Here is a 117,368-nt window from a genome sequence, read left to right as displayed (position 1 = left end):
ATAATTAATACTCAAGAAGTTTTCCTGTTGAGCAAGAGTTCAAGAAAAGTTTATACTGACTTCACAATGGGCTCCAACCAAAAGCTTCAGCACCCTTTTATTTAAGGTATTAACTTACTCGTTCCCCTAGTTTGTATGTAAAACTGGCTAAGGAGAAAAGGGCACCATGAAAACAGATTTTTTTAAAAGTCTGGTTTTGAACTATGCTTGGTATGCTAAAATAGTTAATTCTTCAAAACTTGGCATTTAGAGAAGAGGGTGGATTTAAAGAGAGGATGACCAGCTGGCTAATTACATGTTGCCAACATTTCCCTCTGGGTTACTTACTGGATGAGTCCTGTTTATGTCAAAGACAGACTCTGTCCTTAACCCTCTTTCATGGCCAAGAAATGGAATGCCATGCATTTTACCTAGATGAGATGTCCTGGTGAAACCCAGCACAACCAAGCCCGCTTCCCTCTCTTGGTGGGCCAGACAAGGCAGGTGGTACTAGAGAAGCAGTGTGGAGAAATTTCGAGACAGGCTGAAAATTATGAACAACTAAGATCCCAGTTTACCATCCCTTCCATCTCCTTTTAGAGAAGGTAATGTCTTATCTTTTAGATGTTTTGTGAAGTCAAAAGCTATTGAAGTCACAGTCAAGGCTAAGTGTCTCATCACGAAAACAAACTAATTTATCGAAGCTCCACTGCCCAGCTGAGCCCTGTGGGTAAAGTGGGGGTTGAGATAGTAAAGTCGATGGGTGTGAGGTGGGATGGCCTCTTCTCACTTCATAATTTAAAAAAAACAAGCCTCCAGAGACCTTTGAGGTGTTTTTAAGAAGAGGGGCCAAGTATAAAATTGATGGAGCCTTGAAGAGAAGTAGAGTTGGAGGGGAGATGAGAGTATGTGTGAGGGGCATTTGCTGGATGTTTCTCTCAAGGCCATTCATAAGAGTTCTATCACAAGAGACAAATTCTAGTAGGAATAGCAAAATCAAATGCCTCTATAGGCAGGGACTAGTGGATAATATAAATGTTTGAGTGTAAGATCATAGGGACAGATGGGGACCATATCAAACTGCAGAACACATGTCCGGTATAAAGGCAAATAAATTAAAAAAAAAATAAAAACAGCGTGTTGACCAAACAAAACATATCTGTGAACTGTATTTTTGCTCAAGGGCCATCAATTTGTGACTGCTATCTAGTGAGAGCTCAATATCGAGGGTCTGAGTTTTGAGGCTGTACTTATTTGTTGAAAATGGTTTGCAAAACTGCTTTATAGAAGGTAAAGCTATTGTTCAAAATTTCTGTCATGATTTAAATGTATGTAAAAATCTTTTTCTTTTTTTCCTGTTCTTTTTCTATTGCCATAAAATGCAGAACATGTCCTTGGAAGAAAGATCTTCATCTTGCATATTGTCAGGGGGCTGCCCTTCACTTTCTGAATGACTAGCTCAGCGTAAACACTCAGAGAGTCCCCCTCCATCGTCCCACCCCAACCTCAGGGGTTATCCGCACACCACTCTGGGCCTCACCTTAATCCCAGGCACACTCGGCTCTCTTCTGTGTCCTCTCCAAACGCCAGTGGCACAATAAAGGAAGCAAGCCATCATAACAGTGAGTTTTAAGTCAGTTTTGTGAATGGGGCCGGAAGTTTTTGTTGATTAGAAGAAGAGATTACTTTGTAGCCTTGTATAAATAAATCAAAACAAATTCCTCTTAAAGTGGGTGCCCCTATGCGGAGAAGATTTGAATGGGTAAGATTTATAGTTAGGATAATATTTAGCCAAGGACATACTAACTCTGTAGAAATTTAGTTTTAGATTTCTCACCTGAGAATTTTTCTCTAAATTTCTCAACAGAGATATTATCTAAAACAAAAAAAAGCTTTAATACATAATATGTATTTATCAAACAGTTCTAAGGCTAAACACTATAGTAGTTCTATGCTACTGGCCTTAGCTTACCCCTGTTACTGTTGCTGCATTTCCCAGAATGCACTATGATGAAGCTGGAGTGTCTGTGCTAATCTTCCTCTGGTTAGACCACAGCCTCAGGATCCTCTGCCGCAGTCAGACATAAAATAAACATTCATATTCCAGGCTGCTGGAACAAAAATAAGACTAGCAAACAGTCACCAACCCCATAGTGTGTACTTTGTAGTGTGTGCGTGAAAAGTGAAATAGAAGTGTATCGGATGGCTGATAATAAGAGGAGAGCCATCAGTCTAGCAGGAGTAGAAGTTGGTTAAGCAGATTGGAACCAGACTATACAGGCAATTTTGCTAGCTAGACTGAGGAGTTCAGACATTTTCTTGAATGTAGGGAGTCCTTGCATGCTTATGAGGAGGAAAGTGAAATGGTGGAAGAACTTCTAGAAAGCTCAACATGACAGACATCAGCAACATGGTCTGAAAGAGGGAGAGACTGGAAACTTGGAAATCAAGCACAATAAATCCAAGTCTTAAACCATCTAGTGAGTTATAGTGACAATGGGATACTTAGTTATATGATGAATAGCTAACAGTAAGTGCATGTTCTCCATGTGCCAAGGACTGCTGTACATGCCTTAGAAGCATTAATTAATACTTGCAACAACACTTTGAGATGGATGCTATTAATTATCACTCTTGTCTGACAAGAAAACAGTCTCAGAGCAGTAAAGAAAATCGCTCAGTGTTATCTGGTTAGGAAGTGTCTGAGCTGGGATATAAACCATGGTTGCAAGGCCCTCACCTTCAACTACACTCTACACTGCCTTCCAGCAATTTGTGGCTGAGCTTCTTGATCCCTGGCCTTTCCCTGACATTGTAGTGAGGCTGGACTGGTACCACTCTGCTTCATTGTCTATTATTTTTGTACACAGACCTCTAACCCAGGTGGCATGCTTGCCCAGGTGTTAACTTTAGACACTCCAAACACTTTCCTATGCTTGCATCTATTTCAAAGGATACCTGTGAGCCAAGAAGGGTAAGATAAGGCACAAATACTATAAAATATATTCCACACGACTGTTCATCACATTCTAAGAGAAAGGAAGGAAATTCAGTTCTTTTTCCCCTGTTGCTGTTCATTAGCTGTTAATGATGTTATTTGCTTGGCCTCGTTGGCCTTGGGTCAGTGGTCTTAGGATGCATTTGATTTCAAAATGGGAGTTTTGGAGCTCACCTGATGTCAAATTGTTTGGTGTTTTACTGGCATCCTTCAGTCATCACTAGATGAGGAAAATTTATTGTAAACTCACACTGCCTACATGTTTTTGTCAAAGTTATTGTGAAAGATCCCCGCACTTTTTGAGTCTGTGGATAATCTAGTCAAATACAACCTTGTAAAAACAAAACCAAGAACAGATATTTGCCATTTAAGTTTCTTCTAACACTACCTTACCAATTAAAAACCTGATGCAGAATCAACCAGAAGGTGGTCTAATTAGATAATGTTTAAATTAAGGTAATTTCATATAGGCAGCATAGAACAATTTATATATATATATATTTATTTTCTCACTATGAAACTTTCCTATGTAGGACAGCCATTAACTCAGAGAATATTATTTTGGCTAAGGCTCTAGATTTATATATTTACTTTTTAAATACTACCTAATAATAAATACTGCAGTGTTAAAGGAATTCTATTGTAGAAAAAACAGGCTATACCTTAGTTATAAACCTAAACTACACTGCTTACAAAATTTAGGGGACCAGGGAATGTGCAGATACTCCAGTACTTTCAGCCTTTTGTATGGTGCATTTTCACCAATGAAATAAAAATTGGTTTTGCATCTCATTTGAATAATCAAACAACTTTCTTTGACTTGTTTGCTTTTCTGATGTTCTTGTTTAATAAAAAAAAATCAAGTGCTTCTTTTTTTATCACTTCATATTCATTTTGAGATATCCCCTAATTTTTGTGAGCAGTATATTTACAAATGACTGTCATCATATCATATAACGAAGGAACTTACAGATTTGATTTGATATCAATTTCAACAAACATTTATTGAAGACCCACATATTACTTGATTCATATGCTGTAGTTTCATTGCTAGCTGGATTCTCTGTGAACTCTATTAAGAATATGTTGTTTACTGTTTTAGCAGGATGCCCTCTGGTCAGTCCCAGCAACACTCCACTGCATCAGCAGATCAACCTATTGATTAATGCTCCAGTCTATTTTAAAGTTTAAACTTTGGCCAGGCAGTGATTCAGATGGATTTATTTTTGTAAACAAGCAGATTACAACGGCAAGCAGATTTAGAAGTACTACTGAGAAATTCTGAAACCATTTTGTTTAGAAAGTTCAACAAATGAATTGATTCCATAAGAGAAATATCTAAAGCACAACAGCTAAACAATAGAAGTTCTCTGATTGTCAGCCTTTAAATATGCATTGATAAACTTGTCAGGTCTCTGTAAAAATACAGTATGGAGATATGTAAGATTAAGCTTATTAGAAAACTTATGAAAGCAGTATTAAAATTTTAAAGTAATTCTTATTTGATTAAGCATGGGTCCAACTTCAGTCAGAAATGGTCTTAAAAAGTAGGACTTTTTTTTTTTTTAAACTGTAGAGAAAGTTTATCAAATTCCTGAGGAAAAGTTTAACATTTGGGTCACTCTCCCTAATAATATTGGGTTTATAGAATTGATATTGATCGAGAACTAAGAATTCTATTTCTGCTTAGGAGCTTTAAAAATTGACTTCAGAGAATCATTTTTTAAAAGATAACCTTCTCCAAATCCATGTTTCTTATTAAATTTTGCTTTACATTATTTTACTGGATTTTATTTAATATTTTGCCTTCAGAACTCCGGATTTTTTAAAAAATTTAAACAATAGAATTTCTTAAAATGGGTTTTGCATAGATGACATGTCAAATACAATCAATTAAAATTTTTTAAATCTATATAATATATAAACATCTTATAATAAAACATCGAGATGCATTGTTTGAACAGACCCCTCCGTGCCCCTCCCCGTAGTGTCTCTGGCTGTAGTTCTGGGCCTGTCTTTAACCCTCTGAGTGGACACATACACAGGCAGCTATATAGACACACATAGACAAGTGACTTTCAAGTCTTCCCCTTTCATTTAGATTCCATTTAATGAGAAAATTCATTTTGTTGGTAAAACAGTTAACAGACTTGACAAATAATGTTTATCTCCTCCAAACAGTTATTTGTAAATTAACAGTGAAAGGAACTAATTAAATGAATGCTTCTCGTTAGGGAATCATTTCTCTGGTCCTACTTCTCCTGTCCACAGCTGAGGAATTCTTTGTTAGTGTCTAGGGAAATGTAGGAGATGTGCCACACTCTGTCAAGGCCATTATACCACTTGTTTCTGTCCCACATTATTACTTTTATGCTCAGAAAAAGTACGGTGTTTGAAATTTTGATGACCTTCCGCCATGCCTTCTCTTCTTTTCCTCCCTGTTTATCTTTTTCTTTCTTTCTTTTTTTTTTTTTTTTTTTTTTTTTACAGAGACAGAGAGAGGGTCAGAGAGAAGGATAGATAGAAACAGACAGACAGGAACGAAGAGAGATGGGAAGCATCAATCATCAGTTTTTCGTTGCGACACCTTAGTTGTTCATTAATTGCTTTCTCATATGTGCCTTGACCGCGGGCCTTCAGCAGACCGAGTAACCCCTTGCTCAAGCCAGCGACCTAGGGTCCAAGCTGGTGAGCTTTTTTTGCTCAAACCAGATGAGCCTGCGCTCAAGCTGGTGACCTGGGGGTCTCAAACCTGGGTCCTCTGCATCCCAGTCTGAAGCTCTATGCACTGAACCACCGCCTGGTCAGGCTCCTTCTTGTTTATCTTGCCTCCCCTTTTATCTTTATCCTTTTTCCTTTTCCTAAGTCTGTCAGGCACTCATGCTTGCTGTTGACTTTCAGGATAAACCATACATATATTTTAAAAGCGGAGTCATATTTGCTGGATGGGTTACACCCAAATGCCAGTGAGTACTGGCTTCCTGGTATTGTGGCCCAGTGACTTCTGGAGTCAGAGAGAGCCAAGTTTGAGCCCAGCATCATTTGCTCTGTGGCCATAACGCATTCCTTAATTTAGCTAACCTCAGGTTCCTCTTCGATAAAATGGGGGGTAATAAGATCCTTCTCATATGGCTGTTGTGAGGAAATGATGAAATAATGTATGTAAAATTTCCTAGCATGATCTCTCAATAAGCAGTGGTTATTATCACCCTAATGTTGGCACTTGCCTTGTGAATGAATGGCTAGGGAGATAGGGAACATCTCCGTAAATCTTCACCAGTGGCTTGGCTTCTGGGAAAGCACTTCCTGAAATTATAAAATCTTTTGTGAGGAAGTGAAAAAGTAGGGATCAAATGTAAAGTGACCCAGCAAATTCACTAGGTAAAGAATTTTGAATTAGATAAAGTTCAAAGGGGTAAGTGTACAACGTTTACGGGACAAAATCAAAATGCTGCCATGCAAGATGGCAAAGGTGGTCGTTAAGCCAGCATGGCTACCCTTTTAGAATTGCTAACTAAGTGCCGGTTATTCATAAAGCCAACTAGATAGTGGGATGCATGTAAAGCAAAGGGCAGGAAGTGGCCTGTCAGCTTTTCCCAGCACTGGCCTGACCCCGACTGTGGCTACGTGGTGTCTCCCCTTTATTTATTTATTTATTTTATTTTTTTATTTTTATTTTTATTTTTATTTTTTGCATTTTTCTGAAGCTGGAAACAGGGAAAGACAGTCAGACAGACTCCCGCATGCGCCCGACCGGGATCCACCTGGCACGCCCACCATGGGGCGATGCTCTGCCCACCAGGGGGCGATGCTCTGCCCATCCTGGGCGTCGCCATGTTGTGACCAGAGCCACTCTAGCGCCTGAGGCAGAGGCCACAGAGCCATCCCCAGCGCCCGGGCCATCTTTGCTCCAATGGAGCCTTGGCTGCGGGAGGGGAAGAGAGAGACAGAGAGGAAGGCGCGGCGGAGGGGTGGAGAAGCAAATGGGCGCTTCTCCTGTGTGCCCTGGCCGGGAATCGAACCCGGGTCCTCCGCACGCTAGGCCGACGCTCTACCGCTGAGCCAACCGGCCAGGGCCGTGTCTCCTCTTTAAGGAGGATGTGGGGAACGGCAGAACTCCAGAGTAGAGCAAAACGTAATTTAGGCTTAGGAAATAAGGACTACGAGGAAAGGCCAGAAGCTGTGGGGTTATTTAGCTTAGAGAATTGAGTTCTAACAGATTTGAAGGGTCATTATAAAAAAGATATTGGTTGTTTCCCATTTCCATAAATAACGGGATAAGTGGAAAGAAGCTTACACTGCACTCTGGAAGGTTTGGGGCTGTGAGAATTATTAATAAGGAGGCTTTCAAGGCTCTTGAGGTAACTGTAGAGAAGAATGTACAACTATGGGTGTGCCCACTCATTCACATTTACCTGCAAAAGAAGAATAAAGGTGCTTTTCAAATACTAGCTTTTGAATTGTCCAGTTACTTTTTGTTTGAAATAATTTAGTTGTTGACTATCCAGATCCAGTTATTAACAATACTTTAGTTTGAAAGTGTAGAAACGAATTAGAAAGGTTCAGGATTTTCAGAGACAAAGACTTGCCCATAATATCGGTTTCAGTTAACATCAACTGAAATGCTCTTTGAGGTTACATTTATTCACCACATCGTGGAAGAATCCACTTCAGTTGTGACTTTTTGTTTGTTTTAAAAAAAATTATTTGCAGGTTTGATCCGCAATCAGGGCACTTACAAGAGTCAATGAATGAATGCATAAATAAGTGGAACAACAAATCGATGTTTCTCTCTCTCTCTTCCTTCCACTTATTTATGCATTCATTGGTCAGTTGCCACAACTTTGGCATACTGGGATGACTCTTTAATCAATTGAGCTACCCGGCCAGGTGGTTGTGACTTTTAGGAAAAGTCTGATAAACCCCAGTGTGGTGTCCGTATTACTGCATATCAAGGCTTCAGTGACGGGTTTCTTGCCTTTCATTTGTGTTCCTGGATGGTCATAGGGAAGGTACGGCCCAGCAAGTACTGTGAGAAAGAGTCTCAGCTCAGAATGTGGTAGTGTCCAAGTTATAGGGAGAGGAGTACATTTGCTTCAGGAAATATGTGGTCTGTCAATGTTTCCTTCTATCTTCCAATTTAGGTGGTTGGTGACTAACTTCTGTTTGGATGCTCCTTCTGCTGTTTAGTGAGGCTATTCTTAGTAAGAATTTCAAAAACTCAAAATAGCTTTATTTATAGTATTCCTTTTTTCCTTTCTGTCTATCATTCTTTCTATTATCACTTCTGTTAATAATTCTCAGTTACATCAGCAATACAGAACAATATCTTTTGAGATATTTCCTCATTAGGATATATATAATACCGCTTTTTTTTGGGTGAAAATTCCTGGGTATGGATATATTGTAATTGAAAAAAATTATAATTGGTGATAATTATGGAAGTCAGAATCATTGTTACCTGTGGAAGGGTATTATTGATTGGAAGTGGCATGTGGGAATGTTTCTGGGGCCTGTTTGTGTTCTGTATTTGGCTCTGGGTGCTGATAACATGGGTTTATACACATGAAAATTATCTTGTTTGTATACTTTATTGTATGTAAATTATACCTTAATAAAAAGTTTAAAAACATGATTAAAGTCATTATACTTCAAAGATATTATAAATAATTACAATATATTCTTGAAGAAATATGACAGGGATATAGATAAGAAGAATGGGAGAGTTGAGAAGGAGTTGAGCTAACATGTATTAAGTACCTTCTACCTTGTGAGCATATTACACAATTTCTCATGTAATTATCGACCACTCTGTCAAGTGAGTATTCTTACTTCATTTTTGTAGATGAGGAAACAGACTCAAAGGGTAAGGAAATTGCCCCAATTCACACATACTTGATAAGTACCAGAGTCAGAAAATAAAATTATCTTATTTGGGGAAGAGAGGAATGTGTCTTCTTCTAGACTTACATATCACAAAACGATATAATATATTCCAGAAATAACATTCCAAATATTGCTAGTGAAGTAGTCATAACTGATCTTGAACAAAACTTTTTTCTGTCAGATTATAGATTGAAACCTGCTTTGTGGTCTACTGCCATACAACCCTGAATGCGCCCAATCTCGTCCGATCTCAGAAGCTAAGCAGGGTCGGGCCTGGTTAGTACTTGGATGGGAACTCGTTTTGTGGATTTGTTAGCATCAGAAAATCATGACATGTCAAAGCCAATGGACATCAGAAAGTCATGATATTTCAAAGCAATGGACATGAGGTTGGACCTGGCTGTCTTGTTCTTCAGTGTAGAGACAGCCAAGAAGAGCCATATACATATGATGTATATTCTAGCAGGAAAAACATAGGTCTGTACTGTTTATTTCTGTCCACTCTTGAGGCAACAAGGAATAAAATATCACTAACTTTAGGGGCATTTCTAAGGTGATTCTGCTGTCCTGTAACCTGGCTTCTTGTGGACAAACCCAAGTAGCTGAAATAAAAATGCTACATTTGTTCTTTTTTCCTTTTTCAAACCAGTCTTTCTGTGTTTATAAACTAAAGGGCCCAAAAGGCATTGCCAACTTTTCATGCATTTTAATACATACCTATAAAACTAAATCAATGAAGGAAGCACGCATTACTCATGTAATCAATGATCTAAAGAAACCACATCATTTACTTTTAGGTTATATGAGTCAGACTGCTGGCTGATGAAAGAAACCAATTTGTACAAAGATTTCGGGGCTTTTGTTTCCTTGCGTGCAAAATTGGGCCTCTTTCATGGCTAACGTTCTAAGATTCTATAGTTTACAGCCCCAGCAAATGTGCTCTTTTGGGTTTAAACGTTGTCTGGCTCTCAATAGATAACATTTCAGAATAGAATTTACTCCAATTATGGGAGTGAGCAGATTATCTGAGGAGTATGTGTTCTTGTTACATTCCTGTCATTACTAAGAGAGCACAATTATCAATCTCTAAAGTATGGGTAAGTGGATTGATGTAAACAAGCTCATGCCAAGTGCTGAGACGTAATGAAAACATTATATAACTCAGTAATGAGAAGTGGAAAACAATTATCAACAGGAGGAGGAAACAAAATGCTTTTACTGAAAAGTATAGAAAAAGGAGCTTTGAAAAAGGCTGATGAGTTAACATTGAAGAGAAATATCCAGAACAAAGAAATCCAGTCTCTGTAAAAAAAACGATATAAAGGTTTATACAATTTATATTTTTATATGAGCATTCTTAAATTGTCCCAGATGGTCTTCTTTGTCATTAAATTGTTCTTAACTACCTTTAAATAAATGATTTTTATCATCCACAAGTTCCAAAACAAAACAAAAATCTTTAACCCTCGTACACATTTCTGAGGTTAAAAACCAAATCATTTTCTACAAAAGCATATAATTTTCAAGTTTTCCCAGGACCAAAATAAAAAAGAAAGTTTTCAGACACTGAAGTGGTTCAGGTTATCCTTTCATAAAGTCTAATTTGCGTCTTTGACAATAGGGAATTTCTAAAATTTCTCCATCAGTAAAACCTCACCTAGCACATTTTCTTCTAGTATGTATACAAAAAAAGAGACAAAACTTTCTTAAACACTCTGAAAATTAAACAGAGAGGAAGTGAATTGTTGCGTGAAAGGGCCGTGGGATAGGAGCGCCCACTTGATCCGCCGCTTGCCCATCGCATAAGCTTGGGCCGTTCACTCAGGCGCTGAGTTTTACCTTCAACCTCATAGCCCGTCTTTCTTTGTAAATTTTATTGATCTTCATTGCTGACAAAGCATTTGAGAGTATAGAAACAGATTTTTTTAGTTCACGGACTTGAAAGTCTTCAAATATTCGATATAAATATTCATCAATTTTGGCAAACGTGTTGTAAAGCCAGAAGGCACGGCCAGGGCCACCATCAGAGCAGCCTGGCCCATGCAGGTTCGCATTGGATTCGGACAGTCGGTAAAGAAACCATGGAGCCAAAAACTGGTGGGCCATAGTCTTTAATCTAGCTTGCACCCGGCGGGCAAGTAAAAATACACACTGGGCTCCAAAACCCAGTCACATTCAGTGCTCACAAAGCTACTGATTTATCCGAGTTTCCTAGAATCAAAGGTTTCTAGCTCACCAGCCTTATTCCCCTCAGTTCCCCATCTCCTTCCTTATCCCAGATACAAACTCTACACAAACTGGCATCTCACTCAGCACTCCACCATCTTGGCTGCTTTTCCTGGCCTTCTCCACGTGGCCTCCTCCCGCTGCTGGCTCTATTCTCTCTGCTCTCTCATGCTAACCTCAGGAACCAAGCGGCAAGTTCCCGTTCTACCCCTATTTTATAGTGTAGCTTCACAACATCTAATCCAATATACAAAATAGGGAAGTCTCTAATACAAAGTCACTTCTCTGAGGCATGATTGGATTGTACCACCCCTCATCAAAAAGGGTGGGAAAGGCTTAATCCCAAAACCAAGCCTCATGCTACAATTCTCAACACACATTAATATCACCTGGGCAACGGCCTCTTTAACAAAGTGAGCATAATACATTTTATCTGCCCAACACGTGTCAAATGTTATTAATGAGGAGATCGAAACAGATGTGATAATAATGATTAGTAGGCAAAACAAGTCTTTCCAACTGTTTGCCAAGCCAGGAGAAAAAATTTCTTTTTCTTCTACCCTCCTGTGGACGACTCCCCTGCAGCACTGTGGTTGGCTTTGACTAACCTTTGACTAACAGGCTCAGGTGTCATTCCAATTAAAATGTTAGCACCCTGCCTGACCTGTGGTGGCGCAGTGGATAAAGCGTCGACCTGGAATGCTGAGGTTGCCGGTTCAAAACCCTGGGCTTGCCTGGTCAAGGCACATATGGGAGTTGATGCTTCCTGCTCCTTCCCCTGTTCTCTCTCTATCTCTCCCTCTCTCTCTCTCTCTCCCCTCTCTCTCTAATAAAAATGAATAAATAAAATCTAAAAAAAAAGTAAATAAATAAAATGTTAGCACCCTGAGGGCAGGAACTGGACCACCACTCTGTGAGGATCTCACTATGTGGACTGTCCCTCCATGGCCCTCTGTAAACTTTGTGGGTCAATAAACAGCACAAAATTTTCCATTTGATTCTCCCCCATTTAGCAGCTTCCACCTTCTTTTTCCTTGTCTTTTGAAAAATAAGTGTAATATTTGCCCAGGGCAAACAGACTTGGGAGGCAGCATTACATAATGGATGTAAAAATCATGCTGGTTTAACTCTTTGCTCTCCGAATTATTAGCTCTTTGACCCTGGGGAAATTACTTAACTCCTCTCATACCTTCCTCTGGAAAATGAAGATAATAGGTTCTACTTCAAAAAGGGTACAGATTAGAGGAGACCATGTCTTAAAGACTTTAACAAGGTGCCTAGTATTAACACTTGATAATTGGTAGCTACAACTATTATTATTTCCTCAAAGGTACAGATATACCAAAAAAAAAAAAAAAAAAAAAAAAAAAAAAAAGCAAAAACAAAAGATGTCATCGGCTATTTCTTGTCTTTCCCTCTAGTGAACACATCAACTTCTGGATTGGAGTCAAGCGAAGGCTAAATGTTAGTAGAGATTAGGTCTGAGTCTCCTAACAAAATCTGTCTGGAACATAGATCCACTGATAAAAATTAGGTTTTTATGTTTTCAAAACTGAAAGAGGTGGGCCCTGGCCAGTTGGCTCAGCGGTAGAGCGTCGGCCTAGTGTGCGGAGGACCTGGGTTCGATTCCCGGCCAGGGCACATAGGAGAAGCGCCCATTTGCTTCTCCACCCCTCTCCCTCTCCTTCCTCTCTGTCTCTCTCTTCCCCTCCCGAAGCCAAGGCTCCATTGGAGCAAAGATGGCCCGGGCGCTGGGGATGGCTCCTTGGCCTCTGCCCCAGGCGCTAGAGTGGCTCTGGTCGCAACATGGCGACACCCAGGAGGGTCGCAACATGGCGACGCCCAGGATGGGCAGAGCATCGCCCCCTGGTGGGCAGAGCGTCGCCCCCTGGTGGGCGTGCCGGGTGGATCCCGGTCGGGCGCATGCGGAAGTCTGTCTGACTGTCTCTCCCTGTTTCCGGCTTCAGAAAATTGCAAAAAAAAAAAAAAAAAAACAAAAAAAAAACTGAAAGAGGTGCTTCAGAGTATTGAAATAGGAGAAGAATAGGGGTGGGCTAGGTAATAGTAATCATAGAGTATTTTATTTCGGGTAAATTATAACTTGAGGCAGTCTCTAGTAAAGCACTTAAACCACATTAGACAACTCCAGGGAATAAACTGTAGTGACTTTTGTTCTTTCCTAACTAGCAACCAACCCTTTAGAATTACATCTCCCTTTGGCTGTTTTGCCCTAAGACCATTATTGAGTTTCACCAGGGCTGCCTTACTGTATGTACTTTATTCACCATGTAGCAGTTGAGTCTTAAAGATGGGGGAACATCTTATGGATATGCTCACCAAATTTCCACCAGGTTTCTGCATTTGCTTCTGGAGATGGCTCAGAAAAATGCAGCGTCACCCTGGGTCATATTTCCAAAACTTCTTTCCTCCACTTGGATTTCTCATATATTAAGCCGATTATGAACAGCAAGAGCACTTCTGAAAACCTATGGAGCAAAAGATAGCAACATCTCCTGGACATAATAAGCATTTTCAAATCAAGTCAAATATAGCTCCCTTTGAAAGGCAGAATTAAACAAATGATGAACAAAATCTATACTTCCTGAGGCCAAGTGAATGTCCTCTTTTATGGAAGCAAATATACACTCCTTCCCCTTCCTTGAAGAAAGCCAGGTTTCAATTTATTTATTTTTGTTCAAGATTCAGCAGGAGCACAATGTTTTCTTATTTTATAGAGGCTTATTACAACACAATGACAGCACCACAATTTCCCGCAGGGGAGAGAGCTTTGCTTGGCTTTAGGCCAGATAAGCTGAGTGTCATTTAGCAATGGTGTACCTTTTGACACAGGCGAATACCTTTACGTTTATGTATTTTGTACTGTATTCTTTTAGGAAGCATTTTTTAAAATATTGTTTTTAACAGCATTTCAATAGAAGCAACAGTCAGACTTTGCATGTGAGCAGATGATTTTTCCCTGGTGTGGACATTCACATAGTCTACTAGCAATTGCAAATGACCGCACTGCCCACTTCTTCGGAGGCCAAAGCAGTCATAAAATCAGTTTGGTGTGCAGAGGCCCTTTTGGTTCTTTTGTTAAAGGAAACCTGTAATTTTAAAATTGCTCCCGGATTTCATCGTTCACATAGACCTAAATAACGTTCCTTGGTCTTTTTTTTTTTGCAGGTTATGTGGTATGTGGTCATTCTTGCTGTTGTTTTGAAGTTATAGACAGTTAAGTAAACATCTTAGGAAAAATAGCTAAGATCTAAAGCTAGGAACACTTTATATTTTTGCCTATTAAAAAAGAGACAAAGATTTTTCAGAAGTCTTTTGCCCTGCCCTCCACGCCTGTCTCTTGTTATCACTGTGGACTTTTGCCCCAGGAGACTGGGTCTCTACATAAAAGTTGTGTAACCCTTTCTGAATGAGAACTACCTGAGTGCTTGCGTGTAATACTCGCCTCCCACATGGACAGGCACAGAGGCTGCTGTGTGACTAGTATTGCACAGCCCAACAGGAGACCTGCCCGAGGGGGTGAGAGGAGGATTCCTCCGCGCAAGCACAGCTGTGTAGCACGCCTTTGATCCAACAGCAGAGCTCAGTACAGCATATCGGGGTCATCTCCTTCTCCTTTAGCGATCTGACACGGCTTACTGCAATTTCTTCCAAAAGCTTCCCTCCTTGCCCTGGCAGGGTGTTTCAGTTGGTTAGAGCATCATCCCAATACACCAAGGTTGTGGGTTCCATTCTTGCTCAGGGCACTTACAAAAATCAACCAAAGAATGTATAAATAAGTGGAAGAACAAATCGATGTTTCTCTTTCTCTCTCTTTCTTCCTTTTTTTGCAGGTTATGTATCTCTGTAACTCAGTAAACAAAAATTTCCCTCCTTTCTGCTTAGACTGAGGGTGAGATGAAGATAGAAAATGAGAGATCAACAAGAGAAAACAATTATTTGTTTATTTATTGACAACAAATGTAAACATTTACTAAGTGCTCTTTGTGGGTCAGGCTTAGACTAAGCTCAATTTCTTACGTGCATTCTTTCTCTCACTTCTTACTATAGCCATCAAGTAGGTACATTTCAAACCCCATTTGGCAGTCGAGAAAACTGAGTCTGTGGAGAGGTTAAGAAACTTGCCCAAGGTCACACGGTAAGAGGCAGAGCTGGGACTTGATTCTGATGGGATGCCAAGGCTGTGCTCTTAACCACTGTGCTATACTGCCTCCCTGTGTTAGCATCTTTTATCTTTTGTTTCCAGCACCATGGAAGAGAAATAGAAGATAAGAAACCTGCTAGATGCCTGGAGGTACTATTATATGTGTTTGTCATTACATTAATACTATGTTATTGTGGAATGGTATGTTAAATTATTATGTTTATGTGAAACAACTGGGAAACTGAAATAGGCTCCAGCAAACATAATTCAAGCTGTTTGATCTCTGAAATATGATTATAATGATCTCTTTCTGCTGGCCTCTGTCTGTCTGTCTCTGGTTTTCTGAAGTGATCTTTTGTTTTGCATGAACAGTTGTTACTGAGCAATACCAGCTGCAGGAAAACAATTCATGACATTACCGCCTCCCCCAACGGCCCTCCCCCTTCCTCCCACAGCCCCAGTCCCAGCGTGTGCTATGATTTTGAATGAATGTGATTGACAGAGATGGGAAGCTATCACATGAATTTCTTGTATAAAATTCATTGAAGCAAAAGCTTCTCCAAGAGTGGCCCCAGCATTGTTATCTGGTTCAGACACAAATCTTCAAGGGAGGAAAAGGCTGCCAATACAATTTAATCGGAAGATAGAGAGGCAGAAGTAGGAACACTTTGAGGAATTTTGAACACTTTTTTTTTCTATTTTTGGCACCCTGAGGGATAGTTACATCTCAAAGCACAAATTAGAGTAAGGAGAACTTCTGAGATTATATAATGCCCTCTGTTAGACAAATCAGATTTAGGGTTGGTCTAATTTACTTTGACTACTCATTTCTGAAAATTGCTTCTGGGGTGCAGAATCTGTCTTTAAATTAAGCCTTTTTCTTCTTCCTTACTTTGTGTGAGAGAGTGCACTCAGCTAAACAAAATCTTCAAATCTCCAGATCTTCAATAAAGGTAGAAAGCTTTTCTGTTTATATTGAAGGTTCTCAGTCTTCCGTGTTTGTAGTCCACTTTCAAATGCTAGAATTATTGGCAACACAAATCAAGGGTCCCCAAACCCCAGAACACACTACCATCCCCGTTACAATAAAACAGTATCCCTTGGTGTCCATAAAAGTAGCTACAACAAGGGCATGGCTTATGTGCTTGCCTTTCCACGCCACATCTAGGTGTGAGGACAGCTGTTTTCTACCTTTTCCTGATGTCTTGTATGTTTACACATTTCAGAAAACATGCAATCTTTCTCTGTTGCTGGTCTGCTCTTACGCCACAGCTTTTATTTCTTTGCGAGATGAATCCTGCCCATCTCAGGAACAGTGTGCACAATTAGTTGCAGCAAAGATAAATTTCACAAGATTTGGTGAAGGGTTCAGATGCTGGGGTGGCATAGTGTACTCTTGGAAAACCACTGCCTGATCTACTTGAAAATAAATAAAGCACTAAAGGGAAGAGCAGAATAAAAAAACCAAAAATGCACCCTGAGAGTGCTTGCCAAATGGCCCTACACTGGGGTGACAATGTTAGGTCACTTTTTGATTTAGTGACACTCAGAGTTGGCTGCTTTGGGGAACAAATTTACATGAGGTAGCTCATTGTAAAGCCTGGATAATGAGTCAATAATTTCAAGGGGCTCTTATAGTTTGATGGTTTAGAAGTAGATACATGGAAAGCAACATTAAATATGTGTACTTAAAAGTTGACAGGAGTTCAGTATTAAAGAATTTGATTAGTGAGTGCCTGCCATGCATTTAGAGAAGCTTTTGTATTATCACTCCATGTTCAGAATTATCCAAGAGATTAGGCAAGTTTATTTTATTCTTGTGCACATTAATTTAGGAATTTGGCTGGGAAACTTTCTATCCTTTTTTTTTTTTAATTAGTTATTTTAGAGAAAAAAAGGAAGGGAGAGAGAAAGAGAGAAACATCAATTTATTGTTCCACTTATTTATTCATTCATTGGTTGATTCTTGTATATGCCCTGACAAGGGATTGAACCTGCAACCTTGGCGTATCAGGATGGCACTCTAACCAACTGAACTACCAGCCAGTCAGCTCCTCTTCCCCTTTTTCTTAAATCAATCATCTAAAGTTGATACCATTGAATACTGCAGAGTTCATTTTCCTCAACCTTCTTAGTATCACAACCAAATTAAATCATGAGTAGTTTTGAGAAATGGGCCCAAAAGAGAAAGAATAAATAAAACCCAGTGAATTTCATTCAGAGTGAATGATATGCTTAATACTTATATGCAACCTGATTAGGTTCAAATATTTATAGATGGTTAATCATGTACCAGATATATATTCTAGGCTTTGGGAATAAAACAGTGAACCAGACAGACAGCAGTTTCTGTTAGTGTGAAGGGCAAATGATAAATAAGTATAAAAATAAATACATACATGCTAGATAGGGAAGAATAGAGAGTTATGGGGTAGGAGTGCCAAGTCATAATGGGTAATTATGGAAGGAATTCGAATAAGGTGACATTTGAATAGAGGACTAAGGGGTCTAGATATCTGTGGCAACCACATTCCAGGCGTAAAAACATCAGAGGCAAAGAACCTGAGGCCAGTTCCCATCCTGACTGTGGGTTTATCCATGTGACTTGCTTTGGGCCATGGAATGTTAGTAGAGGCTTGGAAATCATGTGTGTTTCTTCTTGCCCTTTGCGTGATGGGCTGTATTCTTGTTTCCATCTCTGTCTGTCAGGAGAGCGTGCCCTGGCTAACCTACTTCAGATGTGTGAGAAGAGTGTGGAGCAGAGAGCCAAGGCCATTGAAACCAGCTGACAGCTAGCCAACTCTCAAACAGGAGAATGCTCAGCTAAGGCCAGCTGAAGTCCTCCCCAGATAGTTTCAAGCAGAAACTAGAGTCAGATGGAAGGAGATGGTGGACAGTGCAAAGGAAGAATCTGAGAATGGGATGAAGTACCAGTTTGAGACAGAAAGAGAAACTGGTAAACTGCCACTTTGGTGGCAAAGAGGACTGAGAAGGTACCAGTGAATTTGATCATTAGAAGAATGTTGGTGTCTTTGAGAAAAGAATGTTTTGGTCTATAGTTATGGATTTTGAGGTCAAATTGCAGGGACTGAGTTAAGTTAAATGAGGAAGTGGAAGGAGAGAGTGTAGATTCCAAGAGACTTGTTAAAGAGAGATGAAATAGTACCTGAGGGTTGAGAGGAGACATTGACGTGATTTGGGCATTTGTGCAGATAAATTGGTGGTGGGGATTAGATTGGAATAAGGAAAAAGGTTCCAGAGAAAATGGGAAAAAGAAATGAGAGCACATAAGGGAGGTTGACTTTAGCAGGGGAAACGGCACTTCTTTTTCTGAAATGGAAACTAGAAGAGGAACATTTACCTTCACCATATCTTCACGTGGACCATTTATGGGCTATGCTTACAGAGATAAAATATCACAGTACATCATCAGTCATTCGACATAGTATGGCAATTGACATTTCTTAACTTTTTATCTTAGAGGTTAAAAGCATTTAAAAAATGAAATGTTAATATATTAGTCTTTTCAACAACCCAGTTGTTTATGTGACCAAGAAATGTCAAACTGTTAAGAGGTTAAAAAAAAAACCCAACAAAAAACCCCTCAAAGCACATAGTTTTTTACGGAATGGGAAATAAAACAGATGATATTTATCAAATGTATATTTATCCATTATAGTAACCGGTTTTGCTACATCTCCAAAATTTGGGGGTAATCAGAATAGATAATAATTGGGTGTATAATATAGATACAAATTTTATATACTCTTTAAATTGATTATACCTTTATTTGGCTTTAGTACTTTATGAAATAGAAAAACATTTTCACAGGTATTTTCAAAAATAGGCCCTTAACTGTGTATATAAATATTTACTTGCTCGTATAATTAAGCCAAAAAACACATACAATAAAATATTTGTATTAAAATCATAGAAATTTACAGATAACTTAAAAATTTATTCATCAAAATTCTCTTCAATGTGGTTAATGTTTGTATGATATAACATAAATACCAAGAATTGATCTATTTTTTTTTTCTTTCATTTTTCTGAAGCTGGAAACAGAGAGAGACAGTCAGACAGATTCTCACATGCGCCGGACCGGGATCCACCCGGCACGCCCACCAGGGGCGACGCTCTGCCCACCAGAGGGCGATGCTCTGCCCATCCTGGGCATCGCCATGTTGCGACCAGAGCCACTCTAGTGCCTGAGGCAGAGGCCACAGAGCCATCCCCAGCACCTGGGCCATCTTTGCTCCAATGGAGCCTTGGCTGCGGGAGGGGAAGAGAGAGACAGAGAGGAAAGCGCGGCGGAGGGGTGGAGAAGCAAATGGGCGCTTCTCCTGTGTGCCCTGGCCGGGAATCGAACCCGGGTCCTCTGCACGCTAGGCCGACGCTCTACCACTGAGCCAACCGGCCAGGGCTAAGAACTGATCTTTGAACCAAGATTTTATAATAAGGAGCAATTAAGGGGAGATTTCTCATTGTTATATTGGCTTGGTTTAAGGTAGTTCCAATACTCTGAGTTTGCTTTTAGAAAATATTTTTTTAAAGATATTTGGGGCCCTGGCCAGCTGGCTCAGTGGTAGAGCATTGGCCTAGCATGTGGATGTCCTGAGTTTGATTCCTGATCAGGACACATAGGAGAAGCGCCCATCTGCTTCTCCACCTCTCTCCCTCTCGCTTTTCTCTTTCTCTCTTCCCCTCCTGAAGCCATGGCCCAATTGGATCAAATTGTTCCTGGGCATTGAGGATGGCTCCATGGCCTCTGCCTCAGGTGCTAAGAAGAGCTTGGTTGCTGAGCAACAGAGCAAAACCCCAGATGGGCAGAGCCTCCTAGTGGGCTTTCTGGGTGGATCCCAGTTGGGGCACATGTGGAAGTCTGTCTCTGCCTCCCCTCCTCTCCTTGGATTAAAAAAACCAGTTTGGGTGACATTACTTTTTCACAGGGAATGCTAAGATAAAGATGAAAAAAGACTAAGGGTTACTGCAAGTGAATGGACATTCTCTCTAGTTGCTTTCATGTCTTTTGACAGGAAGTGAACTGGCCACCCCCCACCCCACCTCTTGCCTCCTTTCCTTTTGCCCTCACACAGACTGTTGCTGTTGTTTTTTCTGTAAGGACAGGTGAGGGAGTTGAGGGGTCTCTCAGAAGGAGGGCTGCTTTGATCTCTGCTGGACCTGCAAGTGACCCTGGTCTCTTAGGTCATGCCTGTCTTTTTTGGGGGAAGGTCTGTCTTTTTTTAAGGATTCCTAGTTCCCGACTGTGTCTGTGCAAGGAATAAAAGCTGTTCCTGCACTCCTGACTGAGGAGGGGTGCTTGGCCTCAAATCCCAGTTCAGATTCCAACACACCCTATTGAAAAGGAAGCCTTACAAGTCTGAATGTTGGTTTGAGCAACTGAGAATGAAAGCATTTTCTTTTAAATCCTTTGTGCTTTATGGAACACCTGAAGGGAAATGTCTTTAATTCTGGAGCCCTTAATAAAGAACTTAGGAAAGTTTGGTTTCTTTGATGAAGAAAAACCTGGTGCATAAAACAGATGATATAAGTAACCCTGCTTCTTTAAATGCTGTTGTTTTACCTATTTAGTGCATTGAGAATTCTTTGGAGATAAATCAAAATGTAAGCAAAACTGGGAGAGAAAGGAAAATAATAGGTTTTTTCCCCCATTACTGTATAGAGACACTAAGATATGGAAATTATTCCTAGGATGTCTAGAATTCTTAATAAAAGTTCTAAGAAAATCTACTTTAAAAAATTGCACACAAGCCCTGGCTGGTTGGCTCAGTGGTAGAGCGTCGGCCTGGCATGCAGGAGTCCTGGGTTCAATTCCTGGCCAGGGCACACAAGAGAAGCACCCATCTGCTTCTCCACCCTTCCCCCTCTCCTTCCTCTCTGTCTCTCTCTTCCCCTCCTGCAGCCAAGGCTCCATTAGAGCAGAGATGGCCCGGGTGCTGGGGATGGCTCCTTGGCCTCTGCCCCTGGTGCTAGAGTGGCTCTGGTCGCAACAGAGCGACGCCCCGGAGGGACAGAGCATCGCCCTCTGGTGGGCATGCCGGGTGGATCCCGGTCGGGCGCATGCGGGAGTCTGTCTGACTGCCTCCCCATTTCCAACTTCAGAAAAATACAAAAAAAAAAAAATTGCACACAAAGCTAAAGAGGAGAAGAATTCCATGTTCCGGGGAGTTTTCAGGGGCAGACATCTTAATGGGGTGACATTTAGGTGCCAAAGGAAAAATTGGTGTGTCACTCAAATTGAGCTCTCCTGCTCCTCTATTCTGTAACTCTAAAAGCTGATACTGAAACCATCGGAGGGCTTCCCATTTTCTTTTTCCTCTGGTTCCCAGGTCAACTCTTCATCTCCTCCAGCTCCTTCTGGCCCTGCTCTTCCTATAGACAACTGCAGGCATGAATCCCTTGCTCTTCATTCCCTTGTACAGGGAGGGAAGGCCCCAATTACAAATCAAACATTCCTACCCTCTGACAGGACATGACCGCGAGTAAGCTAAATCTTATGGTTTAGTTTTGAACTTCAAGTTCTGATGGCTTCTGGGGCTTCGTTTTTGGTATTTTGAATTTACTATGTATAACTATTTACAGGGGTCCTCAGGTTACGACAGTCTCGACATACCATGTTTCGAGTTTACGACATTCACTCCCATAAAAACTTTGAAAAATGGAGACATGAGTGTTTTAGCTTATGCCGTTATTGTCATACTTATGGACTACATGGGTGGCTTAGTTAGGTTGCGCATGGCAGAAGAATAAACAGTATTCTTTTTCTGTGGCTTAGTTGTGTTTTTATGTTCTAGATTATGATTTTACAATTGTATTGAAAGAGGTAAGTGACTTAGGCGAGGGTGTGTTTTGACTTATACCAAAATTCGGGTTATGTCACTGTCATAGGAATGGAACTGTGTCTTAATCCGAGGACCGAGTGTGTGTGTGTGTGTGTGCACATATAGGCATTCACACAGATTGATTTAAGTTTGTATCTCCCCCTTAATACTTTAGTGAATCTCATTATCCTGAGATTAAGCCCAAGCTTTTAGCATGCTTAGAATCTCCTATCCTCATTCTTTGTCTGGTTGACCCTTCTTCTCTTCAAGGGTTCAACTCAACATACATCATTTACAGAAAACGTCTTAGTATCAAGGATGTGTACTGGTACCTCATCTTTGCCTCTGTATCCCTTAGTATATTATAATAAAGTAATTTACTGATTGATTGGTTCAGCAAACATTTGTTGAACGCTTACTCTTATTGGCTTAACACTATAAACCCCACCAGGTCAGGGGTGTTTGTTATGAAACAGACTTTAATAAATATTTGTTCAATTAAAATAGATATATATTATTTTTAGTTTTAGGAAAATGCTTAATTGGTTACTCATGAATGAAATTTTCCTTAGGCAAAGTGATGTGGTTAAAAAAATCCTGTTGGAGTTAAAAACAGAATAGCTGCTGGTGGTGGCTAAAAGCCTAGTTTCAGAGTCAAATTACATGTGTTTTAAATCCTGGATCTTCTGCTTGCTGACTTTGTGACATTCAGTTTCTTGTGTCTCACATGTAAGATGGAAATTACAACAACAGCTGCTCCACCAGGTTATTGAAAGCAGTAAGAGAGGAAGGTACAATTAAAAAAAATGTTTACTTTATCAATTTAGAGAGAGAGAGAGAGAGAGAGAGGAACATCAATCTGTTACTTCATGTGACCTGACTGGGGATCAAACCAGCAACTTCTACATTTTGGGATGATGCTTTAACCACCTGAGCTATCCCTCCAGGGTAGGAAGGTACAGTACTATTAAATGAAGAAGTACATTATAAACTTCACAGTGTTGTTATTTCTTTAATTAATTTATGCAGTTAATTAATTTTTTCAACCTCATCCTTGATAGTGCCTCTCAAAAACTTTAATGTCTATACAAATCACTTGGTCATTTTTAATAAAATGTAGTTTCTGATTCAGAAGATCTGCGAGGCTTGAGGGTCTGCATTTCTAACAAGCTCCTTGGGGATGCCCTGGTCCACAGAACACACTTTGGTCTAGTAGGGCAGTGGTTCTCGAACTTTATATGCACCAGAATCTCTCAGAGGGCCTGTGAAAACATGACTGCTGGGCTCCACTCCCCAGTTTCTACATTCGTAGGTCTTGGATGGGGCCTGAGAACTTGCATATCTAACCAGTTCCTAGGTGACGCTAATGCTGCTAATTTGGGACTCTGTACTTTGAGAATTGCTGATCTAGAAAACAAATGATTGTTTTACTTGGAGAGTAAATTACTTTTCTATGTTACTGAAAACAGGAATTAAAGACTTAAGACTTAGAGTCTACTCTTAAGATTTTAGTTCTGGTGCCTAAACACATTTAGTATAATTTAAAAAAAATAATTAGCATTAATCTGTACTTATGGTTTTGTATTTTCTAAGGCCTGCCACTGTTGTAGTAGTAATAATCTATTCTTGACCTGGGAAAGCCTGACAAGGATTGCTCTGAAAGCCAGCGAGATTTTGGCTCTTGACCAAATGTCCTCTCTCTCACATGGAGGAACAAAGGAGAGGAAAATATTTTAGTAAGGTTCTCATTAGGCATTGTGAACACTGGCTCATGCTTTGATAGCCTTTGCCACAATAAATAAGTACACTAGGATAATGGATTCTCTTCCTGGACTTAATGGAAGAGTTGGTACACTTGGTGGACGGGCATGGATTATATGACTCTTCAAGGGTTTACTTATAGAAAACCATTAAAACAGAAGCGGGGAGGTCAAATCTGTCTCTAAAAAAAGCGAAACTTAGACATATGCAATATTAAAATATACTGAACTGAATCATCCTATGTTTGTTGGTTCTCTAGCTCTTTGGAGTGAAGAGATTTTCCTTGCAAATTCTAGATTAATTATCTTCCTAAGTCAGCCTGGTACTATTAAGTCAAGCAACCCCTCTAGTTTATTATTTATTTATATTATTATATTTTATTTTAAAAAATTTGTTAAAGTGACATTGGTTAATAAGATCATATGGGTATAAAGTAGATGTTTTTATGATACCCGATCTATATATTGCATTGTGTGCCCATCACCCGAAGTCAAACCATCTTCTGTCACTATATATTTGGTTCCTATTACCCCATACAACCTTTGACAACCCTTTTAGTTTAAAGAAAAATAAAATAAAATGGCCATGGAACAAAATCATGCTTCCCTATCCTGAAGATGGACCAACTATATATAATATATTTAACAGTAACTATTTCATCTTCTATACAAAATAGAGTGCTATATTCTGGGAGTAAGTTCAAGAGTCATTCTTGACCCCAAGATGTTTACAATCTTAAGAGAAATGAGGATTTTTGTAAATAATTACACTGTAAGTAGAATTGAATAACTGGCATATCGCCCATATTACCAATGTGAAGAGGGAATGCAGAGGGATCTCTGATATATTCTGGCTCAGGAAGTTCAGAAGGTTTAAAGAGGTTGTACTATGGGAGCTGAAATGTAAAAAAAAAATAAAAGCATTTCAGTAGACAGAGGCAAGTTAGCTGTATTGAGCCTAGAACTGAAGTTTCCAATTATTGTGCTTTGCAGACATTGTAAGGTTTATTTTTCCTCAAATTGGTGGTATATAATGCAGAAAAAATATACGTGGACTTTATGAATGGAAATATGTGTTACATTTTGTTACACGAAAGGTCAGTGGTTGCTTAGATATATTTTCGATTTCTATGCCCTTATTTCCCTAAGAGCCAATGGGATTTTGTTAACAAGATGACTGATTTTTCTATTGGCCCCATCTGCACAACTCTAAAATAGAATTCAAAGCTGATTATAGCTAAAAGACTAATAACCTCCAAAGACACACTTTAACTTTGGAGGACATATGAGTAAATTATTTCTTTACACCTTTCAGAGTCCAGATAATATGTATAGCAAGAAAAATGGGTAATTAACAAAGAAACCTAATAGATATAAATTTAAACTTGATGGAAATCAAACTTGTCTTTTTTAAAAAAGAAATTATTGATTGATTTTACAGAGAGAGGACAGGGATGGTGGATGAGACATACCAAACTCATAGTTGCTTCACTGTAGTTGTTCATTGATTGCTTGTCATATGTGCCTTGACCAGGCAAGCCCAGGGTTTCGAACTGGCGACCTCAGCATTCCCAGTCAACACTCTATCCACTGCACCACCACAGGTCAGGCAGTCTTGCTTTTTACTTGCAGTGCCATCACACTTGCTTTGACACCCCACTAGATTATCATTTTCTTGGCTGTTCTATTTCCTTCCTATCAGCAATCTTCTGGTATCATTTCTTATGATCCAACCTGGATTTGGTAACTTACTCCTTTGACCACTCTCATAAATTAACTTTACCTTTCTGACACTTTGTCTTTCCATTGCACTTACCCACCAAATCCTCAACCCTAGATTAATCCAGTATCTAGATGTCTTTATCCTTCTACTTTAAACTTGTGTTACTATGTTTTGGTGTTGCTTGTAGTAAATGTCTATAACTGTGTTTTGTTTTATTTTTAAAACAATCTGAGAATATTTATTTTAAATTGGGGGAACTTGACTTGTTTATATTTATTGTAATTACTGACTTTGGGGGCAAATTGATGTCACTTTCATTGGAGATTTTTATAATGTTACCCCCACGTATTTTTTTTTAGCATCACTTAATTGCTTCTCTCATCTTTATTAAAAATTACATTATTTTATCATATTTTAGTGGTTACCTTTACATATTTAACAGGTCTACTTAACAAGGTATCACATTAATAAACATCTCTATTCTTCTTCAGAACAATATCAGTACTACAGAACGTTTGAACTCTGACACCCTTGTCTCATATTCCATGTTACCGGAGTATAGAATTTTAGTTCCACTGTGTTTTTAATTCCCTCAGTTAGTCATTATTATTTTAATAAAATTTTAATTTTATGTAAGATTTATATATTTATATATATAATCTAGACCTATTTTTAAAAGTATGTAAATCATAATAATACAGCTTGATGCCTTTTCACAAAGGGATCAGCTCATGTAACAACCACCTAGATCAAGGAATAGAATATTACTAGCACCCCGGTAGCACCACTACGCCCCTTCTCAGCCACTACTTTCCCAAAATAACCATTATCTTAACTTGTGTCATTATTGATTCGTTTTGCCTGTTTGAAACTTATGTGGACTCTATGTTTGGCTTATTTCCCTCCATATTATTTTTGTGAGATCTATCTGTATCTGTGTTGTTGTGTGTAGTTTGCTTCTATTGCTGTAAAACATTCCATTATATATATGAATGTGTGTACCTTATCTATCCATTTTGTATTGTTAGATATTTAGATATCAGTTTGTCTTTTTACCAATAATCTATAAATATCTTTAATGTATCTTTTATATACAATTTGGGATACATGCTTTTAGCATATGTTCATAGGAATGGAATTGCTGGGTCACTAGACAGGCAATTTACCTTCTCACCAATAGTGTAGGAGAGTTCTAGTTGTGCCACATTCTAGCCAATACTTGGTGTTGTTAGTCTTTAATTTCAGCCATTCTGGAGGCTGTGTAAAGATATCTCATGTGTTTTTTTTTATTATTAGTTATTTACTGATCACTAATGAGGGTGATCACCTTTTCTCATGTTTATTGGTCATTTTGATATCTCTTTTTGTGAAATGCCTATTCAAATTCTTTCTGTGGTTTGTACTTGTTGATTATGAGCTTAGTTTTAGTTTGTTTTCCAGGTAAATAATAAACAGCAGAGCTGATTTTAGAACCCAGGCCATCTGGAGATGTTCTACCTGCTAGCATCTCAGGACCTAATAAGGTGGTACTCTTCCTTAAATTTGAGTTAGTGTAATTTAAGGAAACTAGGGGAAATCCCTGTTTCTAGAAAGAATAACTAATAAAAATACCAAGGAGATTTCAGTTGTTTTAGTTGTTACAACTGGTATATAATAATATAACATTTTCTCATACATTGTAACTGAAAGAGCAAAAGAAAAGATGTGTGTGTGTGTGTGTGTGTGTGTGTGTGTGTATGTACTTCCCCCCATTTCCTTCAAAGGTCATGTGAAAGCCTAGATAACTCAGAGAGATATTTCTACACTGAAAAAAAAAATCTCTCAAATTTAAATAAATTCAAATCCCTTCTTGACATCTAGGCTGTATCTAGGACACATCTGGACTTTTGAAAACATCCAAATTGGACTTTTCCAGTTTTTAGCAGAACATTTAGTGAATAAAAATACAAGGAACTTACTAATCATGTTTTCTTTCTCTCTTTCTTCTCCCTCCCTCCCTCCCTCCCTCCCTCCCTCCCTCCCTCCCTCCCTCCCTCCCTCCCTCCCTCCCTCCCTTCTTCCCTCCTTCCCTCCCTTCCTTCCTCCCTCTCTTCCTCCCTTCTTTCCCTCCTTCCTTCCTTCTTTCCTTTCTTCCTTTTTAAAAGGCAGCAGCATTTCTGCGGGACCTACATCTCCATAGCACAGCCTTTATTTCTTGCACCATTGCAGACCTGCCCATGTTAGTGGAGGAAGCTGATGTTCAAAGGGTGTGGTTTCTGAGGTTGCCACATGGCCTTGCCATGACTTAAAATATCACTCTCTGGCAGCCAGATGGCCTGGGCAAGCACCAAACATGGGATTCACTGATCTCAGAACTTGATGCCTGAGACTGGAGGCTCTTTCACCACACTTAAGTTTCTGTTTCTAAATTATCTGGAACACTTTAAGCCTTAAACCAGGATTTCGCTCTTTTTTTCCTCTTTGCTTTAGTGAAAGTAGAAGGTGAGAATTAATTTTGGGCCAAGAAAGTGAATGCTGACCTTTCATCATTCCCCTGAGAACACTAATCTTTACTTTCCAGAAGAAAGTCTCCCTTCTTCAGCCTAAATTCTTTGGAAATTGTGGGCATAAGATGTGGAGAAACCCATGGGGAACTTATTCTGGGAGTCTAAAAATAGGCAAACAGCTTCAGTATTCTCTTCAGGTTCAATTCTTTACTGTGTGAAGATGCATACAACGCAGCTTACTTCTAGATACTCAATGATAATGTCTTGAAAAATTAAAGAAACAGTTATCTTGAAGGAAAAAGGTAAAAAATATTATTTAGAGAAGAAAATTACTTTTTTTTCTATTTACAGAATGGAAAAAGAGATAAATTGGTTCAAAAAGAGAAAAATATATATGTTGAAGGGGAGAGTTTATTTATCAAACATTTATTGAACACCTATATGGAAGGGGTAGCTCTAAGCTCTAGAAATATAATAGTCAGTAGAATAGATAGACATGTTATTTTAGCCTCATGGACTTCCCACTCTAATGGAAGGCACACGGAAGGAGTGCTACTCCAGTGTGTTTGTGTCAAGAAGGGTCAGAAATTTCTCTGAAGGTGTGATGTTCAAGCCAAGAACTGAAAGTGGCTAGATGGAAAAAGTCTTTAATTTAGTTTGGCTTCTTTTTCGGTGATCCTGTTACAAAACAAAACAAAACAAAACAAAATAAAAATCTAGTTTGAAATATTTTGTTTTTTCTCTGCTTCTATGGTTGCCTGTCACAGAGAAAATTTTAATTTCAATGAAGTACAATTGGATTGCTACCTCTTTCTCTATTTCTATCATAGCTATATATTATTTTCTATATCTCACTATATTATGATTAATTGGTTTACATGTCTGTCACTCCCTCTAGATTGTGAATCTCTTAAAATCAGGGATTAGATCTTAATAGCTTCTGTTCTGGCACATTGTAGCTCTATGAGTAAATAACAAAATCAAGATGAATAAATAAAAAATGGATTGCTTCCATAGCATCATTTTGCATTGATAAAAGTCTCATATTAAAATATACTTTCTTGTATATATTTTTTTCAATCTTGATTATATTTATTGAGCATACCATGTGCAGGCCCAGTGTTTGTCATGGGGGTATAAGCTGACCAACATGGACATGACACTGTTTTTTTTGGCATGTACAGTCTAATGGAGGAAGATAGACTTTATCTATACAATCACTCCAGTATCTAATTCCTAACTCTATTATAAAAGACAGTGTAGGTTAAAGATTAAAATAAAAATTTTAGCCAGGAAGTTTTAATGTTTCATTAGATTTTTGGATGCCTATAAGAATTGTAACTTTTATTTTCTCCCTTTCTCCTCTCCTATCCTCCTGCAGTCATTAAGTTTTAAAACTCAAGATGTGTAAGTTCTACAAAGAAAAGAGGCATAAGTGAATATTTATTATAGATCTTTTAGCTCCTTGGCTTGGCTCAACTGTTTATGGCAAAACACATTTTTTTTTTTGAACAACAGCCTGATTTCCCCAAAGTTATTTCCCAGTGGTCTTGATATTTAATGTGTCAGAGCCCTACTTTGCATGAAAGGTTTGGAATTCTAAAAAATCACCAACATTTATAAACGGGAGTGTATATCCTTGTATATTAAGAATTTGAAAAAGACACATAAATACAAGAGGTAGAAAATAAGAGCAAGTCATTTGTACTGCTCTCCAAATGTCAGGAAGATTATGCTTAGAAGCTTATGAAATAATTATATACAGCACAACATATATATTTTGTTCTGGCTCTAAATCTAAAAAAATAATTAAAAAAAGAACTTTTTAGTATTAGGATGTGAACACTGGAGAGTGAACTGACCTCTTTAATATAGAACACACTTAAGTTGATGTCTCATTGTTGCCTTTAAAATTTATGGGTATATATTAGAAAACACCCTCAGCATTGTTTTTCTTTCTATTCTCCTATTTACCTTTCATCCTTTCCTTTATTTACTTTTTGTCCCTGAATGATAACATGTGAACCACTGGGCTGTGTTGCTAACACATATGCTCTTGATGTTTTTTTTTTTTATAAAAGGTATAAAAGGGAAAGGGCACTTAAAATGGTATGATAATATGGAAGAATACTTTTCACAGATTATTTTATTTTTTTTTAACAAAGGAAACTGCTCATAATCTAAAAAGGAAAAGCTTATTTATAATTGTTGATTAATATCATGCTATTCTTGATGGAAATCATTCTATTCTGGTATTTAGTTGCTTACCATTTTCATAAAAAATACAAGAGCTGAATTGGTAAGAATAAAAATAGCAAGTTAAGAAAAACAGAATAAACAAAATGAAAAAATAAAAAGTGTGAACCACTACTGAAAGCCTCACCACTAAGGTAGGCCACTTCCCCACCTCGGTGTCCTCTGTAAACCCCTTGTCAGTTACAGATAACAGCCAAGTAAGAACTGTATAAGAGAAGCAGAGAGGAATTGTGGTTACCAGGGGCAAGGAAGTGGGAGTGGGGAGATGCTGGTCAGAATGTAAAACATGCAGTTATGTAGGATGACTCTGTAGATATCTAGTTAACAGAATAATGATGGTAGTGATGATAATACTATATTGAGTACTAAAAATTAGTTCAGAGAGTACATTTCAGGTGCTCTTACTACACCTACACAACAGGTAACCGTGAAACGTGATGCTATGTTCACTAACTAAGCTGGAGTAATCGTTTCACTAAGTATACGTTTATCAAATCATCATGTTGTACACCTTAAATATATATAATTTTTATTAAAAAAAGAATTATATATAAGGTGCTTTAAATCATATGTCCTGAATCATGCAGTTTCAACAGGGTGATATTGTCTGCAAGGAGGTGACAGTTTGTGTGTATACATAATATTACTTTATTAATGTACAAACCATAGATGTAGAGTGTATAAATAAATATACAGTATACTTATGACATTAACATTTCACAGTAGGGGAGCAGTTAGAAAAAAATGTTTAAAAGGTTTCTTAGGGAGAGGGCAATAATAAAAAATGGTTGAGAAACATTGTTCTTAATGGCACCTTTGTGTGGTGTAGAGGAGATAATTTACTTCTGGGTAAAACTAGTTAATCTTAAAGAATTTGATATTTATATAGTAGCATCAATTAGAAAATAACTGTGTTGCCTGACCAGGCAGTGGCGCAGTGGATAGAGCGTAGGACTGGGATGCGGAAGGACCCAGGTTCGAGACCCCGAGGTTGCCAGCTTGAGCACGGGCTCATCTGGTTGAGCAAAGCTCACCAGCTTGGACCTAAGGTCACTGGCTTGAGCAAGGGGTTACTCGGTCCACTGAAGGCCCGCGGTCAAGGCACATATGAGAAAGCAATCAATAAACAACTAAGGTGTCGCAATGCGCAACGAAAAACTAATGATTGATGCTTCTCATCTCTCCGTTCCTGTCTGTCTATCCCTGTCTATACCTCTCTCTGACTCTCTCTGTCTCTGTAAAAAACAAAAAAACTGTGATGGGATAAAGCCAGATGATAGTGTGGCTAATAAATGATGAAAGAGCCTGGCCTGACCTGTGGTGGCGCAGTGGATCAAGCGTCGACCTGGAACACTGAGGTCACTGGTTCAAAACCCTGGGCTTGCCTGGTTAAGGCACATATGGGAGTTGATGCTTCCTGCTCCTCCCCCTTCTCTCTCTCTCTCTCTCTCTCTCTCTCTCTCTGTCTCTCTTCTCTAAAATGAATAAAAAAAAAAAAAAAAAAGAAAGAGCCTGAGGCAAATTGACAGGCTTCTTTCTCAAAAGCTTTACTATAGGTCAACAAACCTGGGCCAAAACTAACTCTATATTGTCAATAACAAGGCAAATCCTGTTTTGCTTATTTACAAAATGTCATTTATAGATTTTTATTTACAGAATCTATAGTTTTAATGTGTACATGTACAAAAGACATTCTCTTAACTGACCCACACTTGTAACTAACTTGGCAGATTAAGAGAGTTTTCTCCAAACCCTCTGTAATATGTCTGGGCTGAGGTTCATGGAAATTTGAACACCCCAGACTAGTGGGCTATACATGCTTCTCTTCTCCTTATTTGAGTTATAAGCTTACCAAGAGTAAGCTTGGTTTATTCCTAAACCTGTTAATTCCATTTGCATCTGTTATTATAATTTGTCATTATTTAGTGAAATAGCAGGTAAACTGAATGCAAAAAACAACGACAAAAATAGGATTATTGTTTCTACAAAACCAAGTTGAATGTTTCAGAAAGAGCCAATAAATAGAATCACAACTTTAAATTGACTAGCTCTACCCTCTGGGCTCCAGAAGACCCCAACCTCACAAAACCTGGTGGTCTTACCCTTCCAAGTTCTGAACAGAATCCAGGACAGACTGAATTGTGTGGTTCTAGAACAGGGACCATTTTCCTTCACACACCAAACTAGTGTACAGCCTCCCCCCCCCTTCCCATGTCCAAATCTTGGTCTGTTTGGGCTAAACTCTAACAGCCTCACCCTGACAACTTCCTGAGACCCTACTCCACCACAAAGATCTGCAGGCAACCAGCAGGGGGAAGCTAGAGTTGGTATCCCTCAGGACATTTGCTGAGTGGCCTCAGACCCAGCACTGGTACTGAGATTGAACCTGTATAAATCCTGTGAACACCACCTGCCCTGACCTGGAGCCTCATTGAGAACCTACCTCATTCGACTTAAGTACCATCAGAGGCTCTTTCAGTGATTGAGCCTAACAGGCAGGCAACAGGTACAGGCAGGTGGAGGCAGATCTTGGGTTGCCTTAGAACTTTTCCACCATGTCCCTGGGCCTGATGCTGGTAAAAGTCAGCCTTGGTGCACAGCTTGGTCCTCCCCTGCAGGCCCAGCAGAGGCAGCTAGAAACTGTGGCTCACTTTGTAGTTCCAAACAGATTTCCCAGGGCTAGTCATTGGAGTGTATGATATTGGTCTATACCAGAGTCCCTCCCAAGAGGCCCCAGAACCAACACACCCAGTTTTCAACTTCAGATAACAACAGAATAGTATCCAATTAGCTTCACAAGAAGCATATTCAAAGAGAGATCGCAGCAGATTCCTGACACTGCTGAGGTAAATTCTATTTCATGTGGTTAGCTCCTGGACAACAGCTTGTACACTGTGGTTGGGGTCAATCTTCATAATTTTCCAGTCTGAGGGTTGACCTTATGCATGGACAGGCCAATATTAATTAAAAATTAATTACAAGAGGAGGGCCCACATAACCCACACAAAGGATATTCCTGGAGCACCCAGCTTAGGTGATCAAGGAGACTGTGGCACAGGTCACATAGGACACTTAACTATGGAAGGCTAGCCCACCAAGACTGGAAGTAATAGCAAATCTACATAATATATAGAAACAAACACAAAGAGGCAGCAAAAATGAGGTGACCAAAACAACAACAACAACAAAACAACCTCCTGAGACCAGCTCGGCAATGGGTGTACACGAAAGGAAAGCACTGCAGGACTTAAGGAAAAACACACAAGACACAACATAGCGAAGAGATGGGCACAGGGGACTCCCAGCCTCTAGGACTAAGAGCACAGATTTCTGCAGCCTCATCCTATTTATTCGTTTCTTTAATCATTAAGCAAATTAGTAGAACATGAGTTAAATTAGCAGAGCATGGATTCAGGTGTAGAGAAGGATGATTAATACCTTTCAGGTATGCTGGAAATGGCTATAGGGATCAGCTGCCTCCTTTATGTATTTTTTTCTGAAGTTGGAAACGGGGAGGCAGTCAGACAGACTCCTGCATGCGCCCAACGGGGATCCACCCGGCATGCCCACAAGGGGGTGATGCTCTGCTCATCTGGGCCGTTGCTCTGTTGCAACCAGAGCCATTCTAGTGCCTGAGGCAGAGGCCATAGAGCCATCCTCAGCGCCCAGGCCAACTTTGCTCCAATGGAGCCTTGGCTGCGGGAGGGGAAGAGAGAGGCAGAGAGGAAGGAGAGGGGGAGGGGTGGAGAAGCAGATGGGCGCTTTTCCTGTGTGCCCTGGCCAGGAATCGAACCCAGGACCCCTGCACACCAGGCCAACGCTCTACCACCGAGCCAACTGGCCAGGGCCTCAGCTGCCTCCTTTGAACAATCTTATCAGTGCTTGCTGGGGCAGCATTCTGCCCCCACAGGACTTGGAGTTCCAAAGTCCACACCAAAGACTTGTTTCAGGGCAGCAGTCTAATCTTCGGCCATTTTCCTACAAAACCAAACAACCCTTCCCCCCAAAGAAACAAAACATGCTCCAAATGAAAAAGAGCAGGAAAAATCTCCAGAAAAGTGTAAAATGAAGTGGAGACAAGCAATTTATTAAATATAGAGTTAAAAAAATAGTTATAAAGATTCTTAAGGTACTTAGTGTGAAAGCTACAATAGCATTGAAAAGGAAGTAGCAACCATACAAAAGAACCAGTTAGAAATGAAAACTACTATATTTGAAATGAAAACTACAAACTAGAGGGAATAAACAGTGGGTTGGATAAAGCAGAGGATTGAATCAGTGATTTGGAAGACAAGGTAGCAGAAAACACCCAACCAGAGCAGCAAAAAAGAAGAAAGACTTAAAAAAATTAGGATAGTTTGAGAGAACTTTGGGACAACATGAAGCATAACAACATTTGCTTCATAAGAGTACCAGAAGAAGAAGAGAGAGAACAAGGGATCGAGAATCTATTTGAAGAAATAATGACTGAAAGCTACTCTAACCTGATTAAAGAAAAAGATACACAAGTCCCAAAAGCACAGAGAATTCCAAACACAATGAACCCAAAGAGGTTCACACCAAGACATACTATAGAACTGACACAAAAGAAATACAAAGAATTGTAAGGAAATATAATGAACAATGATGTGCCAACAAATTGGACAATCTAAACAAAATGTATACATTTCTCAAGAAAACAATCTTCCAAAGCTGAAAAAGGAAGGATCAGAAAAACCTGAATAGACAAATTAAAACTAATGAAATTGAAACAGTAATCAAGTTCCCAACAAAGGCCCTGGATCAGATAGCTTCAGAGCTATATTTTACCAAACATTCAAAGAAGAACTAACACTTGTCCTTCTCAAACTATTCCAAAAATTCAAGAGAAACTCCCCTCCCCAAGCTCATTTTATGAAGCCAGCATTATTCTAATTCCAAAACCAGTTAAAGATACTACAAAGACACAAAATTATAGGCCAATATCCCTGATGAACATAGATGTTAAAAATTCTCAACAAAGTATTAGAAGATATTTTGCTATACATTAAAAGTATCATACTCTATGAACAAGTGGGATCTATTCTGGAGATGCAAGGTTGGCACACTATCTGCAAACCAATAAATGTAATATACCACATAAACAAAATAAAGGATAAAAATTATATGATAATAACAATAGTTGCAAATAAAAAAAAGCATTTGATAAAATCCAGCACACAGTTATGATAAAAACTCTCAGCAAAGTAGAAATAGAAGGAACATACTCAACATAATAAAGGCCATATATCAGAAACCCACAATGAACATCAAACTCAATGAGCACAAACTACAAGTGTTTAAAGATCAGGATTAAGACAGGGATGTCTGCTTTTACCACTCTTATTCCACATAGTACTGGAAGTTATAGCCACAGCTATCAGACAAGAAGAAATAAAAGGCATACAAATTGGAAAGAAAGAGGTAAAACTGTCATTATTTGCCAATAACATGATACTGTATATAGTAGAACCTTAAAAATTCCACCAAAAATAATATTAAAACTGATAAATAAATTTAGTAAAATAAAGTACAAAATAAATATCAGGAAATCAGATGCATTTTTATGCACTAATAATGAACTATTAGAACAAGAAACTAAGAAAACAATCCCATTTACAACTACATCAAAAACAAAACAAACCACCTAGGAATAAATTTAACCAAGTGTGTAAAAAGGCTGTACTTCTAATATTATGATACCAAAGAATGACATTAAAGAAGATACTAATAAGTGGAAGCATACACCATGTTCATAGATAGAAAGAATTCACATTGTTAAAATGACCATACAACTGAAAGTAATCTATAGATTCAACTCAATTCCTATAAAAATTCCAACGGCATATTTCACAAAACTAGAAGAAACACTCCAAAATTTATATGGACACAATGATATACTACTAAGCCATAAAAAAGAAGTCAATAATTATCTTTTATAACAGCATGGATAGACCTGGAGAGTATTATGCTGAGTGAAATAAGCCAGTCAGAGAAAGACAAATACTATATGATTTCACAAAACAAAGTACAAACAAAATAGAAACAGACTCATAGATACAGGGAACAGATTGACAGCTGTCAGAGGGAAGAGGGGTTGTGGGGCTTGGTGAACATGGTGACAGGATTAAGGGAAAACATCCTCATAGGCACACACAGCAGTATGGTGATTACTAGAGGGAAAGGGATGTGGGGGAGGTAGACGGGGTGAAGGAGGGATAAACGATGATGGAAGGAGACTTGACTTGGGGAACACGCCATACAGTATATAGATGCTGTATTATAGAATTGTACACCTGAAACCTGTGTAATTACATGAAACAATGTCATTCCAATAAATTCCATAAAAAACCCAGCCAATTAAAGTATTAAATATCTCCCTCCCCCAAATAAAATCTCCACTTTACTTAAAAAAAAAAAGTTAGGAGAGGCCAGGTTATATTGGAATGATACTGAAATGACCAAGAATTTACCCCAAGGGTAAGGTTGGAGGGAAACAGTGAAATGGCTCAGGGAGTAAAGAGTGACATAGAATCTGCAGGTGACAAGTCAGTAAGTGTCAAGAGTATTCAGAGGAGAAAGAATATTGTGAACTGGCATGTCTTGGAAAAGTATTGTGAAAGAATGGTGTTATGTTGGAATGTTGAAGGCTGATGTGTTATGCTTGGATAGACAGAGAGGACAGGGGAAGGTGTTTCAGGTTGTGAACAGGTCATAGAATAAGCAAAGGCCAAATGACAGGAAGGAGTGTGGTGTTTTTGGTGTTTTGAGTTTATGAAGTGTGGAGGTTTTGGACTGTGAAAGGTTTGGAATGCTGGACTGGAGATTTTTTGTTTTTGTGCTTTTTGCTTTTTCTGTAGAAAAGTGATTATTGTTTGGCTACTGCCTTTTAGAATTTTCTCACAGCGCTAATCTTTACTGACGTTATTCTGTGAGCCAGAATTCATTCTGACATTGAAGTTTTGAGGCTGTAAGAAATTGCTGACACTTATAAACATAAGTAAATAGTCAAACACATTAAAATAGAAAAGAACCGATGGAAATAGATTAGAAAATTAGAAAACGACATTTGAGTTTGCCTCGTAGTTCATTTGGAGAGTACATTTTCAGAAACTTTTGTCTGGTAAACCTCATGTCTTCATCTTTGAACCCTGATCTTCAAGAGCACTTTATCTTAGAATGTCAGCCCTTCAAATTTGTGGTTTTTTTCCATAGAACTGAATGTAAACTAAGTTAATTCTGCCACTTCCACTTCCTTTTGACTTTCCATTCACTGTTTTTATAAAGCACAATAACAATGTACTGATTTGTGATGAAATATTGAGTGGTCATGAGAACCAGTCTGACCAGGGTCTTCTATTTCATTAAGTAGGCCAACATAGAAAGCCAAGTTACCATCAAGATTTTAGGTGAGGTGTAATCAGAATGAGGGTAATTCTTTTTGGATGAGACAAATGGTTAGTGATATCGAGTGATGCATGCTCAATGTGTCCATTTCCTAAAGGGTCTTTCTTAATCTTCACTGCTTACTTCCTTCAGGGTCCTAATGTGAAAGAAGTGGCACAATCAAAGGTGTACTCAAGGAGACTTTAACTAAAGGATTCTTTTTTTTTTTTTTTTTTTTACAGAGACAGAGAGAGTCAGAGAGAGGGATAGATAGGGACAGACAGACAGGAATGGAAAGAGATGAGAAGAATCAATCATCAGTTTTTTGTTGTGACACTTTAATTGTTCATTGATTGTTTTCTCATATGTGCCTTGACCGGGAGGCTACAGCAGACCGAGTAACCCCTTGCTCAAGCCAGTGACCTTGGGTTCAAGCTGGTGAGCTTTTTTTTTTTTTTTTTTCTCAAACCAGATGAGCCCACGCTCTAGCTGGTGACCTCGGGATCTCGAACCTGGGTCCTCCGCAGCCCAGTCCAACAATCTATCCCCTGCACCACCACCTGGTTAGGCTAAAGGATTCTTAACAGAAGTATGCACAGGGTTAAGGGAATTAACAAAGATGATGAAGCACCGAGGAAACTAACAATGTTGAGATGCTGTTCCTGCTTCTAGTCCTGGAAAGATGAGAGGAGTGAGTGGTGATGGGGAACCCAGAATGAGTTCTTGCCATGGAGAGGAACATCCAACCAGAGCTGTGGGTATCAGTAATGAAAACACAGTCAGGGAGGGAGCAGACAGAATAAATACCCAGGTCTCTCTCTCTTCCCACCCTTCAATCTTCTCCAATCAGTTGGAAGCCAGATGGCAAGAGAGCCTGGACGATAAAGCCAAAGAGGTCCACCTCTTGGGGTGCAGCAAGGAAGAGAAAAGCCAAGAATAAGTCTGGAGAAGACAAAGAACAGCCAGCACTCTAGTAATTCAACTCATCAGTTCTTTAGAAATTCATATAATTTTACTTCCTTCTTAGAGGAGCGCTTTATTAAAATTTGAAAAGTTAAATATTTGAAAAATTATTTAAAAAAAATTAAGCCACTATTGGGGTTTTGGAGAGGGTTCAGTAAGTAGAACATACTGGGGAATACTCCAAGTGCTGGCAGGTGGGAGCTAAAAGACCATGCTTATGATTGGTCAAGTTAGGTTGGAGGGAACAGCTTCATGGGAGCACCTATGAATCTACGAATGGAGCCGAGAAAATTAAATTGGTTTTGTGATATTAGCACAATTCTTCTGTCTTCTCCACCTGGTCGCAGATGACACCAAACCAAGTGGGGAAGAGCCTGTTCTGAGAGGTGTGCTTCCTTGGGGCAGTTTGGCCTCCCCCCACTCAGAGGAGATGGGGCGGAGAGGGCAGGCTTACCCACAAGGGCGAAGCTGGAAGTGTGAAGTCCAGCGGACGCCCTTTGAGAGCAGCTCACACCTGGAGGAAGGGTGATGCTGGGCCACACATGCCTCATTACTTTTCCTGAGCTTATCAAGCAAGGAAGTCTCTCTGCCGCCTTGGGGCAGAGTGAATGAAGAGCATTGGAGGGGACAGCCTTTTCTCCACTCCATTTTCTCATTCATTGGTTCATTCAACTTGCATGCTTCCAACAGTGAGGCATCTTAGATGCTGGCAAGGCCGAGATGAATAGGACGCCATTTGTCCCTGGATGGTAACGACCGGAACAGCTGACAGTTACTGAGGGTGTTCCTTAAGGCAGGGCATGCTTTTATTTATTTCTCACAAAAAGAGTCACAGCCACCACAGAGACAGACACTGTTACTGACTTTATTTTGCAGCTGAAGAAACTGAAGCTTGGCAAGGTTAAGGGACTTACACAAAACCACAGAAATTAGTTAGTGGCAGAGCTAGGATTCAAATCTAGGCAGTTTGGCCCCAGAGCTAGTCTTCTTAATTCCTTCCCGTGTCATAGGCCAGTGGTGGAGACAGGCCTGTGAACAAATAATTACAGCATAATTAATGAGGTAAGTGCTAATGAAGGGATGTACAGAGTGCAGAGGAAGGAGTGACTAAACAGGCCTATTTGTGTGACATTTGTGCAATTTCCTGTCTATTGCCAGAAATTGACATACTGAAGTCTTTTTTGGGGCTTGACTTATTATTACTATACATGGATTCAGATACAGAGCTCAATTCATGCTGCCTGGCTGCCCCTCCCAAGCATAACAGCACTTAAAATAATTTCTTCCTGACATCTTGGACCCCTTCCAAGAGTTCTGTTCTAGCTTTTGGACAAGGCAGAAACAGGAAGAGGATGTCCTAATGTTCCCTGACTGGAGACCTACACTGGAATTTGGAATCGTTTTGGGATTAACATCACTGTTAAGATGCTATTGTCTTATACTATATAAATATGTGTATGTGTGTCAGCTGTGTTCTACAACAGTCATAATACATGTGCTATATAGAATCACTAGAATCAGCTGTGACATTGATTAAATTTCTATGCTTCTATAGTTTATAGTTCTTATATCAAATGATGATTTTTTTCTTCATAAAGTAAAAATTTCACACCTCAAAAACTTTTTGGCTATGACTTTATCATAATTTAGTAATAATATATTATATTTTTTGCTAATAACACAAAAGCAATTACATTTCTGTTTCATTCTTCTAGGTAGGAAGTTGTTTCCATTTGCTCCCCTTTCTCTCAGCTTGTCTTTGAGATACTGAACATCCATACATTTGGCTTTTATATCCCTTGAAACTAGAGTAGGTATCATTAAGCTTATATGACCAGATTGGGTACTGTAAACAGCTGTCCGCTGCTGCCAAGTGATGGCCCATTCATGCCAGGATATTAAGCACATCCGGTAGTTTGGTGTAAACACCAGGTGGAATTCTAATTCATCCAATGCAGAGCCCCTCACTCTTTCCTCCTTAATTAATGAAAATCTCTGGAAAGTCCCTGCTCAAGAATTCTGTATCCTTTTGAAGTCAGTGAGTCTCACTCCAAAATGACCCAAGAACAGGACAGGATCAGCTACACCCAAACTCCCTCTATTCACACCACATTTCTCAGAGTGACGTCACTAACTCACAGAGGAGTCCCAAGTGAACATGTAGCCCCTTTTTGTACTAGGTTACTCTTTCAGGGTTTCAGGGTTAGAGAAATCCTCCTTCCTTTCCAAAGTTGAAACTGCCTGGGAGCTTTGCAGCCCTGACTCATTACTGTGTGATTCTCCTGTTAGGGCTGTAGAGAAGACAAAGTGATGGAAGTGATCCTCACAACCATCAGATGACCTCTGGGTCTCAAGGTGATCAAAGCAGTATCTTTGGCCTCGGATAACTGGTGATGGTACTTAGACCCAAGCAGAACCATCATCAGGAGAGTTTTCCAGGAGGTGATATAGACCTGCTTAATGATTTGACCAGATGTCACCAGGCAAAGGTATACGAGCTCTGTGACACTACTTCAATGACCTCTCATTCCTTAGGCATACCAAGATATCATACTGGCATAGGTGGTCTGAGAAATGGAGTAAATTTGGAGGAGGGCACAGTGCAATAGCTTTGCAAGCAGAAAAAGGGGCTGTGTCCTCTGACAAATTATCCATCTTCAAAGTAATAATTTGAAAATTGACAATTGTGGCAAACCCTGGACATCTCCCAATATCAATTCTCTCTTTTTTCTTGAATAACAGAATCTCCAATATGTAGCCAGGAATAGCACTGAAGCTCTGGTCATGCGACTAGGTTTTGGTCAACAGTATAACAGCAGAAGTGATGCCATTTCCGGGTTGTGCACTTAAAGTGAAGGGCAGGCCTTCCATTTCTCCATCTTACCTTCTGGTTGGCTAGAATGTGAGTGCAAGGGTCCATGTGGGTTCAAGGATGGCAGAACTACATGGCAGATGGCACCTGGGCCTCTGAGCCTGAGCTGAAACACTACACCTGGACTGCTTACTCCAAGACTGCTGGACGAGAGAGGAAAACCCATCAGTTATGTTTAAACCACTATTAGTTTGGGTCTCTGTCAAAGCAGTGAAGACTTTATCCTAAGTCAGTGACTTCAGGTTTCAGTAGAATAAAATCAATTTTAGTTGAGAACATTGCATTATTAATCCAACACATCTGTTTCAACAGATAACATTACTCCCCTCAGAGCTCTGTAGATTCCATGTAGGATACTGCTTTTGGGGGGAAACCCAGAAAAACAAAGGGCTCTGAAATTAGGCCCAACTAGAATAGGGAGTGAAGAGCTAGATTTTCACTTTGACTCAAAATCCTTCCCCAAAGTGTCATTTACTCCAAACATTGCCGTGTCTCTCTGGCACTCCTCATGACTGACGTCTATAAGAGCAGGGCTACTTTCTCAGACATGAGTAGTGTTTGAACTTGTTGCTAGGACATCTATGGAATTTCCATATTCTATCCCAGGAAAGAAATATAATTTTTCTTTGATGCCACATTCTTCTTTCGCCAGAAATACAAGAAAACCACTGTTAGCTCTGGGGTTTGGCAGAACTCTGAAGTGTGGCCTGGATCTGGGAACCCACAATCCAAGAATAAGGCACCATTTATGTACAGAATTGTTGAATTTGGGTAGAAACTAGGTTCAGCTATGTTTGTGAAGCCACTCTCATGTAGGGTCAAAAAGAGCTTATTTTTCAAGTAAGTGTGTTTCACTGTTTACTGGCGACTCTAACAAAATAATTATTTCCTGTATGGGTCACTGGGAGTGAGGTAATCCCAAGGAAAATGTTCCATTGTGCTTACTGGGCTGGGCAGTGCAGCAGCTCCAGACATTCCCTTAAAGCAACAGTAATCGTGTTGAGTGGTAAAGTCTGGTTCATATGCCCCTGGGAGGGAGGTTCATTTTCTGATTGATACTTTCAGGATCTTGTGAGAGAGATGGCAAATGGGAAGGTACACATACACATACACATATCTGTGGGTGCCTTTATCATGTTGGTTCATTTAAATAGTTTTATAGGTATTTTAGAAAGAGAATGTGTATACGAGCCAACATAATGTTCTCTATTCCTATCAATGTAAAAACTGAAACTTACCTTGTACAAGTTATTAATTTGCTTGTCTGTCTTGAGCCACTTGAGGGCATGCTTCATTTGCTTTTGTCCTTCCCAGCTCATAGTAATGAGCCTATCACTGAGTGCAATGCTCATTAATCATCTGGGGATGCATGCACTGCTTACAGAGAAACTGAATTCTGGGAGGGACCTAATACCTCAAAACTGATTTCTCTGGTATGATGACACCAAGATGAGAGATATTTCTGGAAAGACTGCTTGGCCAGCCAGGATTAGAGCAACTCTGTGGTGCTAGACTCCATGGTTCTAGAGATTAAATAACTCTATACTTACTGCCATCTTCCCTGGAGTCAGAGAAGTTGGCACAACATTATCCACACCAGTTGTTAGAGACTAGAGCAGCAAGTATAGTGAACTTGATCAACAGGTGACAGACAATCAAACTAGGCCAAATGGAATAGCACTTCTAGTCCATAAAGCAGAGGCATGCTTTTGAATATACATCATCTGATACTTTACTCTGCCTACTTTCCATTATTACTCTGGTATAAGAGCTTAATGTATATATTATAGAACTGTGTATTATAAAAAAGAATGTTCATTACTGATCAATCCACTCACCAAATTTTTATTGAATGCCTACTATATGCCAGGCATTGCACTGGTGTTGAGATACAAAGTAGAACAAGCCATATATGGGGGTCTCTTCACTTAAGTTTTGAGCCTCTAGTGAAAGAGATGGACAAGAGCACAAAGACATATAGAATAATTACCCATTGTGTCCATTTAAGAAAAATTACTAGATATTGTTGCAGGGAAGGAAAGAAATACCTAATTTACATGAGGTTGCCAGAAGTGATTGTCAGGCAGAGAAGCAAGCTTTGGGGAGGGTGAAGAGGAGGAACATTCCAGACAGAGGAAAGAACTCATGTAACGGACCTGGTGTCTAAAATAAACTGGTGTTTAGATCATGAAAAAACAGTGCTTATGTGTCGGCAGCAGAGTGAGCAATGGGAAGAGTGTGCCCTAAGTGGCAGAAGTCCTCCAAAGATATTTGGATCTCTCGTCAAGGACAGAGTATCAGTGGAGAATGTGGAATGCTTGCAGAGTGATCAGAGGACTTGAAGTCATTATCCAGAGCAACAAGTCTGAGCTTGATTGGCGTCCTTCCACTGTATGTCGCTTCTTGTCTCAGCACTGTTTATCTTACCCAATTGAGTTCAGTGAGCAATGGAAAGTTGGACTCCATCTCAAATGAGGGATCAAAATAAGCACAGGTGGAATTGTGGCGCTTGTGATTCTAGCTCAAGTTTCAGGCCCAAATGAGAAAATCATGCTTTGGAGTGGCCATCTACAGATTCAGTTGGTACATGAAACTAGAAGCTAAAAAGAATGCTGACATTGAAATATACAATGTTACCTGTACTTTCTGCTCCTGATCTTTCAGGATAGAAGACATCTGGCCAGTGTCCTTTATGAGTGTCATTAAGAAGCTGTCAGTTTCCAGTTGAGACTACAAGGCATGCAGTGTGTGTGTGTGTGTGTGTGTGCGCGCGCGCGCGTGTGCGCACGTCCCTGTTCTGTATGCAGGTAGATGGATGCTGATGACCGCCAGATGTATTGGCATTGGCTATTCAGGGATTCATAACCAAGATCTTGGCAGGAAAAAATTATATTTTTGTTTTCACTGACTGCTCTAACTGAAACTTAGCATTTCAATGACACATTTGGGCAATGAACAACAGTAATTTTAGCATCAGTAGAAATCACAGATATTTTCATATGTTATAGTTGTTGCAGGTATCTCAAAAATCACTTATACTTATCACTACTTCAAAATTACAGTAATTATCACATCATAGCTAGATCTTGTTATTTAATGTGCTAACAAAGCACATTAACTACATTATGTTTTTAAAAAGACTTGAAAACCACATTTCACTATTCTGGTTTCCTTTACAATCCTATTTATTTTATTTTTGCATTTAAAACATCATTATGAGAGGGGTTTGCAGGCTCCCAGACCACCGAACTGGTCCTAGCTCAGTGGTGGAATTCAAATAATTTAACAACAGGTTCTCTACCCTAATGATTGTTTTAAGTATAAAATAATATATGGAAAGGTAGTTTATTATTTCATGCATTTAATATGGAAATGAGAACAATAAAGGGGGTACACAAAACTAGATTGTGTTATAAGAAAGAGTTTTAAAATATTAATGAAAAAATATTAAATAATATCTGACAAAAAACAATAAAACTGTTATTTAAGATATTTCCATATTGATCCTTGATTGGCATCCTCACTTGCAATTTTTTTCACCTATGGACAGAATGAACGTTAGTACGGGCTCTTAGAATACGCTATTGAGCAGGTGAACATAAAAAAAGTAAGAAATGTAAATATGTGATTGCCACATTGGGCAGCTGCCCAGGTGGCCACCTTACAGAGAATTCTGATTACCAGTGCCATTTTAACAACCGGTTTGCTGAACTCAATAAAAAATTAGGTATTGATTCTGCTGAATTGGTGTGAACTAGCTGAATCCTACCACTGTCCTTGACATAAAACAAGTTAAAGAACTGCCAGACTTAACAGACAGTCTTGCCAGTTCAATGTAATAAGAATGTTGGGGACAGACTACCTTATCCATGTGCCGACTTTCATGTGAAGCATGTTCGCATTCTGAGTAGAAAAAAGAAAGAGGCAGTAAGTAAATACTTGTCAACCCCATGTTTGTGCAAAAACATACATATTTTTATCCAGTTTGTAAACCAATTCAGGGGCTGAATTTCTTTTTATAAAAAAAAATTATTTTTTCCTCTTTTACAAGGACAGAGAGAGAGTCAGAGAGAGGGACAGACAGGGACAGACAGACAGACAGGAACGAAGAGAGATGAGAAGCATCAACTATCAGTCCTTCGCTGCGACACCTTAGCTGCTCATTGATTGCTCCCTCACATGTGTCCCGACCACGGGCCCTCAGCCGACCGAGCAACCCCTTGCTCAAGCCAGTGACCCTGGGTCCAAGCTGGCGAGCTTTTATTTTTTCCTCAAGCCACATAAGCCCGCGCCCAAGCTGGTGACCTCGGGGTCTCAAACCTGGGTCCTCCGCATCCCAGTCTGATGCTCCATCCACTGTGCCACCCCCGGTCAGGCAGGGGGCTGAATTTCTGAGAAATAAAAGGAGAGTAATAAATTAAGGGAGCCAAGAGAGGGAGTTCTGAGAGAACATGCTCTCAATCTTGGGTAAAAGGAATGTATTTCCACAAACCTTTGCTCAGTAGAGACCTGGGGAAAGAACAAACATAAGTCTCTTGAAACCCTAACTTCCAGGGCCAGAGAAGGTCCAAGCAGCCAGCCAGATCCTTCCCCATCCCTTGGGCTGCAGCCACAGGCTCCTCACAGAGGACATCTCTAACCATGAGGCAAATTATTAGCCCATCTGCCACCTTCCGAGGCTCAGTCACCTGATGGATGCTATTTTTAGGAAGACTGATTTCTGGCAGAGATATAGCACCAACAGCAGGCCCTGAGAAGTCAGCCTGGTTTTCCAAAGGTCTGAGGTGGCACCCAGGGACATAAGAAATACCTTCACGCCCCTCTGCTGAAAGAGATGTTTGTTCACTTTTCCAGAGACTTTAGAAATAGAATTTAAAACTCAAGAAGCCATTCACTTCCCACCATCTTCCACTCTTCACCCTACAAACTAAATAATGGCTTCTGAAGATGCCTCTCTCATTAATTCACTTTGTCTAGCAGTGGAATCTCATTCAGAAGCAACGCTTTAATGAAACAATGGTTTAAAGGCAAAGAGCAAGGAGTCAGAGAAATCGTCAACTTTCCCAAGATCATACATAGTTTGAGAGCTGGCAGAAGTGTATTTCTGTTCCTTTTTGCTGCTGAGTAGGTCTTCTCATCTATAAGATGGACCAGTAAGAGTGGCTCTTACACAGGGTTTTTATGAGATTATGTATGTAAATGGAAAAGTGCCTGGCCAATGGTTATTAATCTCTGACTGCTATAACCTCTGTTTTCTTAGACAAATGTGACACTTTCAAATAGGTTTCCTCCTTTTTAATCAATACTGAGGTACTAGTGTATGTCCAGGCCTATTTCCTGTTATCTCCTTTCTTTCCCCTGGAGATTATCCTCCCTCTTATCCCTTCTGTCCTCTCTGTGATGTCTTCCTTTCTGGAGCATGAAAATGTGTTCACCTGTCTCTCCCACTTTAAACCTGTCCCTCTCCTGACCTTACATATCTCTCTGGCTCCTGCTGCCCTCTGTCCTCACCTTTGGGACCTGTTCTCCTGTAGAGAGCCAATGTTCTGCTCTTGGCCCAGTGGTAGCTTAGCGGTGAAGGCTCTGCCCTTGTAGGTGGGGTGCGTATTATTCTAACAATGTCTGTGACTGATGGGTAAATCTGTCTAATTCTGGGGTGCTTGTTGTGCCTGCAAATCGTAGCCATATTCTTCGGTAGTACTGTCGGTAATATTTGCATCTCCATCAGCATGACTCCTTTATCTTTCTTAGTCTCCCTTATTAGATTTAGAACTGAATTAGCAAGTGGAAGGAAGTAATCGGTTGGCCTCCTCAAACCCCAACTGTGGAAAACCGCCAAGATTTAAGGGACAGGTGGGGGAAAAGCAGTCTGCAATCTGATCTGTGTTCATGGCTTTTTTTATAATCCTGACCAGGGAGCCACAGAGAGCCATGCCTATCCTCCCCTTGCCCTTCCCACGCTCCCACTGAACCAGTATGAGGTCTCAGAAGTCCCCTTCAACATTGTGACTCAGGTGGCTGATATCAATCAATTGGAGTTGATGTAAGAGATTAAACCTTTCGAAAGCCTGGGTTGAACATGCTGATGCCTCCTAATTCGGTAACAGCAGCCTAGACCTGGGTGCTGACCCATGTTGTAAGGGTTCCTCATTGTTTTCAGTACAAAGAATCATCTTCTTTTTTTTAGATTTTATTTATTTATTTTTGAGAGGAGAGAGAGATAGAGATAGAGAGAGAGAGAGAGAGAGAGAGAGAGAGAAAGAGAGAGAGAGAGAGAGAGAGAGAGAGAGAGAGGAGGAGTCGGAAACATCAACTCCCATATGTGCCTTGACCAGGCAAGCCCAGGGTTTTGAACCGGCAACCTTGGCATTCCAGGTCGACACTTTATCCACTGCGCCACAATAGTCAGGCAAGAGGCAACTTCTTACCATAGCCTGATTGCCCCTGACTGCTTGTCACCTCCCTTGCCTTTGCTCAGTGTTCCTTCTTTTCCAGTCACATCAAACTCCTCATGGCTCTTTCAGCAAGCTCTGCCCTTTTAGGCTTGTGCAAGTAGTATAGTTTTGCCTGGAAGGAAAGTGTTGTTCTTCACCACTTCCGGCTAATTTTGCTTATTCTCCAAATCATAACCTCCCTGCCCTGAATGCCTCTCCAGGCAAGTTAGGGGATTCTTCCTCAGTGTTTCTTCCAGTGTTTGAATTCACTGGGAACAAGAGGACTGCCTTAATTTCTCTGGATCCTCAGGGTGTAGAACAAGCTGTCTCTATTATGGGCACTGAACATGTTTGTTGAGTACATTTTCAAGGTCACTCTATATAGACTCTCCTATTCTTGTCTGTTCTTCTTTGAAGCCTAAATGATTCCAATTTTTCTAGAAGAGACCTAAGACAATTTGGCACAACAAAGCTGGGGGAGCTTCATACAGTGAACAACAGCATGAGAAAGCAGCATAGATTAGATTCCTGATGTGAATGAGATGTCCTTGTTTCAATGTCTATTTTGGCCCCTCAATGAAGAGAGTGATGATTTAGGTTTCGGTTATCTCCAAACTGAACAGCTTGTAATATAAAGGGAGCTAAATGTTTTGAGAACAAGGTTAGCCTGGAATTTTCCTCAAGACCATGTATAAAAGCTATCACATACAATGTAGTGTTGTTAATGGCTATTTGTGGATGGATTCTTAGACAAATTCTAGATTTGTCTGGACCTTACCTCAGGACATAGCCTCTTTATTCTTGTTCCTTACTGTTACTATATGGCTTCTTGTAACATCTGTTACAACTTTTTTCCTCCTCCAATATTTCTGGGAGAAAACATAAAATCTTTGGGTTTTTTTGTTTTTGTTTTTTTTCTTTTTTGTATTTTTCTGAAGCTAGAAATGGGGAGAGACAGTCAGACAGACTCCCGCATGCACCCGACTGGGATCCACCCGGCACGCCCACCAGGGGCGACGCTCTGCCCACCAGGGGGCGATGCTCTGCCCCTCCGGGGCATCGCTCTGTTGCGACCAGAGCCACTCTAGCGCCTGGGGCAGAGGCCAAGGAGCCATCCCCAGCGCCCAGGCCATCTCTGCTCCAATGGAACCTCAGCTGCGGGAGGGGAAGAGAGAGACAGAGAGGAAGGAGAGGGGGAGGGGTGGAGAAGCAGATGGGCGCTTCTCCTGTGTGCCCTAGCCGGGAATCGAACCCAGTACTTCTGCACGCCAGGCCGACGCTCTACCACTGAGCCAACTGGCCAGGGCTAAAATCTTTGGTTTTATTGTCTGTTCTCACAGGAGGTGAAGGTTGTGAGTGTGTATGTGTATATGTGTGTGTATGTGTTAATATGTTGAAGTATATTGACTTAGAGAGAAAAAAAGTATTGCATTTTCCAGAACTTAAAGAAAAACTTAAAAACGTGGTATGCTTTGGGTTTGTGCTATATCTGGCACATAGCAAATGCTTAATGAATTTTAGCTATAGTTATTATTATAATTATTAATATTTTTATTAACAGTAATAAGATCCAATACTTGAAAACAAGTTGTTCTCTACCAAAGCAAATTTGGGGAATACACTCTCCTGGCTCTACATTCTCTATAGGAAGTAGAGATTGTATATGTTAGCTGGAGTTCACCCAAGTCACTTTTGGGACAAACAGGATCATGTGTTTGGAACAGAGGTCAACAGCTGCTACTCTTCTGTGGCATTCCAGAGATGTGGACAGATGTATCCAGATTGACCTTTCTTATTCAGTGAGTGTGGGAACTGGTGGAAAAGAGTAGGGGGAAGGGAGATATAGCAATGGGGAGGGTGAGAAGGCTCCCATGGGGGCTCAGTAACATGAGAGACCATTGAAAGCAACATTGAAGTTAACAGTTTTATTTCCTGGAGTTTCTGTGCTAAAAAACATTAGGAGATGAGGGCCCTTAACATTTTTCTGAAAGAAAGAAAACCAGGCATGACAATTTTCCCAAGGCCAGAACAAGATTGCACTTCCTGAAGAGGTCAAAGGTGACTTCTTTACCATTCCACTGATTGCACAGTAGGGAATAGGAAAGAGTCAAATCAGGTTCAGTACAAGATGTAGAGTGAAATACATTCCTTACCTTGCCCTCCCAACCCCAGTCATATTTAATTAACATTCCTGTTTCTCGAAGATATCCGAATGTCTCAGTGGCTTCAAAAAATTAAAAACTCAGCCTGACACAGGGCACTTGGTAAATCTGTGTAATACCAGCCATAAGGCCAGCAGCTGATCTTCCATGAGGACAAAAGAACATGGCTCCCTCCATGAGACTGTTAAATTTTCCGACTAATAGGATTTGAAACAGCACAGTAGACTTTCCCGATGACAATATCTTTGGGTTCTAAGATGTGTGAGTTGGGTTCTAAGATGTGTAAGTTTACACTGTCATTGTGGTTTAGCCAGAGTCTGCTTGGCTAAACCAATAACCTTTCTCAGTCTTTAATGATGGTGATTGATATTTCTGTACCTACCACTCCCCTTCTGCTTTTTTTTTTTTTTTTTTTTTACATGTTGCCTAGTGAGTGAATGTGTTGTTATGCTGTTCTCAAGCTCAGATCAGCATTGCTTGGGTGCAGGATGGATTCTTGCTGACAGTACACAAATTCATCTAGAATCTTGTCAGCATTAATTCCTCTCGGATAATGTCGAAACTACACAAATTTGGCTTTTTCCTCTTGACGGGTTCTACATGAGCATAGGGTCAGCAGGGAAGTAATGGGAACCGCAGCCTCCTGACTGAGAGAAGATGTTGCAAGTCACAGAGAGAATTCTTGTTGAATTTTTATGAAGTTGGTATTAAAGGTCAGATATGCCTATCAAGAAGATACATTTCTCTTTAAAAACCTTGTTCCTAAGCACTGTGCAATCAATCACATATCCCAGCTATTGATTAATCAGGATTGTGTCCACTTTTGTCATGATGCTCGAAACTAGGCTTCACATTTGAGTAAGACAAAATCAAGTTTACACCTCTGTTCTACTATTTACTGTGTGATTGTGGGTAAATTACTTAACCTCTCTAAGCTTCTGTTTTCTTAACTTTGGAACAGAGGTATTAATAATACCCACCTCTTAGAGTTGTGATTAAATGAGATGAGGCATGCATAACAGCACAATGCCTGCTAGCAGGAAGCCTCCAGGAAATATTAGCCACTTGGAGCCATAGACCTACCTCTTTGTGTAAATGGTCAAAAGATTTTTTAAGGTAATTGTTTTAAGCTACCCTTCACTATATTTTTCATGTAATCCTTGATAAAGCCTCCTGGATTGTTCCTGTAAATCTATATTTCTGTAATATTTGTTTACTCAGTGGAATTAGTTGATCAATATGGTAGTTATTTCTTGCTTTTTTTTTTCTTTTAGTTGTAATGTAATCTTTTTCCAGGCTTTGGTCCCGCTGGTTTGTGATAATATGCATGACTTTCTTAACCATCTTTGTCTACTTTTTAAATAAGTTTTTCATACCAACAGCTGGGGTAATACTGTGTAGCTCAAAGAGAGGATCTCAGGCTTTGCTATTTTCCCACAATTGCTATGTGATTATTTGAACCTCTGTATGGCAGAGGTTTATGGAAAATTGGAAACTAAGATAAAGGCAAGTTTCTAGCTGGAATTTACATAAAAGAAGATATTGTCCTGGTAGGCATGCTCAATATTAGCTAGAGATAACCAAAGGGCTTCTCGTCATTGACTGGCTTGACAACTGTACTTCTTGAAGACTCTTCAGTGATACCTTACAGTTTATACTGGTACAGGTTATAATGAAAGAATTGTGTACCAAGGAGGAATACTATGCTGATTTCTAAAACAGAGCTTTGGTAGATCTCATGCTATGAAGTAAAATTAATCCACACAAATATATCATGTATATATATATTCAATGATCCGTTTTGGTTGATCCAACAAACATTTGCTCAGCTCCTTATAATAAATGTGAAATGAAGAGTCATTAAATCTTATTTCTATCTTAAGGGTGTAGAAATTCACACATCATGTGAGACATCGACAACTTATTGCATGAGTTATTTTCATCCCCACTACACATGAGGAATTGAGGCTATGACTTTCTAAGGTAGTGTGGCTTCAAGAGGCCCCTAAGCCTGTGGGATTTCAAGTCCTGTACTTTAAGCCGCAAGAATCTTCAAAAGTATTCCTTTCTCCACCCACCAATTCTCTGACACCAATTGGTTGTCCTACAATTTAATTCTAGTTTGACACTATTTAACTAGAGTTAGTGCCAGATTGCATAAGTTAAGGGCTCAGTCCTGCAAGATTGCCCCCCCCCCCAGATGATAAGTGAAAGTCCCAGGTTGTCATTTGTACTTTTGACTGAGTGGCTAAAAATTATGTTCCCATGACCCACTTCTCAGCTTCAATAATTTGCCAGAATGACTCATATAACTAAGGAAAATATAACTTATGCTTACTGGTTTATTATATAATAAAAGATGATCAATGGTGGGATTCAAATAATTTAACAACTGGTTCTCTGCCCTAATGACCATTTTAAGTATAAATAAATAATATACCAAAATATAGTTTATTATTTCATGCATTTAATACTTCAGTAAGAACAATAAAAGAAGTATACAAAACTAGATTATCTTATAAGAAAGTTTTAAAATATTAATAAAAATATTAAATAATACATGACAAAAAAACAATAAAACTATTATTTAAGACATTTCCATATTGTTTCTTGATTGGTGTTCTTGATTGGTAAAAAAATTGCACGAAATGAACATTACTACGGGTGCTTAGAATATGCTGTTGTACCGATGAACATTAAAAAAGAGTTAGAAATGTAAATTTGTGATTTCCACACTGAGCGGCTACCCAGGCTCCCAGTTTAGAGAGAACCCTGATTACAAGTGCCATTTTAACAACCAGTTTGCCAAACTCAACAAAAAATTAGGTATTGGTTCTGCCGAACCGGTGTGAACTGGCTGAATCCCACCATTGGATACGATTAAAAAAATACTAACGAGCAGCTAGATGAAGTGATATATAGGACAAGATCTGGAAGGGTCCTAAGTGTATTTCCTCTATCCCAGTGGAGTTGGGGTGCACCACCCTCGTATGGAGTTAACGTGTTCACCAACTCAGAAGCTCCTGGAACCCTGTAGTTCAAGGATTTTTATGAAGGCTTCCTCATGTAGGTATGATCAGTTATTAAACCAATCCGCAGCCTTTCCCCCTCTCAGAGGATACAAAGTGGGACTGAAGTTTCAAGGTTCTAATCATGGCTTGATCTTTCTGATGAACAGCCCCCACCCTAATGATATCCAGGAGCTCACCAAGAATCACCTCAAGAGAACAAAAGATGCTTCTGTCACCCAAGAAATTCCAAAGCATTTAGGAGTTCTGTGTCAGGAACTGAGGTCCAAGACCAAATATGAAAAGAAAATGCTCCTAGAACATTTATTGTTTAGGAAATGCAGAAGTTTTAAGAGCTCTTTGCAGGAGCCAAGGATGAAAACCACAATAATACAATATTATATCACAATATTATGCCCTGAGATTCTGTCTTTCAGGGTTTTAACCCCAGGCTTTGTTCCTATTATGTTTACAACACCTTATAGAATTGGGTTATTTGTATTATATTTTTTTCTCACAAGTCATGTAGTCGGGACTCAGTATACTTGTTGATTGATTAAGGTCATTTGTTTCATCACAGTGCACATTTCTTCAGTTTCAAAATCATGTGTGAATTTTAAAGTTCTGGAATTTCTTCAGAGATATCCAGGTGCATTTTTATGAAACACAGTTTGATGGTCTTTCCAGCATCTTGGACCACTAGCCCTTTTCCTCTCCACATTTCAGTCACCCAGACTAGATGTTAAGATGCCCTGTAAGGGCTAGATAATGCACATTTCTTATTCTTTTCTTTTGAAAGAATTTACAATACTGGAGAGGCTTGGCAGTAAGGAGACAGTATAGTGCTGTGATTAGGGCAGAGCAGTTCAAGTTAGAACTATCTAGATTCTTTTTTTTTTTTAATTATAATTTTATTTTTTTAATGGGGCGACATCAATAAATCAGGTTACATATATTCAAAGATCAACAAGTCCAGGTTATCTTGTCTTTCAATTATGTTGCATACCCATCACCCAAAGTCAGATTGTCCTCTGTCACCTTCTATCTTGTTTTCTTTGTGCCCCTCCCCCTCCCCCTTTCCCTCTCCCTTTCCCCCCTCCCCCCATAACCACCACACTCTTCTCAATGTCTCTTAGTTTCACTTTTATGTCCCACCTACGTATGGAATAATGCAGTTCCTGGTTTTTTCTGATTTACTTATTTCACTTCGTATAATGTTATCAAGATCCCACCATTTTGCTGTAAATGATCTGATGTCATCATTTCTTATGGCTGAGTAGTATTCCATAGTGTATATGTGCCACATCTTCTTTATCCAGTCATCTATTGACGGGCTTTTTGGTTGTTTCCATGTCCTGGCCACTGTGAACAATGCCGCAATGAACATGGGGCTGCATGTGTCTTTACGTATCAATGTTTCTGAGTTTTGGGGGTATATACCCAGTAGAGGGATTGCTGGGTCATAAGGTAGTTCTATTTTCAGTTTTTTGAGGAACCACCATACTTTCTTCCATAATGGTTGTACTACTTTACATTCCCACCAACAGTGTATGAGGGTTCCTTTTTCTCCACAGCCTCTCCAACATTTGCTATTACCTGTCTTGTTAATAATAGCTAATCTAACAGGTGTGAGGTGGTATCTCATTGCTTGGCAGTAAAGAGGCAGTATAGTGCTGTGATTAGGGCTGAGCAGTTCAAGTTAGAACTATCTAGATTCTTTTTTTTTTGTATTTTTTTTTTCCTGAAGCTGGAAACAGGGAGGCAGTCAGACAGACTCCCGCATGCACCCAACCGGGATCCACCCGGCACGCCCACCAAGGGGCAATGTTCTGCCCATCTGGGGCGTTGCTCTGCTGCGACCAGAGCCACTCTAGCGCCTGAGGCAAAGGCCATAGAGCCATCCCCAGCGCCCGGGCCATCTTTGCTCCAATGGAGCCTCAGCTGCGGGAGGGGAAGAGAGAGACAGAGAGGAAGGAGAGGGGGAGGGGTGGAGAAGCAGATGGGCGCTTCTCCTGTGTGCCCTGGCCGGGAATCGAACCCGGGACTTCCGCACGCCAGGCCAATGCTCTACCACTGAGCCAACCGGCCAGGGCCAGAACTATCTAGATTCTAATGCTGGCTCCACTGTTTCTTGAGACTTCTCGTCTCTCTCTTAGAGTTATTCTTCTCATCTGTACAGTGGGGATAATAATAGTATGTGCCTTACAGGTTTTTTGAGTGTTAAATTAAATCAAGCATGTAAAGAGCTTAATACATAAATGCTAGCAATTTTTATTATGGGGAATGTAGTAGAGACTCAGTACTTTATGCATTAATGGTTTTGATATCCTTTATTTCATCTCTATCATTTCTGCTTCTTAGTATATGTGAATGCCATTGCATTTCAAGAGCAAATGTGAAAGGACCTTAATGAAATGATTTACTTCTTTCTGTGATACATGTTTATGGAAAAGAAAGGCAGATGTCAAAGTTTGTGTTTCCTTTTACTCTAAAGAACGAAAACCAAATAAGGTTAGTCAAGTAATACAATCAAATTCACTTTAATTACTGTTTTGTGAATTTGTACAAATTAGCTAACTTCTCTGAGCTTCAGCTCCCTCCCCTGCAAAATAAAGGAGTTAGATCAGATAATTGCATGGTTTCTTCCCAGCTAAGTTTGATATGTACTACTATATACATAATATTAACTAGATGTTGTATAGTCATCTTCTATATGCTCGAAGATAGCTATTCATTTTCTTCTTAGTCTTTTGTTATTAATCATGGGGAAGTTTGCAAAGTCTTTGTTTCTACTGTACATATTCTTAATCTCTGTGATGAATTTCAGAACCTCTCTTTTTAGATCTGGGTGGTCTGACTGCTCCAGAATAGGGGTAATCTTTTAGAGAACGGCACTATGCTTTCTTTAAATTGTCCCTGGAAAAGACATCAGGCCCTGGGCAAAATATAGCCCTCCCCCTAAGTGGATAAAGGGTCAGAGCCAGGAATACTGCATCAAAATCTAGAAGTGAATCTTCTCTAGGACTGGGAGTATAACTTCAGGATTTACTTCTAGCTCAGAAGTGTAAGTGAATGATTTTCAAGGACAAATTCCATCAAAGGGCAGAAAATGGTGTCAGTATAGAAGGGTCACAAAGACTATGTTTGTGAGAAAATTGATATGTGGACAAAGGGGGTCTATCAGGAAAGGAAATACTTTTTATCAGCAGATTAGGAGACAGGGACTTATAGCCAGGTCATCAAGGATATTCACTGCAGCATTTTAAATGAGCAAAATATTGGTAACAATACTAGGGGTTTCTTAAACAATTTATGATATGATTATAGGGTAGAGAGAGTATTATGCATCAATTACAAATGATGTTTATAAAGAATACTTATATATCCTGGGAAAAAGTTCAAGCTATCATATATAAGATTATATATCTGTTGAAAAGTATAAATAAAACATGACATTAAATATGTAAAATCTTAACGGAAAAACGCACGGAAGATAATGGACCAGAATATTAAAAGTGATCATATCAGGGTGGTAAGATTATGGGCGAGTTTGTTTTACTGATTATTTTTTTCTTCTTTTCCAAGTGAGAGGAGGGTTCGATAGAGCGACGGACACCCATTTGTGCCCCCAACTGGGATCTATGTGGTGACACCCATCTGGGATTGATGCTCTGCCCATCTAGGGTCATGCTTACAACTAAATTATTTTTAGTGCCTGAATTATTTTTAGCACCAGGGTGATGTGCTCAAACCAATCAAGCCATGGCTGCAAGAGGGGAAGAGAGAGAGAGAGAGAGAGAGAGAGAGAGAGACAGGAGAGGGGGAGGGGTGGAGAGGCAGATAGGCACTTCTCCTGTGTGCCCTGACTGGGAATCGAACCTGGGACATCTACACACAGGGTTGACGCTCTACCACTGAGCCAACTGGCCAGGGCCTAATGATTATTTCTAATGTTGAAAAAAATATATATCCTTTTTAAAATTTTCTATATGAAATATGTCTAACTTCATAGTCAGAATAGAAAGCGATACAAATTATCTTTATAAAAGAATCCCCACATGTTATACAAACCAAGAAACTAGAGTAATCATATAAAGTGTAGATTTTTCAGGAAAGCAGAAAAAATGACTGTAAAGGTTTTCAGAAAGCCATCAAGTGCAAGGTCCTGAGCCAGATGCTGGAAGATGACAACAGAGTTGGCCGCATCAGTGGAGTGGCCCTAAATGCAGAAGGGCTGGCCAGCGGAAGAGGGCTTGGAGGCGTGCTGACTGGCCTCGGGGAGCCTCTCTGAAGTTCCTTTTTCTGTCTATCATTTATTATTGAATTATTCCTTGAGGGAATAGAGAGCACCCTATACCAAAGGGCTTGGGGTCACCTTATTGTCCTCCTAAGGACATGTGATGTTATTAGACTCTCGTGTTGCCTAGGGAACCTTCCCTTCTTAGTGGGCCGGGTGATACAAGTAGGGTGTGTTTCTCGAAATTCCTCGAAGTGAGCTGGGGAGGCTTGGTATAAACTAAGGAGTGTGTGTTAAGTCCTCCATGCGGCTATCTATATCCAACACAAAAGTTCAATTCCTAAAATTTATCTCTCCTTTCAACACTGATACAATGTTTCCCAAATCCTCAATATAATTTCTGTTGTTGTCTTTTTGACACATTCTATCCTCACCCTATGAAAATCTGTCCTCTGTGAGAGGCTTTATTTGTCCTTTAGAATACCATGTTTGTCTACCCTTAAATTCCTCCTTGGCTCACAGCTCTGACACCAGACTCTATTCTCATGAGTCCATTATGCAGTAACTGACTTTTCAGTGACAAGAAAAAGCCAACTTTAAAAGAAAAGTCTAAAGTCATCAAAACAAAGTAATATCCTGTACGAAATGATGCCTTGTGGTTTGAGAACATGTGGTTTGATCATGTGCCCTGAGGAGGTAAGTCAGAGTCGGCCGTGGATGACGGAGACGCTCAGGCCTTGGCAAGTGAGTCTTCAGTCCACCTCGCGCTCTGGGCTCCTCGGGGAGGAGGGGCTGCAGCCCTGACCCACCACTGGCACAATGATTTTCAGGCTGCTCCTAGCTCTCACCCTCTTCCCCTCAATTCAAGTCACAGGTAAATAATTTTTTGACTTCTTTCTTCCTCTGCGTTTTACTTTTGAGTTCTTTGTTTGGCTTGGTTCATTTTAAATTTTCAAGCAACTTGTGAAATTTGGGTGGTTTTAAAGTGTTGTTTTGCTATAAAAATGGCAACCTATTGTTTAGAAGCTCACTAATTCTCAGACTACATTATATATTTTAATGAACATCTTTTGGAATTAAAATTTTCATTTAGCTATTAGTTGAAAATGTCCTATTACGTATATATATGTCAATACACACACACACACACACACATATAATTTAAGAAAACTACTATTAGCAGTTTGGTTCTGAAAGTTCTCGAATAAGACTGCCTGGGTTCATATCGCAGATCCACTTCTTACTAACTAAGCTTAGGCTAGTGTTTAAATTCTCTAAGCCTCAGTTTCCTTATGTGCAAAATGGGTATGACAATAACCTTATCTCAAGATCATTGTGAGGGTAAAATGAAGTAATCTATGTAAAATGCTTAGTGCACTCAGTGCTGGCCAGCAAGGTAAGTGCTACTTGTAGTTACCATGTCTACCAGAATTGAATGAGTGCTAAAACTAATTCTGAAGTCATCACAGAAACTGGCATAATACAAATAATAAAAAATTATTAAAAAAATAATTGGCTGAAATCCGTTTCCTTAGACTAAAATACTTTAAGTTCCCAAATGATATACCTAACACTATTACAAAATCTCATTTCAAATGAAGAGATGGAGGAGTAAGAATGCTAATTTGCCCAAGGATACGCAGGTACTTGTTGGAACCAGGGTTTGGTGCTAGCGCCTGTGCTCTTGACCATTATGTTATCCCACCTAACATGATGAGGTTTATAATTTCATAGCTCCAGGTACATCCAAGGTGAAATCATCTTTAGAAAAATCGCAATTCCAAACAGAACAAACTTGTTGCTTTGGTGGGCTGGAGTAAGGTGTTTATTCAAGTTGTTCTCAGAGTAAGAAAAGAGTTCTGCTTGGCTCAAAACTTGGGCTGATTAGAGTCAATGGTCATGTTTAAATATAGTTGTTCTTTCCTTTGAAGATACATTGAAAAGCCAGTATCTGCAATTTTCTTTCTCATTTGTTTCGGTGTGGGAAGACTGCATTATTTGTTGTTCTCAAGCACCAGGTGCATGCTTTCCAAAGGGTACAGTTTCCTCACCTTATACACGTACATAGTTACATATATATTCATATATTTCATTGTCTGATGTGCCAGTGAGAACATTGAGAAATTGTGCACATTTATAAAAGGTGTTCATATAATGAAAGACATGAGCTGGTGATGAGAGAGGTTTTGCCCAGTGTTTAGTACCAAGCATTTAGAACTACTAAATTCATTTAAAACTTATCTTTACATTTATTTTTTTAAAATGTTTTTAAGCTCCATTTTTAAAGGCTCTTTAAAATTAAAAAATTTTAAATTTATTAGACAGTAATGAATAGGTAGAAAGGAAAGAGAAACTTCGCTCTGACAAAAAACTAAAATTAATAATTGTACATGAAATACTTTTCTGATGTGCTTGCGGACAACCATCTGTCATCAGTTTATTCACTGCCCTTTGAAGATATTTTTTGTAAGACTCAAAGCTTTATATTTTTTTCTTTAGAACACCTGTTGAAAGGGGTGTAACTAAAAAACCAGTCTAAGGGTTCACACACACACAAATGTTGTTTTCGACTTTAAGATACATCTACTTTCAAACACCAAATCACCCTCCTAATAACTTTTCATATGTGATGCTGAATGATCATCTAATGTAGTAGGAAAGGGGTTATTTTGAAATCCAGTAAGAAAACTTATGAGAAAACACAATGACAACAGACACAAATGTATGATCCATTTTAATCCATGGTGCAGAACCTTGCATGTGCTCTTTGTGTCTTCATGTTTACTCTCTATGGAGATATTAGAAAGATAAGAAAATTCTCTGGTCAGAATGTAATTGTCCTCCTTAGAATTGGGAGAGACTATTGATAGATCTGTGTTGAGGTGTGTGCGCATGCATGTCTGTGTATGTGTGTATATATAAGGAATGGATGAATAGTTCTTTTTTTTTTTTACTAATTTAATAATGCTAACTCATTGGCCTACAGCATAACTTAAAATAATTATTCTAAGAAGGTTAAACCAAGCCTGGTTTTGCATGACTTTAGTGGCACTCAGAAGATCTTTATGGCTAAATTAAAGAAGCATGACTTAGGGTAAGGAAACCTTCACTTAGACAATTCTTTTATTAAAGTTACATGTTTTCTACCAGATTTGGGTAATTGTGCAATTGAGATCTACAACAGAGGATTCTTTTGGATTTTTGGAACATGAAGTTCAACTTAGAATGGCAGGCCCTTGAAAGCGACCTGACTTTTGATTGGTGATGGAAGGTGTGCACCCATAGTACATGACATTGTTCACAGATTTGCAGCTAGTAGTGGTCACTTTTCAGCAAGCTCATTATTCAGTAGAAAGGCGAAATCAGGGCAACAACTTCATTTTTTCATGAGAGCATTTATTTTCACTTCTCCCAAACCTTAAGAAATAAACTGTCAACACGGCCGGTTTGAACAGGATAGATTCTCCCAGACTTCTGCATTTCCCTCAGCGTTTCTTTTTCTAAGAGAGGCTCAGGAGGCAGAAAAATGGCATTTAATCATTTAAATAATCAGCAAAGCAAGGTAACTAAACTTTATTTTTAGGTCAGTAAATGACCCCTCTGAGGTAGTTGTTCACAGAAGGAAGTAATTTACCACACAGGAAAGTGTTGTTCTGAGACTGGACTTGGGAAAGTAAGGCAAAAAGATGAGCAATCAAAAATGCAATGTAATCCGCAGATGGCTGGATCCACATGGCATTCAATACACTATAGCCAGTTTCTCTGACTGTTAAAAACTTGATTAGGTGCTTTTGTCATTTCAAGTAAAATTTGACAGACTTTTCAAAAGTATAGACCTTGCGTAAGAATTTTGTTTTACTCCACTGCCATATCCTACAATAAGATGTTACTCTTTATTTATTTAAACCATCTAGAAAGGACTTTTACAGCAAGGGCTGTTAAAAAATATCAATATCAGGAAATAAAATGACTTATTTTCACAGATAGATTAGAAATAGAAACAAATCTGTGACCTCAAATTTGAAGCTCTCACATTCAAACCTTTACTCTGGGTGGGGAGGGGCTCTCACTGTCTCTCATTCTTTAGAGATAGACCGTCCTCCTTTTTAATGCTTTTATTCTATTATCATGAGGGTAGAGACTCCTTGACTGCCATTTGGTTTTTATTACATGTGCATATCTTCCTCCAAGTATTTCCTGCATGCAGTGAGCTGACATTTACAAAATAAAAAATTTTATGCCACCAATATCCCAGAAGCAAGTTCTGTTTGTGGTTCCTCATCTTTAGAACAACATCGCCGTATTAACTAGTATAGGCATTGATAAGGCTACCCAATTCATTGCAGACTTTCTTGACCAAAAATCAAAACACAGCTATTTCATAGCAGGTCATTGAAAAGGATAAAATCTTTCTTTCCTTCTTTTTATCTTGATTAAATTTTTGCTTGCCTTTTTTTTTTTTTTTTTTTCAAGAAGTTTGTTCTTTATGGAACTTCACAGAATTTTTCTTCTCAGTAGATCGTTTTGCTGAACTTCAGGAAAGAAAAATGACATCCGGTGGCTTTGTAACTGACTGAAGGGGTCTCTAGTTTTCTAAGCTGTGTTAAGGAATATGTGTCTCAATGGTGATTTCTTTGACGTTTTTGGTCAGTGATGTGCTGTTGTCATCAAAAAATGTACCCAGAGCTTTCAGTCTGAGAATTGTTGCATGAGAATTGGTTTCTAAACCTAGAGGAAAGTTAACGCAGGCACAATTGAGAGGAGGTTGGAAAGCACGTGTCTAACTTCTTGCTCCTCACTCCCATTTTGATGACTCTAGAAGAGAGAATAGGATCAACTGCTACCCAGTTGCTCATTAGAGGATGTGAGAAACAGACTTGAGACTTCTCTGGCCTTTGTATTTCAATGCTAATTTCACAGGCATCTTAATTTAGTCTGTGTGTGTCACCATGCAGGCTAAATGTGCTTATGTTTTCATTGCTGGAGAATATGCATGATGGTGGAGAACTTCCTACTTAACTTTGAACTGCAACTTTATTTCTGTATCACCATGACCATCATCTTTTCATTCATCACATCTCTGTTATCTTGGGAACTCTGGCTGCCAAGGTAACTAGGTTAATGGTTCCTGATGGTGTTGTCAGAGTCACCCACTTACTGTTTTTGCTCTGACCTCTGATCTAATCGTGAGCCCCTTTCTGAGGTATCTGTGTCACTTTGTTGGCTCACAATCCGGAAGGTGATGTATTGATTATAGCAGTAGTTACTATTCATCACCCGTTCATTCCCACAAAAATCTAAGTTATCGAAATCTCTTACATTTTAAGAGTGACATAGATTTCCTGTAAAGAACTTAGGTGGGTGTCTGTCTTTTTTTTTTTTAATTGCTAAAAAGGTAGAGGGTTGTGCTTTTTATTGCTGAGAGATACTTGACACAAAATGAAGGGTCAGAATATCCCTGTGGCTGTATTTGCAGCTTCCAGGTGACTTGATGACTTTCCTTGATTCTGAGCTCTACTAATAATCAGGGTACATAGTTTAAGATCAGCTTTAAGAATGTTGAGCCTAGGAGGGTTTCATTTCTGAGCCACAGACTATCCCATAGAAGGTGGGCGAGAATGGGCGCATAGGAGGAGACTGTTTCCTTATACCATGACGCTCCTTTGGGGGCTAAAACAGGGTGTTAGTAAGTGATAGGTCTTGGAAGTACTGGGTATATGTGTTCTAAAGTGCTTGTTCCTTCTGATGCTTTAGTAAGACAGGTCTCCCTTCAAGTGCTCCATCATGTGTTTATTAACATCTTCTACGTGCTATTCTAGGTTTTGTGATAGATACAAAACCCCACTTTGAGCTTCAAGGAAGTAAAAATGAGTATTGTGAACTCTTTTTAGAAATTGTTTTTCATTTAAGACTATGATAATGATACTTTATTAACTCTTTCTTATTTTGTGGAAAACAGTTATATGCAGAAGCATCATTGAATTGTTGAACTACAGACATTTAGAGATGGCAGGAAACTTAGATATCTCTCAATGTATAGAAAAGGAAGTTGTGTTGATGGTTCCTAGAAGATGCTTATAGAAAGATGATGCTGTAATGTTTCCTGGCAATTTTGGATGCGTTTAGGATGGACTTATCTTACTTATCCAATTTATCTCCTTTCTTACTCTAATATAAGATCTTAAGCCCCAATATTGCAGCTTTCTTCACTGTCTCACATACCTGCATTCTGCATATGTTATCTTCCTGATAATATTTTCCTCTTGGATTATCCTTCTTCTTCCTTTCAACCCATCCAAATCCTGCCTGGCTTTCAGTTCATGTCCTTAGTGCAAGATTCACCTTCTTGGAGAAGCTTTCTCTGGGTATTCAGCCTTCATTATAAACTTGTAAGAGGCATTTCAATGAGAACGTAACTCAATCTAACAAATATTTATTAATCCTCTCCTATATTTTAATCAGTATTGGGATCTGAGGGGATATAAAAAGAGGAAAATAAATTTAAAGACTTAATTAGCCCACAAGAACTCCTTGTGTAATTAATCAAGTTCTCTCTGCTTTCATGGACATTATGATCTAGTTCGGAAGACTATATTTAAGAGGACATAACAGCTGGAAACATAAATAACACTTAGCAGTCCCCTACTTCACTATGCCATTTGATGTCTTAATTGCTTTGCATATATTATTCTTGTAATCTGGGGTGTCCTCTATACTTTTAAACTGAAGAAGCCTTCTCTAGGGCCTCAAATGGAAAAATGAGGGATTTTTTTTCTTCTCAGAGTCCAAACTTGTTATTGTTATTATATGTTGACATCTGTTTTCTCCACTGTGACTGTGAGCTTTTTTGGGCAGGATCATGTCTTATTCATCCTTATAACCTAAGTACTGTGAACAATGCTGGGAACATTATAGGTGTTCCACAAATATTTGTTGAAAGAGAAAGTGAATTAATACTAAAATGAGGAAGCATACAATAAATACTCTGGTAAGATAAATATAGATTGGTAAGTCTTAATGAAAGGTTGGGAATTTAAAGCCAAAAGGCTTTAAATAGATTATGTTATTAATAGTAATTAGTAGTAACATTTAATTTGCACTCATAATGTGCCAAGCACTGTTCTACCTGGCTTTCCCAGTATTAAATAATTTATTCATCCCTTAAATCCTGAGAGGTACTTTCTATGATTATCCTCATTTTATAGATAGGGAAACTGAAGCCCACAGCAGATATAGCAGCTGCCTGTGGTCACACAGCTGGTAGGTGAATAAATCACTCATTCTCCAGGGTTCATGTCTTATTGATGCTATTTTGCTTGAGAAAGGAGACACAATACAAATAGGGAAATCAAACCAGAAATATTGTTTTATGTTCTTGGAACTGATATCTAGTCTGAATGTTTGTCGACCTGGAAAGATAGGATAGAATCAGGTGAAACAAAGGATTGAATATTGATCCCATAAGTTCACAATTCATTTCCAAGGCATTGTGAAGAAGCTGAACATTTTTGGAAGCAGAATGATCTAGAATAAGTATGGTTTTGGAGACTAATATCAAGGAGATTATGTTATAACACTCTGTCGCTTTACCAAGAAGAAGGTAGTAGATTAGGATTTAGGTTGTAAATTTGGGGCTAGAAAGAAGCAATTATTATGAGAGATTTTTTGACAGTAGAAACCCCAGAATTTAGAACCTACTGTAGGATGAAGACAAAAGAGAGGGAAGGATCACAAATGATGCTAGGGTTTTTGGCTTATCAGAGGTTGGTGGTACAACCACCTGAGATCAAAATGTTGAGAAACTGAGTTTTGGAGAAAAATAGTGTTTAGCTTCAGACATGTTCAATTTGAAGTAAAGGCTTGAGTTGTCAGAAAAATATCCAGTACAGACTGAAGATATAGAGACTGGGTAAGAAGAAAAATAGTTCTGGTGAGGAGTCAGCCGAAGAGAATGATGGGTAGTGAAGGACAAAATATATTTGGAGAGGCAAGGGGAATAAGGCTAATGAAGTATCATTATAGTAAAAAAAAAAAAAAGAATTAAACAAAGAAACAAACATTGGTTAACAGCATTAATTAGATAATGGAAGGGGAAGTGTAATTTGGGAAGGCCACTGATTTGGCTAAAAGGAGACCACCTGTGACTTTTGAGTTCAGGCTGTGTTGGGAAGGGAGATAAGACTTCAAAGTATTAAGACAAAGGACAGGAAATTACTAAAGTGAAGACAATTAGGAACGTTTATCACCTTTAATGCTTAGCATGGTATTTTTGTACATAGCAGGTATATAATAAATGTGCAGACTGAAAGACTTGATTATATTTGACATCTAGAAGGAACCAAATGCTGGTCTTGTGTGTGTGTGTGTGTGTGTGTGTGTGTGTGTGTGTGTGTGTGTGTGATATTGCAGGTTATAGGGGAAAGAGGGCTGGCAATTCAGAAAGAAAGCAGGAGGAGATGGAAGGGAAAAAGGATAATGAAGGCAGTTTTGTCCAGAAGATGAGGAGGGAGATGATTTGGAGCGTAGGAGATTATAGAAAGGAAGACAAATATCTAAGAAGAATAGGGAAGAAGAAAGGAGATTTATAGAGGCAGAGATGTGTTAGGAAGAAGCGAGGTGAGATGAGTGATTTTGTGCTGACAAACGTAATGTCAAAGACTATGTTTACATAATTCCTCAGAACAAGTTACTGTGTTAAACTTTTATCAGCAAAAAGCCACTGGGTAATATATACCTTGACTTTGAAGCCCATGGGTACTTTAAATTTGCCTGAACCTTCAAAAATGCATGCTATGGCTGGGCGTGGCCCCAGCTTATGGCTGAAATAACAGGATCACAAGGTTCAGAGCAATCCTGCCCAACATCACGGGCAGGGTTCCATTTTCCAGTCAGGAAAGTTAATCTCAGCATTTCCTTGTGTTTTTTGGAACAAGGATGTGGCTCCTTGCCCTTGGCTTTGGAAAGGCCATATCTAATATTCTTTTTACCTTTCTTTTTCTGAACTCAAAAGCTAAAGCTACCATTTTTTTCAAGGTAGAAGATGTGATTAGGAGTTATAGTCTGTCACACTGTGGAACAGCTTTTTCTGCCTTCGTTTTCTCATCTGATATATGAAGGGGTTGGACTTGAAGACATCTCAGGTCTATTTCTGGCTTAAAATTGCCTCTTTAGTGGAATAAAAATTCTGGCTTTTATCAGCTCTAACAAGGCAACTCAACCACCCACCCCTTTGTACCTCTCCTTTGTAGATGCACTTATGATCTCTCCCTTGTTTTCCTATGTAATGTTGAGGTCCAACATAGCAATTATTATCAAACTTCCAAGCCATGACTTTTACCTAGAAGATTCTGTATGTACCAAGGTGGTCCTGAGAAGGTTCTTCAGAAGTAGAAGATTTAGGGAGACTGAAACAAATAGGATAAATGTACTCTCATCTTTTTTAAGAGTTGTTTTGAATGAGGGCTCAGAATGATGATGTCTCAGGAGGAAAATATGGTTCCTAAATTTTGTTATTGGATTAAAATATACATTTAAAAATAAAATATTAATAATATAGGAGGTCCCTTGATACCTGTGAGATTTCTTTTAATCTGTTAGTTGAATTACTGTTATGCTACTTATGTAGAAAGCTATAAAACCCTGGTTACTTACTATTTGGACTAGAGGCATCCTTCTAGGGTAATAAAACTTGATTTTTGGAAGTAGTTTGGTGACTTTGGGTAAGGGAACCTCTTTCATATAAGTTAAGGTGCTCTGGGCCTGACCTGTGGTGGTACAGTGGATAAAGCGTCGACTTGGAATGCTGAGGTCACCGATTCAAACCCCTGTACTTGTCTGGTCAAGGCACATATATATGGGAGTTGATGCTTCCTGCTCCTCCCCCATTTCTCTCTCTCTCTCCTCTCTAAAATGAATAAATAAAAAAAAAGTTAAAAAATAACTTAAAAAAAACATTAGGGTGCTCTGTCATGGTGTCTGTCTTTCTAGATTGTCTTTCTGTCACTAAAATCTAAGAGGACAATTGCAGACCTTTGAATGGTAGGGTCTGGATCACATTGCATCCAAGATTAAATTGCTTTGCATTTAGAAAGTTTCAGTCCTAGTCTGCTCACACCCTGCATTGCTGGGCAGTGTCTCTGAGTGGTAGGGATGGATTACAATGATTTTAAGCAGGTTAATGTTAACTGTCATCCTAATATCATACAAATAACACCCTAATGTGCATATCTATCTCTGACTTTCTTGAACTCTAGCTTGATATATCTAACTCCTGAACCTTTTCTTTAAGATGCTTTGCCTGCCACTTAAACCCAACACACATAAAACTGAACCCAATAGCTTTTTATCCAAATTTTCTCTCTTCATTTACTTAATTTTGTCAACAAATATCACCACTTTTGCTCTCACCCAGCCCATGACATCTGTGTCACTTTTGACTCCTGTTCACCATCACTGAGCACAACCCAAGCACCAATGACTTGTCCATCTTTCCCATCCCAGTTGCGACCTCTGTAGCTCAGAGCCTATGAGCTCATATAAACACTATTACAACAGCTTCCATGGGAAGCCTCTGTGCTCACCTCGTTTCACGTGTCATTGCAGTCTGCACTGATGTGCTAACACCTCAAACTAGCACTTACCATCCTGTTCTTAATTCAGATGTCTTCAGTGTCTCTCCTGCTTTTCTAGAAAAATCCATTTGCATTTTATTGGCATTGAAAGCTCTCCATGATTATTATCAGCCATCTTCACCTACTTCCCTGTTAAATAAATGGGATGTTCTGCTAGTCTCCAGTAAACTCTTACACTAGAAGTCCTTTCCTTTATTTTAGCTTGTCTAAATTTACTCTAGACTTCATGGCTAAGTTAAAGGCCAGCCTGTGTGCGCACGCACGCCCTCCCTCCAGAATCGTGACATCTGGCCTCTTTCATGTGACTTTCAGTGAATCTCTATAAAGCTCATGCACCATACATGGCTTTGGAATGTACCTAATTGTGTACCTGCCTTAGGATTTCTCCTGGAAAGAAAATGCTGCATCTTTTAAATGTTTCCATCTCCCAGGAACCTAGTACATTATGTCCAATTGCCATATTTATTTGCTGAATGAATGTATGACTTTGTTATACATTCATTAACAAGGCAGAAGTTAGAATACGACAAAACAATTTTCTGACACATCAAAAATTATTTTCAGAAAGTACTTATCGATCATTTTGATAATATTTTTCTCTTTTAAGAATTAATGACTTAGGTCTAGGTGCTCAGATGGGACTTTTTGCTGTTGAACTATTTGACCTTTGAGTTACTTTCTGACAGTTTCATGTAGCATAAATACTTTAAACCGGGGGTCCCCAAACTACAGCCTGTGGGCCGCATGTGGCCCCCTGAGGCCATTTATCTGGCCCCTGCTGTACTTCCGGAAAGGGCATCTCTTTTATTGGTGGTCAGTGAGAGTACTGTATGTGCTGGCGCTGCAAAGTGCAGCATCGCTCATGTACAGTACTACTTCCGGGGACGCGGGATGCATGCGTCAGGGCTCCAGAAGCGCGTCATATCACTTGTTACAGCTAGCAGTAACAAATATGGAACCAGACACTGACCATCTCATTAGCCAAAAGCAGGCCCATAGTTCCCATTAAAATACTGGTCAGTTTGTTAATTTAAATTTACTTGTTCTTTATTTTAAATATTGTATTTGTTCCCATTTTGTTTTTTTACTTTAAAATAAGATATGTGCAGTGTGCATAGGGATTTGTTCATAGTTTTTTTTATAGTCTGGCCCTCCAATGGTCTGAGGGAGAGTGAACTGACCCCCTGTGTAAAAAGTTTAGGGACCTCTGCTTTAAATTATAGTTGACATACATTACATTAGTTTCAGGTGTACAATGTAATGATTTGACACTTATTTACCTTACTAAGTGATCACCACAATGTTTAGTAATCATCTGTCACCCCGCAAATTTATTATAATATTATTGACTATATTTCCTATGCTATGTTACATCTATGAATTATTTATTTTATAACTGCAAGTTTGTACCTCTTAATTGTCTTCATTTTTTCTACTCATCCCCCCCACCGCCCTCTCCGCTGACAACCATCTGTTTGTTCTCTGTATCTATGAATCTGTTTTTGTTTTGTTTGTTCATTTGTTTTGTTAGATTCCACATATAAGTGAAATCATATTTTTCACTGTCTTTCTCTGTCTGACGTATTTCATTTAACACAATACTATTTGAGTCCATCCATGTTGCCACAAATGGCCAGTTCTCATTCTTCTTCATGGCTGAGTAATATTCCATTCATCTATCAGTTTACACTTAGGTTGCTTTTTTATCTTATCTAAATAATGCTGCAGTTAACATGGGGGTGCATATATGTTTTCAAATTAGTGTTTCATTTATAAGAACAAAGGAACTGTATTCCAGTGTTTTTCAACTACCCATCCACGGATCAGTCCACCAGAAATTTTGAGCTGATCTGCAAAAGAGTTAACCACCTTGCTGTTGTATGAAGATTATAGACCTAATTATCTTAATCAAATTTGTTTACATTCAGGGTGATTTCTGCTTTAGTAGTCCCTAAAATAATTCTCCTATTTTCACTGGTCCTCACTGCTCTATACTACCGTGCTTGCATGTATAGAAGCACAGATCAGGGTTAAATGTGGAGCTTAGACTAGTGGTGACCAATAGCAGCTTGTTTAGTAAATTTATTAATTAGGCTTCTAGTTCTATTGTTACCTTTACTCATTTGTACTTGTTTGAACTAAGATTTCTCTAGATTTTATTTAAGAATCACACTTTCTATTGATAAAAGTTAATGTGCTTACCTGACCAGACAATGGTGCAGTGGATAGAGCATTGGACTGGGATGCAGAAGACTGAGGTTTGAAACCCGAAATCACCAGCTTGAGCGCAGGCTCATCTGGCTTGAGTGTGGGCTTACTACCTTAAGCACAGAGTTGCTGGCTTGAGCAAAGGGTCACTCACTCTGTTGTAGCTCCCTGGTCAAGGCACATATGAGAAAGCAATCAGTGAACAGCTAAGGAGCCACAATGAAGAATTGGTGCTTCTCATCTCTCTCTCATCCTGTCTGTCTGTCCCTATCTATCCCTCTGTCTCTGACACACACACACACACACACACACACACATACACACACACACACACACACACACACACACACACACAAGAGTTAATGTGCTTGATGTAGCTGATAGTTGTACATACACAGTCGTAGCTGGTTGCTTGACCTCTTGATAGAAGTTGTTGCTTCTGTCATGGCCTCTTCTACACAATTGTCTTTTCATTTGTTTTTGGTAACCTTACTCTCTCCTTGCCCCTTTAGACCTAAAGGTGATAATAACTCTGCTACTATGAGCTACAGCTTCTAGCACTACGCCTTATGGTTCCACACCTTTTCAAACAGTCCTTTTATATGTAAAACCCTCCTCCTGCTTCTAAATTTTGAGTGTGCCATTTGTTTTCTGCTAGTATCCTGAATGAGACAACATATATGTATGTATACTATGATTTTTTTCAAAGCCTTTTAAAATCTCTATTTTTTGTGAAAATGAGAGAGTCTCAGGATGATAGTCAACAGAAAACTAGACCACAGAGTTATTTTGAAAATATAATCAGCATTACTTTTTATTTTAACATAAATTTTAGAGAGCCTAGAGCCATTCTAAGTGTGGCAAGTCATTCATAGCTCTGATTTTATCTTTCTAGTAGCTCAAAGAGAATGGTGAAAGATGCTGTAGTCTGATGAATGTTTTGTACTCTTTCTCATGTCTATAAAAGGCCAAATCTAAAGTTAACACAGCCATAGATGCCCAAGTCTCCCTTTACTTCCAGAAAGCAGTTTGTCCACATGTTCCTGAGCAGACAGACCCCGACTGTCCTATGGGGCAGCCTCCTTCTTAGGGAGATTGAAAAGGAGAAAGTAGTCAGATGGCCACATGTTGAAGAGTATGCTGGGCCTGAGCAAGAAATATACTCAGAAAGAGGTTATGGTAACTTTACCAGCTCTGTGGTCAGGAGAGAGATGTTCTGTGCCAGGGAAACCAGTGTCACCTTCACAAACATCATAATGCAAGATGATTGAAAATAGAAAGCCTTTCATTTGCTTTGGTTCCTGCCAAACTTGTTAAATTCTGTTATGTCAGAACTAAAAAAAGGAAAAAAAAATAACGTGATTACAGTTTTCCAACCTGATTTTTAAACTGCAAAAGAAACTCTGATTGGGATATGTAGAGATGGAACCCAATAAAATCCATAAGAGGTTCTGAAGGGAAGTCACATTGCTAATTAAATATCTATTACATTATTTCTACTGTTCCCTTAACTTCTTAATGCAAATTTCAGTATTGAGTGCTGCCTACTCTACTCTGGTTCATCAGCCTCTATAGGAATTTTATGTCTCTGTAGTGTTATGATAGAGAAAAAGAAATACAAAACATGGTAAACTAAACATGACAAAAAATGCAGTTTACAAAGATCATGAAGTTAAGAATTTCCCCAATGAGGTACAGACTGAAGGGTGATTTTATGTATTGACTAATGTTTAAACCCTTTTGCATACTTGGGCAAGCTAAAATGGAAGAGCTGCTATGGTATAATTATTGGTTGTGGATCTGAAATAATTTATAAGAGACATTTCATTGTGATCGTATTATCTGCAGGCCTTATCTGGGATCCATCTATGATCTTCAGTAAGTCTTTGAAATGATGAGCAAAATGTTTTGTGTATGCATGCTAGAGGCACAGAATGTTTATAGACATGCTTTGTCTAAATATGGCCATGAAATCTACTCCTTGTGAAAATGGGGATGTCAATTTTGAAGAATGACAAAGTTGATTTTCTATTCATGAATGATTTAAAATATTACTCTTAGAATCGTAACTACATACATACATACATACATACATCCATCCTTGGCTTTTTCACTATTTGTGTGACGTTGCTTAAAATGTTACTTACTTCATTTATTTTCAGTTGCCTCTTTTATAAAACAAAGGGTTGACTTAGATTATCTCCAGCTTTCTTTCTAGCTGAGTACTTTTTGCAGCATGGGACTCCAGCACAATGGTGAAGAAAATGAAATTTATCTTGGTCCTGACTTTCCCCACTCTATTTACTGCCTTGCTCAATAGTATTCCCCTCCTTAACGCTTACTGCAGACATGTAGTAACATCCGATTATCAAGTCCAACTTTGAGAGGATCTAAAATCAATCACTGATATTGTGTTGACATTTTGATGCAACCTGGCAGAGAGAAAAGAACAATAGATTAAAAGTCATGAGGCTGTTCATTGCAGCATTGTTCACAGTGGCCAGGACATGGAAACAACCAAAAAGCCCGTCAATAGACGATTGTATAAAGAAGATGTGGCACATATACACTATGGAATACTACTCAGCCATAAGAAATGATGACATCGGATCATTTACAGCAAAATGGTGGGATCTTGATAACATTATACGAAGTGAAATAAGTAAATCAGAAAAAACCAGGAACTGCATTATTCCATACGTAGGTGGGACATAAAAGTGAAACTAAGAGACATTGATAAGAGTGTGGTGGTTACGGGGAGAGGGGGGAAAGGGAGAGGGAAAGGGGGAGGGGGAGGGGCACAAAAAAAACTAGATAGAAGGTGACAGAGGACAATCTGACTTTGGGTGATGGGTATGCAACATAATTGAAAGACAAGATAACCTGGACTTGTTGATCTTTGAATATATGTAACCTGATTTATTGATGTCGCCCCATTAAAAAAATAAAATTAAAAAAAAAAAAGTCATGAGGCATGAGCCAAGTCCTAAGGGTCATTTACTTGTCCTACAACATTGGGCAAGTCACTTGATTGAATTGACCTCAGTTTTCTCACCTATAAGATGGCCATAAAGATGAATACTTTGCCTATTTACGTCACATGTTAATATAAAGTTCATCTGAGATAAAGTAGGGGAACATGCTTTGTAGTCCTATATATGTAGGTCATAATTACTAATTTATATCAACATGTTTTCTACCTTACATTTTAGGCTTTATCTTGTTTTGAAATCTAAGCATTAACTAAACTGGTGAAGAGGGTTCTTTCAGGGTCAGCATTCCTTCTCTGGTACTTGGAGCCACACCTTACAGTTGGTTATCCATTTCTGTGCAGAGAGTTGACTTGGTTATTAATATAGTACTGACCGTCTTACAACAGGCAGAAATGGAAAGCTTTTTTGTTGTAATCAAGCTTCCTCCCCCACTCCATTCTCATGGAAGCACAAGCAATATTCAGTTTTATATAAGTCAACTATAGCACAAGATTCACAGATTATCTGTGGGAAATCTTTTAGCTCTTACTGCCTTGCTCATAAGAAGCAGATAAGTAACTTCTCACCTCCAATCTGACTCTTCATATTGTCTGTTGTCAAGGAGGAGTTGTGAGGGAAAGAGGTTTGAGGTTACTGTTTCCTGTCTCCACACCTTTAGCTGGTTTAGCTGCTAGGAAAGGCTTTGAAAAGCAAAACACTAAATTCATTATCAAAACAACTTGTCAATTCAGTTATAGAAATGTCAGTCAACACAATCTTTTGATATCATAAGCAAATACAATAGACAGATAGACAGCGTTTCTCTTTTAACCTAGTAGATTTGACCTAAGTAGACTTTGCCTAATTACTCAGAGTAGGGAAAACCAAATATTTATGGGGAAAAGGCTATGTCTATTAGGACCAAATTAGCCTGAGAAGGATGTTTTCTACTCCTAGCATGAACTGGAAAGCAAAAAGGAATCAAATAGAAGTTAAATATGGGGAAACTAAATATTTGTTTACTTTTTTCTGAGTCTAGATATGTCCTTAAATTATTTGAAGTTCTGTGGGGTCCCTGAAACTTAGAAAACCAAAATACATATCAAAGCCAAATATCATTTGATGCTTTGGTTATTGGTTGCTTTGACTTATCCATGTCATTACTTCACTCCCATTGAGTAAGTGGTGTGGATTTTTGCACATGCTCTATTTTAAGGAAAAATAAAGAGGAATCAGAATTGCGTCTACTGAAATTCATAATGATCACAGTATGTTCAATATCACTTAGAGAAACTGATCATCTTTTTCTATTACCAAAAGTGAATTTGCTTCCTTTAGTTTCTCTCCAAAGCAGATGTAGATTTTGAAGTCCTATTAGATGGTTTCTCACTTAGGTTTTTCTGAATAATTGACATGAGTCAAGCAGAACGAAGTACTATAAGGATATAAAATCTTGAAAAACAAGAGGTTCTATAGGTCAATTCTGAACTCCAGTTGAACCTTAATCTAGGAGGATGTTAGTCATACACTAGCACATATTAAGCAAAACACCTTAAGAAAAGTTTCTGTGTTTTAAGGCTCAATCAACTTAAAAATCATATGTATGGAGACAGAGGAGGACTTATTGACAGATAAGTTAGAGGTCTCTATTTCATCAAAAGGTCACACAAACAACAATTTTATGTTCTTTCCTCCACAAAGAAAATATTAGCACAAAAAGTCACACACAAGGAAGGACTTTTTCTACATAAAAGTTCTTATCATAAGAAAGAAAAATTGTGAGGGAACTAAGATGGCAATGGAGTAGCTGGGTGTTACACTTACCTCCTCCCAGGGCCAAACTGGAATTACAGCTAAAATATAGAGCAATTTACCTGTATAAGCAACTAAACTAGCTGAAGAGAAGTCTTATAACCAAGAATTTACAGAAGAAACCATTTTGATAATGGTAGGGAGGGCAGAGACATCGAAGGACTGGCCCACTCTTATGGGAAGCAGCTGAAATTCTGGAAGGATATCTCAGCAGCAAAAAAGTTCCTCCTGAGAAAAGGGGGCTCTCAACCTCAAACCAGGCTCCCCAGCCCAGATGACCAGAGTTGAGCTGAGGCACCCACATAACATCTGGCTGTGAAAATTAGCAGAATTGTGTCACTCAGGCAGAAATAAGCATAGTCTTAAAAAGCCAACATATAAATTCTCATTTATAGCTACTCACACTGGGCTTTGGCAGAGGGAAAGTAGAGCAGATTAGAGTCACAAGAGGAGAAACTGGGGTTTGTGACTCTGGGGAGAGATCTGAAGGAACAGCTGCCAGGATCCCTGAGCTAAGTTCCTTTCCCACAACACATACTCCATCATTCCTGGTTGGAACACTTTTCTCCTTATGGCATCAGCCTGGGGGAATGCAATAACCCATCTTCTGGACTCCCTATTGTTCCACCTTGTGGAGATTGCACCTTGCCTGAGCTGGGGTGTAGAGGTCTGGACAGAATCAGGGGGTGTCAGTGACAGAGTTGTATGGCTTTGGGACAGGGACTATTCTTCTCACTTTCCCATAAATCTGACTTGGGCCTTATCCTCATGGGAGAGCCACAAGTCCCACTCTCTGCACTCCTGGTGGCTTTACCACCACAACTCCTGGTGGCTCCACCCTGCTAAGGTCTGGGTAGAATTTAAAACAGACTGAGTTGTGTGGCTGTAGCATGGGGGCCAGTTTCACTTGTATACCCAACCAGTGTAGATCTCTCTCCTCATGTAGTCAAATTTTGGTCTGTTTGGGCCTGATAAACTCTGCTGGCCTCACCTGGATAACTCCTTGAGACCTTGTCCCACACAGAAGTGTGCAAGAACCCAGTGGATAACAGCTAGACTTGGTATACCCCAGGACATTTGCTGAATGGCCTCAGATTCAACACAGGCACCGAGTTTGAACCTGTAATGATATGATCAACACCACTGGTCCCTACCTAGTGACTCACTGAAAACCAACTTCATGCAACTGGAGGAGTATCACCAGAGGCTCTTTCAGCTGGCAAGTGGAGGTAGGTGGAGGTAGATCTCATGGTGATACGGACTTTAGCTGACCTAGTGCCCTTGGCCTGGTGTTGGTAAAAGCCAGCCTTGGTATGCAGCTTGATTTTTCACTCACACACCCAGGCCCAGCAGAGGCAACCACAAAAAGTGGATCACTTTGTAGCTTCAAACACGTTGCCCAGGGTCAGTCACAGGGAGTATTTGACATTGACCTGCAGTAGAGTCCTTCTCAAGAGGCCCAGGGGTCAGTTTCAGACAATATCAAAGCAGGATCCAATTAGTTTCACAAGCAGTATAGCCAAAGGGAGATCTCACCAGATCTCACTGAGGTGAATTCTGCTTCATGTGGTTAGCAGCTAGACAGCAGCTTGCACATGGTTGTTGAGGTCAATCCTCACAGTCAGCCAGCCTGAGGGTCAACTTCACACACCCATACGACAATATAAATCGAGACTCAATTACAGCAAGAAGGCTCACATAATTCACACAAGGGATATTCTTTTTTTTTTCCTTGTGGGAGAGACAGAGAGAGTCAGAGAGAGCAACAGATAGGGACAGACAGACAGGAAGGGAGAGAGATGAGAAACATCAATTCTTTGCTGCGGTTCCTTAGTTGTTCATTGACTGAGTTCTCATATGTGCCTTAACTGGGGGGTTACAGCAGACTGAGTGAACCCTTGCTTGATTGAGCCAGTGACATTAGGCTCAAGCTGGTGAGCCTTGGTCAAACCAGATGAGCTCGCACTCAAGCTGGCAACCTTGGGGTCTCAAACCTGGGTCCTCTGTGTCCCAGTCTGATGCTCTATCCACTGCGCCACTGCCTGGTCAGGCACAAGGGATATTCTTGTAGCTCCCACTTCAGGTGATCAAGGAGAGTGCACCACTGGATCCCACAGGACACCTGCTACATGAAACCATCTTACCAAGACTGGGAGTCATAGCCCATCTACTGAATACATAAAAACAAACAAAAAATAAGGAGACTAAGAAATATGCCCCAAATGAAAGAACAGGAGAAATCTCCAGAAAAAGAGCTAGATGAAATGTAGGCAAGCAATTTATCAGATTTAGAGTAAAAAAAAATGATTATACAGATACTCAAGGAATTTAGTGAGAACTTCAACAAAGAGCTAGCAAACAAAAAAGGACATAAAAACCATAAGGTAAAAAAATCATTCAGAAATGAATAATACTATATTTGAAATAAAAAGTAGGTTGGATTAAGCAGAGGATTGAATCAGCAATTTGGAAGACAAGGTAGCACAAAACACCCAAAGTAGCAAAAAGAAAAAAGACTTTTAAAAAATGAGGATAGTTCAAGGGACCTTTAGAACCACATGAATCATAACAACATCCATATCATAGTAGTACCAGAAGAAGAGAGAGAGCAAGGGATCAAGAATCTATTTAAAGAAATAACTGAAGACTTCTCTAACCTGGTGAAAACAAAACAAAACAAAACACACAAGTTCAGGAAGCACAGAGCATCCCAAAGAAGATGAACCCAAAGAGGCCCACAGCATGACACATCATAGTTAAAGTGGAAAAGGTTAAAGGTAAAGAGAGAATCTTAAAAACAGCAAGAGAAAAACAGTTACCTGTAAATGAGCTCCCATAAGATGGTCAGCTGTTTCTCTTTAGGTCAAAAAGGATTGGCATGAAATATTCAAAATGATGAAAGGTGAGAACCTACAGACGACTGCTTTACCCAGAAAAGCTATTATTTAAAATTGAAGGAGAAATACAGAGCTTCCCAGACAAGAAAAATCTAAAAGATTTTGTTACCGTTAACTGGTATTACAAGAAATGTTAAAGGGTCTTCTTTAACAAGAAGAAAAAGGAAAAATTAAACCAAGGAACATAATTAAAAGACTAAAATGGCAATAACTGTACCTATCAATAATCACTTTTGATATAAATGCTAAATGCTCCAACCAAGAGATATAGAGTAGCTGAATGAATAAGAAAACAAGACTTGCCTGACTAGGCAGTGGTGCAGTGGATAGAGTGTCAGTCTGGGATGCTGAGGACTCAGGCTCAAAACCCCAAGGTCACCAGCTTGAGCGCAGGCTCATCTGGCTTGAGCATGGGGTAGCCTGCTTGAGTGTGGGATCATAGACATGACCCCAAGGTTGCTGGCTTAAGATAGGTGTCACTGGCTTGGCTGGAGCCCCCCACCTCGGTCAAGGCACATATGAAAAAGGAAACAATGAACAACTAAGATGCAGCAACAAAGAATTGATACCTCTCATCTCTCTCCTTTCTTGTCTATCTGTCCCTGTTTTTCCCCCCTCTTTGTCTCTGGCTCTCTTGCTAAAAAAAAAAAAAAAAAAAAAAAGGAAGAAAAAGAAAATAAGATTCATATATATATGCTGTTTACAAGAGACCCAACTCAGAACAAAAGATACACAAAGACTAAAAGTAAAAGGATGGAATAAGATACTTCATGGAAATGGAAATGAAAAAAAAAAAACCCCAATAAAAGCTGGAGGTAGCAATAAGTGTATCTGACCAAATAGTCTTTTAAATGAAAGCTATAGTAGGAGACAAAAAGGAGGTCATTATAAGATGATAAAGGGATCAATTCAACAGGAAGATATAACCCTTACAAATATTTATGCCCCCAACATAGGCACACCTAAACATGTAGAACAAATCTTGATAGACATACAGGGTGAGATAGACAGTAATACAGTTATGGTAAGGGATTTTACCACCCTAATAACATCAATAAATAGATTTTCTAAACAGAAAATCAACAAGGAAATAGCTACCTAAAATGACACACTGGAGCCTGACCAGGTGGTGATGCAGTAGATAGAGAGTAGGACTGGGACACAGAGGACCCAGGTTTGAAACCCTAAGGTCACTGGCTTGAGCGAGGGCTCATCTGGCTTGAGTGTAGGCTCACTAGCTTGAGCATGGGATCGTTGGCTTGAGTGTGAGATCATGACCCCATGGTCGCTGGCTTGAGCCCAAAGGTTGCTGGCTTCGCCTGAGCCCAAGGTCGCTGGTTTGAGCAAAGGGTCACTCATTCTGCTGTAGCACCCTAGTCAAGGCACATATGAGAAAGCAATCAATGAATAACTAAGGAGCCACAACAAAGAATTGATGCTTCTCATCTCTCTCCCTTCCTGTCTGTCTGTCCCTCTCTGTCCCTCTCTTTGACTGTCTCTCTGTCTCTATATAAAAAAAAAAAAGACACACTGGATCAGATGGATTTAACTGATATCTTCAAAGTATTTTACCTCCAAACAGCAGAATATACATTCTTTTCAAGTGCACATGGAACATTTTCTAGGATAGATCACATGTTAGGATACAAAACAAGTCTCAGTAAATTTAAGAAGATGGAAATGATATAAAGCATCTTCTCTGACTCTCTGACTGTAATGGTATAAAACTAGAAGTCAGTCACAAGAAAAAACCTGAAAAACACACAAGACATGGAGGCTAAATACATGTTATCAAACAATTAATGGGCTAACAATGAGATCAAGGAACAAATAAAAATACCTTAAAACAAATGAAAATGAGAACACAACAATTTAAAATCAATGGAACACAGCAAAAGTATCCTAAGAGGGAAATTAATAGCATAATAAGCCTACCTCATGAAACAAGAAAATACTAAAATAAACTATCTAACTTTACATGTAAAAAAACCAGAAAAATAACAAACAAAGCCTAAAGTGAGTAGAAGAAAGGAAATAATAAAAATCAGAGCAGAAATAAAAAAGTCTAAAACAAAAACTCAACAACACAAGAGATCAATGAAACCAAGATCTGATTCTTTGCAAAGATAAACAAGATTGACAAACCTTTATCTAGACTCATCAGGGAAAAAAAAAGAGGACCCAAATGAATAAAATTAGAAGGGGAGAAGTAACAATTGACTCAACAGAAATACAAAGGATTTTAATAATATATTACAAATAAAAATTGGACAATCTGAATGAAATAAATAATTTCCTAAAAAAAACACAAAATTTTCCAAATCTGAATCAGAAAGAATAAAACATCTAAATAGGCAGATTACAACTAATGAAACTGAAGCAGTCAACAAACAAAACAAAACAACTTCCAACAAACAAAAGTCTTAGAGTAAATGGCTTCACAGGTGAATTTAACCAAAATTTCAAAGAACTAACACCTATCCTTCTCAAACTATTCCAAAAATTCAAGAAGAGGGAAGACTCCCAAACTTATTTTACAAGGCTAGCATTATCTTAATTTGAAAAGCCAGAGCCTGACTGGTGGTGGTGCAGAGTATAGAGCATTGACCTGGAATGCTGAGGTCCCAGGTTTGAAATCCTAAGGCTTGGGCATAGGCTTGTCGGCTTAAGTGCAGGGACATTGGTTTGAGCTTAGAATCATTGACATGATCCCAAAGTCACTGGTTTGAACAAGGGGTCACCAGTTCAGCTTGAGTCCCTCACTCCCATTAAAGCACATATGAGAAGCAACCAGTGAACAACTAAAGTGAAGTACCTACGAATTGATGCTTCTCACTTCCTTCTCTCTCTCTCTCAAAAAAGGAAAAACAAAACAAACCCAAAACCAGATAAAAACATTAAAAAGACAGCAAATTATAGGCCAATATTCCTGATGAACATAGATGCTAAAATTATAAAAAAAATTTAGCAAACTGGATCCAGCAATATCTTAAAGAGATAATATACCATAATCAAGTGGGATTTCTTCTGGTTTTGCAAGTTTAGTACAATCTCTACAAATCAATAAATGTGATTCATCACATAAACAAAATGAATGGTAAAAATCACATGATCATATCAATAGATACAGAAAAAGCTTGTGATAAAATCCAGCACTCATTTATAATAAAAACTCTCAGCAAAGTGGAGATAGAGGGAACATATTTCAATATAATAATGGCTGTCTATCACAAACTCACAGCCAACATTATACTCAAGGGACAAAACCTAAAATGTTTCTCTTAAGATTAGGAACAAGGCAGGAATGTTCACTTTCACTACTCTATTCTATATAGTAATGGAAGTTCTAGTCACAGCAACCAAACAACAAGAAGAAATAAAAGGCATCTAAATTGGGAAGGAAGAGTAACACTGTCATTATTTGCAGATGACATGATATTGTATATAAAGGACCCTAAAGATTCCACCAAAAACTACTAGAACTGATAAATGAATTCAGAAAAGTAGCAGGATACAAAATAAGTACTCAAAAATCAGTTGCATTTTTATATACTAATAATAAACCAGCAGAAAGGGCAACTAAGAAAACAATTCTATTCACAACTGCATAATAATAATAATAATAATAATAATAAACCTAGGAATAAATTTAACCAAAGATGTAAAAGACTTGCACTTAGAAAATTATAAGACAGTGAGAAAGGAACTGGAGAAGAAATAAATAAGTGGTAGCACATACTATGTTCATGGATAGAAAGAATTAACATCTTTAAAATGTTCATACCACCCAAAACAATCTGTAGATTTGATGTAATTTTAATCAAGATACCAATGTCATATTTCACAGAAGAAGGAGAAATACTTCTAAAATTTGTATGTAACCACAAAAGACCCTGAATAGCCACAGTAATCTTAAGAAAGAAGAAAAATTTGGAGAAATAACTCTACCTGATATCAAACTATACTACAAGGGCATAATAATCAAAACAGCATGGTACTTGCATAAAAATAGACATAGAGATAAAGAGCATAGACTAGAGAGCCTAGAAATAAACCAATTCCTTTATGTTCAATTAATATTTGACAAAGGAAGCAAGAACACACAGCAGGGTAAAGCTAGTCTATTCAATAAGTGGTAGTGTGGAAATTGAACAGATATGGGAAAACAAATGAAACTAGAGCATTTTTTTACACTATATACAAAAATTAACTCAAAATGAATTAAGGTATTAAATGTTAAACTTGAACACACAAAAAAACTTCTAAAAGAAAGCATAGTCAGTAAAACGTTGGGCATTTCTTGTTGGCAATATTTTTCTGATATATTTTCTTGAGCAAGGGAAACAAAAGAAAAATAAACAAATGGGACTACATCAAACTAAAAAGATTATGCATAGCAAAAGAAACTATTAACCAAATGAAAAGACAACCTACTAACTCAGAGAACATATTCAAAAATGATGCATCTGATAAAGGGTTAACTCCAAAATTTATAAAGAATTCGTAAAACTCAACACCAAAAAAAAACAAACAATCTAAGTATTTATATAAAATGGTCAAAGGGCCTGAACTTTTTTTAAAGAGGAAATACAGATGGCCAATAGACATATGAAAAGATGTTTAACAGCACTAATTATCAGAGAAATATAAATTTAAACCGCAATGAGATATCACCTCATACCTGCCAGAATGGCTATCATCAATATATCACCAAAGCTTTGGTGAGGATGTGGAGAAAAGGGAAACCTCGTGCACTGTTGGTGGGAATGCAGACTGATGCAGCTGTTGTGGAAAACAGTATGGAGTTACCTCAAAAAATTCAAAATGGAACCCTGGCCGGTTGGCTCAGTGGTAGAGCGTTGGCCTGGCGTGCAGGTGTCCCAGGTTTGATTCCTGACCAGGGCACACAGGAGAAGTGCCCATCTGCTTCTCCACCCTTCCCCCTCTCCTTCCTCTCTGTCTCTCTCTTCCCCTCCCACAGCCAAAGCTCCATTGGAGCAAAGTTGGCCAGGGTGCTGAGGATGGCTCTGTGGCCTCTGCCTCAGGTGCTAGGATGGCTCTGGTTGCAACAGAGCAATGCCCCAAATGGGCAGAGCATCGCCCCCTGGTGGGCATGCTGGGTGGATCCCGGTCAGGCGCATGCGGGAGTCTGTCTGTCTGACTGCCTCCCCGTTTCCAGCTTCGGAAAATACAAAAAAAAAAAATCAAAATGGGATTGCCTTATGACCCAGCTATTCCACTTCTGGGAATAGATCTGTAGAAACCTGAAACACTAATTCAAAAGAATTTATGAACCCCTATGTTCATTGCAGCATTATTACAGTAGCCGAAATTTAGAAGCAGCTCAAGTGCTCATCAGTCAATGAATGGATAAAAAAGCTGTGATTTTTTACACAATGGAATACTACTTGGCTGTAAAAAAGAGAAAATCTTATCTTTTGCCACAGCATGGGTGGACCTGGAGAACATTGTGTTAAGTGAAACAAGTCAGAGAAAAACAAGTAACATATGATTTCATCTATATGTGGAATCTAATGAAGATAATAAATAACACATAAAATAAAAACAGACTCATAGATACACGGAGGAACAGACTGACAGCTGTCAGGTGCGAGGTGAATTGTGTGGATGGGTGAAATAGGTGACGGGATTAAGGAAAAGATTTATTGACACAGACAACAGTATGGTGATTACTTGAGGGAAAGGAATGTGGTGGAGGTAGAAGAGGATAAAACAGAGGTAAATGGTGATGGAAGGAGACTTGGGGTGGTAAACACATAATACAACATATCAATTATGTATTATAGAATTGCATACTTGAATCCTAAATAATTTCATTAACCAATGTCACCACAATAAATTCAATTAAGAAAAAAATATTCTGTAATTATGTATGGTGATGGGTGTTAACTAGACATTGTGGTAATTATTTTTTAATATATTCATATATCAATTCATCATGCTGTACACTTGAAACTAATAAAATGCTATATGTCAATTATACTTTAATTAAAAAAAATAACTTGTTCTTTTTCGCTCAGTTGTTGGATATGCCAGCAACCAGGAGAAAACTGAATGTGTAACAGCCAGTCTAAATACTGCGATCTCAGCCCTGTTTTTCCCTGAGAAATTTTTCAACTTGTAAAGCTGAGGTAACGAGCTCAAGGGGAGTCTGATTCAATTAACAATGCTGAGGTGTGCCTTTGGAGGCTCTATGATGTACCAAAAGAATATCTGTCTTCCAGTCATCTCACTATATTATGCTTGTGAAGGAAAAATACTTGCAGAGAAAAAGACCTCTGCTTCTCCCTTGTGAAAAACAGCAAACACTGTACTCAGCTCCAGGGAGTCAATTGTATTCCCAAGAACCTTTGAGGCAATTCAAATTTTCTTTGCAAAGATCCCTTAGGCTGGAAGAATGTCTTCTTTATATTCCGGATGTCCAAATTTCACTTCTGTTTCAGAGCTGTCTATTCTGGTTATGCAATGAAGAAGAGACATAGGCCAAAAGAAAACAATGTTACTTACTGGTTGTTCTGTGTGGCCTGAGGACAGTCGTTGTTAACTCCTCCTTCTCTCTCCCTCACAACATCTAAGCCAATATGGTGTTCTGTCAATTTTAACCTGTAAATATTGAATCTATTCACTTCTTTTGAACTGGAGTTCTCTCTAACTTTATCACCTGTTTACTAGACTACTATAATTGTATCCTAACTGGTCTCCATCTATTCATTCTTGTACCATTCAAATTTATTTTTCATGTTTTTGCTGAAGTGATCTATATAAATTGAAAAGTTTTACATATTACCTTTCTGCTTAAAATTGTATAATAGATCTTCATAACCTACAGGAGAGTGCCCAAGTTATGAACTATGCTTGCTTTGTCAATCTTGTCTTTTACAATCTGGTCCAGCGAAATGGAGGTAGCTGTAGTTTCCGACAAGTTATATTCTTTCTCACCTCCTCGTCTTCTCTGCCTAGATTGTTCTTTTCCTCTTCTTGTCCTCTTCCCCAGAGTTCTCTACCTCACTCCCTACCCCAACACACATTCTCTAACTTCATCCCACCTTTTAACACAAAAACTCATCTTAGGCTAATTTTATGTATCTTTCTTCCCTACCAGGCTGTGAACTGCCCAAGAACAGAAACTGAACTTTGTTCATCTTTGGGAAATCAAAAATTTTTCCTACATGCATCTTGGGAAGGTATCACACACTGAGCTAGACAAGACATATTAAGCAAACTACTGGAATGTAGCCTGCTATGAAGTATAGTAACATCATTTTTCTTCCCTTCCTCTCCCTTCAGTTCCTCCACCTAAGTGTGGGTGCGAGGAGAAGAAAGCCAGACTGGGTAACTGTCCAGGCTTTCTCTCATTTTCTTGCCCAAGCACTCCTTCCCCCTTTAGGGTTTCTCTCACTTTCTTGCCCAAGCACTCCTTCTCCCCTTATTAAATCTCTGCACAAGAGCTCTAGTCTCATCTTTTTTCTTATATCAGCTCTCAAAGGCAGAGCAGGAAGAACTTGAGTGCTCATTACAACAGAATCCAAATAATTAGTCACAGAAATACAATTCCTGAAGGGCTCAGTAAGCAGAAATACAAATACCTAACCTGAACTTTGAGGTTGGCCTTACTTGCTGGGGTTGATTCTTATCAGAACCTGCCCAATGATTTCTTCTAGGTACACAAAGAAAAAGGCCAAGCCAAACAAAGCCAAATAGAAAATAGGTTGGATTTTTCTATTAAGCAGGTTGAACTTTTTGATTCTTTTCATGTTTACTTTCTAGTGCTTTTGGGGAGTGTTTGTTGAATGAATACTAAATGAAGCTAAAGTTATTGTTGAGACACAGATTTAGAATATAGACTTAATGAATGGTAGTTAGATTTAGCTCCTGTTAAGAATGGTAATCAGGTCACTATCCTTCACTTATTGATTATTTAAAGAGGTACTATTACTTGCACAGCATTATACAAAAAGCTTAACATGTGGCCCTTGCTCTCTAGTTTTCAAGAGACTTGAAAACTAGGGGTCTAGAGGAAATACACACAAATCAAAACCTGAATAAATTGAAGCACACAGAGCAAGAGGTGTTTAAAATGTAGAACTGACTGTATTTTAAAAGTATAAATTGAAGGCTGATGTCCAATTGAGTACATTCATTTACCTAAGAGATAGCATTATCTGCAAATTAAAAACTTGAAAACACATGAGCTGGAATTACATAATTTTGTGACACTATCATGAGTGAATGCTTAGAATTAAATTGGTCTCATTGTCATTATATTAATGGCCATTTTTTTAACACAGCTTTTCCAAATATAGTTAATTTACAAAATAATTTCTTTGAAGACAATTAATTCCTGCAAATTTTCAGCTTAATTTTATAGCATGATATTTTCAATTATGCAAGAGTCTCAGATAGTTATAGTTTAACTGATCTTGGTAATATATAAAGTGGAAGATAGCATTCTGGCATTTTTAAAATGGTGTTTAAAAGTTTTAAAATATACAGTTGACCTTTGAACATGGGTTTGAATTATGAGGGTCCACTTACATGCTGAGTTTTTAAATAAACACTGTAAATGTATGTTCTCTTCCTTATGATTTTCTTTAAATTGAATTTGTTGTGTTGACACTGGTTAAAAAATTATTCAGATTTCAGGTCACAGTTTTACAATACATCTTCCGTACATACTGTATTCTTATGAATTTCTTAACATTTTTTCTTCTAACTTAATTGTAAGAATATAATATATAATACATATAATATAAAAATATATGTTAATCCACTCTTTATGCTATCTCTAAGGATTCCAGTCAACAGTAGACTAACAGTAATTAAGTTTTCAGGAAGTCAAAAGTTATATGTGGATTTTTGATTGCATTGGAGTTGACACCTAAGTTGTTCAAGGGTCAACTGTATTTTCAACTCAGACGTTAAGTCAGTATTGATTCCAGGAGAAATCAATGTCCACAATATTTAATACATAATAAATAGTGAATCATATAACACTTATACAATGTATTGAAATTATGAGACCAATATGTCACACAGAGCAATAATCATCCAATTAACAAAAGACATCAAGACAAAAAGTGTTGAATCTGACCAAATGGCAAATGAGTGATAACACGTAGTGATTGTTTTGAGACCTGAGAAGGAAAAGATACTAGCCATGGAGTTAGAGAACAAAGTATGGAGAGAGGAATGCTCACAGTGTGCTCTGGGATGTTGACTTGAATATAAATAAATAGTCCAGCTAATTGGTAGCGCTTTGGTTTGAGGAAGTGAGGTTGGAAAAACCTGTGGAGACCTATGAATTGAGGATAAAATGAGTTTTCATCTGTTAAATCACTGGTTTCTAAACTTGACTGCAAATTTGAATCTCCTGAGAACCTTTAAAAATACTGATGCCCGGGTCCTATATTAAGAAATTCTGATTTAATTGGCATGGGAATCCAGGGTTTGTAAAAGTTCCTCTGATGTTTCTAATATGTTGTCAGCTTGAGAAATCAGCAAGGCTATTGTGATTTTCAACCCTAAGTGAATATGAGCATCAACTAGGAGAATTTTTAAGATGATATCAAAGATACCTCAGAAAATGGAAGAAAATACTTGCAAATCACATATCTAATAAGGAACTTATTAAAAAATATGTAAAATCCTCTAATAATTCAAAAATAAAAAGACCAATTCAGTTAAGAGGGCAAATGATCGGAATAGACTTTTTTCTAAAAAGGATATACAAATTGCTAATAAACATATGAAAAAATGCTCACCAGCATTAGTCATTAGAGAAATGCAAATATCACAGTGAGATAGAGATAGCACTTTATATCCAGTAGGATGGAATAAGCTGAACAATAGCAAGAATTGGCAAGGATGTGAGAAATTGGGACCCTCATACATTGATGGCGGGAATGTAAATTGGTGCAGTTGCTTTGGAAAACAGTTTGTGAGTTCCTCAAAAAGTTAAACATAAAGTTATCATATGACTCAGCAATTCCACTCTTGGTTTGTACCCAAGAAACTTGAAAACATACGTCCATACAAAAACTTGTACATGAATGTTCACAGCCCCATTATTTATAATAGCCAAAAAGTGGAAGCAAATGATGAATGGAAAAGCAAAATGTGGTATATCCATACAATAGGATATTTTCCAGTCATAAAAAGAAATGAAGTTCTGATACATTTTACAATGAACACATCTTGAAAACATTAAGTGGAAGAAACCAGACACTAAAGGCCACATATTGTATGTTTCCATTTATTTGAAATGTTTAGCAAATCCATAGAGACAAAAAATAGCCTCGTGGTTGCCACTGGCAGGAGGGAGCAATGGGGAGTGCTCATGGGTATGGAATTTATCTTGGGGGGTAATGAAAGGGTTCTGGAATCAGATAGTGGCAATCCAGTCACAACTTTGGGAATATACCTAAAACCACTGAATTGTACACATTAAAAGGGTGAATTTAAAAAAAAGGCAAGCTCTTGGGTACAATAAAGTTGTTATAAAAAAATTAAAAGAAACAATTCAAGCACTCTCTCCCCTGCAGCATAAACCAAATTATTCAGAATTTCTGGGTATGGAACTTGGGCATTTTTTAAAGTGTACAACCAGCATTGAGAACTATGTAAGAGATAAAAAGCTATTAGTGATTTAGTTCTATGAAACTCCCGTTTTCTCAAAGCAAAAACAAAACACCTGAATGCATGAATTCAAATCCAGGTTAAATTGTATATTTTATTTTAATAGGTTCTGATTTTTATTTGACTCTTCAGTATGAGTGTATAAAATGTTCCTGCAAATAAATTTAAAAAAATGCATATAGGTAGACAATTTTTAGAATACCCCTCAAATGATAGCAAAAAAAGTATTATTATTATTATTTTTTGTATTTTTCTGAAGTTGGAAACGGGGAGGCAGTCAGATAGACTCCCGCATGCGCCCGACCGGGATCTACCCGGCATGCCCACCAGGGGGCGATGCTCTGCCCATCCTGGGCGTTGCTCTGTTGTAACCAGAGCCATTCTAGCGCCTGAGGCAGAGGCCATGGAGCCATCCCCAGCGCCCGGGCCAACTTTGCTCCAATGGAGCCTTGGCTGCAGGAGGGGAAGAGAGAGACAGAGAGGAAGGAGAGGGGGAGGGGTGGAGTAGCAGATGGGTGCTTCTCCTGTGTGCCTTGGCCGGGAATCGAACCCGGGACTCCGCACACCAGGCCAACGCTCTACCACTGAGCCCAACGGCCAGGGCCAAAAAAAATGTATTTAAATTTGTATCGGCCCTGGCCGGTTGGCTCAGCGGTAGAGCGTCGGCCTAGCGTGCGGAGGACCCGGGTTCGATTCCCGGCCAGGGCACATAGGAGAAGTGCCCATCTGCTTCTCCACCCCTCCGCCGCGCTTTCCTCTCTGTCTCTCTCTTCCCCTCCTGCAGCCAAGGCTCCATTGGAGCAAAGATGCCCGGGCGCTGGGCATGGCTCTGTGGCCTCTGCCTCAGGCGCTAGAGTGGCTCTGGTCGCAATATGGCGACGCCCAGGATGGGCAGAGCATCGCCCCCTGGGGGGCAGAGCACCGCCCCTGGTGGGCGTGCCGGGTGGATCCCGGTCGGGCGCATGCGGGAGTCTGTCTGACTGTCTCTCCCTGTTTCCAGCTTCAGAAAAATGAAGAAAAATAAATAAATAAATAAATAAATTAGTATCAAAGACACAAAGCAATTAATTTTTTTAGAGAAATTTTGGAGTGTTTTGGTTACAGATGGACCAGCAAAAGAATTCTTGTGGGCCTCTTCCATCTTCTGGGATTTAAGGGAACAATTATGCAAATTTATTGAAAAGATTATTCTCAGAATTTGCTGTGGAAGATACAGTTTTGGATTACAGTTTCTCTTACCTCTTTATCTTACCTTTGGAATGGCTTATAAACAAAGTCAAAATTTTTTCAAAACATTTAAAATCCTTCACAAAAGCCTGTATCACAATTTTAGAACAAATCTATTGGTGCATCTAAGTCAAATGTTAAGAGCCATATCCAAGTGTACCCCTCAATCAGGAAATTAACACAATTAAGCATCCTAAGAGCTAAGTACAGATTTAAAAATTCTAAATGCATAACTGTGATGCTCAGTGCCAACAGAAGACCACATTCCACCTTCCAAGTGAAGATATGTTTCATTGTTCCATTCAAAAGAGGATGAAAATTTTATCAAACTGTAAATTTTTAAACTGTTGGTACAATTGTCTCCCAAAGAGCTACTGCATCTTTGTCTGTCAAAAGAAAGCCTTTGCTGATATTCTGTTTGTTTTGTTAATTCATATATTTTGATATCAGAAAAAAAGTCTTTAAACCCTGTTCTAAGCAAATGATTTTTCCTCCTCCAGAAAACAAGATTTTGGTGAAGCAGACACCTATTCTTGTGGCGTTCAACAATGAGGTCAACCTTAACTGCACGTATACCTACGACCTCTTTTCAAAGGAGTTCCGGGCATCCCTTTATAAGGGAGTAGATAAGGCTGTGGAAGTCTGTGTTGTGAATGGAAACTACTCCCTTCAGCCTCGGTTTAAGGCAAGCACGGGATTCCACTGTGATGGGAAATTGGGCAACAAAACAGTGACATTCTACCTCTGGAATTTGTTTGTTAACCAAACGGATATTTACTTTTGCAAAATAGAAGTCATGTATCCTCCTCCTTACATAGACAATGAGAAGAGCAATGGAACCATAATCCATGTGAAAGGTAATATGCAACTTTACCAGTGTACCACTCTAACTGTTCAACTGTAGTCTTGAAAACTAGGTCATGGTTAGTGGTGGGGTTGGATAAATCCCAAAGAGGATAGACCAAAGAGGAAGTCTACACATTTTAAGCTAGTGATATTTTGCATATTTTGGTCCCTCTCACATTCCTCCATAATGTTCAGAAGGAAGGAAATGTACTCAAGTGCCACCCCCATATCATTTAATCTACTCTATTCTATTTTCAGAGAATCAGACCTGTGCAACTCAGAGAGCTCCTGAGCCTTCTAAGCCATTTTGGGCACTGGTGGTGGTTGTTGGAGTCTTGGCTTTGTATAGCTTGATAATAACATTGACTTTTTCTACTTGCTGGGTAAGAGAAACAGCACTGCTTTTATGTAACTTTTCTACTATACATGTGATTTGATAATATTTAAGAGTTTTGCCTATGTGGTTTATTTTCTGTTTAACATGTGATTTTACTATTTTCTTTTTGTTACTAAATTTAAGTAGGTTCTCATTTAGCCTGTCCAACTTTATCTGAGATAAAAATCTGATAGGTATCCTATTTTCTAGAAGGCATTAGTTAGGAGGTCAGACAGAATAAGAAACTAAATGGTTAAATTAAGTTGGTTATTAAGGGAAGTTACCTTCTTTTAATCCCTATTTTCAATATCATTATGAGATTTAAAAAAAGTTTTAATATATACATATATATATAAAAATCTAAGTAACTTGGGAATTCAGACAACTGAAGTCAGTTAACAACTTTGGTTCAGGTTCAAAAATCAGTGAGAAATTTGTTGAGTGAAATTATGCATTCAAACCTAGCAAAGAAACTAGGTCTGTTTATCTGAGTCATATTTTTATCTCCTCAGAAGCAGTTGAATTTTGTGAGGCCAAGTATGGTGCTGTCATTATGAAACTTTAATGAGAATTAGACTTTTCTGAGCTCTCATCATTGAACTGAAGTTTACCAACTTTCTCATCACTGAATTGGAGTTTACCAACTTTTCCAAATATTCATGCAATAAACTTGGTATATATACTTATATATTTTACCTTTTTCCAAGTTGAATTTTCACAGAGGTTTGAGGAAATCTTGATGACCATATCTACTGTGAAGAATGGCCCTCCTTCTCAAGGATCTTTCCCTTACCCAGGAACCTCCTGTTCTTATGTACACATTGGGGTACAGAATACAGCATGATTGATTCCACCTTGTCTTTGAAAATTTTTCTAAAATTCTAAAAGTTAGATGCATGTACAAGTCATTCCTTCAACAATAACAAAAAATTCTATGCTCCTAAAGAATAAAGGACAATTTCTCTTTATATTTACCACCTATCTAGTATTAAGAACATTTAATGCTTAATGAATGTTTAAATTTATAACCTCCATAGAGGCCACACTAAGGGTTTGATGAAGATGCCTGAAGTAGAATGCCCATCTTCAAGGCACATTCTACACATTTAATTAATCCGTACATGGGTCAGAGATTTCTGGAAGCCATGCTATGTAAAGCCATCCTATTTACAACAGTTTTGGCCCTAGGAGGGATTGGGCAGTCATGGGTTCACACACATGCCAATGACTGATACAACCTGAGATGCTCTTAATTTCTTGTGACATGTTGTCAAAGTTTGTGGGGAACAAAGGTATTCCCCACATACTTCTTCCATTTCAGAAGATCCCAAGGGTGTTCTAGACATTGATCATGCTTCCTGTTGCCTCATCTCTACCTTCAGCCGGGTAGGGAATAAAGAGGCTGCTTGTTCCTGGAAATCCTTTAAACCAATTTCATCTTGAGAATTTGCCTGCCCTCCCTTCTTCAAGTTGCCCAAACCTGATGGGGGCCTTTTATGTAGTAAAATATTGCCTTAGTTCCTCCTCTGATGTTACCTGGGTCTTTCATCTTTCTGGTTCTTGGTGTCTTCATCCAAGGTACCTTGTAGCTTTGAACTACTATGGTGTTTAAAGATTTAAAAATTTAGACTCTTAGTTCTTGTTTTCTTCCTGATCCCATTGGAAATCTCAACTTCTTAATTTAAAAGAGAGAAGATGGGGGTCCAGGGGCTGGCTGAAAAAGATGAAGGGATTAAACCAAGAAAAAAAAACCTCATAGGAACAAACAACAGTGTGGAGATTGGGAGAAAAAGTGGAGGTTTAGGAGGATGGAGGGGTACTGGATGGTGATGGAGTGAGACTTGATTTAGGGTGAACACACAATGCAATATATAGATGATGTATTATAGAATTGTACACCTGAAAGCTGTATAATTTTATTGTCCAATGTTAACCCAATAAATTCCATTAAAAAAAGTCAGGTGCAGTGGCTTTTGGGTACCCTTCTAGGATAGGTGCTCCTTGTAACATGCTGACTTAAGTCAATATAATTTACTAGCTTTGCAGGAAGTAATTTTGGGAACTGCTTTAACTTTAAGTGGCTAGAAGGGTTCTGCTTATCATTTAAAACTTATTGTAAATATGCATTAGAATATCAGTTCCTATAATCAGGCACTGAATTGCTAAATTGCTTAAATCAACCCAAAGGGCAAAAATATCAATAGCTTCTTATTTTCAAGGAATTTTAACAGTTTATTTTTAACTTGGAAACCACATAGCCACAATAAAATTTTCCTTGGCAGTACTACTGATTCCTAGTGGGGTTCATTTTGCTTTGTCTTGAGAAAACGTATTTTGGTCTTATTCTGTCTTACTGGATCCCCATAAACGGGAAGATTGCAGTGCTTGGTATATCTTATCATTTGTGGCCTTATGTAGTCAATTTGGTTACCCGATAATGACCCTTGACTTGCAGTGGTCTGACCTCAGACCTAGCTAGTGGTCTTTGTATTCTCTGACAAAAAAGGTGTGAAATATATATATTTTTTATTTTTAAAAAATAATACAGCATTTTTACCCTGGGCTCATCTTTTCTTGCTGCTGTTATTAAGCAACTAGCACCTTGCTGAGTTAGGCAGCTAGGCCATTAAGGATCTCTACAGTTTAGACATTTCCTGGGTACTTTTTTGGGATCCTATTTTTGGCTGGTCTGCTCTATGCCTTGGAGCAAGTTGCTGTTTTCCGGAACTTCCTGAAGGCTTGTGACGTGCTACCATAGGCAATTCATGGCTGAGTGGGTTTCTGGGAGCAGCTGCAGATTCTGTCTCAGTTCTTGACCTATTGTTGACATTTGAATAAATAAAGAGCTCCCTTTGGCCAGGCTACCACAGACCAGCACCTGTTACTCTCACTCAATTCTCCATTCTCTGAATTGCTTTGTGTGTGCCTGTGTCTTACTATTGCTCCCAGGAAATAAGTGGGTAAGAGCTGTGGTGAAGGGAAGGGCAAGGGAGGTGGGTCTTGAAATCATACACCTTTCACAGACATTGAATGGTGAAGGGGCAGAGTAGATGACCCAGTCACACAGACACATGAGGTGAGTACTCTGCAAACGTATATGCATATCCTAGATGCATATGGACACTGTGAGTTCTATACACTGTTTCTAGTCATGTGTGTGTCATTTCTCTCCTACTATTGTGTTTAGAGTTACAGTGATGATGACTAGATCCACCATCCGAGAACAATGTGAGGGTAAACATGGGATTTGATTGCAGCAGATCTTTCATAGTCTTTGTGTGAAACCCGGAGAACCCCAGAACCAAGACATCTTCATTATTGGGCCCTCTCTGCCAGCTCAAATTTTATTTGCATGTCTGGAGACAAAGACTCTCACTTGGGAATCTGACAAGAGGAGTCCTCAGGGTTGGAACAAGTACTAAAGTACTTCTCAGGGTATCATCAGCAGCCTTCTACATTGATTTGGGGGCAGACATTTCCATGTCCTTAATCTTATCACTCTGCAACTTTATGCCCAAGAGAACTCCTCCTGTCTTTCATTTACGGAATGTTTGATGAGCAACTTTCTTCATGCACTTGGTTTCTATGACTATCTCTCTCTGAATGAATCCCCTAATCATGTGTGTTTAATGCTATTGTCTTAGTTCCAGCTAGATAACCCATCCATCATCTCAAGTCCCAACTGACTAAAGCAGAATTTATAACCTCCTTTAAATACACTTCTCCTAGTGTGTTGCCTTATGTCCATTGATGAAATACCATCCTTCTAGTCATCCAGGCTCAAATCATCAATCATCTTTGGATATGAGCAAGAAGGAGTAGTTAAGCAGCCTAACAACACTCATGCAAATCTGATGATACATTTTGTATCTATTGCTTTGTTTTCGTTACTTTTTTTTTTTCATGACCAAACTCTAGTTTAGGATTTCTCAGTCTTGGCATTATTGACATTTTGGGCTGGATAATTCTTTGTTGTTGGGGACTGACCTGTGCAATGTAGGATATTTAGCAGCATCTCTAGCCTCCACCCACTAGATGCCAGTAGCATTCTTCCCATGTGTGACAGTCCAAAATGCTTTCAGACATTGTCAGATGTTCCCTAGGACAGGGAATAAGGGAGTAGGGGGTGGCAAGAATGAGGTTTAGGAGGTCTGGCTTGGGTAGCTACATATATATATATATATATATATATATATATATATATATATATAGTGTCACAACTGGGAGAGAATTCAGACTTAGGGGAAAATCTTGAGTTTTGTTTTAGATGTGTTACATTTAAAATGACTTTGAAGTCTAGTTCAGAGATAAAAATTGGGGTAAATAAATGATAATTCAAACTGTGAATGTTGAGATTGCCTAGGGAGAGGAAGGATGGAGTGAGTAGAAGGGAAAGCCTAGGATAAAGCTGAGAAGACCCTGACACCGAAGGGCTAGAGAAGGATGAGCTTGCAAAGGAGGCAGGAAAGAGTGGTCAGAGAGGCAGGACATAAACCTGGATGGAACCATCTCATAGAAGCCAAAGTGGAAGAGTGCTTCAAAGGGGAGTAATAAAGAGTGCTGCTGTGAGTTCAAGAAGATGAGGACTTAAAAACATATTAGTCATATTTAGTAATGTGGAGGTCAGTTGTCTTCCAACCTTTCTTTAACACTTACTCATATCCCTTTGACAAGGAAGGTGTGAACTGCTCAGGTAGAAGTGCATGGAAATAAGGCCAGTGCTAAAGTCACTTGCTTACTTAATTATGCAGGTGTTCATATCATTTATGTCCAACATATTTACTTATTTATAAGATTATGTGTCAGGAAATAGGCCATTTATTTTTCTACCATAGAGAATTCTAAATCTAGAAATCTGGATGGCTTTCCATATTTAGAACTTTATGGGTCTTTTATCAAATGTATCAATTTTACCATCACATTGATCCAGAAAAGATGCTCCTTAATCAAAACTTTGCTAAGATTCATGGAAGGATAACTCTTGTATCAGGATAAGTATTGTCTTACTTTCCTCACCCTTCTTGGAAATTTATCCAGAGGGAGTTGAGTCTGAGGAATAAAAGTGAGTGACTCTATTGTCTTTATGGAAATATAAACACATGTAAAGGAATGAGATTGTAACAACTTGCCTAGAACTATCCTCCCATTAATTTGGAATCCACAAATATGAATTTATGATTACTCCAGACTCTGAAGGGCTGCAGGTCTTCTTTGGTTAACAGCTTGTTAAGCAAATGGCTAATGTAAAAAGATTGCAGTGGAGATGCTTAACTTTTGCAAAGGAGGAAGGGACTTCAAGAGTATTTGCATATCAACAGCAGATACACTAATTAGATATGCCTTTGAAATTCAGGTCAAAGGACTGCTTTGAGAGTTAACTGAGGTGCATTTCTCTAAAATACTTTCTTTGATCCAGATTTTTCAAGTTAATTTAGAAGAGTCCAACATAGTTAGGTTTGATTAGTCGTGACCCAAGTCCAAGGTGCTTAATGAATTCTGGTGTTTAGCTTCACTTGACAATCCATGGTCTGAATAGTTGGCTCCAATGTCTTAGAACTTCTCCCATGAACATCACCTTCCATGTCCCTGACCCTCTCACAGTGACACTTCTCTTTTCCACAGATGAGTAATAAGAGGAACAGGATCCTTCAGAGTGACTACATGAACATGACTCCCCGGAGGCCGGGGCCGACTCGCAGGCACTACCATCCCTACGCCCCGGCGCGAGACTTTGCTGCCTACCGCTCTTGACACGGACGCCTATCCAGATGCCAGCCGGCTGACACCTCTTCACCTGCTCAACTCCACTGCTCTGGATAGGAATGGACCGCCTCATCTTCAGCCGGCCACCTCAGGCCCTTGTTAGGCCACAAATGCCAATTTTTCTTGACTGACTAGACAAAATAACATCATTGTGAGACTCTGAAAAGTAGTTAAAGAATATTACCATAGCAGGCTAAATCTTGTAGTGCCATGACCAGAATTCAAACTTACCATGTATTTATTGATTTGATTGAGAGGTTAGGGTAAAAAATAAAAAGTGAGTGAATTCTGTTAGCTTTAACATCTGCTTACAATTTTACTCTTTTCTGACTCCCCTGCACATGGCGGTCAAGTGAAGTATGATATTGAAGAACTTTTAGAGAAGAAAGGTTAGAAAATCATTCCCTTTGGTTAAATGGGGGTTTAGGGTGGGGATAGGTTAGAGACTTTAACATTTTTAAAACCACGGAAACACTGTCTGTCTCTCATGAAATGAGCCACTTCGTTTCTATTCAGTGTTGTTTTCCTTTTAATTTAGAAAGATGTAGACAGACATTGTCTTGGATCAATTCTTGTCATATTTAGTCATTTTGACCAATGAATTGCCTTCAAAGCGATGCAAGGCACACTGACTTGCTTTCCTTACTCCCTGTGATGGAAATTCAATGTCGTCTTCATAGTATGGTTTCAAAAAAAATAAGGTCATCTTCCCACACCAAGGAAGAATATGTTTGGATATAAAGCCACTTGATGTCAAAATTATTTGAATACTATGAAGGGTTATTTGTTTAGCAGCACATTCCAGGCAGCTCCCAGGGAGGGCTTTTCTGTTCCATGTATCTCAGGTGTGCACAGCTGGTCTCTTTGTTGTCTGCGTGGAGATCCGCAGTGGGTTGAAGACATGAAGATACTGTGAAAAAGGGATGTTCGCATCCATTAGGATGTGGGGGATGAGTGCCAGGAAGCTTGTTCTGAAGGAGGGAGAATTGAAGGAGTGACTCAATTCTTGTCATGTGCAAAGGGGCTGGCAGGAGCCCTGGCAACAAGAGGAGCCCTCTTTACAGAAACTTGAAGTGCTTTCTGGTTCAAAGCTTCAGAACTTGGTGGGTTCGGGCGCCTGCTTACCCTGGAAGTCCATTGACATGGAAAAATATTTTGGAATATGTCTTTTGAGATGGCATCAAAGTTCTCAAGATAGCCTGTAAGGCCTGACCCTGGAATGACCATGTGGACATTTTTCTACCTTCAGTTTGTGTCAACTGGAGTGTGCCTGGGGACCTTGAAGAATGGCTCTACTGCTGCCTTTACAAATTGTTCAGTGCTTCAGTTTATTCAGAGGTTAGAGGATTCTGGGTGTTAGAGGCACATAGACCTGGTTTAAGTCTCATTGTTAGTTTGCGTCAGGCAAGTCACAGTCTCTCTTAGACTCTGGCTCTTCTACTATAAAATGGAGATAATAATCACAAATGTCTGTTCCTACACTGTCATCTCCTTGAGGATATGGCCCTAGTTTGTCCTGTTTTCTATTTGTCCCTGACAGTACCATGCCTGATGTGTAATGTTAGTCATTATTATTACTGCCATGTATATAAATTATGTGTAAAAATTAAACTAAGCAATGATCTGAGAAGAGAGACAATATTGTAACACAAATTTAAGCCTACTACTCAGGGAAGAGGTGTTATGAAATTTGAGAGCCTCTTAACTTCCACCATTTTCCTCTTTCAGATTATTTTAGTTTATAATGAGCTATACAGCATTCCATGTCCCACCTTTATGTATAAAAATAGAACTCTTTAATTTTTTTTTTGTAATGTGGGGAAGGGAAAGAATACTATGATTCCAGAGAGAAAATATTGTACCAGGGTTGACTTTTTAAAGTGGGCTTCCATCCCATGAATTTAGTTGATCCAAAGAAGGCCAAATCAAGTAGTGTTTGAGTGACAAAAAACAGTGGTACTTAAACTGAGAAGTGTGTCATATTGTCAGTCTCTTGACACAGAGTTCTTTAATCCAACTTATCAGATTGGCTTTAAAAATAATAGAACTGGAGAATTTGTAGAAAAGGCAATAGCAAAAAAATAAATAAGAAAATAAAGATGGAAAGATTGATCTTTGGTACCAACTGGTTTTATTTTCTGATGGGAAAAAATAGGTTTACTAAAGATGAATCACACTTTAGATTTTCTTACTCACTTTGAACAGAACCAAAGTAGAAATGTTAATAGGGAAGTCCCTTTTCACTATTAGTGTAAACTAAGAAATGGTTTGAAAACAGTGGTTTGAGCCATGCTTTTACAGTTTCAGATATGGTAATTATGAAGAAAACAATGTCTTTTGCAACTTTTATTCTAAGAGTTTTGTACTTAGTATTTCTATAATTTTTTATTGTGTTTTTTTAAATTTTGGGCTGAATATGTCAATTTAAAGAGTCCAAGTATACATTTTAAGTTCTGTGTACTCAGTGATAAAATTACTGAACTACCATGTGCCCATTTTTAAATTTGTGCTTTAACACTGTCTTTCAGAGCAGATATGCTTCACTTTTGGCAACAAAATTAGAGGAAACTTGTTATTTTAAAAGAATGTGGGATACATTTTTTTTATAAATCTCCAACTTTAGCCCTTTTTTTTCTTTTTTTTTTAATCCAGACTTTCAAGTATTTTCACTTCAAAGCAAGGTAACTTCTAGCTTGGCTTTAGTCACAATTTCTCATCAAAACAATGTTTTACGTTTCTGAGATGTGAGGCTGGGTTTACCTATGTATTCTGTGTGATATGAATCTGTCTCTTATAGGTATATGCTTTCTGACAGATTCGTCCTCAACATCACAGGCATGTTCCCATTTCAGGGCCTTTATACATATTATTATTTTTTCTAGATTGCTCTTCTCCAGATAGCTACCTGGCTTGTTCCCTCATTTCTTTCAGGTCCTTGATCAAGCATCATCTTCTATCCTTGTTAAATGTCCCCAAACTCTATCTGCTTTCCTTGCTTGTTTTTTTTTTTCCCTATAGCATCTCACCAATTCTCACACTAGATTTTATTACTTATTTATTTATTATTTGTTTCCCCAAACTAGAATATAAATTTAATGAGGGACAGAATTTTACTTTGTTTATTGCCATGTTCCCAGTGCCTAGAACAGTGCCTGGCATGCAATAAATATGTATTTAGTGACTGAATGACTCTCACATACCTTAATAAATCAATGGTCTGTCTAAATGTACAAATCACATTCTGAGAAGGAGAGAGCCAGTTCTGTTTTCCACTTTCCTATTCATAAGTTCAAACATCCATTTTTTAAAAAAGTGAAGCAGGAGGTAAAAAGATGTACAGTTAAACTTGGTGAAAGAAAACTTGATGAATGTAAGTTAATTTATATTTAAGAAATTTTTACACAATGAGGAAAAACAATAGGGTTTGAAAGAATCATCTTAAAAAGTCATATAGGCCCTGGCCGGTTGGCTCAGCGGTAGAGCGTTGGCCTGGCGTGCGGGGGACCCGGGTTCGATTCCCGGCCAGGGCACATAGGAGAAGCACCCATTTGCTTCTCCACCCCCCCTTCCTCTCTGTCTCTCTCTTCCCCTCCTGCAGCCAAGGCTCCATTGGAGCAAAGATGACCCAGGCGCTGGGGAGGGCTCCTTGGCCGCTGCTTCAGGCGCTAGAGTGGCTCTGGTCGTGGCAGAGTGACGCCCCGGAGGGGCAGAGCATCACCCCCTGGTGGGCAGAGCATCGCCCCTGGTGGGCGTGCCGGGTGGATCCCGGTCGGGCATATGCGGGAGTCTGTCTGACTGTCTCTCCCCATTTCCAGCTTCAGAAAAATACAAAAAAAAAAAAAAAAAAAAAAGAAAAAAAAAAGAAAAAAGTCATATAAATAAGCCAGTGAGGAGTTACGTTGATTTCCCACTTGAAGTTTCCAAAATAGAGTATGGACAATGTTTTAAACATGCTTTCAGCCTAAGACTTCTGAAAATGTTGCTTTTGTAGTTAAAATACCGTAACACTACTGAACTGCTGCTCTTTTTGGTGGAGAGATTTTGTCTCAACATATCCTATAAATGCCTTGCCTGGCTATGATTCAGAAAGAGCTCGGAGATGGGGAAGCTAGGACAGACAATTTCAGCTTCTTTAGCTGTCATGCTCATGTCATGCTCATGTCACAACTGAACACTGTCATGGCTTGCAAGAGTTTAAAAATAAAATAAAAACAAACAAAATTGTGGCACTTGGAACAAGTTGAAAATTCAAATCAGATGTATTAATCATCACACACACACAGACATACACTGTTATCATCTTGTGGTAGGGGAAGGCCCTTGAACAAGAGACTGGTCTGATAATTTATGTAGCAACTCCTGTTTACTTCATTGCAAATTGTGTTCTGAGGGTGGCCTGAAGTCAAAGACATGTGCAATGAGTTCAACTCCACACTTAAACTCTTTTCTTTCTTGAAATGGAGCTCCATAAACTTAATAAAGATAACTAAAACTTGAGAAAGGTGAGCCTCTGTTTCCTATTCCAAAAAAGGCTGAACTCAACTAATCACTCATGACTTCAATAGGACAGATCCAATCGATGGAAAAGGGACAACCTTGGTAAAAATCAGCCATTAAATAAATCTGTTCAATAAACATTACTTTTGGGGCTAATAAAAATAATGTAACCTACTTCTCTAAAAAGGTGCCAGTACCTTGAAACTCAAGTTCAAAATGAAATAAAATACAAACTTCATGAATTTACCTAACAGACATCCTACTATGTTCTAGCCATATAAGTATGTAAATATGTAAGTGCCTGCAGTGTCAAATTCCCCCCCCCCATTCTGATAAAACTGATTGATTGCTTTTAAAGCACTACTCTTTCTCCTATCTCATATTGTGTGTAACAGAGATAATGGATGAGTGAGAGAAATCAAAGGAACTTCTTTTTTAATTTTTTTTTATTTTTCTGAAGCTGGAAGCGGGGATAGACAGTCAGACTCCCGCATGCGCCCGACTGGGATCCACCCGGCACGCCCACCAGGGGTGACGCCTACCAGGGGGCGATGCTCTGCCCCTCCGGGGCGTCGCTCTGCCGAGACGGAGCCACTCTAGCGCCTGGGGCAGAGGCCAGGAGCCATCCCCAGCACCCGGGCCATCTTTGCTCCAATGGAGCCTTGGCTGCGGGAGGGGAAGAGAGAGACAGAGAGGAAGGAGGGGGGGGGGTGGAGAAGCAAATGGGCGCTTCTCCTATGTGCCCTGGCCGGGAATCGAACCCGGGTCCCCCCGCACGCCAGGCCTATGCTCTACCGCCGAGCCAATCAGCCAGGGCCAATCAAAGGAACTTCTGAATCCATCATAGTGGCGGCCTGAGGACCACATTAAGCAGCAGCAAATGGGAAGGTCTTGGAACTATACCAGAGCTTGTCTGGTAATGTATCTGTGTCTCCAAAACTGAGAAGCATTGCTTCAATCTTGACTTTTCAACAGGGGTGTTCAGAGGTTGGTTCTTCAGGAAAAATCTGAGTGGGTGGACGACTCAACTTTCTCCAATTTTGTATTCCAAAGGAATTAGTGTTTTCCCTTCAAAGGTTCATGGGCTCTCAGCACTGTTCAGCGTAAAATGTGGCACACTTTCTCAGTGTGCCTTTTGTTCATTTGAGGGTGTGGACACCGGGTTCTACACTTGAAAAAGGCTTGGGCTGAAATATGAGTGTGCCCAGAATATTTTGTCTTTTCCAAGCTGACCTCACTATTGAAGCCACTCTGAAGCTAAAACGTGTGTTCCTCAAGCCCTTTTCCCTATCCTATTCACCTGTTTCAACTTTGTGAAAGGTCTTGGGGTGCCAGGAATTTGAGAGGACAAAAATTTCCAAAAAGGTGAACTTATTTTAGAGTAGGGGTGGATGGGATTCTACTTATACCTCAACTGACAGAGTTATCTCAATGGCAGATTCAAACACTCCCCTGGAACGAATTGTGAGAGCTGGGTGGAAATGTCAGTTGAGGCAGAAAAGCAGCAAACAGCTTTGTTTTCCTACAGTTGTGGTTTTACATAGTGATGATGACACATGAAGATGAAAATGTGCAGCATGAACTCCAGTTGTTATCTGAGTGAGCATCTCTGCCAACACTGAAGGATATGTGTGGGTGTCACCTGCAAGCAAAGAGAGAGAGAGAGAGAGAGAGAGAGAGAGAGAGAGGCCCTGTTTCGGAAAGAAAAGCCAGCAGTTAATCAAAGATCAACAGTGACAAGTGGTGCTGTTTATTTCATGAGCTTTATAGCTGACTTCCTTCCCCTTGCTAATCTCCAAGTCTGCATTTACTCTCTGGACTAAATATATGTGTGTTTGGTGGCCGAGAAAGAGGGTAGAAAAGACTGTCTTGAATGGGCGTTATAGCAGTTACCATAGTGGTTTAATCATTTCTTTTGTCTTCTGGGTGCACACTTAGCATTTGCTATGTTAGGTTTCAAAGTGTAAATGTTTGCTAACTTTTGGGAACCCACAACATTTACACATAGGTAGACAAACTTGAGGTAGTTATTGGGGCATATTGTTCACTCCCAACTCTATGCAACTTTTATTTCAGTTGTTTTATATTTCTTTCTCCCCCATTCCTCTTTATTTATTCAAAAACTATTTAATGAGCATCCCCTCAGCTCTAAGAAGTGGGCTAGGTACTGGCAACATGGCAGTGAGCAACACCAACATTATTATCTCCACACTTACCAAGTGTAGAGTGTAGACTTTGTATATTCCCCTTCCTCTTATTTAATACCCTGTTTCTCAGCGTAACCACTTAGTCTTAATTATAGGCTCAGATCTTAATGTAGCTATTTTATAGACTTTGCCTTGGCTTGCTTGAAATTTATTTCTTTGTAATGATCTTATTTAGCATCCCTAACTTGTTTAGTGTCTTAGGTCAGGGACTGACAAGTTTTTTGTTTGTTTATTTGTTTTTCTTTTTCTGGATGGGAAGGGCCAAATAGTAAATATTTCAGGCTTTATGACCATACAATCCCTTGCAGCTACTTGACTTTGCCATTGTAGTATAAAAACAGCTAGAGGTGATATGTAAACAACTGAGCATGTCTGTGTTCCAATAAACCTTAACTTGTGAGTATTGATTGTTTAATTTCATACAATTTTCATGTCACACACATTAATATTCTTTGATTTTTTTTTTCTAACACATGTAAACTTCCACTCTTAGCTTATGAGCTGGATTTGGCCTGCAAGCTGAAGTTTGCCGACTCCTAACAGAACCAAGGCCACAGTTTTAGCTACAAGGTGTCTTTGAGTTCTAGTAGCTACTACCATCTACCTTTTTAAGGCCAGAAGGAATTATTATGAATATGTGCAGAGGCTTACTGGGGTTGGCAAACATTAAGTATCTTTTTGAAAGAAAGACAAGGTTCAAGGAAGAAGGAAGCAGAAACTTCTGAGGCAAAGTCATTTTAGGCAGAAGAAACAGGAAATTATAAGAAAAGAAGATAAGAAGCTATTTAAGATGATAGAATCCGCCCCCCCCCCCCCATTGTTGCCAAAGGCCTACGGATGTTGGGAATTATGGTCAGTCTTCTCTTAAATCCTGTTTGCCCTATCTCCTCTTTTCTAAGCATCAAATCCTCTTAATCTCTAAGGAAACAAAATAAGTGTTAAGTCACAGCAGCCAGGGGACAAAATATGATCTGTCTTTCCCTGCGAAGTCTTCCCCACACAGCACAATCAAATCCAGCTGGGGCTGGTGCTCAGAGGTCAGGAACAGCTATGTCAGAATTGGCCTTCATTTTTTTGTCCATCACACTCTTTCCGTCTGCACTTGGCTGCTATTTTATGGTGACCAAGGGTGAACCCTTCTCACCCACAATTAAAACGAAGGCTCAGCATTTTACAGGTAACTGGTGAAATCAGTGTTATTCAGATTAGAAAGGCACTGACCGAACACTACCATTCCTTCAGCTCCATTCTCCACTCCTGTGCACAGCTGCTGGTCACACCCAAGGTACAAATAGTCCCTGGAAGCAGCCCAGTGTATGTGGGCACCCTGAGCTACACACCCATTCACACCATCTGGGCAATTTAAAAATAGGGCTAAATGTAGCATTTAGCTTGATCTGGCCAGCTAAGATCAGGAAATTGTTTCTAAAAGGTCAGATGATTAATAATGTTATGCCAATGTCTAGCGTGTCAGTAATGAAAAACGACTCTGGCAGAATGGATTTTGTCCTGATTTTGTACATGGTATTCCAAGTTCTGAGTCTGGGCAAACAGCCTCGGGAATTCCAAGATTCTTTTCCCTAGCTTGCAAGGTCACTGTGTACATTTATGCATGGCATGCCCCACACAAAGACTTCTAGCCAATAGGGTAGAGGGGTCTGAAACTCAGTCAGGATCCTCTTATTATAAACTATGCACGTTCAAGAGCTATGCCCATCTGGAGAGGGCCCTTTTCTTTAATGTCCAATGTGTTGGCTATAGAGGCTCTGACAGAATGATTGCCTTCTTTGCCACTTGGTTACTGGGCTCTTTATAGAGTAGATTAGATCACCATTCTTAAAACAGGAGTTATCTAGAATGAACAAAAGTTAAAACAAAACCTCAAAAATGGAATCGTTCTTAATATCATAAAATATCTTTCCTGGGTTCCTTTTTTAGTAATTTCTTCCCCTCAATTTTTTATACTTTCAGTTTGTCAGGTTTTCTTTTTTTTTTTTTTTTTTAATAAATTTTTATTAATGGTAATGGGATGACATTAATAAATCAGGGTACATATATTCAAAGAAAACATGTCTAGGTTATTTTGTCATCAAATTATGTTGCAAACCCCTCACCCAAAGTCAGATTGTCCTCCGTCACCCTCCATCTAGTTCTCTGTGCCCCTCCCCCTCCCCCTAACTCTCTCCCTCCCTCCCTCCCATGTCCTCCCTCCCCCCCACCCTTGGTAACCACCACACTCTTGTCCATGTCTCTTAGTCTCATTTTTATGTTCCACCAATGTATGGAATCATGTAGTTCTTGTTTTTTTCTGATTTACTTATTTCACTCCTTATAATGTTATCAAGATCCCACCATTTTGCTGTAAATGATCTGATGTCATCATTTCTTATGGCTGAGTAGAATTCCATAGTGTATATGTGCCACATCTTCTTTATCCAGTCTTCTATTGAAGGGCTTTTTGGTTGTTTCCATGTCTTGGCCACTGTGAACAGTGCTGCAATGAACATGGGGCTACATGTGTCTTCACGTATCAATGTTTCTGAGGTTTTGGGGTATATACCCAGTAGAGGGATTGCTGGGTCATAAGGTAGTTCTATTTGCAGTTTTTTAAGGAACCACCATACTTTCCTCCATAATGGTTGTACTACTTTACAGTCCCACCAACAGTGAATGAGGGTTCCTTTTTCTCCACAGCCTCTCCAACATTTGCTATTACCCGTCTTGTTGATAATAGCTAATCTAACAGGAGTGAGGTGGTATCTCATTGTAGTTTTGATTTGCATTTCTCTAATAACTAATGAAGCTGAGCATCTTTTCATATATCTGTTGGCCATTTGTATCTCTTCCTGGGAGAAGTGTCTGTTCATGTCCTCTTCCCATTTTTTTATTGGATTGTTTGTTTGTTTGTTGTTGAGTTTTATGAGTTCTTTGTAAATTTTGGATATTAGGCCCTTATCTGAGCTGTCGTTTGAAAATATCAGTTCCCATATAGTTGGCTGTCTGTTTATTTTGATATCAGTTTCTCTTGCTGAGCAAAAACTTTTAATTCTGATGTAGTCCCATTCATTTATTTATCTTTGCCTTCACTTCTCTTGCCATTGGAGTCAAGTTCATAAAATGTTCTTTAAAACCCAGGTCCATGATTTTAGTACCTATGTCTTCTTCTATGTACTTTATTGTTTCAGGTCTTATATTTAGGTCTTTGATCCATTTTAAATTAATTTTAGTACACAGGGACAGGCTGTAGTCGAGTTTCATTCTTTTGCATGTGGCTTTCCAGTTTTCCCAACACCATTTGTTGAAGAGGCTTTCTTTTCTCCATTGTGTGTTGTTGGCCCCTTTATCAAAGATTATTTGACCATATATATGTGGTTTTATTTCTGGGCTTTCTATTCTGTTCCATTGGTCTGAGTGTCTATTTTTCTGCCAATACCATGCTGTTTTGATTATCGTGGCCCTATAATATAGTTTAAAGTCAGGTATTGTAATGCCCCCAGCTTCATTCTTTTTCCTTAGGATTGTTTTGGCTATTCGGGGTTTTTTATAGTTCCATATAAATCTGATGATTTTTTGTTTCATTTCTTTAAAAAATCTCATAGGGATTTTGATGGGAATTGCATTAAATTTGTATATTGCTTTGGGTAATATGGCCATTTTGATTATATTTATTCTTCCTATCCAAGAACAAGGAATATTTTTCCATCTCATTGTATCTTTTTCGATTTCCCTTAACAATGCTTTGTAATTTTCATTATATAGGTCCTTTACGTTCTTTGTTATGTTTATTCCTAGGTATTTTATTTTTTTTGTTGCAATCGTGAAGGGGATTATTTTTTTGAGTTCGTTTTCTAATATTTCATTGTTGGCATATAGAAAGGCTATGGACTTTTGTATGTTAATTTTGTATCCTGCGACCTTACTGTATTGGTTTATTGTTTCTAATAATCTTTTTGTGGAGTCCTTCGGGTTTTCGATGTATAGGATCATATCATCAGCAAAAAGTGATAGCTTTACTTCTTCTTTTCCAATATGGATGCCTTTTATTTCTTTGTCTTGTCTGATTGCTCTGGCCAGAACTTCTAGCACCACGTTGAATAAGAGTGGAGAGAGTGGACAACCCTGTCTTGTTCCTGATTTAAGGTAGAAAGTCCTCAGTTTTGTGCCGTTTAATAGGATGTTGGCTGATGGTTTATCATATATGGCCTTTATCATGTTGAGATATTTTCCTTCTATACCCATTTTGTTGAGAGTCTTAAACATAAAATTGTGTTGTATTTTATCAAAAGCCTTTTCTGCATCTATTGATAAGATCATGTGGTTTTTGTTCTTTGTTTTGTTGATATGGTGTATTACGTTAACCGTTTTGCGTATGTTGAACCATCCTTGAGATTCTGGGATGAATCCCACTTGATCATGATGTATTATTTTTTTAATATGTTGTTGTATTCGGTTTGCCAGTATTTTGTTTAGTATTTTAGCATCTGTATTCATTAGAGATATTGGTCTGTAGTTTTCTTTCTTTGTGCCATCCTTGCCAGGTTTTGGTATGAGGGTTATGTTGGCCTCATAAAATGTGTTTGGAAGTATTGCTTCTTGTTCAATTTTTTGGAAGACTTTGAGTAGAATAGGAACCAAGTCTTCTTTGAATGTTTGATAGAATTCACTAGTATAACCGTCTGGGCCTGGACTTTTATTTTTGGGGAGGTTTTTAATAGTTTTTTTTATTTCCTCCCTGCTGATTGGTCTGTTTAGGCTTTCTGCTTCTTCATGACTCAGTCTAGGAAGGTTGTATTGTTCTAGGAATTTATCCATTTCTTCTAGATTGTTGTATTTGGTGGCATATAATTTTTCATAGTATTCTACAATAATTCTTTGTATTTCTATGATGTCTGTGGTGATCTCTCCTCTTTCATTTTGGATTTTATTTATTTGAGTCCTGTGTCTTTTTTCGTTGGTGAGTCTTGCCAAGGGTTTGTCAATTTTGTTGATCTTTTCAAAGAACCAGCTCCTTGTTTTATTGATTTTTTCTATAGTTTTTCTGTTCTCTATTTCATTTATTTCTGCTCTGATTTTTATTATCTCCTTTCTTCGGCTGGTTTTGGGTTGTCTTTGTTCTTCTTTTTCTAGTTCCTTAAGGTGTGAAGTTAAGTGGTTTACTTCGGCTCTCTCTTGTTTGTTCATATAGGCCTGAAGTGATATGAACTTTCCTCTTATTACTGCTTTTGCTGCATCCCAGAGATTCTGATATGTCGTATTTTCATTTTCATTTGTCTGTATATATCTTTTGATTTCTGCGCTTATTTCTTCTTTGACCCATTCATTTTTTAGAAGTATGTTGTTTAGTTTCCACATTTTTGTGGGTTTTTCCCCCTCTTTTTTGCAGTTGAATTCTAGTTTCAAGGCTTTATGATCAGAAAATATGCTTGGTACAATTTCAATTTTTCTAAATTTGCTGATATTGTCTTTGTGGCCCAACATATGGTCAATTCTTGAGAATGTTCCATGTACACTAGAGAAAAATGTATACTCTGTCGCTTTGGGATGAAGTGTCCTGTAGATGTCTATCATATCCAGGTGTTCTAGTATTTCGTTTAAGGCCACTATATCTTTATTGATTCTCTGTTTGGATGACCGATCTAGAGCCATCAGCGGTGTATTGAGGTCTCCAAGTATGATTGTATTTTTGTTAGTTTTTGTTTTAAGGTCAATAAGTAGCTGTCTTATATATTTTGGTGCTCCTTGGTTTGGTGCATATATATTAAGGATTGTTATGTCTTCTTGATTCAACTTTCCCTTAATCATTATGAAATGACCATTTTTGTCTCTGAGTACTTTTTCTGTCTTGTAGTCAGCATTATTAGATATGAGTATTGCTACGCCTGCTTTTTTTTGGGTGTTGTTTGCTTGGAGTATTGTTTTCCAGCCTTTCACTTTGAATTTGTTTTTATCCTTGTTGCTTAGATGTGTTTCTTGTAGGCAGCATATAGTTGGATTTTCTTTTTTAATCCATTCTGCTACTCTGTGTCTTTTTATTGGTAAGTTTAATCCATTTACATTTAGTGTAATTATTGACACTTGTGGGTTCCCTACTGCCATTTTATAAATTGCTTTCTGTTAGTTTTGTATCTAGTTTGATTCTTCTCTTTTGTTTTTCTATCATTTGTTTTTGTTTGTTTGTGTTCCATACTTCTTTCCTCTGTTGCTACCTTTTTTAAGTCAAGTGTTTTTGTGGTGGTTTTTTTAAGGGTGGTTACCATTAAGTAATGAAAAGGGTACCTACCATATTCATTGTAGTACCCTATCTTATAAGTATTTCTGCACTTCATCATCCTTTGCTACTGTTAATCTCCATCCTCTCCACCCTTTTTTTCCTTTGTTGTCATGGTTTAAGTTTGGTTTTATTGTGTTCTTGGTGGAGCTGTTACTTGTGGTGTTGTTTTCTTTTGTTCTTTGAATCTGGTTGGAAAACCCCCTTTAGTATTTCCTGGAGTGGGGGCTTTCTGTTGATAAATTCTCTCATCGTTTCTGTATTTGTGAATGTTTTTATATCTCCTTCATACTTGAAGGATAGCTTTGATGGGTATAGTATTCTTGGCTGAAAGTTCCTCTCTTTCAGGGCTTTAAATATTGGGGTCCACTCTCTTCTAGCTTGTAGAGTTTTTGCTGAGAAATCTGATGATAATCTAATAGGCCTTCCTTTATATGTTGTACTCTTCTTTTCCCTGGCTGCCTTGAGAATTTTTTCTTTGTCATTGGTTTGTGTCATCTTTATTATGATGTGCCTTGGAGTGGGTTTGTTGGGGTTAAGAAAACTTGGTGTTCTGTTTGCTTCTTGAATTTGAGGCTTTAGTTCCTTCCACAGGCTTGGGAAGTTCTTGTCTATTATTTGTTTGAGTATATTCTCCATTCCATTTTCTTTCTCTTCTCCCTCTGATATACCTATTATTCTTATGTTATTCTTTCTGATGGAGTCAGACAATTCCTGTAGGGCTTTCTCGTTTTTTATTATTTTTGAGTCTCTTTCTTCTTCTCTCTGTTGTGCCTCAAGTTGTTTGTCTTCTATTTCACTAATCCTATCTTCAATCTGGGCTGTTCTGTTAGCTAAGCTTGTTACCTCATTTTTCAGCTCGTGAATTGAGTTTTTCGTTTCTGTTTGATTTGTTTTTATAGTTTCAATTTCCTTGGTAATATATTCTTTGTGTTCATTGAGTTGTTTTCTGATCTCCCTATATTGCCTTTCTGTGTTTTCTTGTATCTCTCTGAGTATTTTTAAGATTTCTATTTTAAATTCTCTGTCATTTAGCTCCAAGGCTTCCAATATGTTGTCTTTTCTCCATAGATTTTTCCACATCTATTTGTGTTACCTCTCTTTCTTTTGTATCCATAATATTCGATTTCCTCTTTCTTATCGGCATCTGAGGGTGGTCTTATTGATAGCACTAATTAGAATTAATAAAGAGTAAAAAGTAAAAAAAAAAAAAAAAAAAAAAAAAAGGTAAAACACCCCACAAAAAAAAACCAGTAATAATTTATTATTTCCCCCTTTTTTTCTCTCTTCTCTTTCCCTCCTCTCCCCTCCTCAGGGAAATATCGTGCCTATAATGGAGGGCCTGATTTGGGGTGAAGAGTTCAAGGGGCAAATAAAAGGAAGTAGGGGCCTACTAAATGCAAAAAAAAAAAAAAAAAAAAAAGGAAGAAAATCTTAGACAAGCATAAGATGATTTGCTTGTAAGTGATAGTCAACTAAGAGATATAATGAGAGGGATAAGAGGGAACCAGAAAAAAGGACCAAAAAAGAATAATAAAGAAGAAAAAATAAAAATAATAAGTAAAAATCTGTTGTATTAAGTGGAGCAAAGACTAAATACAATGGAGACCTTGGGTTGGGAGGACCCAAAATGCCACAAAAATAAACAAACAAGAAAAAAATAAAAACAAAAGCAAAAAAGAGAAATAAAGCCAAAAAAAAGCCTTGAGTCCCAAATTAACTAATTTGTTCGTGATTGAGGATTATATAGGAGGAAAGTAAAATGAGAAAAGAAAAAATGAATAGAAAGGAAAAAATAAGAAAAAGAGAACAACGAAAAAAGAAATAAAATAGGAAGAGAAAAAAACAAAATAAAGCAAGACAAAAAAAAAAAAAACAAAAGAGGAGAGAGTGAGAGTTAAGTGTTTTGGAGTATAACCTTAAAGGAGGGTGAGGATGAAGAAGAAAAATAAAATGCAACACTCATGGGTAGTGTAGTTCAAGAAAGGGGAAGCATAAGATGGGCAGAGAATAGAAGGACTGAGGTGGAGGAAATAAAGGCAAAAAGATAGAAGAAACAAACAACAACAACAAAAAATTAGTGGATCAAGTTGTAAAGTCTGTGGGTTTTTCTTGATTTTGAGAGGTTAACTTCTTCCTTTTTCTTTTCTCTCCCTCTTCCTGGTCGGTGACTCTGTACCCCAGGCTCTGCCCCTGTGTCACTCTTAGGTAGGGATTTGCAGTTGATGGGATTCTATGGCAATGTCATATAATTGGCTTTAGTCTTGCTGGAAGTAAAGGCTTGTTGGCGTTTGCAGGGTCCAACGATGAGAGAGTTTGCTTTCCTGGATTCTCTCTCCTAGTCCCCCCTTTCTGAATTAGCAGCCTGGTGATCCAGCTATAAGGCTGCAACTGCTTCTGCCTGGGGAGTAAGAGGCTCAAAGAGCTGGGAAATCCCCACTCTATCCCCACTCAGTGCAAGGCTTTGGGAAAGGCTCTGAGAGTCAGGGCCTCCAGTGTAATCAGGCGGGGGTGGGAGTCAATTGTTGTCAAGGTGACTGTTCAGCGCCTAGCATTTAGTTGGACCTCTCAACCCAGGCTTTCCACACTTTGTAGCCTGTTTTTGCAGGGAAGAAGAGGCACTAGTCTCTGCTTACGACTAGTGTAGTATAGACCTTATTATCTTCCAAGTCCTTCTTGTTAGCGTTTATCTCTGAATATGGAGGCTCTATCAATCAGAAGTTGCCCCCGCCCCTTTAGCGAGAGGCACTAAAAAATATCACGCCTCTTGTCTTGGATCGCTGAACTGAGAGAGATCTTATCAAATAGAACTGAGGGTGCGCAGATTTTAAGGGTTAGGCTAATTTCAGTGATTGGGTCGCAGCTGTGCTTCCGAAGGTATTTTAGGCTGCCTGCGCGCGCCCCTCCCCCAACGCTTGATTGTTAGCTTGAATGGCTGGGCGAGGTGCCCCGCCCACGGAGAGAATCTCCCAAGCCTCTCCCGCTCGCCCCGCCGCTGGCGGCTGGACCGCACCAGGCGCAGGATAATGGAGCCCCCTGGGTGTGCGGGCCAGCAGGGTGCCCTGGGCGCATGGAATGCCCCAGGCACGCGCGCGAATGGGGTGCTCCGGGCACCGGTGGCCGGCGACCCCCACTCGCAGTGTGCGGGCCCCTGGGAACGTCAGCGGTGCTCAACCGGACTGGGCGCGCGCGCGGCTGTTTGCGGCGGCTCGCGGCGGCTGCTTGTGGCGGCCGCTGGTGGTGGTGGTTCGCGGGGGCTCGCGGCGGCCGCTCGTGGCGGCCGCTCGTGGTGGCGGTTCGCGGTGGCGGCTCGCGGGGGCTCGCGGCGGCTCGCGGTTCCCAAGTATATGGGCTGACTCACCACAGGCGCACTTCCTTGCGGTTTGAAAGAACGTTCTTGTGGTCGATTCCTCCACACCCTCGTCTCTCAGATTCAAGTGATAACAGTCCTTTCGCTATCAGTTTGTGTGGAACTCCGGAATGCTCCGAGGATAAATTTTTCTGTTTCTAGTTGATAAATTTGTTGTGATTTAGGGGAGAGCTGTCGGACACGCTGCTCACGGCGCCATTTCCGTGACGTCACTCTGTCAGGTTTTCTTGTGTTTTGTTTTTTGCTGACATACATCTTGTGGGTTTGTCTTTTAGGAGTAATATAAGAAGAAACTTTCTGGTTCAGATCTCAAAGGGTCTAGAGAATACTGGCTTGTGGGTTAGTTCTTGGAATGTCCCTGGAACTTTTCAGTTAGTTGCAGTCTACTTTAGTTTCCTAGTTATCAGCACATGAGAGGGTAGACTAAATGCCCTCAGGGCTAATTCCTATAATAGTTGTCATACTCCTTATTATAACTATCCCTAGATAATTCTTCTAAAATAAATGGCATTGTTTTGGGTTCTCTCCTATAATTACATGCCTAAATTTTACAGGTAAACATTTTATATTTGATATTTGTCAATCAGGATTATTTGAATAAATCTATAATTTTCTGTAATTCTTTATTTTTTATTTTTATTTTTTATTATGTGAGAGGGGGGGAGGCAGAGACAGACTCCCGCATGTGCCCGGAACGGTATCTACCCGGCATGCCTCCTACCAGGCGATGCTCTGCTTGTCTGGGCTGCTGCTCTGTTGCTCAGCAACCAAGTTATTTTAGAGCCTGAGGCGAGGCCATGGAGCCATCCTTAGGGCCTAGGGCCAACTTTGCTTGAACCAATCAGGCATGGCTGTGGGAGAGGAAGAAAGTGAGGGGTAGTAAAGCAGATAGTTGTTTCTCCTGTGTGTCTTGACAGGAACTGAACCTGGGACTTTCACACGTCAGGCTGATGCTCTATTAATAAGCCAACTGGCCAGGGCCAATTTTCTGTAATTCTTAAATTCAGTAATATATCAAAGTCATTTAAATTAGTGGTCCCCAACCCCCGGGCCGTGGACCGGTAGCGGTCCGTGGGCCATTTGGTACCGGTCCGCAGAGAAAGAATAAATAACTTACATTATTTCCGTTTTATTTATATTTAAGTCTGAACAATGTTTTATTTTTAAAAAATGACCAGATTCCCTCTGTTACAACCGTCTAAGATTCACTCTTGACGCTTGTCTTGGTCACGTGATACATTTATCTGTCCCACTCTAAGGGCCGGTCCGTGAAAATATTTTCTGACATTGATCAGTTCCGTGGCCCAAAAAAGGTTGGAGACCACTGATTTAAATCACTTTCTTGTAATAAAATATTGAATTTTATTTGTAAGTTTAGGTTGGAAATCTTAAAAATGTTGTGGAACTTACAGATTTACTTTGAAAAGCACCTTTGCAATATAGAATGAGAAACTATTACATAATTTTTCAAGTTTGACATTTTTCAAATAAACTTCTTATTTTTTTAAGACAGAGAGAGAATCAGAGAGAGGGACAGTTAGGGACAGACAGGAAGGGAGAGAGATGAGAAGCATCAATTCTTCGTTGTGGCAAATTAGTTGTTCATTGATTGCGTTCTCATATATGCTTTGACGGGGGGGGGGGGAGGTGTAAGGGGTCTCTCTACAGCAGAGAAAGGGACCTCTTGTTCAAGCCAGCCACCTTGGGCTCAAGCCAGCCACCATAGAGTCATGTCTATGATCCCACGTTCAAGCCAGCGACCCCTGCATTCAAGCTGCAACCTCAGGGTTTTGACCCTGGGTCCTCAGTGTCCCAGTCCAATGCTCTATTTACTGCACCATCGCCTGGTCAGGCTAAACTTCTTGATGACAAATCATACCTTTAATATAATAGATGCTCAGGACATCTGGGCTAAATGAATAATTGGATGGATGAATGAATGAATGAATGACTATCTTTCATGTGAATATCTGCAAGTTGTTTTGGGTTTAACAGATTAGATGAACCAGGTACTAGAAAAGATGGGAAAACTGAGGACTATTGATAAAGATTTATCATTTCTTAAATTGTTAAATGTATCTTATTAATAAGATATATTTTCTGACCTTGTTCAGACATTCAGAAGCAAAAACTATTAACCTTTCCTTGGCCAGTTTGAGTTAGATTTTTTACTGCCTGAAGCTTAAAGCATTCTAACTGATAACTTCTTCATGTTTATTGATGTATATTAATACTCATAGATTATATTACTTAAGGATACAAAGAACTTGACTCAATGGTGTCTTGTCTTATTGATATGCTCAATTATTAGTCTCTAAAAACTCTCGGCCCTGGCTGGTTGGCTCGGTGGTAGAGCGTTGGCCTGGCGTGCGGAAGTCCTGGGTTCGATTCCTGGGCAGGGCACAGAGAAGCGCCCATCTGCTTCTCCACCCCTCCCCCTCTCCTTCCTCTCTGTCTCTCTCTTCCCCTCCCGCAGCTGAGGCTCCATTGGAGCAAAAGATGGCCTGGGCGCTGGGGATGGCTCCTTGGCCTCTGCCCCAGGCACTAGAGTGGCTCTGGTCGCGACAGAGCAACGCCCTGATGGGCAGAGCATCACCCCCTGGTGGGGATGCCGGGTGGATCCCGGTCGGGCGCATGCGGGAGTCTGTCTGCCTCTCCGTTTCCAGCTTCAGAAAAAATACAACCCCCCCAACCCCTCCCCCCAAACAAACAAACAAACAAACAAACAAAAAACCTCTCAATAACTAAATGTTACCACACCCAGGATAGTGTCTATATATGTTGGCATATAAAATTTGGGCAACTTGCCTCTTTGAACACATTGCTTATTGGGGATGTGATAGATCATAGAATAGTGAAGATAGCTTCTACAAGAGATCACTGCCTTCTAGAATATGAATTAATGAGAAGGAGCACCTCCCGGAAAGAGAAATTTACTGTCATATTTTTAATTAAAATGTATGTGAAAAATGGGAATATTGACTTACTTCCTTGCTGTATAAAATAGCACACTCCAGTAAATTCTTTCAAGATTCTTTAGCTGAGAGGTTTCTTTCTTTCTTGTGTTCCTTAATACTACCCTAAACTCCAGAGGTCAGTAGGAGAGATAACTTTTAGTAGGTATAAAACAATATATATTTAAACAACATATTAAAATTAAAACTTCAAAATGTATATGTTTAAAAATATAAAGCTAAAACATTACATTGTTGATTTAGATCAGTGGCTTAACATATAATTTTTTAATGGTAGAACCCTCTTTCATTTTTCTTGTAATGAAATATTATCAGGAGGTCAAAATAAGTGTCCTTTCCATCTCTCTTAGCTTTTGGCAGTGGATCCTCAGGCTGCATTGAGCTTTGGAGTTCCTGGAATGACCTACTAAATCCTAGAGAGGTTTTGAGTTTCCCCGAGGAAGACTTGTGTCCTATGAAAAGGATACAAACTGAGCATAAAATGTGTTCAATATAGCTATGGGTACTTAGAAGGACAGAAAGATTTAAGATGCATTCTTAACCTCAGAAATTCACAATCTGGTTGCAGAAAAAACTGGTCATAGAGCCCAAGCAGTAGGTACCTAGTTCCACTTGAATGATGCACGATTCAAGTTCAGAGGTGAAAGATTATTGTGGACTGGATTTCCAGATCTGGCTTGGAACTGATCTAGAATGAAGGGTATTGTATATACATCTCTTCAAACTTGGGTGAAGTAACACTCCCTGGAGGAAGAGTGTTTGCATTTTTAATCTTTAGAAATATTGTCAATTTTCTTTTCAGAGATGATGTATACTCTCATCAGTCATTACAAGAGAGCCTATAACCCCATTTAGTCTCAACTACACAGTGTTATCAACTCTTGGTCTTTGCCAATTTAATAATTTAAAATTGTATCCTATCATGATTTAATTTGCATTTCATATTTTAATGAATGAGATTTATCTTTTTATATAGTTAAGAGCCATTGTATCTCTTCTTCTGTGAACTGTCGATTCATATTCTTTGACTATTTTTTTTTTTAGTTATCCCTTGGCTTTTTAGTGTAGGACTTCTTTAAGGAAACTAGCCCTTTGTTTTTAACTCTTTTATTTTAGAGATGAGCAGATGCAAGCTTACTGTTTCACTGTTTATGCATCAGCATTTATTAAGCACGCATTCCTACTAGGCACTGAATTGGCACAGGTGTTAGATATAGCCCTTGTCCTCAGGAAGCTTCCAAGGTATAGAAGATATGGTATTTCTT

At 39.0% G+C, this 117,368-nt stretch overlaps 1 protein-coding gene across 2 annotated transcripts; it reads left to right on the top strand.

Annotated features, from left to right (window-relative positions):
• The first annotated feature begins 14,677 nt into the window (after positions 1–14,677).
• On the top strand, positions 14,678–100,231 carry CD28 (CD28 molecule). 2 transcript variants are annotated; one of them, XM_066281083.1, is made up of 6 exons: positions 14,678–14,693; positions 15,158–15,245; positions 15,354–15,401; positions 90,302–90,658; positions 90,906–91,030; positions 96,646–100,231. In XM_066281083.1, the coding sequence occupies exons 3-6, from the start codon at positions 15,392–15,394 to the stop codon at positions 96,772–96,774; spliced, it is 621 nt and encodes a 206-aa protein (XP_066137180.1). In that variant the 5' UTR covers positions 14,678–14,693; positions 15,158–15,245; positions 15,354–15,391; the 3' UTR covers positions 96,775–100,231. The 2 variants fall into 2 exon arrangements, with proteins under 2 accessions (XP_066137180.1, XP_066137179.1); XM_066281082.1 differs by lacking the exons at positions 14,678–14,693; positions 15,158–15,245; positions 15,354–15,401 and adding an exon at positions 58,113–58,272.
• Positions 100,232–117,368: the final 17,137 nt, after the last annotated feature.

The sequence above is a fragment of the Saccopteryx bilineata genome, chromosome 5 (assembly GCF_036850765.1).
Source record: "Saccopteryx bilineata isolate mSacBil1 chromosome 5, mSacBil1_pri_phased_curated, whole genome shotgun sequence".
NCBI lineage: Eukaryota > Metazoa > Chordata > Mammalia > Chiroptera > Emballonuridae > Saccopteryx > Saccopteryx bilineata.
Note: the sequence above shows the minus strand (reverse complement) of the source record. Positions and strands in the feature narration are given on the sequence as shown.

Excerpts from the sequence above, each read along its gene's own strand:
- CD28 (XM_066281082.1), top strand. The coding sequence starts at position 58,218 with ATGATTTTCAGGCTGCTCCTAGCTCTCACCCTCTTCCCCTCAATTCAA. Across the intron at positions 90,659-90,905 it reads AACCATAATCCATGTGAAAG|AGAATCAGACCTGTGCAACT; the intron begins GTAATATGCAAC and ends TTCTATTTTCAG. Across the intron at positions 91,031-96,645 it reads TGACTTTTTCTACTTGCTGG|ATGAGTAATAAGAGGAACAG; the intron begins GTAAGAGAAACA and ends TCTTTTCCACAG.